This window comes from Salmo trutta, chromosome 39 (genome assembly GCF_901001165.1).
Source record: "Salmo trutta chromosome 39, fSalTru1.1, whole genome shotgun sequence".
Taxonomy (NCBI): domain Eukaryota; kingdom Metazoa; phylum Chordata; class Actinopteri; order Salmoniformes; family Salmonidae; genus Salmo; species Salmo trutta.
In genome coordinates, this window is record NC_042995.1 from 6,623,370 (window position 1) to 6,745,250 (window position 121,881).

Consider the following 121,881-nt stretch of genomic DNA (forward strand, 5'->3'; position numbering starts at 1 on the left):
CAATAATTGAGAATTTCAATAAGCATTTCTCTATGGCTGGCCATGCTTTCCATGTGGCTAACCCTACCCCGGTCAACTGCCCGGTACCCTCCACATCAACCCGCCCAAGCCCCCACCATTTCTCCTTCACCCAAATCAAGATAGCTGATGTTCTGAAAGAGCTGCAAAATATGTACCCCTACAAATCAGCCGGGCTAGACAATCTGGACCCTCTCTTTCTAAAATGATCTGCCGAAATTGTTGCAACCCCCTACTACTAGCCTGTTCAACCTCTCTTTCGCATCGTCTGAGATTCCCAAAGATTGGAAAGCTGCCGCGGTCATCCCCCTCTTCAAAGGGGTTGACACTCTATACCCAAACTGCTATAGACCTATATCTATCCTACCCTGTCTTTCTAAGGTCTTCGAAAGCCATGTTAACAAACAGATTACCGACCATTTCGAATCCCACCGTACCTTCTCCGCTATGCAATCTGGTTACAGAGCTGGCCATGGGTGCACCTCAGCCACGCTCAAGGTCCTAAACGATATCATAACCGCCATCGATAAGAGACATTACTGTGCAGCCGTATTCATCGACCTGGCCAAGGCTTTCGACTCTGTCAATCACCACATTCTTATTGGCAAACTCGACAGCCTTGGTTTCTCAAATGATTGCCTCGCCTGGTTTACCAACTACTTCTCTGATAGAGTTCAGTGTGTCAAATCAGAGGGCCTGTTGTCCGGACCTCTGGCAGTCTCTATGGGGGTTCCACAGGGTTCAATTCTCGGGCCGACTCTCTTCTCTGTATACATCAATGATGTCGCTCTTGCTGCTGGTGATTCTCTGATCCACCTCTACGCAGACGACACCATTCTGTATACTTCAGGCCCCTCTTTGGACACAGTGTTAATTAACCTCCAGACGAGTTTCAATGCCATACAACTCTCCTTCCGTGGCCTCCAACTGCTCTTAAATACAAGTAAAACTAAATGCATGCTCTTCAATCGATCAATGCCCGCCCGTCCAGCATCACTACACAATGCCATACAACTCTCCCTCCGTGGCCTCCAACTGCTCTTAAATGCAAGTAAAACTAAATGCATGCTATTCAATCGATCACCTGCCCGCCCGTCCAGCATCACTACTCTGGACGGCTCTGACTTAGAATACGTGGATAACTACAAATATCTAGGTGTCTGGTTAGACTGTAAACTCTCCTTCCAGACTCACTTTAAGCATCTCCAATCCAAAATTAAATCTAGAATCGGCTTCCTATATCGCAACAAAGCATCCTTCACTCATGCTGCCAAACATACCCTTGTAAAACCGACCCTCCTACCGATCCTCAACTTCGGCGATGTCATCTATGTTATGTTTGTTCCTTATATAATGACAAACCGGGGCGTAGGTTTAACTACTTTTAATGAACATATACTTCAGCTAGAAAACTCCATGTTTAGCCATGCAAGGCATTCTTCAACCACCCCCTTCCCGCATAGCCTGCTGGGTCACGTAGTCTAAATGTTATTAACACATAACAACACAATCTATAAAATAGCCCCCAACACTCTACTCAACAAATTGGATGCAGTCTATCACAGTGCCATCCGTTTTGTCACCAAAGCCCCATACACTACCCACCACTGCGACCTGTAAGCTCTCGTTGGTTGGCCCTCGCTTCATACTCAGGTTATCTACAAGTCCCTGCTAGGTAAAGCCCCGCCTTATCTCAGCTCACTGGTCACCATAGCAGCACCCACTCATAGCACGTGCTCCAGCAGGTATATCTCACTGGTCATCCCCAAAGCCAATTCCTCCTTTGGTCGCCTTTCCTTCCAGTTCTCTGCTGCCAATGACTGGAACAAACTGCAAAAATCACTGAGGCTGGAGACTCATATCTCCCTCACTAGCTTTAAGGACCAGCAGTCAGAGCAGCTCACAGATCACTGCACCTGTACATAGCCCATCTGTAAACAGCCCATCTATCTACCTCATCCCCATATTGTATTTAATTATTTATCTTGCTCTTTGGCACCCCAGTATCTCTACTTGCACATTCATCTTCTGCACATCTACCATTCCAGTGTTTAATTGCTATATTGCAATTACATTGCCACCATGGCCTATTTATTGCCTTAACTCCCTTATCTTACCTCATTTGCACTCACTGTATATAGACTTTTTGTTTTCTTTTGTTCTACTGTATTATTGACTGTATGTTTTGTTTATTCCATGTGTAACTCTGTGTTGTTGTGTGTCGAATTGCTATATTTATCTTGGCCAGGTCGCAGTTGCAAATGAGAACTTGTTCTCAACTAGCCTACCTGGATAAATAAAGGTGAAAAAAACAACAACAAAAAAAACCTCTCCTACGGCATAAAATGCTAATTAAGAAGTTACTTTAGAATGCATCCCCCCTCCTCCCTTATACTTGATTGATGAATTAAGGTCACTAATTAGTAAAAAAATAAAAAAAAGTCCCCTCACCTGGTTGTCTAGGTCTTCATTGAAAGGAAAAAACAAAAACCCGCAGATACTAAATGGTAAAAAAATTATAAGATTATGTTTTAATACGGTTTATGCATCGAATAGCTTTGATTAGTACTCTCTCGTCTGTGTGACTGAGTTGGGCCTCTAGGACTTAACACTGGCAATTGATTTATGATGGCTTGGTGATAAAACCTTACATTGAAATGAAAAATGACATTGAATGATTAGTGTCTATGAAATGCTGGCCTGTCTGCCAGGGCCAGGTGAACCCTCCCTCCAGTTTCTCTCCCACATGCAGATGAACACTGGACTTCAGAAATGTTGATAAAGACCCAGTGTCCCATGTTGCATTAGAATCTGTGTGTTAAGTAGTGTCAAACTGAGAAGACAACCCTGTATAAACAAGAAGTAAATGAGCTAGAGACAGAAACCTGGCGCAATGTAAATCTTGCTGTCTGTTGCTTGATAGTGTAACCGATGTGAAATGGCTAGTTAGTTAGCGGTGGTGCGCGCTAATAGCGTTTCAATCAGTGACGTCACTCGCTCTGAGACTTGAAGTAGGGTTTCCCCTTGCGTTGCAAGGGCCACGGCTTTTGTGGCACGATGGGTAACGATGCTTCGTGGGGTGTCAGTTGTTGATGTGTGGAAGGGTCCCTGGTTCGAGCCCAGGTTGGGGCGAAGAGAGGGACGGAACCTACACTGTTACAATAGCATAATGTACCTTTGTATCTGTTGTTTGTCATGAACATTCAGGAGGATGTACTTTGCTATAAAGAGCTGAAAACTAAATCTGCTCGTGGGTTCTCATATGATCACCTCTAGGGGATTGTTGACCAGCTCCTTTATTGCAATAATTAATAATAAAGTGTGATTGTTTTGAAGAAATCTAAAAGTCTCTCCTTTGGTTAGAAATATTCCACGACAATTTAGCGACGATGATGGGATGATAATCTTCATTTTGCTGATTGTTCCGGGGAAATCCAGGTTAACCGTACACGGGAGTTACATTAGATGCAGCTGGGGAAGCCATACTCCACTCGACAGAGCAGATCTGATTCTCGCCTGGCTGGGAGCATCAGCGGAATGGATACATCATTTTGAACAGATAGAATTTAGGTTTAGACTGATTTCTTTCAACAGTTAAAACTTGAAAGTGTACAGAATTAATACTTGGATAGTACAAATTGAACATTGTTAATGTTGAGGGGCAGTTTAGGCGAAAATGTTGACGGGGTAAGTAAAAAAATGTCACGCAGATAGTTCTATACTTTTTCTTGAAAGAAATGTTACCCTTAAAAAAATCCTAGGTTGTGGGGTAGGGTGAGAAGAGAATTGTCTCTTATTTTACATAGGAAGGAAGTGGGCAGTTAGGTGAAAAGGGTGTTCATTGTCTTAAAATCAAAATTTGTGAAGGACGTGGAGTAGGTTGGGAAAAGAGAAAAAGGTCTCTTATGAACCCTAGGGATATGGAGAATAGGTGTTATATGCAGTGACATGGTATAACCTAGTGAGAAGTAGATGCGCGTGTAATAAAATATATATATTTTTCCTTTCTTATTGAAAGAAGAAAATATTCCTGCAGGTTATAAAAATATTGATTAAGTGTGTTTGGGGATAGTACTGTGTAAATGTGATATCAGAGCTGTGTGAGTGTGGACATAAGTGTTAATCTGAAATGTGCATAATAAACTGATTGAAATTTGGATAATAACTTTCGATATATAACTTTATCTTGGGGTTCTGTCCACCACGGCCCATCATAGTCTGGGACTACTAGTAATATCACACAATGTTATTTTATATGTATGGGAAGTGTTGGTTCCACTTTTCTGGGCTCCGGTATATTCTTAACAAATAAGGAATACTCAAAATGTACACTTATAAATCATAACAATTTATCAAACTACAGCTGTAGACAGAAGTCAAAGATCAAAGATCAAACATACAACTGATGTCTCTCCTGAGTTCTGCCCCGAACAAAACATAGGAGATCACACCTTATGGTGTGATCTGCTATGTCAAAACCTGCATGTGCAACTAAAAGAACAAGTTATTCTTAACACAAGGTTTCTGAGAACCTGTCTCAGCGGTTTGCAAATCTGCCCTTGTTTCAGAGAAAAACAGACGCCGTCTCTGTGTGTCTCGCTATCACCCACAGTCCCTTTTCTCACCTTTTCACACAGACGCGGGGCTGCTGCAGGTTTTGGCAGAGAGCTAGACACAGACAGAGGCCTCAATATTCAGCTGTACAGTGAGCATAAGTACAACGGCACGTAAGCAAATGAATAACATAATCAGTGGATAACAAAATCAACTTTAACCCTTCAAAAGTAGCGGCAAGTCTATCGTTTCTAGACTGTGCCATGATTTCTGGGAGGCCAGAGAGCCGTTGAGAGCCGTTGAGGATTCGTGTGGCGCAGTATTTCCATGACCCACCGGACAGCGTCCGGGAAACCAAAAGTCTTTGGGTTCTTGGGAAGTATGGTTGCAATGCTGAAACTTTGTAGCAGCTAAGAGTCGTGCATAATGCACATGGATTGGTTGATGTGAGTAACTAAGATTTATAACGTTATATATGGATTGTGTGAAGATAAGGAAATACGAGAAATTGTATGTGTGTACAGTGGGGGAAAAAAGTATTTGATCCCCTGCTGATTTTGTACGTTTGCCCACTTACAAAGAAATGATCAGTCTATAATTTTAATGGTAGGTTTATTTGAACAGTGAGAGACATAATAACAACAAAAAAATCCAGAAAAACACATGTCAAAAATGTTATAAAAGGATTTGCATATTAATGAGGGAAATAAGTATTTGACCCCTCTGCAAAACATGACTTAGTACTTGGTGGCAAAACCCTTGTTGGCAATCACAGTGGTCAGATGTTTCTTGTAGTTGGCCACCAGGTTTGCACACATCTCAGGAGGGATTTTGTCCCACTCCTCTTGCAGATCTTCTCCAAGTCATTAAGGTTTCGAGGCTGACGTTTGGCAACTCGAACCTTCAACTCCCTCCACAGATTTTCTATGGGATTAAGGTCTGGAGACTGGCTAGGCCACTCCAGGACCTTAATGTGCTTCTTCTTGAGCCACTCCTTTGTTGCCTTGGCCGTGTGTTTTGGGTCATTGTCATGCTGGAATACCCATCCACGACCCATTTTCAATGCCCTGGCTGAGGGAAGGATGTTCTCACCCAGGATTTGACGGTACATGGCCCCGTCCATCATCCCTTTTATGCGGTGAAGTTGTCCTGTCCCCTTAGCAGAAAAACACCCCCAAAGCATAATGTTTCCACCTCCATGTTTGACGGTGGAGATGGTGTTCTTGGGGTCATAGGCAGCATTCCTCCTCCTCCAAACACGACGAGTTGAGTTGATGCCAAAGAGCTCCATTTTGGTCTCATCTGACCACAACACTTTCACCAGTTGTCCTCTGAATCATTCATATGTTCATTGGCAATCTTCAGACGGGCATGTATATGTATTCTTGAGCAGGGGGACCTTGCGGGCGCTGCAGGATTTCAGTCCTTCACGGCGTAGTGTGTTACCAATTGTTTTCTTGGTGACTATGGTCCCAGCTGCCTTGAGATCATTGACAAGATCCTCCCGTGTAGTTCTGGGCTGATTCCTCACCGTTCTCATGATCATTGTAACCCCACGAGGTATCAATGCATCCAGGGTAACACATTATGGTTAGGGTATAAATATGTAGTCCTAACCCTATTGGCATTGAAAGAGACATTATTATCTACCTTTACTTTTTATGTCTAGAATTCTGCTTGCTGGGTGTATCTGGTCTATGTAGTCTGACCACTTTGACTAGTATTTTCCCTTCACCACCACCGGAGCGTAAATTGATCTAGACTACACCACAGATTAAAATGTTTGGGTACACCCTGCCTCTGAGGCTGTCCACTATTATATCACCAGCTAGGTTTTCATCCAATTTGCCACAGATCTTCATGCAAATATTCAAAAATCTGCATAAAACAACATGCACATTTTCCTCCCAGAGATATGTTTCCATAAAACTGACATTTTTGCGGATAAAAGGCTGTGCGTGATGAAGCAGTGCACATAAAAATAACTTTTGCCGTTAAATTCCCATGTACCGAATGAAAAATACAAGTTTAAATGGGTTTCCATTGCATTTTCAAAATCATAACCTATTTCATCTGTAGCCTAATAAACTGCATGCTTTCCCGAGTCGTAGTGGGAGGAGCACACAACATGTCATCGCGTGATCAAGTTTACTTCGATATGATGGTTATTATATCTGTCACGCCCTGACCATAGAGAGCCCTCGGGGTTCTCTATGGTGTTTTAGGTCAGGTCGTGACTAGGGGGTTTCAAGGGATTATATTTCTATGTTGGTGTATGTGTATGGTTCTCAATTAGAGGCAGCTGAATATCGTTACCTCTAATTGGGGATCATACTTAGTGTGTCCTTTTTCCCACCTGCGATGTGGGATATTGTTTTTGGATTAGTGCATATGTGCGCTACGTACTTCATGATCGTTTTACCTTTGTTGTTGGTTTTTTGAAGTTTCACTATCATAAAAATGTGGAACTCTACTCATGCTGCGCCTTGCTCCAATTATTTATACAACGGTTGTGACAATATCAATACTTGCGCATAAAAGCAATCCAACAGCATTTGACGTATAATACATTTTACTGACACAAAAAGATCCAACCTTGTCTAGCATATTTTATTTAGTTAACATTTGGAAACTTTACAGAAAAATGTTCTGTTTCACACACACACGTACACACACACAGAAACACTTAGTGATAACATAATGTATATGTCCTCTAAAACAGTTTGCTGTTGAACTCCACATAACAAACTCCACTGTCTGTTTTCAAGATAGTGCAGCATTCAAAATGTCCTATAACATTTAGCAGTGTTACTGACATATCAATACATAAGACTGTAGCACACTTATGAGTGACCAAACACCTCTCCAACTGGCTCACTGACTTCCCCACTAACAGCGTTCTTCAGCTTGCAGATGTACTTGTAACCGCTGTTTGATTTGCCAGTGTTGCTCTTAGAGACAATCAGCTGTTTGTCTACAACCTCCCATGCTCTCTCTCCCACTTTCCAACTGTAGGTGACAGGTCCAGCATCAGTGGTGTCCCCCTCACAGGTCAGAGTGCAGATGGTTTTGTCTGGGTTACAGGAAGAAGTGATTGTGGGTTTACGGACTGCGTCTGTAAATAGAGGAAAGAAGCAGGAATAATTAGGGAAAATGCTTGCGAGGCAATTCATAACCTGCTGTTTCTACATTACCAAGCATACACACACACACACACACACACACACACACACACACACACACACACACACACACACACAAAAACACAAAAACACTTACTGATAACAGACAGTGTATATGTCTTGTCAAACAGTTTGCTGTTGAACTCCACAGAATAAACTCCACTGTCTGTTTTCTTCAATCCACTGATTCTCAGCTCTCCAGTAGTCTGGTCCAGGGTTGTGCGATCTTTGAAGGCAGCATAGATGTCCAGACCACCAAAATCCTTGTCCCACTCTGCCACCTTGTACTTCCCATGCTTCCATAGGATGCTTGTGATGGAGTCAGGCACTGTGGACTTTTCCGGCGTCAACACGAGCTCACCTCCCACTTTATGATAAAGATCCTCTGGAAAAGCAGACATTTCATACATGTATCAGAGTGTCAATGTATCCAGGGTAACACATTATGGTTAGGGTATAAATATGTAGTCCTAACCCTATTGGCATTGAAAGAGACATTATTATAAACCCTTACTTTTTATGTCTAGAATTCTGCTTGCTGGGTGTATCTGGTCTATGTAGTCTGACCACTTTGACTAATATTTTCCCTTCACCACCACCGGAGCGTAAATTGATCTAGACTACACCACAGATTAAAATGTTGGGTACACCCTGCCTCTGAGGCTGTCCACTATTATATCACTAGCTAGATTTCCATCCAATTTGCCACAGATCTTTATGCAAATATTCACAAATCTACATAAAACAACATGCACATTTTCCTCCCAGAGATATGTTTCCATAAAACTGACCTTTTGCGGATAAAAGGCTGTGCGTGATGAAGCAGTGCACATAAAAATAACTTTTGCCGTTAAATTCCCATGTACCGAATGAAAAATACAAGTTTAAATGGGTTTCCATTGCATTTTCAAAATCATAACCTATTTCATCTGTAGCCTAATAAACTGCATGCTTTCCCAAGTCGTAGTGGGAGGAGCACACAACATGTCATCGCGTGATCAAGTTTACTTCGATATGATGGTTATTATGTCTGTCACGCCCTGACCATAGAGAGCCCTCGGGGTTCTCTATGGTGTTTTAGGTCAGGTCGTGACTAGGGGGTTTCAAGGGATTATATTTCTATGTTGGTGTATGTGTATGGTTCTCAATTAGAGGCAGCTGAATATCGTTACCTCTAATTGGGGATCATACTTAGTGTGTCCTTTTTCCCACCTGCGATGTGGGATATTGTTTTTGGATTAGTGCATATGTGCGCTACGTACTTCATGATCGTTTTACCTTTGTTGTTGGTTTTTTGAAGTTTCACTATCATAAAAATGTGGAACTCTACTCACGCTGCGCCTTGGTCCAATTATTTATACGACGGTTGTGACAATATCAATACTTGCGCATAAAAGCGATCCAACAGCATTTGACGTATAATACATTTTACTGACACAAAAAGATCCAACCTTGTCTAGCATATTTTGTTTTGTTAACATTTGGAAACTTTACAGAAAAATGTTCTGTTTCACACACACACGTACACACACACAGAAACACTTAGTGATAACATAATGTATATGTCCTCTAAAACAGTTTGCTGTTGAACTCCACATAACAAACTACACTGTCTGTTTTCAACATAGTGCAGCATTCAAAATGTCCTACAACATTAGCAGTGTTACTGACATATCAATACATAAGACTGTAGCACACTTATGAGTGTCCACTCACCTGGACCAAACACCTCTCCAACTGGCTCACTGACTTCCCCACTAACTGCGTTCTTCAGCCTGCAGATGTACTTGTAACCGCTGTGTGATTTGCCAGTGTTGCTCTTAGAGACAATCAGCTGTTTGTCTAAGACCTCCCACGCCCCTTCTCCCACTTTCCAGCTGTAGGTGACAGGTTCAGCATCAGTGGTGTCCCCCTCACAGGTCAGAGTGCAGATGGTTTTGTCTGGGTTACAGGAAGAAGTGATTGTGGGTTTACGGACTGCGTCTGTAAATAGAGGAAAGAAACAGGAATAATTAGGGAAAATGCTTGCGAGGCAATTCATAACCTGCTGTTTCTACATTACCAAGCATACACACACACACACACACACACACACACACACACACACACACACACACACACACACACACACACACACACACACACACACACACACACACACATACAGAAAGAAACACTTACTGATAACAGACAGTGTATATGTCTTGTCAAGCAGTTTGCTGTTGAACTCCACAGAATAAACTCCACTGTCTGTTTTCATCAATCCACTGATTCTCAGCTCTCCAGTAGTCTGGTCCAGGGTTGTGCGATCTTTGAAGGCAGCATAGATGTCCAGACCACCAAAATCCTTGTCCCACTCTGCCACCTTGTACTTCCCATGCTTCCATAGGATGCTTGTGATGGGGTCAGGCACTGTGGACTTGTCTGGTTTCAACACGAGCTCACCACCCACTTTATGGTAAAGATCACCTGGAAAAGCAGACATTTCATACATGTATCAGAGTGTCAATGTATCCAGGGTAACACATTATGGTTAGGGTATAAATATGTAGTCCTAACCCTATTGGCATTGAAAGAGACATTATTATCTACCTTTACTTTTTATGTCTAGAATTCTGCTTGCTGGGTGTATCTGGTCTATGTAGTCTGACCACTTTGACTAGTATTTTCCCTTCACCACCACCGGAGCGTAAATTGATCTAGACTACACCACAGATTAAAATGTTTGGGTACACCCTGCCTCTGAGGCTGTCCACTATTATATCACTAGCTAGATTTCCATCCAATTTGCCACAGATCTTTATGCCAATATTCAAAAATCTGCATAAAACAACATGCACATTTTCCTCCCAGAGATATGTTTCCATAAAACTGACATTTTTGCGGATAAAAGGCTGTGCGTGATGAAGCAGTGCACATAAAAATAACTTTTGCCGTTAAATTCCCATGTACCGAATGAAAAATACAAGTTTAAATGGGTTTCCATTGCATTTTCAAAATCATAACCTATTTCATCTGTAGCCTAATAAACTGCATGTTTTCCCAAGTCGTAGTGGGAGGAGCACACAACATGTCATCGCGTGATCAAGTTTACTTCGATATGATGGTTATTATATCTGTCACGCCCTGACCATAGAGAGCCCTCGGGGTTCTCTATGGTGTTTTAGGTCAGGTCGTGACTAGGGGGTTTCAAGGGATTATATTTCTATGTTGGTGTATGTGTATGGTTCTCAATTAGAGGCAGCTGAATATCGTTACCTCTAATTGGGGATCATACTTAGTGTGTCCTTTTTCCCACCTGCGATGTGGGATATTGTTTTTGGATTAGTGCATATGTGCGCTACGTACTTCATGATCGTTTTACCTTTGTTGTTGGTTTTTTGAAGTTTCACTATCATAAAAATGTGGAACTCTACTCACGCTGCGCCTTGGTCCAATTATTTATACGACGGTTGTGACAATATCAATACTTGCGCATAAAAGGGATCCAACAGCATTTGACGTATAATACATTTTACTGACACAAAAAGATCCAACCTTGTCTAGCATATTTTGTTTTGTTAACATTTGGAAACTTTACAGAAAAATGTTCTGTTTCACACACACACGTACACACACACAGAAACACTTAGTGATAACATAATGTATATGTCCTCTAAAACAGTTTGCTATTGAACTCCACATAACAAACTACACTGTCTGTTTTCAACATAGTGCAGCATTCAAAATGTCCTACAACATTAGCAGTGTTACTGACATATCAATACATAAGACTGTAGCACACTTATGAGTGTCCACTCACCTGGACCAAACACCTCTCCAACTGGCTCACTGACTTCCCCACTAACAGCGTTCTTCAGCTTGCAGATGTACTTGTAACCGCTGTTTGATTTGCCAGTGTTGCTCTTAGAGACAATCAGCTGTTTGTCTACAACCTCCCATGCTCTCTCTCCCACTTTCCAACTGTAGGTGACAGGTCCAGCATCAGTGGTGTCCCCCTCACAGGTCAGAGTGCAGATGGTTTTGTCTGGGTTACAGGAAGAAGTGATTGTGGGTTTACGGACTGCGTCTGTAAATAGAGGAAAGAAACAGGAATAATTAGGGTAAATGCTTGCGAGGCAATTCATAACCTGCTGTTTCTACATTACCAAGCATACATACACACACACACACACACACACACACACACACACACACACACACACACACACACACACACACACACACACACACACACACTTACTGATAACAGACAGTGTATATGTCTTGTCAAGCTGTTTGCTGTTGAACTCCACAGAATAAACTCCACTGTCTGTTTTCATCAATCCACTGATTCTCAGCTCTCCAGTAGTCTGGTCCAGGGTTGTGCGATCTTTGAAGGCAGCATAGATGTCCAGATCAAATTCCTTGTACCACTCTGCCACCTTGTTCTTCCCATGCTTCCATAGGATGCTTGTGATGGCGTCAGGCATTGTGGACTTGTCTGGTTTCAACACCAGCTCACCACCCACTTTATAATAAAGATCATCTGGAAAAGCAGACATTTCATACATGTATCAGAGTGTCAATGTATCCAGGGTAACACATTATGGTTAGGGTATAAATATCTAGTCCTAACCCTATTGGCATTGAAAGAGACATTATTATTCACCTTTACTTTTTACGTCTAGAATTCTGCTTGCTGGGTGTATCTGGTCTATGTAGTCTGACCACACACACACACACACACACACAAACACAGACAGACAGACAGACAGACAGACAGACAGACAGACAGACAGACAGACAGACAGACAGACAGATACAGAAAGAAACACTTACTGATAACAGACAGTGTATATGTCTTGTCAAGCTGTTTGCTGTTGAACTCCACAGAATAAACTCCACTGTCTGTTTTCATCAATCCACTGATTCTCAGCTCTCCAGTAGTCTGGTCCAGGGTTGTACGCTGTTGGAAGGCAGCATAGATGTCCAGACCAAATTCCTTGTACCACTCTGCCACCTTGTTCTTCCCATGCTTCCATAGGATGCTTGTGATGGCGTCAGGCACTGTGGACTTGTCTGGTTTCAACACCAGCTCACCACCCACTTTATAATAAAGATCATCTGGAAAAGCAGACATTTCATACATGTATCAGAGTGTCAATGTATCCAGGGTAACACATTATGGTTAGGGTATAAATATGTAGTCCTAACCCTGTTGGCATTGAAAGTGACATATATAGACTGTTGTGTTATATAGACTGCTGTGTTATATAAACTGCTGTGTTATATCGACTGCTGTGTTATATCGACTGCTGTGTAATATAGCAAATGTGCCCAATCTGGTCTTGGCACATGCGCTCTAGCCAACAGCTCGCAGCTACAGTGGCGGTAAACTATCTACATTATGAAATTATCATGGATAAGTGCAATGATTATTTTTATTTGTCAAACGGCCTCAAAGCATCGATCATCATGTCACAAGAATAAGACCGTCAATTTTTATTGGAAAGAAGCATCAAACTCATCACCTTGCACTTTCACCACCCTATGAAGTTCATCATCATTTATTTCATCTGTAGCCTAATAAACTGCATGTTTTCCCGAGTCATAGTGGGAGGACCACACAACATGTCATCACATGACTCCAAGTTTACTTTGATATGATGGTTATTATATCAATATTTGTGCATAAAGCAGGGCAGGCATTATGGGCGGGACCTAGGGGGCCTGGCCCGCAATATTGTACCTCCTTGCCCATCTAAATAAAATATTGATCATTTATTTGACCGAGACATGCGCCGACAGAAAGACGCATCAATCTCAGATAAAGCATAAGAGCGAGTGAAAGAGTGCCCCTGTCACGTCCTGGCCAGTATAAGGGTTAATTGTTATTGTAGTTTGGTCAGGACGTGGCAGTGGGTATTTGTTTTATGTGGTTCGGGGTGGTGTTTTGGTAGAAGGGCGTTTGATTTAGTATTACCGGGTTTTTGGTTTATGGTCTATGTTTATGTATTTCTATGTGTAGTCTAGTGAGTGTGTTTCTATGGTTTGTTAATTGGGGTTGGGACTCTCAATTGAAGGCAGGTGTTTTCTCTTTGCCTTTGATTGAGAGTCCTATATATTAGGGTGTGTTTGTCATTTGTGGGAGATTGTTCTGTGTATAGCGTCAAGCCTTACAGGACTGTTTATTGTCGGTGTGTTTCTTTTTGTATACGTGTTTATTTTGGGTTTGCCTTCTTTCCTTATAATAAAGAAGATGAGTATACATTTCCCTGCTGCGTTTTGGTCTCATCACTACGACAACTGTGACAGCCCCTCTGTCTCCGTATGTGTAGACCATGTATCTGATGCTGTCTGGACAAAAGGAGTATGGCATGTCATACTTTGTCTGGCCAGACACTATCAGATACATGGGCTACATTTAGTAGGACAAAGGGGCGCTGTTTCGCTGCTAGGTTCAGCAGAGAGGAAGAAGCTAAGCGAGATGGCTCACTCTCGCCAAAATTGGTCCTGAATAAGCCCGCAGTCACTGAACAATTCTTGCACGTTCATTGTTACATTGTGTGAATTCTTTGCCCCTTTGGTTGTTTATTCTGATCAATAACCCATGCAAATAAGGTATTTCTGTTTTTATTTGTAATAAATTTGCAAAGATTTCGAAAAACCTGTTTTCGCTTTGTCATTATGGGATATTGTATGTAGATTGATGAGGGGAAATAAAAAAATAAAAAACAATTTTAGAATAAGGCTGTATCAAATCATATCAAAGTTTATTTGTCACGTGCGCCGAATACAACAGGTGTAGACCTTACAGTGAAATGCTTCCTTACAGGCTCTAACCGAATAGTGCAAAAAAAGGTATTAGGTGAACAATAGGTAGGTAAAGAAATAAAACAACAGTAAAAAGACAGTTGAAAATAACAGTAGCGAGGCTACATACAGACACCGGTTAGTCAGGCTGATTGAGGTAGTATGTACATGTAGATATGGTTAAAGTGACTATGCATATATGATGAACAGAGAGTTGCAGTAGCGTAAAAGAGGGGCTGGCGGGACACAATGCAGATAGCCCGGTTAGCCAATGTGCGGGAGCACTGGTTGGTCGGGCCAATTGAGGTAGTATGTACATGAATGTATAGTTAAAGTGACTATGCATATATGATAACGTAACAAAATGTGTAAAAAGTCAAGAGGTCTGAATACCTTCTGAGTAAACTGTATGTAACCAGTAGGCCTAAATGTACAGTTAAACGCTGTCATTTGGTTACATGAATTACTGTTAAGGCAAGCATTCCAGTCATTTACCGTTCTCATTCTCGGAGTGGAAACGTTGTTTGCAGAGTTCTAAACCTGCTACACTTGTGAGAAACAACTGTTGGTTCATTTCGTAACCATCATTTAGGAGTTGTACATTTTTTCCATTGTCTTTGTTTGAAGTGCTCCATGTGAGCAATGAGCACGTGTGTGGTTTCTCTCTCCTGATAACGTTGAGGGAGCGTGCGTGCAGATCTAATCAGTTGAATGGGCCTTTGATATCCATAGCTTGACACGGCTTGCTCGTTCACACATTTTCTTTATGGGTGTTATAGTAAAGACCATAGGCAGCTCGTGAGATTGAAGTTTGGGGAAGCTTACAATTTATATTACCATTTCTAACCGATCTGCATGAAGGCTCTGATACTTTTTATATGCGCATTTTCGTGGAACAGTTTTATATCAATAATAATGTTTTCGTTTCTCAAAATCATTGGCAAATGGTTAATTATAAAAATCTCAAAGTTAAAATTCAACTAAAGCTGGGTGGACACTACACGACTTTCAAAATCCTAACAACGCTGAGCCTCTCACATCAAATGACTGTTTCCATTCATTATTTGGTGTAGCCAACGTAGTGGTGCTCACACTAAACGATGACGGAGGTCACACTACAAGATTCTTCACTTGGTCGTGAGGATTCTCGATACCACGCTGTCTCGTGAAAACAATGATGTGATTAGATTTACTTAGCTACGAGCTGTGGCTCAAAGCAGCTTCATAAACGCTTGCCATACCGAGTTCAAATATCTAGCCAACATTTTGAATTGAACAACATTGCTTGTGAACTTCAGAGCTGTAACGATCTACACATTTTGGGTGACGCGAAACAACGTCATCATCTCACTGACTTCTCTGCCGAGCTCTTATTGGCTATTCCTGATCATCGTTCTCCGAAACTTGTTGTTGCACATCTCACACTACAAGAGCACTGTAGATTTTGTGCCGATAAAATCAAACATGTTTGATTATATTGGGATGTCTGGTACTGCTCAAAGATGAGATCGGTAGCCTTCAGATTGCGTCTTTGACCTACTCACATTAAAGAGCGTCGGTGATGGCTGCGCACCCGGAGTAGGCAACGACATGGGGATTTTGTCTCCAATCTCAAAAACTGGGTCTGGGACAGCTAAATCATGGCCAAAATCGTGTAGTGTACACCTGGCTTAAGGCGAGAGCACAAGCCTCTGCCATATGGACACATTTATACACTGTGGTCCATCGGAACTCAGAGATAGTCTATAGGCCAATGCAGTAGTAGGCCTATAACTTCCATCATCAACTAAGATAGATAGGCCTAAACAGACAATTACAGTAGGAAATATCCTGATGAAAATGCTGATTCTTTCAATCACATTCATCTCTCTACTCCGCCAGTCTGCCTCCCTTTCTATCTGTCTTGACTTGAGCTATTGCTTGTGAAGCGAAACATTGTATCAAATCATCAACTGGCTGTCCCTAGCGAACTTGCAACATTGTATCAAATCATCAACTGGCTGTCCCTAGCAAACTTGCAACATTGTATCAAATCATCAACTGGCTGTCCCTAGCAAACTTGCAACATTGTATCAAATCATCAACTGGCTGTCCCTAGCGAACTTGCAACATTGTATCAAATCATCAACTGGCTGTCCCTAGCGAACTTGCAACATTGTATCAAATCATCAACTGGCTGTCCCTAGCGAACTTGCAACATTGTATCAAATCATCAACTGGCTGTCCCTAGCGAACTTGCAACATTGTATCAAATCATCAACTGGCTGTCCCTAGCGAACTTGCAACATTGTATCAATGTATCAACTAGCCTATTCCAGGCCCTTGCACCAGTAAGCTCAGAACAAACGTTTATGCTGGATATATGGGATCATCAGATCATGATGATATTTGGATTATAGAGTGTTGGAAAGATTTTTCAAATACTGAGGAACTATCATTTGCAATGGATGTAAAAACACTTTGTTTACACTGTGTGAGGTGAAGAAAAAATGACTGAGAAGTTCAGCATTTTAGTGGTGGATGTGGTGAGTTAAGACAGAGTTAAGTCAGAAATCAGACATTGCCAAATGGGCACTTTCCTACAGTTGCATGCAGCAGGCCAGGTAGGCCTACTTCTATGTGAGCACAGGCACTCACGTGCTCCCTCAACTTGATCAAGACAGAAGGAAAAGTTTGACAAAACTCATAATGGTTATGAAATAAACCAAAACTTGTTTCTCACAAGTGTAGCAGGTTGTACATTCTGCAAACAATGTTTCCACTCAGAGAATGATAATGGTAAATGACTGTAATTAATACATGCATTAACAGAAATGTATGTAACCAAATGAAGAGGGATTAATACATTTACTAGGCCTACTGGTGACATATCTCAAGTGTTATTACATACAGCCGGGAAGAACTATTGGATATGTCAACTTACCAACATTACGACCAGGAATACGTCTTTCCCGAAGCAGATACTTCATTCGGACCTCCACCCTGGACATGGGATCTTATCCCAGAGGGCGACCCAAAACAACGCGGTCGCCGCAGGAGAGGCAGACAGAGCGGCCTACTGGTCAGACTCAAAAGGCAAGCACACCATCCACCGCTTCCGAGCATATTACACCAATGTCCAGAGACATGTTTCACAGAAGCATGGCTCACTCAGGATATGTTGTCAGAGTCGTTACAGCCACCCGGTTTCTTCACGCATCGCGCCGACAGAAAGAAAACATCTCTCTGGTAAGAGGAAGGGCGGGGGTGTATGCCTTATGATTAACAACTCATGGTGTAATCACAACAACATACAGGAAGTCCTTTCGTTCACCTGACCTAGAAATCCTTACAAATGCCGACCGCATTATCTTCCAAGAGAATTCTCTTCAATTATAGTCACAGCAGTGTATATCCCCCCCAAGCAGACACCTCATTGGCCCTGAAAGAACTTCACTGGACTCTATGTAAACTGGAAACCATACATCCTGAGGCTGCATTTATTCTGGCTTGGGATTTTAACAAAGCTAACCTGAGAACAAGACTTTCTAAATTCTATTAGCATATTGAATGCGCGACACGAGCCGGTAGCATTCTGGATCATTGCTACTCTAATTTCCGCGATGCATACAAAGCCCTCCCCCGCCCTGCCTTCGGCAAATCTGACCATGACTACATTTTGTTGCTCCCAGCCTATAGGCAGAAACTAAAACAGGAAACGCCCGTGCTCAGGTATATACAATGCTGGTCTGACCAACCGGATTACACGCTTCAAGATTGATCACGTGGACTGGGATATGTTCCAGATATCCTCAGACAATAACATTGATGTATACGCTGACTCAGTGAGCGAGATTATTAGCAAGTGCATCGGAGATATCGTACCCACTGTGACTATTAAAACCTTTCCTAACCAGAAACCATGGATTGATGGCAGCATTTATGCAAAACTGAAAGCGTGAACCACCGCTTTTAATCATGGCAAGGCGACTGGAAACATGACCGAATACAAAAAGTGCAGCTATTCCCTCCGCAAGGCAATCAAACAAGCAAAGCGTCAGTATAGAGACAAGGTAGAGTCGCAATTCAATGGCTCAAACACGAGACGTATGTAGCAGGGTCTACAGTCAATCACAGATTACAAAAAGAAAACCAGCCCCGTTGCTCCCAGACAAATTAAACAACTTCTTTGCTCACTTTGGGGACAATACAGTGCCACTGACACGGCCTGCTACCAAAGCCTGCGAGCTCTCCTCCGTAGCCAATGTAAGAAACATTTAAACATGGTAACCCTCACAAGGCTGCCGGCCCAGACGGCATCCCTAGCCGCGTCCTCAGAGCATGCACAGACCAGCTGCCTGGTGTGTTTACGGACATATTTAATCAATCTCTATCCCAGTCTGTTGTCCCCACATTCCTCAAGATGGCCACCATTGTTCCTGTTCCCAAGAAAGCTAAGGTAAGCTAAGAAAGCTCAGCACATAACACCATAGTACCCTCCAAACTCATCATTAAGCTCGAGACCCTGGGTCTCGACCCCGCCTTGTGCAACTGGGTCCTGGACTTTCTGACGGGCTGCCCCCAGGTGGTGAAGGTAGGAAACAACATCTCCACCCCGCTGATCCTCAACACTGGGGCCCCACAAGGGTGCGTTCTCAGCCCTCTCCTGTACTCCCTGTTCACCCATGACTGCATGGCCATGCACGCTTCCAACTCAATCATCAAGTTTGCAGACGACTGTCACGTCCTGACCAGTAAAAGGGGTTATTTGTCATTGTATTTTGGTCAGGGAGTGGCAGGGGGTGTTTGTTTTGTGTGTTTCGGTGTTTTTGGTTTAGGTTCTATGTTTTCTATTTCTATGTTTATATCTCGTTTTCTATTTCTATGTTGGGTTTTTGGCAATGACCTCCAATTAGAGGCAGCTGGTTGTTGTTGTCTCTAATTGGAGGCCATATTTAGTTGTGTTTGTTTTCCTGTATAGCCTGTGTTGCCTTACGGAACTGTTTCGTCGTTTTGTTTATTTTGTTTAAGTGTTCACGTTACTTCAAATAAAGAAGATGAGCACTTTACCCGCTGTGCCTTGGTCCTATCCTTACGACGCCTATGACAGAACCACCCACCAAACAAGGACCAAGCAGCGGGGATTGGAGCACCAAACAAGGACCAAGCAGCGGGGATTGGAGCACCGAAGAGAAGGATGCACGTGGGAGGCAGAACGACATTTCAGGGAGAGGAAACTAAGGGAGCTAGATGAGGCCGAGAGGCATCCCGGCACACGGGGAGTTGGGCAGAGTCAGGATGGAGACCTGAGCCAACTCCCCGTGCTTATTATGGGGAGCGACGGATCAAGCAAGCAGCTTGTTATGCGGAGATACACACTGTGTCGCCCATACGCATGCACAGTCCGGTGCGGTCAATAAGGGCTCCGCAGCGTTGCCGGGCGAGAGTTGGCCGGCAGCCAGGGAGAAGTGCGCCGGCGCAGCGCATCTGGCCACCAGTGCATCTCCTCGGTCCAGTTTACCCTGTTCCTGCTCCTCGCACTAGCCCTGAGGTGCGTGTCACTAGTCTGGCGCCTCCAAAGCCAGCCCCACGCATCAGGCCTCTAGTGCGCCTGCCCAGTCCAGCAGCTAAGACATATTGCCACGCCCGCTGCCCAAATTTTCAGATTCCAAAATAGGCATAGGCCTATGCAGTTCTGATTTGAAACAATTCACAGCTATTTTTTTTAAAGAAGCTAATGATCTTCTGTGGCTAAGTCATGCTCTCTGGTGAAGTATTTTGAAAGTTTTTATTAAGGATGGAGTAATTATATAGGAGTAATTATATAATTTTGGCAAAACAATCATCAATTTACTTTAGGGGAAGCCAGCATCCTAACAGTGCACCGTGCACCCGCCAACTTTCCTTTCGAATTCGCAAGAGGCTGGAATCAGAGATCTGTATATAATGATGAGATACTCATGTCTCCGCCCTAACAATGGGAGTCATTGTCCTTAAGGCGGGAAGGCAGGCCACAAGCTTATGTCTGCATATTATACCCATAGGGCTTAGTCTGGACTGATTTTGGCGAGAGTGAGCCCTCTTGCTTCACCTCTTCTTCTCTGCTGAAAATGAAGCATCCAAGTGAGCAAAACAGCGCCCCTCTCTCTCTTACAATATGTAGCCCATGTATCTGATGCTGTCTGGCCAGAAATAGTATGACATGCCATACTATTTTGGTCCAGACAGCATCAGATACATTGTCTACACATACTGAGACAGGGGCACTGTTTCGCTCACTCGGATGCTTCATCTGAGATTGATGGCTCTTTCTGTCGGTGCACATCTCGGTCAAATCACGCAGACCCTTCTGTAGGTTTATGCCTTGGTAGGCCAGGACTTAATATTCGATCACTTCCTGAAGTAGGCTCTGTGTGTGTAGCTACAAATAATAAGAAGGGTGCGGTCCTTATTTCTCATCGAAACCCACATAGACTTCGTTTAAAACGATTCTGACTTTCCATGTTGAAAATCACTATGAAGAGCGTGTTTAGGCTATTGTCCATAATGTCGCTATAAAAGCTTTTTGTTTCAGATTGCCATGTTTTTTCATTGATGTGAATAACACTTGGGCGGCTGCGCATGTTCTTGAAGTTGCAACGCACATTGTGTTTATAAGGCACATTGTTACATATCCTACCTACTGTTCATCATAATCAAACATTATGATGTGATAATGTTGTAGGCTACACAGTAAGCACACAAGTAGCCTTACAAATATTAGGTAGACCGAAAGCTACGTTCGACCCTGTGGGTCGGTTCAACTTACCTCCGGAAACCACATTTTGCGCCACATAAATCCAGAAGCACAATTCGATGAGCGTTAGTTTGGGCATATTTGCTAATAAGTTTGTTTGTTTAGATAATAACATGAGATATGCTAAAACATGGTGTGGTTCATAGTCTAGCCTACGTATGATATTGTATTTTCTGTGAAAGTGAAAGTAAACTGTGGTTTAGTTCCTCCCTATTCATGACCTCTTGGTGGAAAATAAAATTGTTTAATTTGACTTGTAAATTATGATTAATAGCTGCAATTAGATCATATGGTATACAAACACATTGCATTATGTTTATATGTTATAATAACTTTAATAAGCATTTTTTCTAACCACTTCTGGAATATTCATTCCTGTAGTTGTACTCATACCTGGTCTTTGGCGCCTCCTGTGTGTATAACTGGCTACAACGCACAGAATTAAATATGTAGAATTTAGAATTGATAGAATCTCTGCTATAATGTAACAACACTTGGCAATACTGAAATATTCAAAGGTAAATGAATAACTATAGTTCATTTAATTTTCCTCCTGTCCACTGAGTGTAAGAGAGATTTTAATTCAACAGCCTATAGCCATTCGTCCATAGGCCTATATGGCATGCACACTAAAACATTCACAAGATTCAATATTTTCCTCAAAACATATAAAGCATGTTTGCCATCTTACTGTATGGATCAATATTTCATTAAAATTCACAATATATATTGAACCAAAATATAAACGCAACATGCAACGATTTTACAGAGTTACAGTTCATATAAGGAAATCAGTAAATTTAAATAAATAAATTAAGCCCTAATCTAATGATTTCACATGACTGGGCAGGGGCGCAGGTAGTCTGCTCTAAAATGACGTTGGAGGTGGCTTATGGTAGAGAAATTAACACTCAATTATCTGGCAACAGGTCTGATAGACCTTCCTGCAGTCGGCATGCCAATTGCATGCTCCCTCAAAACTTGAGACATCTGTGGTATTGTGTTGTGTGACATATCTGCACGTTTATTGTCCCCAACACAAGGTGCACCTGTGTAATGATCATGCTGTTTAATCAGCTTCTTGATATGCCACACCTGTCAAGTGGATGGATTATCTTGGCAAAGGAGAAATGCTCACTAACAGGGATGTAAACTAATTGGTGCACAGCATTTGAGAGAAATCATTTCTGATTTTTTTATTTCAGCTCATGAAACATGGGAACAACATTTTACATGTTGCGTTTATACACTGCACAAAAAATAAAGGGAACACTAAAATAACACATCCTAGATCTGAATGAATGAAATAATCTTATTAAATACTTTTTTCTTTACATAGTTGAATGTGCTGACAACAAAATCACACAAAAATAATCAATGGAAATCCTATTTATCAACCCATGGAGGTCTGGATTTGGAGTCACACTCAAAATTAAAGTGGAAAACCACACTACAGGCTGATCCAACTTTGATATAATGTCCTTAAAACAAGTCAAAATGAGGCTCAGTAGTGTGTGTGGCCTCCACGTGCCTGTATGACCTCCCTACAATGCCTGGGCATGCTCCAGTGGCGAATTTGCCAATCTTGGTGTTCTCTGGCAAATGCCAAACGTCCTGCACGGTGTTGGGCTGTAAGCACAACCCCCACCTGTGGACGTCGGGCCCTCATACCACCCTCATGGAGTCTGTTTCTGACCGTTTGAGCAGACACATGCACATTTGTGGCCTGCTGGAGGTCATTTTGCAGGGCTCTGGCAGTGCTCCTCCTGCTCCTCCTTGCACAAAGGCGGAGTAAGCGGTCCTGCTGCTGGGTTGTTGCCCTCCTACGGCCTCCTCCACGTCTCCTGATGTACTGGCCTGTCTCCTGGTAGCGCCTCCATGCTCTGGACACTACGCTGACAGACACAGCAAACCTTCTTGCCACAGCTCGCATTGATGTGCCATCCTGGATGAGCTGCACTACCTGAGCCACTTGTGTGGGTTGTAGACTCCGTCTTACGCTACCACTAGAGTGAAAGCACTGCCAGCATTCAAAAGTGCCCAAAACATCAGCCAGGAAGCATAGGAACTGAGAAGTTATCTGTGGTCCCCACCTGCAGAACCACTCCTTTATTGGGGGTGTCTTGCTAATTGCCTATAATTTGACCTGTTGTCTATTCCATTTGCACAACAGCATGTGAAATGTATTGTCAATCGGTGTTGCTTCCTAAGTGGACAGTTTGATTTCACAGAAGTGTGATTGACTTGGAGTTACATTGTGTTGTTTAAGTGTTCCCTTTATTTTTTTGAGCAGTGTATTTTGGTTCAGTATACATAGTTGAGCATCATAGTAGCCTAGGCTAAACATGACAGCCCATACAGGATAACAATATGATACTTAATAACCCATAAGCGATAGAAAAAGAGAGAAACAAACCTTCCCTGTACACAATCCAAATAGTTATCAAACAAACTATATATTCAACAAGTGCTTTTCAACTGGTTTCTTCTGGTCCAGACTCTGTAGCTGTACTGGTCTCTGTTGGTACAGAGGATTTACCTATACTTCGCTATGAAGTAGACAGAGTATCTGAGCTACTCTCTATTGCTGTACATGCTGTATCTGAGCTGGTGTCTACTGGTTCAGAGGGTGCACCTGAACTGTATTTTACTGGAGTAGATAGTGTACCTACATGCTGTGGCTCTGAGACCAGCTGACAATCCTGGACTGCTTCTATCAGGAGTGTCTGTACTGTCTGACACTGAGCTAGTTAGTGGGTCTACTCAGACCTGATAGGCCAGATGTTCCTCTCTCTCTGTCTACCTGACCACTGCTCCTCTGGGTTTCCATTGTTTTCAACACACTTCCTTGTTCTACACCCATCTGATAGCAATGAGTGTCTTATAGTTAATGGTTTCGGGGGTGAGAAGTGGTGGGGGGGGCATTGCGGGGGAGTGTTTGTTTGGGAGAAGTTGGGCTCTTTCCTTCCTCTCCCTTCTGTGTCACTTCTCCTTTCTTCCCTATTTCTTCTCCCTCTCCTTTCACCTGCTCTTCTTCATTGTTTTCAGTCTCTCTCTCCTGTCCATTTCTTTATCCTCCATCAGCATCACCTCTCTTACCTGTCTCTTCATGTCCCTCTCCCTCCTCTGTCACTAAATCATCTTCTACTACCTTCTCTTTTTCAACGTGTTCTCCCTCCTCTCTTGTCCCTGCCTCCTTTCCTCTGCTCTCCTCCCCTGTGTCTAAGATGAGGACTTTCTGGGGCATAAGCTGTCCATCTCCCTCTCCATCTCCCGCTCCCTCTGTGCCATAACCACACATGCTTTGAACAGGTCCTCTCCCATGATGCTCTCTGCTGTGTCTCCAGAATCTGTGGGTACGGTTAATTATAGTTAAGGCTGCTCCGAGGTGGCTTCGAAGGAGCAATTTGGCCGGAATCTATGGTAACATTCATGTTCTGTTTGGATTCTGCACTTTTTCTTCACTCTGTCTCTTTCCGGACTCCCAACCGCAAACCTGATTCTGGTTGTTCAGTTTGAACGGGATATTACTCACAATAACATCTGAATCAGTGGATCCTGCCTTGTCCAGTAATGACTTCTTCTCTCCCGCACCCTCTCCAGTTTCACAGCCTCGCTGTTCTGGTTGATTCGATTGACCCTGTCCTTTACACTTGTGTTCCAACTAAGTTCTTCATCTAGTAATACCCTTTTCTCCTCTTCCCCAATCTCTGCCTGGCTGATTGCCACCGCCTTCTCTCGATACTCTTCAAGATGGCTGGCATTCCCTGTGCTCCGCAAATCTAGAGGAACGGAGATGTCATGGCCGAATTGGAAAGTATCAGCTTGTCACGGTTGTCGTAGAGAGGAGCGGACCAAAGTGCAGCGTGTGTGTCGTTCCACATTTTTATTTATACTGTGAAACTATGCAATATATAAATACACTGAAAGGAAAAAAAACAACAAACCGTGACGCAGAGATGAACACATACACAACTCAAAATTAACCTCCCACAAACCCAGGTGGAAAAAACCCCTACTTAAGTATGATCTCCAATTAGAGACAACGAGGACCAGCTGTCTCTAATTGGAGATCATCCCAAACAAAACCAACATAGAAATACAAAACTAGAACATAGACATACAAAACATAGAATAACACCCCCTGTCACGCCCTGACCTACTCTACCATAGAAAATAACATCTTACTATGGTCAGGATGTGACACAGCTGTGGTGTCACCAAGGGAGCTGACAGATCTTGATTGATCCACAGAATTAGCTTGGCCTTAGTTACAAAAACAAGGGAGAGGAAAGAAGGGAAGTCAATGGGTATGCAGGTATGGAGCGACTAGAGGGCTTAGAAAGACAGGGAAATGCAACTTGTGACAGATTTTCTTCAGTTGATTATGAGTCTAAACTGAACACAATGAATCAACACCATGTCAATACAACTTTAATGAGACTCATAATAAAGAACCCTGTTACAAGGTATTACTGTACTTATTTTACTGGCCCTCCAACACCACTTCCAGCAGCATCTGGTCTCCCATCCAGGGACTGACCATGACCAATCCTGCTTAGCTTCAGAAGCAAGCCAGCAGTGGGATGCAGGGTGGTATGCTGCTGGCAAACTCTCAATTGTGCATCTGTAAAAGTTTTGTGGCATCGGATGCTGTTGGTGTCCTGGAGGGCAGGTAGTTTGCCCCGGGTGATACGTTGGGCAGACTGCACCTCCCTCTGGAGAGCCCTGCGGTGGCGGGTGGTGCAGTTGCCGTACCGAGTGGTGATAAGCCTGACAGGATACTCTCAATTGTGCATCTGTAAAAGTTTGTGAGGGTTTTAGGTGCCAAGCCAAATTTATTCAACCTCCTGAGGCGCTGTTGCACCTTCTTCACCACACTGTCTGTGTGGGTTGGCCATTTCAGTTTGTCAGTGATGTGTACGCTGAGGAACTTGAAGCTTTCCACCTTCTCCACTGCGGTCCCGTCGATGTGGATAGGGGGGTGCTCCCTCTGCTGTTTCCTGAAGTCCACGATCATCTCCTTTATTTTGTTGATGCTGAGTGAGATGTTATTTTCCTGGCACCACACTCCCAGAGCCCTCACCTACCAGTCTCGTCATTGTTGGTAATCAAGAAAACTACTGTTGTGTCATCTGCAAACTTGATGATTAAGTTGGAGGCGTGCTTGGCCACGCAGTCATGGGTGAACAGGGAATACAGAGGGGCTGAGCACGCACCCTTGTGGGGCCCCATGTTGAGGATCAGCCAAGTGGAGGGGTTGTTTCCTACCTTCACCACCTGGGGGCAGCCTGTCAGGAAGTCCAGGACCCAGTTGCACAGGGCCTCAAGCTTAATGATGAGCTTGGAGGGTATTATGGTGTTTAATGCTGAGCTATAGTCAAGGAACAGCATTCTTACATAGTTATTCCTTTTGTCCAGATGGGATAGGGCAGTGTGCAGTGTGATGGCGATTGCATCGTCTGTGGATCTATTGGGGCGGTAAGCAAATTGAAGTGGGTCTAGGGTGACAGGTAAAGTGGAGGTGATATGATCCTTGACTAGTCTCTCAAAGCACTTCATGATGACAGAAGTGCTACGGGGCGATAGTCATTTAGTTCAGTTAGCTTCGCTTTCTTGGGTACAGAAACAATGGTGGCCATCCTGAAGCATGTAGGGACAGCACACTGCGGTAGGGAGAGATTGAATATGTCCGTAAACACACCAGCCAGCTGGTCTGCGCATGCTCTGAGAATGCGGCTAGGGATGCCGTCTGGGCCGGCAGCCTTGCGAGGGTTAACACATAAATGTCTTACTCACGTCGGCCACGGAGAAGGAGAGCCCTCAGTCCTTGGTAGCGGGCTGCGTCGGTGGCACTGTGTTACCTTCAAAGTGGGAGAGGAAGGTGTTTAGCTTATCTGGTAGCAAGACGTTGGTGTCCACGACGTGGCTGGTTTTCTTTTTGTAGTCCACGATTGTCTGTAGACCCTGCCACATACATCTCGTGTCTGAGCCATTGAATTGCTACTCCACTTTGCCTCTATACTGATGTTTTTCCTGTTTGATTGCCTTTCCAGAGGGAATATTTACATTGTTTGTATTCTGTCATATTCCCAGTCACCTTGCCATGGTTAAATGTGGTGGTTCGCGCTTTCAGGTTTGTGTGAATGCTGCCATCTATCCACGTTTTCTGGTTTGGGTATTGTCACAGTGGGTACAACATCTCCTATACACTTCCTGATAAACTCAGTCACTGTATCAGTGTATAGGTCTATCTTATTCTCTGAAGCTACCCGGAGTATATCCTAGTCCGCGTGATCAGAACAATCTTGAAGTGAGGATTCCGATTGGTCAGACCAGTGTTGAATAGTCCTTAGCATGGGTACTTCCTGTTTGAGATCTGCCTATAGGAAGGGAGGAGCAAAATAGAGTCGTGGTCAGATTTGCCGAAAGGAGGGAGGGGGAGGGTCTTGAAGGCCTCCCGGAAGTTGGAGTAACAGTGGTTGAGTGTCTTAGCAGTGCGAGTACTACAGTCAATGTGTTGGTAGAATTTCAGCATCCTTTTCCTCAAATTTGCTTTGTTAAAATCCCCAGCTATAATAAATGCAGCCTCAGGATATGTGGTTTCCAGTTTGCATAAAGTCCAGTGAAGTTCTTTGAGGGCCGTCGTGGTATTGGCTTGAGGGGGAATATACACAGCCATGACCACAACCGAAGGAAATTATCTTGGGAGAGAATATGGTCGGCATTTGATGGTGAGGTATTGTAGGTCGGGTGAACAAAAGGTCTTGAGTTTCTGTGTGTTATCATAATTATACCATGAGTCGTTGATCATGAAACATACACCCCTTCCCTTCTTCTTCCCGGAGAGATATTTATTCCTGTCTGCGTGATGTACTGAGAACCCGTCTGGCTGGACCGACTTAGAGTATGCTACAATCCTTGATGTCTCTCTGGAAAGATACTCTCGCTCTGAGTTCGTCAACTTTATTATCCAAAGACTGAACATTAGCGAGTAATATACTTGGAAGCGGTGGGTGGTGTGCGCGCCTCCTAAGTCGGACTTGAAGACCACTCCGAGTACCTCTCCTTCGCTGGCGTTGTTTTGGGTCAGCTTCTGGAATCAGTTCAATTGCCCTGGGGGGTGCGAACAAAGGATCCGCTTCGGGAAAGTCATTTTCCTGGTTGTGATGCTGGTAGTGCTGGTGAGTTACCGCCACTCTGATACCCAGTAGTTCTCCCCGACTGTATGTAATAACACAAAAATAATTCTGCACTAGCAATGTAAGAAATAATACATAAAAAAAATGAAATACTGCAAAGTTTCCTAAGAGCTGGAAGCGAAGCAGCCCTCTTTGTCGACGCCATCTTTAGCTTATGACAAAGGCAAAATAACCTAGCTAGCGACTTCAAATCAATAAAATATCTATCAAAGGCTAAACATATGTTTGACACAAAGTAATTACGAATAATTTTACCCATCAATTCTTGTTTCATCTTGTTCTTCATACCATGTCTTGTTTTAGAGGTGTTTTGACTCATGTCATGTCTACGCTAATATGGCTAAAATTCGCTAGCTAGCTAACCAACAACTGTAAAGATGTATTTGAGAGAAAACAAGTGCTCATTGTGAAAATGTATTTATGTTTTCTATAATCATTGGAGACTAAATAAAGCTTACATGTTATCAGCAATCTAAGCCAATCCAATCTGTTTGCCTCATACTTGCGGACGTGTCGATTTGTTGCTAAACAACCAAACCTGCTATAGTGCCAAAACACTATCATATTGGCTCTGCTTGAACTCCCCTGCCAATGCATTGTTGTTCTTCTCAGACAGTTTTTTACAATTATATTTCAACATTTGAGGTAGGCTACATGATCACACTGGTAATAGATCAGTTGTTGTATTACTTGAGGCACAGCTGAGTGAGCATACATTTAAATAGTGAGCATACATTTAAATAATTCGCTTTTTTTATTTTACTGGGCTGATTTCACTGGTCATCCCCAAAGCCAACACCTCCTTTGTGTAAAGCCCTGGCCATAGAGAGGGGTTTTTGTTCTTTATTTTGGTTAGGCCAGGGTGTTACATTGGGTGGGCGTTCTATGTTCCTTTTTCTATGTTTTTGTATTTCTTTGTTTTGGGCCATGTGTGGCTCCCAATCAGGCACAGCTGAAGCTCGTTGTTGCTGACTGGGAGTCACACATAAGGAGCATGTTTTTCCTTTGGGTTTTGTGGGTAATTGTTTCTGTTCAGTGTGTTTCCTGTCAGTACTGTTTGGCTGTCGGTTTTCCTGTTTTTTTGTATAGTGTTCTCTTTGTTTGAATTAAATGTCAAGATGAACACTAACTCCGCTGCACCTTGGTCTACTCTCTCTCACGACAGCCGTTACACTTTGGCCTTCTTTCCTTCCAGTTCTCTGCTGCCATTGACTGGAACGAATTGCAAAAATCACTGAAGCTGGAGACTTATATCTCCCTCTCTAACTTTAAGCATAAAAAAACACTGATGTTGCAGTAATTAACATTTACCAACAGACGGCATCAACGTGCCATTTTACACCCATAACATCAGTTGACACTGACCAAAATGGACACCATCTTCCAGTTGATGTCAAAACTCGAGTCACACCATATTATTTCTGCACAAATTCATGTTGTTACTTCTATATGACCAGAGAAAGTGAAATATTTGTTGATATTAAAATGACCCATTTCATGCCTTATAACTGTTGAATAGAAAGTGTTGACAGTGCTGAGTAACCCCCCCCCCCCCCCCCCAGGAAGACAGAGTTTTCGTACATATGAAATGGTTCAAAATGGGAACACGTCGCCTACCAAGCACGAAGGGCAGCTGAATTGGGTGCACATTTGTCACGGTTTTCAAAAGGAGAGGACCAAGGTGCAGCGTGTGTGTAGTTCCACATTTTATTTAATCTGTGAAACTTTGCAATACATAAATTAACTGAATTGACAAAACAACAAACCGTGACGCAGAGGAGAAACAAACACTACTCAAAAATAATCATCCACAAAACCCAGGAAGAAAAACCCCTACTTAAGTATGATCTCCAATTAGATACAACGAGGACCTCCAATTGGAGATCGTCCCAAACAAACCAACATAGAAATACAAAAACTAGAACCCAAGAACATAGAAATAGAAAACATAGAAAAACACAAAACACCCCGTCACGCCCTGACCTACTCTACCATAGAAAATAACATCTTACTATGGTCAGGATGTGACAACATTTCACCTACAACACCATAGGAATAAAAAAAGGATATAGGATATTGAATTTGAATGTAATATTTTTATTTGTAATGCGCCAATTGACTAATCATAGATTTCATAATTTGAACTTGTATTTCATGATTTGAAACTGAATTGAATGAATATTAATTTAGTTTTAATTATATTTCAATTTAATTTAATATTTATATATTCAGTTTCAGTATGGTAGATATTGCATTTATTGTTTCTGCATCAAGTTTACAGACTATTATTTCAAGTTGATCAAAGTTTCATATATTAAACTTCTCGGATGCATTCAAATTCAGTTCTCTAAATTCAGATTTAAAAACCAGACACAACATCCTGGTACTTTGCCAGCCAGGAAAGGTAGAGGAGAACAGATAGAATAAAACGCTCTCTGTTGGTTTATGATGGTTTATGAAGCCAATGTGGAATGTTGAAGGTCCATGTTCCAGAGAGTCTAAGCTTTCAGGTATGGGGTCATAATAGTTTATAGCCAAAGCCATTCAAACGTTAGAGACAAATTGATAGGAAGAAAATTAATTCAACATTCCACATTGGCTTCAGAAACTGCCAGAAGCTTCTGTTTAAAACGGAGTGTTTGACTCTCTGTGCTCCTCTACCTTTCCTGGCTGGAAAAATACCACCACAGACCAAGGGGTAATCCAGACACGTCACAGGGGCTACTGAAATCCTTCTATATGAATTTTGCATTCCGTTTTCAAATAATATTAAAATGGTGCAGGCAGGCAGTCAATGGCCCAGTGTTCCAAAACTGTTCACCTGTTTCTATGTCAAGCAAGGACAATGTTCCATTTGTTCTTTTTGTGTAATTTTATGGTGCACGTGTGGCAAAGTAGCATATTAAATATTTTATCTCCAATTTCCCCCCAAAAAGTGACATATCATATTGATAGATTGCTATATGTGCTGCAAATTGTTTGGGGGTGCTAATGTTAAACATGGCCTTTAAACACTGTTCTGTCATACTGAACGCAGGCAAATGCAATCCAGGCAAATGTAATCAAGCAACGTGCCGTGGCATTGACCAACCAATGGTGTGTTAGATAATACCCACATATGTTTGCTTGACACCCCTAGTTATCAAATTGGAGGAGTAAATACAGAAACATATAAAAAGATCAATGAGTGGGATTAATTATTTAAATAATTAGCTATTTATGTGTGCATAAATTCACCCATTTATACGTGCATTTATTCATGGTTGATCTATTTGTGTGCATTTATATATTTTATTTCATTCTAATTACGGCAGGTTTGGTCCTCCATATGGATAATCCATGAGAAACAACATGTACCTTTTAATGGCGCAGAGTATTGCTTCCACCAGAAAGACAGAAGTGTGATCGACATATTCTTTGAAGTCACATTGATCATTTGTTAAAATCTGCTTAGCGCTGCTATTGCAGTAGCCTAGGCTATATTACGTGGTTAAAACCTGTTTGGGGTAGGGGGCAGTATTGAGAATTTTGGAAAAAATATGTTCCCATTTTTAACTGCCTCCTACACCAACTCAGAAGCTAGAATATGCATATTATTGTTCAGGTTTGGATAGAAAACACTCTGAATTTTCTAAAACTGTTTGAATGGTGTCTGTGAGTATAACAGAACTCCTATGGCAGGCAAAAACCTGACAAGGTTTCAAGCAGGAAGTACCCTGTCTGACAAGGAGTCGTGCGTCTTGCATCTTTTTATTGAAAAGTAAGGATCTTAGCTGTAACGTGACAATTCCCAGGGCTCCAATAGGCTCTCAGAGCCCGCGAAAAACCTGAAGGTTTACGAGGGAGCCTCAGGTTGAAACAGATTATCGCCTTTTGTAAGTGGATGCTCAGAGGACCTTTGAATGATGCGCGTGCATGAGTCGCTCCCGAGGAGAAATTTTATTCGGCTGTTTAGGCTCAATGCATACTCCCGGTCGGAATATTATCACTTCTCTACGACATAAATGGCATAAAAATTGGTTTTAAACAGCGGTTGACATGCTTCGAAGTACGGTAATGGAATATTTAGACATTTTTGACACGCCAATGCGCCATGCGCGAGACCGTGAAGAAGCATTCTAGAACTCACGAACAAAACGTCGCTGTTTGGATATAACGATGGATTATTTGGGACCAAACCAACATTTGTTATTGAAGTAGAAGTCCTGGCAGTGTATTCTGATGAAGAACAAGCAAGGTAAGAACATTTTTCTTATAGGAAATGTGATTTTGGTGGATGCTGACCTGGGTGGGTATCTAAATAGCTAGCCCTGTAATGCCGGGCTATGTACTTAGATTATTGCAAAATGTGCTTCATCCGAAAAGCTATTTTAAAATCGGACATATCGAGTGCATAGAGGAGTAATGTATCTATAATTCTTAAAATAATTGTTATACTTTTTGTGAACGTTTATCGTGAGTAATTTAGCAAACTGTTAGTAAATTCAACGGAAGTTTGCCGGGGGTTATGTGTTTTCTGAACGTCACATGCAAATGCAAAAAGCTGTTTTTTGATATAAATATGAACTTGATTGAACAGACATGCATGTATTGTATAACACAATGTCCTAGGTGTGTCATCTGATGAAGATCATCAAAGGTTAGTGCTGCATTTAGCTATGGTTTGGGTTTATGTGACATGATATGCTAGCTTGAAAAATGGCTGTCTGATTATTTCTGGTTGGGCACTCTGCTGACATAATCTAATGTTTTGCTTTCGTTGTAAAGCCTTTTTGAAATCGGACAGTGGGGTTAGATTAACGAGATTCTTGTCTTTAAATAGCTGTAAAATAGTCATATGTTTGAGAAATTGAAGTAATAGTATTTCTAACGATTCAAAAATCGCGCCACTGGAATTTCAGTAGCTGTTACGTAGGTGGGACGAAATCGTCCCACATACCCCAGAGAGGTTTTAACTTTCTGCGGAAGCTCCCTTTTCGTAGCCTATGAGGTGGAATTCAGCTTGCAACTAGATAACGTCTTGATAATGAAACTGGACTGTCGTGTGCATTTGTTTTCACAGCAGCACGTCTCAGAAGGAAGGAGTTGACACTTGATTTAGGAATCGTCAGTCCTGTGGTGTGATCTGTTAAGGGAACCTGGCTGAGAAGTAGCCTAGTGGTTAGAGCGTTGGGCCAGTAACTGAAAGGTTGCTATATTGAATCCCCGAACTTACAAGGGAAAAATCTGTTGTTCTGCACCTGAACAAGGCAGTTAGCCCACTGTTCCTAGGCCATCATTGTAAATAAGAATTTGTTCTTAACTGACTTGCCTAGTTAAACAAAGGTTTAATAAATAAAAAAAATAATAATACAAAGTCATTCAGTACATGCAACGAGACTGATCTAAGTCTAGTTTTAACTAATCTCTTTCTCCAGCTCAGTATTCACAGATCTGAAGGGTTCAGATAGGGATATGCATGTTGGTGATGTCTGAACCCAGCCCTATATGGACCTTCCTCTGTATTGCTTTCACCAATCAAGTTTGGAAAAACATACATTCTTAAGACAAAGTGCTGAAACAGAATTGGTGTTCAGATGTGTACATGGATAACACAAGCCTTCAGTCATCAACACATCATTTCAAGTACAGGTTTTTGCATGTGCCAGGACTCCATTTTAGAACAGTATTGGTCCAGTCCCAAAATAAATTAGTGTGAGCTGGTCTTAATTCAAAACATCTTCTGTAACAGAATTACATGAGACATACCAGTAACATAACTAAAACCTGGGATATAGCAGGTTAGTGGTCTTGCCCAACAAATGTTCTGACCAATCTGGTGGTAACTAGTGTTACCCCTTTACTATGGTCCATAATTGGTCCATCACAAATTGATATAGATATATTCTCAAAAAAAGTTCCAAAATTCAGGTGACAAAATTCTATTATGAAAACAGATATATACGAGAGGGTAATTTGATGAAGACAAACACTGTGTCAAAATAACATTTTAATGCATAAAATAAAAAATACACATGCACCATTGTTGTTAGTAATTAAACATAGTACTGCAGAGCTCTCTCTTAGTAATACAACATCTCAGTACTGCAGAGCTCTCTCTTAGTAATAAAACATCTCAGTACTGCAGAGCTCTCTCTTAGTAATACAACATCTCATTACTGCAGAGCTCTCTCTTAGTAATACAACATCTCAGTACTGCAGAGCTGTCTCTTAGTAATAAAACATCTCAGTACTGCAGAGCTCTCTCTTAGTAATACAACATCTCAGTACTGCAGAGCTCTCTCTTAGTAATAAAACATCTCAGTGCTGCAGAGCTCTCTCTTAGTAATACAACACAGCTCTCTCTGTCACGCTCTGACCTAGGAGAGCTGTGTTTTCTCTGTTTAGTTAGGTCAGGGTGTGATAGGTGGGTGGGCATTCTATGTTTTTGTTTTCTATGTGTTGGTCGTGTATGGTTTCCAATCAGAGGCAGCTGTCTATCGTTGTCTCTGATTGGAAGCCATCCTTAGGCAGCCTGTTTTTCCTGTGTTGGTGTGGGTAGTTGTTTTCCGTTTTGTAAGTAGTACCTGACAGAACTGTTGGCTGTCGTTTTGTTGGTTTCTGTTTAAGTGTCATCATTAAAGTAATTATGAGCACTCTACACGCTGCGCCTTGGTCCCCTTTAGACGACCCGCGTTACAGAACTACCCACCATGATTGGATCAAGCGGCGTGCCCAGGCAGAAATGGACACCCGGTCACATAGTGAGTGGACGGAAAGGAGAGACTGGACTTGGGGCCAGGTAATAGAGAGATATCGGAGCCTACCGGGGAAGAACGAGAGGCATTTTTGGGGGGCACACGGGTAGTTTGGCTGGGCCAGGGGTGAGACCTGAGCCAACTCCCTGTGCTTATTGTGGTGAGCATGTGCCTGCCTCTCGCACTCTCTCTCCAGTGCGCCTTCTCGGGCAGACTCTTTTCTCTGTATATCAACGATGTCGCTCTTGCTCCACCTCTACGCAGACGATGCAGACGACACCATGCTGTATACATCTGGCCCTTCTTTGGACACTGTGTTAACAACCTCCAAATGAGCTTCAATGCCATACAACACTCCTTCCCTGGTCTCCAACTGCTCTTACACGCTAGTAAAACTAAATGCACGTTCGCTGCCCGCACCCGCCTGCCCGACTAGCATCACAACTCTGGACGGTTCTGACGGAGAATATGTGGACAACTACAAATACCTAGGTGTCTGGCTAGACTGTAAATTCTCCTTCCAGACTCATATTAAACATCTCCAATCCAAAATTAAATCTAGAATCAGCTTCCTATTTCGCAACAAAGCCTCCTTCACTCATGCCGCCAAACATACCCTCGTAAAGCTGACTATCCTACCAATCCTCGACTTCGGCGATGTCATTTACAAAATAGCCTCCAACACTCTACTCAGCAAACTGGATGCAGTGCCATCCGTTTTGTCACCAAAGCCCCATATACCACTCACCACTGCGACCTGCATGCTCTAGTCGGCTGGCCTTCGCTACATATTCGTCGCCAGACCCACTGGCTCCAGGTCATCTATAAGTCTATGCTAGGTAAAGACCCACCTTATCTCAGCTCACTGGTCAAGATAACAATACCCACCCTTAGCACGAGCTCCAGCAGGTATATCTCACTGTTCATCCCCAAAGCCAACACCCCCATTGGCCGCCTTTCCTTCCAGTTCTCTGCTGCCAATGACTGGAACGAATTGCAAAAATCGCTGAAGCTGGAGACTTATATTTCCCTCACTAACTTTAAACATCAGCTATCTGAGCAGCTAACAGATTGCTGCAGCTGTACATAGCCCATCTGTAAATAGCCCATCCAATCTACCTACCTCATCCCCATATTGTTCTTATTTACTTTTCTGCTCTTTAGCACACCAGTATTTCTACTTGCACATCATCATCTGCACATCTATCACTCCAGTGTTAATTTAATAAATTGTAATGACTTCGCGACTATGGCTTATTTATTGCCTTACCTCCTCAAGCCATTTGCACACACTGTATATAGACTTAATTTTTTTCCTATTGTGTTATTGACTGTACGCTTGTTTACTCCATGTGTTACTCTGTGTTGTTGTTTGTGTCACACTGCTTTGCTTTATCTTGGCCAAGTCGCAGTTGTAAATGAGAACTTGCTCTCAACTAGCCTACCTGGTTAAATAAAGGTGAAATAACAAATAAAAAAGACCTGTGGATGTATTTCAAGGCCTACCTTCAAACTCAGTGCCTCTTTGCTTGGCATCATGGGAAAATCAAAAGAAATCAGCCAAGACCTCAGAAAAAAATTGTAGACCTCCCCAAGTCTGGTTCATCCATGGGAGCAATTTCCAAACACCTGAAGGTACCACGTTCATCTGTACAAACAATAGTAAGCAAGTATAAACACCATGGGACCACGCAGCTGTAATACCGCTCAGGAAGGAGACGCGTTCTGTCTCCTAGAGATGAACGTACCTTGGTGCGAAAAGTGCAAATCAATCCCAGAACAACAGCAAAGGACCTTGTGAAGATGCTGGAGGAAACAGGTACAAAGTATCTATATCCACAGTGAAACGAGTCCTATATCGACATAACCTGAAAAGCCGCTCAGCAAGGAAGAAGCCACTGCTCCAAAACCGCCATAAAAAAGCCAGACTACGGTTTGCAACTGCACATGGGGACAAAGATCGTACTTTTTGGAGAAATGTCCTCTGGTCTGATGAAACAAAATAAAACTGTTTGGCCATAATGACCATTGTTATGTTTGTAGGAAAAAGGGGGAGGCTTGCAAGCCCGAAGAACACCCCATGAAGCACGGGGGTGGCAGCATCATGTTGTGGGGGTGCTTTACTGCAGGAGGGACTGGTGCACTTCACAAAATAGATGGCATCATGAGGCAGGAAAATTATGTGGATATATTGAAGCAACATCTCAAGGCATCAGTCAGGAAGTTAAAGCTTGGTCGCAAATGGGTCTTCCAAATGGACAATGAACCCAAGCATATTTCCAAAGTTGTGGCAAAATGGCTTAAGGACAACAAAGTCAAGGTATTGGAGTGGCCATCACAAAGCCCTCACCCCAATCCTATAGAAAATTTGTGTGCAGAACTGAAAAAGCGTGTGCGAGCAAGGAGGCCTACAAACCTGACTCAATTACACCAGCTCTGTCAAGAGGAATGGGCCAACATTCACCCAACTTATTGTGGGAAGCTTGTGGAAGACTACCCGAAATGTTTGACCCAAGTTAAACAATTTAAAGGCAATGCTACCAAATACTAATTGAGTGTATGTAAACTTCTGACCCACTGGGAATGTGATGAAAGAAATAAAAGCTGAAAGAAATAATTCTCTCTACTATTATTCTGACATTTCACATTCTTAATATAAAGTGACGATCCTAACTGACCTAAAACAGGGAATTTTTACTAGGATTAAATGTCAGGAATTGTGAAACACTGAGTTTAAATGTATTTGGCTAAGGTGTATGTAACCTTCCGACTTCAACTGTATTTTCCCCTTTAAGTTTGCATAAGGTTATGATGAGATTGCTACTGTGCACTCGCACACTCTCACACACACATCCCTTTTTCTATTTCTTTTCTTCATTCTTCTCTTAATTTGGGGGGGGTATCTGTACTTTACTATTTATATATTTTACACTTTTTACTTTTACTTCACTACATTCCTAAAGAAAATGATGTACTTTTTACTCCATACATTTTCCATGACACCTAAAAGTACTTGTTACATTTAGAATGCTCAGGCATGACATCAATATGGTCCAATGCACACATCAATCAATATAATGCATTGTCATCCCTACTGCCTCTCATCTGGCGGATTCACTAAACACAAATACTGCATTTGTAAATTATGCCTGAGTGTTGGAGTGTGCATACATTAATACATTATTAAGACCCTTCCAATGAAATTAAATGCACATTGTGTAACATTTTGGTGAAGCATTGAGTATGAAGAGTTGAACCAGGAGGAGCCAGAGAATCATCCTACCTTTAATTTTCTTCCACACCAACCAAACTGGGGAGTAAAAATATAAATATTTGACAACTTCTTAAAGTACAAGTCTGCATTAACCATTCTATCAGCTATTGAGTAGGACTTCACCGACAATTACATGCTTAAGCTGCAATAAGAACAGATATTTTCTGAGAGCACCAATTAACAACCTGCATACAGTGGCTGCACATCTGCACAGTACTGTAAATACAGGTAGAACAGGTATCCCCTTCAGGGGGTATAGCTCACTGTTGTTGCTGCTGTTATGTCAATCTGTGCTTCAGAACTATGTACATGTGCAGTGCTCTGTTACTATAGATGTGCTGTTCTTACCTGTTATGACGGCAACAAGCGCTACAATGATAAAGACAACAACAACACCAACAACACCAACAACAATTTCAGAAGGCTCTGAAATGAAAACACATTTTGTATTGCTCCTTTGACAGGAGTTTCAGGTATTAAACATAGGACATTTTGAATGCTGCACTACAACACTAGCAGTGTTACTGACATATCAATACATAAGACTGTAACACACTTATGAGTGTCCACTCACCTGGACCAAACACCTCTCCAACTGGCTCACTGACTTAACAGCGCTCTTCAGCTTGCAGATGTACTTGTAACTGTTGGTTGATTTGCCAGTGTCGTTCTTGGAGACAATCAGCTATTTTCCTATGACCTCCCACGCCTGTTTTTCCACCTGTCTTTTGTGGGAAGTTGTTTTTGCATTGCTGCGTGTAGCCTGCAAAACTGTCTAGCTGTCGTTCGGTTTCTTGTTTTTGTTTAAGTGTTAAATAAAAGTTAAAGATGAGCACTCAACCCGCTGCGCCTTGGTCGGTCAGGACGTGACAGAACCCTAGAAATATGGAGAATAGGTGTTATATGCAGTGACATGGTATAACCTAGTGAGAAGTAGATGCACGTGTAATAAAAAATATATATATGTATTATTTTTTCCCCCTTTCTCTCTTATTGAAAGAAGAAAATATTCCTGCAGGTTATAAAAATATTGATTAAGTGTGTTTGGGGATAGTACTGTGTAAATGTGATATCAGAGCTGTGTGAGTGTGGACATAAGTGTTAATCTGAAATGTGCATAATAAACTGATTGAAATTTGGATAATAATTTTCAATATATAACATTATCTTGGGGTTCTGTCCTCCACGGCCCATCATAGTCTGGGACTACTAGTAATATCACAGGATGTTATTTTACGTGTATGGGAATTAGCGGCAAGTCTATCGTTTCTGGGAGGCTAAATAGGGTGTTGAGGATTCGTGTGGCACAGTATTTCCATGACCCGCCGGGCAGCGTCCGGCAAACCAAAAGTCTTTGGGTTCTGGGGAAGTATGGTTGCAAAGCTGAAACTTTGTAGCAGCTGAGAGTCATTGAAAACGCACATGGATTGGTTGATGTGAGTAGCTAAGATTTATAACGTTATATATGGATTCTGTGAAGATAACGTTTTGCATTGTATGACTGTCTAAAAAGGTCTGGGAAATATTCTCAGAAAAGATTGGCATATATCCACTTTTGGTAAAGGTATCGGACTTGACTTACCTCTAACCAATAAAACTATAAACGCTTATGGGATTTTCTCCATCCTGGTAATACATTAAAAAAACTGCTCATAATCAATTAAATCACATTTTATTAGTCACATGCGCCAAATACAACAGGTAGCTACAGTGAAATGCTTACTTACGAGCCCCTAACCAACAGTTGAGTTTCAAAAAAATACGAATAAGAGATTAAAGAGCAGCAGTAAAATAACAATAGCGAGACTATATACAGGGGGGTACCAATACAGAGTCAATGTGCAGGGTCACCGGTTAGTTGAGGTAGTATATACATGTAGGTAGAGTCATTAAAGTGACTATGCATAGATGACAACAGAGAGTAGCAGTGTTGTAAAGAGGGGGTGAGAGGGGGTGTGGGGCACTGGAAATAGTCTGGGTAGCCATTTGACTAGGTGTTCAGGAGTCTTATGGCTTGGGGGTAGGTACCGCTTGCTGTGCAGTAGCAGAGAGAACAGTCAATGACTAGGGTGGCTGGAGTCTTTGACAATTTGTAGGGCCTTCCTCTGACACCGCCTGGTATAGAGGTCCTGGATGGCAGGAAACTTGGCCCCAGTGATGTACTGGGCCGTACGCACTACCCTATGTAGTGCCTTGCGGTCGGAGGCCGAGCAGTTGCCATGCCAAGCAGTGAAGCAACCAGTCAGGATGCTCTCGATGGTGCAGCTGAAAAACCTTTTGAGGATCTGAGGACCAATGCCAAATATTTTCAGTCTCCTGAGTGGGAATAGGTTTTGTCGTGCCCTCTTCACGACTGTCCTGGTGTGCTGGGACCATAAGGCCTGAAAATTCCTATTATTATTATTTTTCACTCTCTTTTTCGCAGCAAGAGGGGAGTTTCCATATTTATCGAATAAACCCTTTTTCTATAAAGTTAGAGCGAATTAAACTGGAATATCGACGTAACTTGGAATGACGTAAAAAGCCAAATTAGTTTATTTGTGGGATTTACTCGTCATTTCAATAGCATTGGGTCTATGTTATTGACTCAAATCTGTGTTTCAGATTGTAATTCAAATATTGACATGGTTTTCTTAGCTAGATACTGCAGCTAGTGTTTGATATAAGATGTAAACTGAACGATTTAGCGCCTTGCTCAGTTCAAATTGAAATACTTCAACATGAATAGCAAGGCGATTGAGAGGAATACATTTTTGTGTTGCCTAATAGCCTGCTAGAATAGGCTACTGAGAACGGTGTCGTAATTTCAATCACTGAATCAAATATTAATAATATGGATATGAACTGAATATATGCTTGTCAACAACAGACATTGTTTGTTTTGTTACATGTAGCCTAATCTGACGGATTGGTACCTAAATCTAATGCATTCTAAAAACAGCTGATCGGCAATTGCGATAGAACTGTGAACATGATCACAATTGATAACTTCCAATTTCATGATTGTTTTCAGTATGTGGATGGTAATATGTTAGTGGTATTTGAATAGACTAATAATTCAATGTTTTAGTTGACGGGTGAAAGAGAGTAGTGCCGCTGGGCTCGAGAGGGCTGTAAGGGATGCATGTGGGATATTTGGAGCAGAGGTATGAATAGTTGAATGGGAAATGTTTTTGACAATTTCTAATTATTATTACTCAATTTTATAGTTTGGGTAACACCAGTGATTTAAGCAAGAAGGTAAAACGACAATTGGTTTCCATTACGTGGAACAGTGTCTGAGATTGAAGTAAACGTTTTAGTATTGAATATTAAGCTGATAAAACGGCACCAACTTTTGAAGGTCCTAGATTTGTTAAACAGCAGGTTTTATATTGTCACTAAATCAATGCAACAGGTCAAAATGATAAGATTACTGGAAAGTGGCTCCGGAATTGTTTACTTCAGAAGGTGTCTATTCCACTTACTGGGAAACTGTATCATCTGATGTGTCTGAAGTATAATTCTGGATACGTATGGTTTTATCAAGGCTTCCTACCCAAAATGCTGTAAACTCGACTAAGATAAACTATTTTTTGGATATAACATAGTGAAAACAAAGTACATGTTTATTTTTTTCAGGACTGATGGAATGTCCACCATCCAGTTGTCTGATGAGTTTACCAAGGATTCTGTATCTCTCCCTTTGAAATGTTTCTTGAGGCAGGTGCCTTGAGAGGGAGTTAGTGAAATTCCCGCACCTCCATTTCCCTCTCCTTTTTCAGCTGTGTTCAGGTCGGCCCCCGGGCCTCCGCCGCCGCCCCTTTCAGAATCGCCGCCGGCTCCCAGTCCGCCGCCGCTTTCACAAATGCCGCCTCCGCCGCCTTTGCAATCGCCGCCTCCGCTGCAATCGCCACCTCCTCAATCGCTGCCTCCGCAATCGTCGCCTCCGCATTCGCCGCCTCCTCATTCGCCGCCTCAGCAATCACCGCCTTCGCAATTGCCGCCATCGCCGCCGCCATCGCCACCATCGCCGCCTCCGCAATCGCCACCATCGCCGCCTCCGCCGCAATTGCTGCCTCCGCCTCCGCCGCCTCCGCAATCGCCACCATCTTCGCCTCCGCCGCAATTGCTGCCGCCGCCTCCGCTGCATCCGCAATCGCCACCATCGCCGCCTCCGCCGCAATTGCTGCCTCCGCCTCCGCTGCATCCGCAATCGCCGCCGCCGCCGGTCCGCCGCCGGCCCCTGTCCCGCCACCGTCGTCCCTTTTAGGCTCACCGTCGCGCCCTGAGGAAACACACAGAGAGGGTAAATAATATACTACAGCCTCTGCTGAACCACCAGTGTTTCTCAGACATCAACATTTGTTCGCAGCAAAAAGAGTAGAGAAGGTTCCTTGAAGTTAATTTATGTATATGCCCTTTAATTTTGAGTAAGGATATGACAAATTGGAAATGTTCTGGGTGGTGGGATTTACTGCTCTGTGAGTAAAGGTCTCTAGTTCAATTAAAACTAATTTCTGGTGATGCCATTAGGGGAACAGTAACCTCTGCAGAAACACACACAGAAGGACAACATCAATTACAGCCTCTCTCCCACTGCATCAAAAACACACTGCTTAAATCTGCAATATGTAACTTTTTGGGCAACCCAAACAAATTCACATAGAAACATGAGTTATAGATCTGTCATTCCCATTGAAAGCAAGTTCAAGAAGCGGTAGATTTGTTCTATGTGTGCTATTTATATGCTTCCCATTTCAGTTTTGTACACCAGCTGAAAATACTATATTTTTGGTTATGGAAAATATAGTTCACAGCGGTTTAGATGGTACAATGATCCTCTACATCAGGTATTCCCAAAGCCCCAGGGGTACGCGCAATGCCGTCGGGGGTACGCCAAATAAAAATGTGATTCACAGTCCATTTATATTTTCCAACGGGGCTATACATTTGGGTGAGGTTTTTCTCTCGTGGGAAATCCACTAACGGTCCGCATGTAGCCAAACGTAGCTGCTGCTCATTCCGTTTACTCAAAAATGTGTAAATGGTTTTTAAAAAAAAGGCCAGCGTCAATTGATACACATACCAGCTCTACTGGTAGTACTGCTACTACCAGCAGTAATACACCTGCTTCTGTCGATGACAAGTTGTTCTGCTTCCATGAGCACATCCAATGCTTGCATCAGTAATTCTACATTTGTTGTTAGCCCAGCTAGCATGGACACTGACAATTGTGAATCTGATGCAGCCAAAGAGCTACTGCCCCCTTACCCGGGAAAGCACCGAACAACAGACAGGGATGTTGGACCATCGAAGAGGCTCAAATATGATGAGAACTACATTGACTTGGGGTTCACTTATTTTGGGAGTAGTGCCTTTCCTCATTCACAGTGTGTTATATGTGCAAAAGTACTATCTCACAACTGGATGAAACCTTCACTCTTGCGCAGACATTTAGAAACAAAACGTGGCCATTAGAAAAATAAGCCACAGGAGTTTTGAGTGACAATAAAGGCAATTTTCAAGTAGTAAGACATATATAAAAGCAACAGATACCATTAATAAGAAGGGGCTAGAAGCATTTTATATGGTGAGCTACCGAGTGGCTAGGACGGGCAAGCCCCATACTATTGTGGAGGCCTTAATTCTTCCTGCTGCCACAGATATGGGGCGGCAGGGTAGCCTAGTGGTTTGAGTGTTGGGCTAGTAACTGAAAGGTTGCAAGTTCAAATCCCTGAGCTGACAAGGTACAAACCTGTCGTTCTGCCCCTGAACAAGGCAGTTAACCCACTGTTGGCTGTCATTGAAAATAAGAATTTGTTCTTAACTGACTTTCCTAGTTAAATAAAGGTCAAATAAATAAAAGTGTAAATATGGCTGGGACAATGCTGGGGGAAAAGGACAAAAAAAACAATACAGACAATGCCTTCATCAAACAACACTGTTTAATGACATATCAGTGACATGCAGGAGATGTTTTGAAACAATTACTGCTTTGTTAATTATATGCGTTACAGCTGATTCCAAGATGGCGTAGCAGTCAGACGTGTGTTTTGTCTTGCCCCGTCCTGTCCCGTGTAAATATTGTTTTTTGCTTGTTTTTCCCCCTTCGTATACATCTTAATCTCACTTACCATCTACGGACTGAATATACTCTCCTGCAATCCGCCTCACCCAATGTGGTACGGATCTGCTATTTTTATACTTTAGAACCGGAACCCCCTTCAGCAGCTAGCCAGCTTACTAGCTAGTAGTCAGTTAGCCACTGCTAGCAGTCTTCAGCCTTAACTCGGACACCAGCCAGCCTCAGCTCAGTCAAAACCTGCCAGTCTACACAGCGCGATATCAATCCAGAGCATATCGGACTGCTTTTTCTCTACCACATCTCCGGATTCCTACCGCAAACTCTGAACCTTTACCCCGGATCATCGCAGCTAGCTAGCTGCAATCAGAGTGGCTACTCCTGGCTAACGTCTCTGTCCCGAAGCAAGCACCAGTTAGCCTTGAGCTAACCTCGAGCAAGGCCCATCTCCCGGCTAGCCGAAGAGGTCCACCAGCCAATTCTTGGGCTACAATACCCCTCCTGCCAATTGGCCTGGACCCTTTACTGCCGACACGGAGCCCCGCCAATCCATCACGACTGGTCTGCCGACGTAATCTTCCGAGGTGGTTTCAACAGGCTCTTCCGTTGCGACTTCGCCGGAGGACCATCTGCTAGCCCCGGCCCGCTAGCTATCTGAATCGCCGTGTCTCCAGCTCGCCTAGCGTGGTAGCGACTACTGAATCGGCTCCCTGACTCATCTATTGCTACTCATTGGACCCTAAGATCACTCGGCTACACATGCCTCTCCCTAATGTCAATATGCCTTGTCTATTGCTGTTTTGGTTAGTTATTGTGTTATCAAATTGTTTAATTTGGGTCAAACGTTTCGGGTAGCCTTCCACTGGCTTCCCACAATAAGTTGGGTAAATTTTGGCCCGTTCCTCCTGACAGAGCTGGTGTAATGGAGTCAGGTTTTTTCCTCCAAACATAACGATGTACATTATGGCCAAACAGTTACATTTTTGTTTCATCAGACCAGAGGACACATCTCCAAAAAGCATGATCTTTGTCCCCACGTGCAGTTGCAAACCGTAGTCTGGCTTTTTTATGGCGGTTTTGAAGCAGTGGCTTCTTCCTTGCTGAGTGGCCTTTCAGGTTATGTCGATATAGGACTCGTTTTACTGTGGAAATAGATACTTTCGAACCTGTTTCCTCCAGCATCTTCACAAGGTCCTTTGCTGTTGTTCTGGGATTGATTTGTCTCCTTCCTGAGCGGTATGATGGCTGCGTGGTCCCATGGTGTTTATACTTGCATACTATTGTTTTTACAGATGGACGTGGTACCTTCAGTCATTTGGAAATTGCTCCCAAGGATGAAGCAGACTTGTCGAGGTCTACAATTCTTTTTCTGAGGTCTTGGCTGATTTCTTTTGATTTTTCCATGATGTCATGCAAAGAGGCACTGAGTTTGAAGGTAGGCCTTGAAATTCATCCACAGGTACACCTCCAATTGACTCAAATGATGTCAATTAGCCAATCACAAGCTTCTAAAGCCATGACATACTTTTCTGGAATTTTCAAGCTGTTTAAAGGCACAGTCAACAGTTAAACTTCTGACCCACTGGAATTGTGATTAAGTTAAATAATCTGTCTGTTAACTTCTCAGGGCTACGTGGGATGCTAGCGTCCAACCTGCGGGTCACAGCCAGTGAAATATCCGGGTGGCAAATTCAAAAACAACAAAATGTCATAATTCAACTTTCTCAAACATACAACTATTTTACACCATTTTAAAGATACACTTCTCCTTGATGTAACCGCATTGTCCGATTTCAAAAAGGCTTTACAGCGAAAGGAAAACATTAGATTATGTTAGGAGAGTACATAGACAAAAATAATCACACAGCCATTTTCCAAGCAAGGACATGTGTCAATAAAACCCAAAACACAGCTAAATGAAGCACTAACCTTTGACGATCTTCATCAGATGACACTCCTAGGACATTATGTTACACAATACATGTATGTTTTGTTCAATAAAGTTCATATTTATATCCAAAAACAGCATTTTACATTGGCGCGTGATGTTCAGAAAATGTATTCCCACCAAAACTTCCGGTGAAAGTGCACATCAATTTACAAAAATACTCATCATAAACGTTGACAAAATATATAACAATTATTTAAAGAATTATAGATAGACTACTCCTGGATGCAACCGCTGTGTCAGATTTTAAAATAGCTTTACGGAGAAAGCACATTTTTCAATATTCTGAGTACATAGCTCGCCATCACAGCAAGCTATACAGACACCCGCCAAGTTCGGGGCAACCTAGACTCAGAATTAGTATTAGAAATATTCTCTTACCTTTGCTGATTTTCATCAGAATGCGCTCCCAGGACTGCTACTTCCACAAGAAATGTTGTTTTTGTTCGAAATAATCCATATTTGTCTCCAAATACCTCCGTTTTGTTCGTGCGTTCAGGTCACTATCCAAAAGCATGATGCGCGAGCGTAATTCGAGACACAAAAAGTCAAAATGTTCCATTACCGTTCTTAGAAGCATGTCAAACGCTGTTTAAAATCAATCTTTATGGTATTTTTTACGTAAAATTGCGATAATATTCCAACCGGACAATAGCATATACATTCAAGGAGAAAAAGAAGGAACAGCATGCTCGCGTGACTGCGCATATCCAATCCCTTTGTTGCCAGGCAGGCCACTCAATAACTGAGCTCCTATTATCTGCCCAGTGACAGGAGAATGCTGAAACAACTTTCTGAAGGCTGCTGACAGCCAATGGAAGCCTTAGAAAGTGCAACGTAACAGCACAGATACTGTAGTTTCGAAAGGGACTAGAAAGAAGAACTACATTTGTCAGATCCTACACTTCCTGGTTGACTTTTTCTCAGGTTTTTGCCTGCCATATGAGTTCTGTTATACTCACAGACACCATTCAAACAGTTTTACAAACTTCAGAGTGTTTTCTATCCAAATCCACTAATAATATGCATATTCTCATTTCTGGGCAAGAGTAGTAACCAGTTATAAATTGGGTACGTTTTTTCATCCGGCCGTGAAAATACTGCCCCCTATCCATATCAGGTTAATATTTTATCATTTCTGCCCTTCGAATTCCCATTCATTATATAAATAGGCCCTTTTAATTTGGTCTGGCTTGCCATTCCAAATAAAATGTAATATTTTTTGCTCATATAATTTAAAAACAAGTTGCTAGGTGTAGACAAGACCATAAGCAAATAGGTCAACTGGAATATGTTTAAAGAGTTAATCAGGGTGATTTTTCCACAAATAGACAGGTATTTTCCTTTCCATGGTCGCAAGATCTTATCTATTGTTGATATCTTTCTATTAAAATGTTTTGGAGTGAGAATTTCTTTCTTTCGGGATATGTATACTGAGTATGTCCACATCCCAGTCAGACCATTTTATTGGTAAACTACACAGTAATGCTAAAGTTGTATTTTTTAAGGATCCAAAACGTAATATAGTACATTTATCATAATTTGGTTTTAATCCGACCAATGGTTTTTGTAGAAAGTGGGAAGAGCACGAGACAATGTTGGTGGGAAGTCATTATAGTGTCTTCAACGACACAGGAGAGCACACAAACACATTTTTTTAAAGGAGGGCTCGCCCACCTCCCAGTTCCCTGGCTATCAGATTACAACAAGGCTTACAAGGCCGAGTTCAAATCCTGACATCAGATTCAAAGCAATCGGCAAACAGCCTAAACTTCTGACCGGCAAAACAAACTGGCACTCTCTGTTCTCTGCATTCTAAAAGTGAAAGAAAAGGCACCATGCTGGCAGCTGCTTTCCGAGCCATGCCATCCAATACTCTAAAATACGGTTGCATTTTAATTGGGATTGGAATCATTTTTGCCTACTTTAAATGTTTGTTCTTGAGCTACTCTGCTATTCCCAATGGAAGCACCTGGTGGTGCTTAGAGTTAGGGAGTAACTGATTACATGTAACATACCCAACGCTGGAAACACCTGGTGGAAACCCCCAGAGTTAGGGAGTAACTGATTACATGTAACATACCCAACGCTGGAAACACCTGGTGGAAACCCCCAGAGTTAGGGAGTAACTGATTACATGTAACATACCCAATGCTGGAAACACCTGGTGGAAACCCCCAGAGTTAGGGAGTAACTGATTACATGTAACATACCCAACGCTGGAAACACCTGGTGGAAACCGCCAGAGTTGGCGACTAACTGATTTTATTGACTTGTGTTGTGATGGTGGGAAGTATTTGCATAAAGTTCAGCTTTTGATGACTGGCAGCGCCCTGTACACGACTGTCGTCCATACTACCAACTGTCCCCTGCACACTTCTATTTAATTGGAAATGAATGGCTTTCCGTGGTTTCATGGCCCACATCATCTTCAGAGAGGCACTGTGAGCCTTTTCTTTTAAATAATTTTTCTAGTTTGTTTGAGTAATCTCTAGAAGACCTTTCCCCTACAGTGCTGTTAACTGTATCCATAGCAACCCCAGAGAGATCCCCTGAAGCTCCACGGTTGGCGACCTGAATATCCCGTACACTGTGATATACAGTCCACAGACAGAATTCTGTTTCCCCGGATACTGTTTATCACATTGTAGGGGATGTTCAGCTCGCCAACTGTGGGGCTTCAGGGGTTCTCTCTGGGGTTGCCATGGATACAGTTAACAGCACTGTTAATTTGATTAAAACAGGTTTTCTGTCCTGTGCTGTCAGGACGCATGTGTGCAGTGCATTCGGAAAGTATTCAGACCCCTTGACTTTTTCCACATTTTGTAGCGTTACAATCTTATTCTAAAATGTATTAAATAGCTTTTTTTCCTCATCAATCTACACACAATACCCCATAATGACAAAGCAAAAAACAGGTTTATAGAATTTTTGCAAATGTATTAAAAATAAAAGTAAGCACCTATATTAGGTCTCACATGCAACTGTGAGACCTTGTATAGACACGTGTTTGCCTTTCCAAATCATGTCCAATCAATTGAATTTATCACAGGTGGACTCCAATCAAGTTGTTGAAACATCTCAAGGATGATCAATGGAAACAGGATGCATCTGAGCTCAATTTCGAGTCGAATAGCAAAGGGTCTGTATACTTATGTAAATAAGGTATTTCTGTTTTTTTATTTTGAATACATTTGCAAATAAATCTAAAAGCCTGTTTTTGCTTTGTCATTATGGGCTATTGTGTGTGTGTAGATACATATTTTTTCATTTAATCCATTTTAGAATAAGACTAAACTTAACAAAATGTAAAAAAGTAAAGGGGTCTGAATACTTTACGAAGGCAGTGTATGTGTATATAGTGCAGTACATTAATAATGTTGTTTGTATTACTTTGGGGACCCTGTTAGCAGGTTAAATATGGACCAGAGTCAAGTTAAGGTAACACTTACCACTAATTCCACCACAAAACTTCCTCCAAAAGTCAATCCAGGTGTCTAGGGGATATCCTGAGACGAAAAATAAACACAAGAATGTAAGACCTTATTAACAGTTTCATTCAAATGGTTCTTTGTTAGTACTGGAATCCAAATGTAAATGATTTTATTGTAAAGCAGTGAGTATGAAGAATTGAGACAGGAAGAGACAGATAATCATCCTACCTTTCTTTTTCTTCCACAGCAACATTCCTGAGGAGTAACAAAATAAATATTTTATTTTCCAAGTTGATCCATGGTTGTGTATCTTATGTGTTGGTTTAACAGAGTGAGAAATAACCCCTCTTAAAGTACAAGTCTGTGTAGTAACCATTCTGTCAGCTATTGAGTATGACTTCACCCACATTTACATGTTTAAGCTGCAATAAGGAGACATCATTTCTGAGAGCATGCATACAGTACCAACAAAAGGCCGACTTAAAATGCCAACATCAATGTGAAAGTAACCGGCGCATTAAACAGCTGACGACGAATGCAAACTATGCTAGATAAATCCTACACATCAAATCAAATCAAATGTTATTGGTCGCATACACTTGGATAGCAGATATTAATGTGAGTGTAGCGAAATGCTTTCACAAAAAAACAATTCTCCTGGGGTAACAATGTAAGGAATAATATATAAACATGCATTAACACATGCATTGAAATAAAAGGCATACATCAAAAGACTTACTTAGGCCTACAATCGAGAAGGACACATGAAGACAAAAGCTCAAAGGATGACGAAAATCACAAAATATACACATGCCTTTTTAAAGGGAGCTAAGGCTGCGTCCGTGATTTCAGCACCGCTGAATGGACAGCTCCTCGGTACAGGTGGGCATTGTGGAGCTCAGTGGTGTGGTGCTGAATGGACAGCGCCTCTGTCTAGTAGACAGCTACATAATTCTTCAGTTGTTGGGCAGATTTTAGGGCATGGTTAGCCTACAATGCGTATATGAAAATCATAACTGGCATGCAGAACTTTATAAATGGTAGGATCAATTGTAAATTGGCACACAAGATGAAAAAGGTTGCCGACCCCCTAGGCCATAGCCACCCTTGTGGAACGGCGCATACAGTGTAGGCCTGTAATGACTTCCCACCAACGGCCTTTTTTATTTTTTAGGGGGTAGATCAGCTTTAATATTGCAGATAGATTGTAGCTTCCATCAATGTAATTGTCTGCATCATTTCCATCTTTTTTTATAAATATACACCACCGGTCAAAAGTTTTAGAACACCTACTCATTCAAGGGTTTTTCTTTATTTTCAGTATTTTCTACATTGTAGAATAATATTGAAGATATCAAAACTATGAAATAACACATATATTTAAGATTCTTCAAAGTAGACACCTTTTGCGTCTAGGGTCTAGGGTCTACACCAGAAGTTAATGGTTATCTGTAGGAGGAATGTATATGGTGGAGGCAATTAAGCTTGGAATGTACTGAGTGCAGGGAAGGGCAATCACATGTGGCAGGCACTAATAAGGATGGAGAGATGTGGTTTAGCGAGGAAGGGGGCCGAGGTTATGTCAGGTCACATTAAGGGAGAAGGAACAGTTTATGGCCACATCACTTAATTTCCTGCCTAGCAATAAAGATGTAATGTTTAGAGAGAAGGAGGACGTCACCCAAATTGGGGTATATATATACTACCACTGGTGGAACCATGTCTTTGTCTTACACAGCTGTAAGACCCAGTGGGTGAATAAGCTTGGTTTGAGCTTTATTTAGCGTCCGTGAGTTTATTACTCTGTTTATTTAGAACCTAACAGTTGGCGCTGCGAGCAGGATTCACCACGATTTACAGTCGAACTAGAGATTCTGAATCAGTGAAACAGGAGCCGGCACCAAAAACAAGGTAGGCACAGTTCCTACACCTGTTACCACTCATTCTGACATGTTGGGGAGATGACATGGTAAGTTGGTGGTTGGAGACATCCCTCTAGTGGTGTGGGGGCTGTGCTTTGGCAAAGTGGGTGGGGTTTTATCCTGCCTGTTTGGCCCTGTCCGGGGGTATCATCGGATGGGGCCACAGTGTCTTCTGATCCGTCCTGTCTCAGCCTCCAGTATTTATGCTGCAGTAGTTTATGTGTCGGGAGGCTAGGGTCAGTCTGTTACATCTGGAGTATTTCTCTTGTCTTATCCGGTGTCCTGTGTGAATTTAAATATGCTCTCTCTAATTCTCTCTTTCTCTCTTTCTTTCTCTCGGAGGACCTGAGCCCTAGGACCATGCCTCAGGACTACCTGGCATGATGACTCCTTGCTGTCCCCAGTCCACCTGGCCATGCTGCTGCTCCAGTTGAAACTGTTCTGCCTGCGGCTATGGAACCCCGACCTGTTCACCGGACGTGCTTGCTGCACCCTCGACAACTACTATGATTATTATTATTTGACCATGCTGGTCATTTATGAACATTTTAACATCTTGACCATGTTCTGTTATAATATCCACCCGGCACAGCCAGAAGAGGACTGTCCACCCCTCATAGCCTGGTTCCTCCCTAGGTTTCTTCCTAGGTTTTTGGCCTTCTAGGGAGTTTTTCCTAGGGAGTTTTTCCCAGCCACCGTGCTTCTTTCACATGCATTGCTTGCTGTTTGGGGTTTAAGGCTGGGTTTCTGTACAGCACTTTGAGATATCAGCTGATTTACGAAGGGCTTATTAAATAAATTTGATTTGATTTGATTTGAGATGAGAGTCGTAGGCTCTCATCTCAAAGTAAAGGATAATTAAAGTAAAGGATAATTCTCGGAAGGTAAGCTGGAGCATGTTGGTACCTGTAGAGGGTAAGTCCCGAGTGGGGTTGGTTCCCTACTAGACCCGTAAAGGTAGGGTGAAAGCCCAGCCGCGGTGGCCGTAGTGTGTGTGTGTATGGATAAATTGTAATGCTTGTGTACTAGTACGGCAGTTTGTAGAGAAGTAGTCCATGGAGAAGGACAACAGGAGGGAATGTGGATGGTGATAAGAAGGTTGCCTATAATTTCTGAAAGAAAGCCACATTCATGGTTAAAAGAAAAGCAAGAAGATATTTGAATACTGTTTGATTTGTGTGTATTAGCAGTAGCAATAAGGAGAGAGGTTGGTTTATGCCCTATTGGGAGGGGGAACCATGACAGAGTATGTGGAAATAGGAAGACAACTGTGAATATTTTTGGTAATGTGTTTTATCAACAACAGTGATATTTGAGGCGTAACACTGGAATAAGACATAAGGTCACCCGTATTCTTCAGTAATACATTTGCAGACGCTATAGGATTGGTTCAAATACAAGGTATTAAGTGCCATGACCAATTAATAGGCACAAATACCATAACTATTCTCAGAGGAAGTGGGTAGACCTACCTTGGAAAATAGTTAATAAAAGCCGTGTATTAGTGCCGGGAGTGAAGAAGATCTAAACACCCTGGACACCGTGGGGAGAGGTTGAAATGGCGACAGACGGCCCCGATTCTCCCTGTAAAGTGGGGCTAGAGGAAGAGAAGTTTAATAAAGCCATAGAGGTGTTGAAAGAGGAGCACGAGCATTTGACCAATTCTCGAATGTCGGAAAAATTGTGCAAAATTGTTAAACTTGGTCAGTATTTCCCTGCTAACGGAAAATTCCAATCAAATAAAGAGGGGGTAGTGGACCATTATTCTGACTGGGATTTAATAGTACAAGCAGCATTGAGAGTGGAAGCTAATTTAGTTTACACCGCAGATGTACAAGTGGTTAATGCTGCCACAGTGGAAGTCACTAACAGTGGTCTCAATTCCCAAGGTAGGACAAAGAAACAGAGAGGAAAGGGTAACGAACCTGTGCTAAGGCACCCAGGAATAGCTCCCTGTTTTAGATGTGTGGCTATCGGTCATTGGAAGAACGAGTGTAAGGAATCCGATTAGGTTATTCCATACTGGGCACGGTCCAAATTGATGCCTCCTTGTGACACATTATGAAGACAGTGCCCTACAGCAAGTGGTGCATCTAACCCCCTGTCTTGTCTGTAGCAGTAGCCTGAACACTACTGTAGATACAGGTAGAACAGGTATCCCCTTCAGGAGGTATAGCTCACTGTTGTTGCTGCTGTTATGTCAATCTGTGCTTCACAACTATGTACATGTGCAGTGATCTGTTTCTATAGATGTGATCTTCTTACCTGTTATGACAATGAAAACAAATGCTACAATGGCAGTGACAACAACACCAACAAAATCTCTGATGGAAGGCTCTGAAATGAAAACACATTTTGTATTGATACTTTGACAGGAGTTGATCAGGTATTCAACATAGTGCAACATTCAAAATGTCTTACAAAACTAGCAGTGTTACTAACATATCAATACATAAGTATGTAACACGCTTATGAGTGTCCACTCACCTGAGACAAACACCTCTCCAACTGGCTCGCTGACTTCCCCTTCCCCACTTACAGAGTTATTCAGCTTGCAGATGTACTTGTAACTGTTGGTTGAATTGCCAGTGTCGCTCTTAAAGACAATCAGCTGTTTTCCTCCAACCTCCCATGCCCCGTCTCCCACTTTCCAGCTGTAGGTGACTGGTTCAGCATCAGTGGTGTCACTCTCACAGGTCAGAGTGCAGGAGGTTTGGTTGGCGTTACAGGAAGAAGTGATTGTGGGTTTGGGGGCTGCCTCTGTAAATAGAAAGACACAGGAATAATTTGGGAAAATGCTTGTGAGGCACTACAATACATAACCTGCTGTTTCTACACAACCACGCACACACATACACAGGTACATCAGTGGCGATCCGTATTCAGGGCAGGTGGGGCAGAGACCCACATGTTTTGAGCCCCACATTTTAAGCAAAAAATACATCTATATATATATATATTGGGGGGGCTTTCCTGTTTTGCATGTTATTTGGGCATTAATACGTGTCACATATAAGTTTGCAAACAATGTAAAAAATATATATAGAATTGAGTTAATAAAGCCGCATACAAACATGGTCTTTTTTTTGTTATCTTGAGTAAGGCAGCTCCAAAATACAGATGTTTCAGCTTAGCTCAGTGGTGGTCGAGCCAGCAGAAAATAGGAGCATTGCGCCGTGAGTGGCTCAGTGTTTTGTCGCTCATGGGGACACCATGTCATTGCCAAGTTTATGTCCTTAGTAAGGGTAGACATCCGAAATTTCATCCCTTTGGGTCCTGCCATAGAGTTATATTACAAGTGCCCTTCCAAGAAGGCTCAAGGTCATTGGCCACAGACAAAATTACATCAAATCGCATTATATGTATCGTACCTTTGATTGGACTGATTATGTCAACATCTTATTTTTAAAGTGTTACCTAGCAGTCATCATCATGAATAAAGTCGACAATCTACTGGCAAATCCTTTGAAATCCTTGTCATATGAAGATAAATAATGAAGAGAAATTATAGATAAAACGTATGGGTGCTCATCGGCCATTGAACATAAAGATTACACAACAAGTTGGAAATCGCAAATTAAACAAGTAGTGGTATGGAAGGAATCAGTGGCTAACTGCAAGCATTGCAAAGCAATCACTAGCCTGCTATTCAGTGGAGTGGCTGTGTGTTCCCACCATAAATCCAGAGAATGCCAGACTTTGATGACAAAGTTTGATGACAAAATATGCCCACAAAGGACCACCTTCCTGTTTAAGTGAGCACATCACAAGGTGAGTCCAAAAATGTCTTGTATGCTGCTGCATAAATGATGTAATATGCAAGGGAGATATGTATACTGTAGATAAGAATGTAATACTAAGTGTATGTTGTGTAGTAAGCTGTTAGCAGCCCATGTGCCTCACCCTAATAATTTGGTCTATTTTCACCAACGTGGTATTGTAAACACATAATTCGTTCCCCGGTGTGTGCTTGTTCGGCTACTGTTTGGTACAGATTTGACAGTGCTACTGATAGTAGTTGTGTCACATGCATATTCAACACACCAACATTCTATAATAGAATTGTGTTATTTGACGTGTCAAATTAAAAGCTTATTTAACACGTCAAATAGTGTTGTATGAAGTTTATCTTTTTTGACACGCAAACAGCGTTCAATGTGCCCCACCCTAATAATTTGGTCTATTTTCACCTCTTAATTCAGCCTACTGTTCTAACTTGGTGTTGCACATGTAGCCTATAACCTGTTTTAGAGAAATGTAATCATTGAATATTGTAAGAGCTTTCACTGTCTGTTTATATGCCCCCTTTATTTATCCTATGATTCTGACTTGGTGTAAAGGGAAAACACTGTAAGAATGGCCCATGTTTTGAATTCTGTCGTTGTACATTTCAAAAGTGCTGAACAAATAGTTATATTGACTACGTCCGTCGTCGCTCGCTCATTAATGTCTTAATCGAAATTACGGATTGCCTCTTATCCGCTTGTCGTCCCCTTATGCCATAGTATGTACATCTCAATTGTCAGTAGAAACCACATTTGTTTAAGCAAGTCAGCCATATCAGCTATGTTTTTTTAAAGGCAGTAAATGAGGCTGAATGAACTGTTTTGCTGCCAGACAAGGCTCTGCTGATATCCAGGTGTAGCAGTGGTAAGGTGTTGGGACTCTGCTGTTGGGACAGCTTTATGTAGGCCCTAACAGTTTGTGGGCACCGTTTGTCAGCGTTATAGTGCAATGAATGTATTGTTTAGCGTTGTGTTGTGTAGTGCTTTGTGCTTTGCTGGCATGCATCCTACATATTTTTTTCCCCCCACCACGATCTACATGCTAAACACACACACACACACACATAAAACACTTACTGATAACAGATAGTGTATATGTCTTGTCAAGCAGTTTGCTGTTGAACTCCACAGAATAAACTCCACTGTCTGTTTTCTTCAATCCACTGATTCTCAGCTCTCCAGTAGTCTGGTCCAGGGTTGTGCGGTTTATGAAGGCAGCATAGATGTCCAGATCAAAGTCCTTGTACCACTCTGCCACCTTGTTCTTCCCATGCTTCCATAGGATGCTTGTGATGGAGTCAGGCACTGTGGACTTGTCCGGCGTCAACAGGAGCTCATCTCCCACTTTAAGGTTAAGGTCTTCTGGAAAAGCAGACATTTCATACATGTATCAGAGTATCAATGTATCTAGGGTGACACATTATGGTTAGGGTATAAATATGTAGTCCTAACCCTATTGGCATTGAAAGAGACATTATTATCTACCTTCACTGTTTATATCAAGAATTCTGATCGCTGGGCATATCTGGCCTATGTAGTCTGACCACTTTGACTAGAATTTTCCCCCTCACTGGAGCAGAAATGTATCATGACTACACGACAGATTAAAGTATTTTTCTTTACCCTGCCCACTATTATATCACTAGCTAGGTTTCTTTCCAATTTGTGACAGATTTTCATGCGAATATTCTAAAATCTGCATGAAACAATATGCACATTTTCGCACAGGAGATATGTTTCCAATAAACGGACATTTTGCATATAAAAGGTTGTGTGATGATGTAGTGTAGATAAAAGTAAATTTGTCCATTAAATTCCCATGTACCAAATTAAAAATACAAGTTTCAATGGGTTTCCATCGCATTTTCAACTCCACTGATGGTTCGTCACACAAACTGTTGCGTTATATAGACTGTTGTGTTATATAGACTGTTGTGTTATATAGACTGTTGTGTTATATAGACTGCTGTATTATATAGACTGCTGTGTTATATAGACTGTTGTGTTATATAGACTGTTGCGTTATATAGACTGTTGTGTTATATAGACTGTTGCGTTATATAGACTGTTGTGTTATATAGACTGTTGTGTTATATAGACTGTTGTGTTATATAGACTGCTGTATTATATAGACTGCTATGTTATATAGACTGTTGTGTTATATAGACTGCTGTATTATATAGACTGCTGTGTTATATAGACTGCTGTGTTATATAGACTGTTGTGTTATATAGACTGTTGCGTTATATAGACTGTTGTGTTATATAGACTGTTGTGTTATATAGACTGTTGTGTAATATAGACTGTTGTGTTATATAGACTGCTGTGTTATATAGACTGCTGTATTATATAGACTGCTATGTTATATAGACTGCTGTGTTATATAGACTGCTGTGTAATATAGACTGCTGTATTATATAGACTGCTGTGTTATATAGACTGCTGTGTTATAAAGACTGCTGTGTAATATAGCAAATGTGCCGACTCTGGTCTTGACACATGCGCTCTAGCCAACAGCTACAGTGGGGTTAGGCTATCTACATTATGAGATTATCATGGATAATAGTGATTATTATTTGTATTTGTCAAAGGGCAGCAAAGCATTGATGATCATGTCACCAGAATAACACCCTCAATATTTATTGGAAAGGAGCATCAAGATCACCGTGAACTTTCACCACCATGTGAAGTTCATCATAATGTATTTCATTTGTACTGTAATAAACTGCATGGTTTCCCGTGTCATAGTGGGAGGCCCACACACCATATAATCTGGTGACTCCAGGTTTACTTCGATATGATGGTCGTCATATGATTTTTGTGCATTAAACTGGGCAGGTGCGTGCTGACAGATACACGCATCAATCTCAGTTAAAGCATCCGAACGAGCGAAACAGCGTCCCTCTGTCTCCCTAAGTGTAGACCATGTATCTGATGCTGTAAGTGTAGACCATGTATCTGATGATGTAAGTGTAGACCATGTATCTGATGCTGTAAGTGTAGACCATGTATCTAATGATGTAAGTGTAGAGCATGTATCTGATGATGTAAGTGTAGACCATGTATCTGATGATGTAAGTGTAGACCATGTATCTGATGCTGTAAGTGTAGACCATGTATCTGATGATGTAAGTGTAGACCATGTATCTGATGCTGTAAATGTAGACCATGTATCTGATGATGTAAGTGTAGACCATGTATCTGATGATGTAAGTGTAGACCATGTATCTGATGATGTAAGTGTAGACCATGTATCTAATGATGTAAGTGCAGACCATGTATCTGATGATGTAAGTGCAGACCATGTATCTGATGATGTAATTGTAGACCATGTATTTGATGATGTAAGTGTAGACCATGTATCTGATGATGTAAGTGTAGACCATGTATCTGATGATGTAAGTGTAGACCATGTATCTGATGATGTAAGTGTAGACCATGTATCTGATGATGTAAGTGCAGACCATGTATCTGATGATGTAAGTGTAGACCATGTATCTGATGCTGTAAGTGTAGACCATGTATCTGATGATGTAAGTGTAGACCATGTATCTAATGATGTCTGGGCAAAAGGAGTGTGGCATGTCATACTTTTTCTGTCCAGACAGAATCAGATACATGGGCTTCATACAGCTGTTTCGCTGGCTAGTTTCAGCAGAGAGGAAGAGGCTAAGCGAGAGGGCTCAGTCCCGCCACAATCTGTCCTGGATAAACCCAGTGCGTTACCTTTAGCATAATATGCAGACCTAAACTAGTCGCCTGCATTCCCGCCTTTGGGACAACAACTCTCATTGTTAGGGTGGAGACATGAGGATCTCGTCAGATTATAGAGATTTCTGGTTTCAGCCACTTAGTTGGCGGGTGCACAGTGCACTTTTCGGATGCTGGCTTCCCCTAAAGTAAATTGATATTTACTCCTGTCTAAATAAAATAATTCAAAATACTTTACCGGAGAGCTTGACTTAGCCACAGAGGATCATTAGTTTCTTTTAAAAAATAGCAGTGCATAGGCATATGCCTATTTGGGAAGTCAGAAATGTGGGCCGCGTGCGTGGCAATAGGCCTAGCTGATTATTGAGTTGTGGATGTCAGTGAAAAGCATCTAAAATATGTGAAGATAATGTGTCTTGGGTATAATTTACTCTGAAACAAAATATAAAATGTTGAGAAAAGAAGGGGGGGGTGTGAGGTGAATATACGGACATTTTTCTCCAGAACGCACGCACTCAGCTCTCCAGAATGTGCTCCGCAGTCTCCCGCCAATTACTGCCCATTCATTCATTCATTCATTGTTTCTTTGTGTGAACTGTTTGCCCTTTGATTGTTTATTTCTATCAATACCCCATTACACATGTAACCAGTAGGCCTAGAAAATGTACCGCTAATCCCCGTAATTTGTTTACATTAATTACTGGTAATGCATACATTACAGTCATTTACCGTTCTCATTCTCGGAGTGGAAACGTTGTTTGCAGAGTTCTAAACCTGCTACACTTGCGAGAAACACGTTTTGGTTAATTTCATAACCATAATTTAGGAGTTTTGTCAATTTATTCATTGTCTTTTGTTTTGAGTGCTCCATGTGAGCAATACGCATGTGTGGGGTTTCTCTGTCCTCATAACGTTGAGGGAGAGAGCGAGCATGCGCACACCAACCTCCTGACATTATACAATGTTACACTTCACAAGTCATGACCGATAGAAAGGGAGGAAGATAGGCGGTGTAGAGAGATGAATGCAATCTAAAGAACCTGAATTTTGATCAGGATATTTTCTACTGTTTATATTTGTCGGCTTTAGGCCTATGTATTTCACTTAGTTGATGATGGAAGTTATAGACCTACTACTGCATTGGTCTATAGACTATCTCTGAGTTCCATGCGCTAATTTCTTTAGCTGCTAGTGGATCAATGAATCAATGTGTCCATATGGCAAAGGCTGGTGCTCTTGCATTTAGTTGAATTTTAACTTGTATAGTTGTATAATTTTAATTCAGATGTGTATGATTAACCACGTAACTATAATTTAGCGAAACGAAAATATTATTATTGAAATTAAACTGTTACATGAAAATGTGCACATAAAATAATCACAACCGGCACGTAGATACGTAGAAATTGTAGTATAAATTGTAAGCTTCTCCAAACTTTAAACTCTCGAGCTGATTAAGGTCTTGATTATAACACCCATTAACGAAATTCGTGCATGCGCGAGGGCGTGCACAAAAGTCCCATGGAAAAAACGGTCCGCCTATAGAAATCAAATGCCCATCCAACTGATTCGTTCTGGTGCCATACTCTTTTTGTCCAGACAGCATCAGATACATGGCCTATACAAGCTGAGACAGAGAGGCGATGTTTCCCTCGCTCTGATGCTTTAGCTGAGATTGATGGGTCTTTCTGTCTCCGTGAGTTTAGGTCAAATAAATGATCAATATTTCAATATTTTATTTCGATGGGTAAGTAGGTACGGTAGGGCGGTCCAGTCCCTCTAAGGCCCATAACGCCGGCGCTGCCATGAACAGGTGAATGCACCAATTTGTAAGTCGCTCTGGATAAGAGCGTCTGCTAAATGACGTAAATGTAAATGTAAACATGCAGACCCTTCTGTAGGCTTGCGCCTTGGTTTGGCGAGGACTCAAAATTCGCTAACTTCCTGAAGTAGGCTCTGTGTAGCTAAACGGAATAAGAACAGTTGTGACCCGTCATTCAGGGTAGGTGGGGGTTTTGAGCCCACCTTTTTAGCAAAATTAAAATGTTATTTTGGCATTAATACGTGTCACATATCAGTTTGCAAACAATGTAAAAACAAATAATAAAATATATATATATAATTGATTTAATAAAGCCGCATACAAATATGGTCTCTTTTTTTGTTTTCTTGAGTAAGGTAGCTCCAAAATGCAGGTGTTTCAGCCTAGCTCAGTGCTTTCTGTGGTGGTGGGGAAAGCCAGTAGAAAATATGGAGAGTTGCACCGTGATTGGCTCAGTGTTCTGTCACTCATGGGGACACTACATCACCGCCAAGTCTAAGGGTAGAGCTAGAAAATGCATGCCCCTTGGGTGCTGCCATAAAGTTACATTAGAAGTGCCCATCAAAGAAGACTCAAGGTCATTGACCACAGATAAAATGACATAAAATATCATTATATGTGCAGTAGTTTTGATTGGACTGATCATGTCAACATCATACTTTCAAAATCTTAGCTATGAGTCATCATTATGAATCAAGTCGACAATCTACTGGCAAATCCTTTTTAATCCTTGTCATATGAAGATAAATAATGAAGAGAAATTATAGATAAAATGTATCGGTGCTCATCGGCCATTGGACATAAACATTACACAACAAGTTGTAAATCACAAATTCAACAATGGGTGGTTTGGAAGGAATCAGTGACAGTGGCTAACTGCAAGCATTGCAAATCAATCACTAGCCTGCTCTTCAGTGGAGTGGATGTGTGGTCCCAAATCTGGGATTAAGGGGCTCTTTTCCAAATTTCAAATGAAAAACATTCAACATTGGCCATGATATCAATGAAGCATGATTTTTGCCAAGCTCAAGCTCGGGATGCTCGGGATGCTGGCCTTCAAGGCAGAGTTGCAAAATAAAAGCCATATCTCAGACTGGCCAATAAAAATAAGAGATTAAGATGGGCAAAAGAACAGAGACACTGGACAGAGGAAGATTGGGAAAAATTGTATTATGGACAGACAAATCTAAGTTTGAGGTGTTCAGATCTTTGATGGTGGTAAATTGGGAGGTTTGTACAAGGTAAAAGGGGTCTTGAAGAAGGAAGGCTATCACTGCATTTTGCAACGCCATGCCATACCCTGTTGACTGCGCTTAACTGGAGCCAATTTCCTCCTACAACAGAACAATGATCCCAAAGCACAGCTCCAAACTATGCAATAACTATTTAGGGAAGAAGCAGTCAGCTGGTATTCTGTCTATATTGGAGTGGCCAGCACAGTCACCGGATCTCAACCCTATTGAGCTGTTGTGGGAGCAGCTTGACTGTATGGTACGTAAGAAGTGCCCATCAAGCCAATCTAACTTGTGGGAGGTGCTTCAGGAAGCATGGGGTGAAATCTCTTCAGATTACCTCAGCAAATTCACAACTAGAATGCCAAAGGTCTGCAAGGCTGTAATTGCTGCAAATGGAGGATTCTTTGACAAAAGCAAAGTCTGAAGGACACAATTATTATTTCAATTAAAAATCATTATTTATAACCTTGTCAACGTCTTGTCTATATTTCCTATTTATTTTGCAACTCATTTCATGTATGTTTTCATGGAAAACAAGGACATTTCTAAGTGACCCCAAACTATTGAATGGTGGTGTATGTATACCGTAGCTAAGAAAGTAATACTAAGTGTATGTTGTGTAGTAAGATGTTAGTAGCCCATGTGCCTCACCCTAATAATTTGGTCTATTTACCCCTCTTAATTTCACCTACTGTTCTGACTTGGTGGTGCACGTGTAGCCTATAACCTGTCTTAGAGAAATGTAATCATCGAATATTGTAAGAGCTTTCATTGTCTTTTTATATGCCCCCTTTATTTATCCTACGGTTCTGACTTGGTGTACAGGGAGAACACTGTAAGAACGGTTTATGTTCTGAATTCTGTCTGCTGTACATTTCAAAAGTGCTAAACAAATAGTTATATTGACTACTCCATCCTAGCTTGCTCATTAAAGTCTTATTCAAATTACGGATTGCCTTTTATCCGCTTGTTGTCGCCTTATGCCATAGTTTATACATCTCAATTGTCATTAGAAACCACATTTTTTTAAACAAGTCAGCCATATCAGCGATGTTTTTTTAAAGGCTGTAAATGAGGCTGAATGAACTGTTTCACTGCCAGACAAGGCTCTGCTGATAGCCAGGTGTAGTAGTGGTAAGATTTTGGGACTGCTGTTGGGACAGCTTTATGTAGGCCGTTTAGTGTTGTGTTGTGTAGTGGCTTTGCTGTCATGCACCCCCCCCCCCCCCCCCCCCCCCCCCCCCCAAATTTACAAAATCGTCACTGAACAAGAAGGTTGTGGTCCTTATTTCTAATCGAAACCCATATAGACGTTGTTTAAAACCATTCTGACTTTCCATGTTGAAAATCTATATCAAGACCGTGTTTAGACTATTGTCCATCCATAATGTCGTTACAAGTTATTTTTTCAGTGATATGAATCCCTCTCGGCGGCTGCGCTTCTAACTTGAAGTTGCAGCGCACATAGTGTTCATAAAGGACATTATCTCGCTTTACCTATTGTTCATGATAATCAAAGATTAGGATGTGATGTTGTAGGCTAGGCTATACAATTAGCACACAATAGCAAACAAGTAGCCTAAAAATTAGTAGGTAGGCCAAAACGCTACGTTCGTCCCTGCCAGTCGGTTCAACTTACCTCCGGAGACTACCATCCACGCCAGACAAAGCCAGAAACACAATCTGATGAGCTTTAGTTTGGACATATCTGCTAGACTGTTTGTTTGTAAAGATAATAAATAACAGTACATTCAAATTAGATGGGCTAAAACACTGTGTGGTTCATCTAACCTACTTCTGATCTTCATTTCCCGAGACTGTGAAAGTGAAAGTAAAATGTGGTTTAGTTCCTCCCTCTTCATGACCTCTTCGTGGAAAATAAATCAACGTTCCATTTGACTTGTAAATAATGTTTAATAGCTGCAATACAACCACACTGTATACCAACACATTGCATTATGTTTATATGCTATTTAAGCAATAATACACGAGAAGCTTCGCCTCTTGGCTATGACCACACCACAGCCATGATAACAATTTCATAACACATGGCCTCGAATGTATTATTGCTTTTATACAACGGGTTACCAGCATTAAAAATCAAGATTATTTACCAAACTATCAATTTTCTGACAAAACACGATGCTACTTTCCTAACACTGGTTGTCAAGTGACATTTCAGGCGTTCTCTGGTCGTTAGTTGTTGTCGTATTGACTGCCATGTAAAGAAAAACTACCCAAGTGCTGGTTGATAGTTCCAGAACCTTGGTTTCTAGGGGCGCTGTCCATGGTACTGAAAACAGTGCTGAAACATTGTAGAAAAGACATTGATACAGCAGATCAGAATAGAAACCATACTGACATTTTGGGGGGGATGGTCACAGCATCGACAGCTATTTATTTGTGATACACATTAAATGTCCATTCATTGTGAAATTAGTGAAGTAGGTGTCTAACGCCGGGGTCTCAAGCGCAGCCGGGCGCCATTTCTCAGGAACAACTGCCTTGTCGTCGCACGCAGCTATTAGGATGTTACTCCATTTCCTCCTATTTTCCGTGGACGGCTTCCAATATCTCCTAAGAGAGCTTTCAGCTCTGTGCCCACTCACACTCATTATCCCTCTGGCCTCCAGACATGCATAGGAGAGCTGCTGGATGGTAGTCGTCCTGGCTACCGGTTCTGTCCCAGACAGTGCACAAAGGCCCCAAAAGCAACACCTGGCACAAAATGCAGTAACTGAAACCCAAAATATTTTAGGGCGGGGAAACAGAAGGTGTGGGGAATAGATGGTGGGTAAACTCTAGCTAGGCTAGTAATTAGTCTAAATTCAGTTGTAGTATTTTCCAGTGGTATAAAGTACTTAAGTAAAACTACTTTAATGTACTACTTAAGTCATTTTGGGGGGTATCTGTACTTTACTATTAATATTTTGACAACTTTTACTTTTACTCCACTACATTCCTAAAGAAAATAAAGTAAAAATTACACCATACATTTTCCCTGACACCCAAAAGTACTTGTTACATTTTGAATGCTTAGCAGACAGGAAAATGGTCCAATTCAAACACATCAAGAGAACATCCCTGGTCATCCCTACTACCTCTGATCTGGCTCAATAAACACACATGCTTCCTTTGTAAATGATGTCTGAGTGTTGAAGTGTGCCCCTGGCCAAACACAAATGCTTCCTTAATATAAGGAATGTGAAATGAAATACTTTTACTTTTGATACTTAAGTATATTTAAAACCAAATACTTTTAGACTTTTACTTAAGTAGTATTTTACTGGGTGACTTTCACTTTTACTTGTGCAATTTTCTACTAATGTATCTTTATTTTTACTCAAGTATGACAATGATGTACTTTTTCCACCACTGGTATTCTGAATAACTTTTTATGTCAACAAAAGAAAATACATTCGTGAGCAAAAGTAATAGAAAAGGGCTAACAATACCAAATGTATTCCTAGGACAATCCATCAAGGGATTTTTCTAGGACAGGACAGCAGTGAAGGAGCGTCGATCATGGATCAGTGCGTCCAAACACTTGGTCTCACTAGACTGAAATCCGGTATACCTACCGGATGTGCCAGCCTCCGAGAGAGAGAGAGAGAGAGAGAGAGAGAGAGAGAGAGAGAGAGAGAGAGAGAGAGAGAGAGAGAGAGAGAGAGAGAGAGAGAGAGAGAGAGAGAGAGAGAGAGAGAGATGAATAATGACATTTATTATATTCATATACTGTATAGCAGCCTAGCTATTTGAACAAAATGTTTTCCTTGCACAGACGAGGCAGCATTGATGAAAGTGTGGTGAGTCCCATTGGGTCCATGGTATACCAGACGTTGTCATCATTGGAGAGCTTTTGTCTGGGGTGTAGATAAAAGGCTGGGGCATGTTCTGGTAATTTAAAGAGGTCTTTTTCTAGCGATGTCACCGGGCAGAGCTCGTTCCCTAGGTTTTCATAAACAGCCGCGACGAGTATCTCCGTCTCTTTCCATTGGATTTTTTGATCCATTTTTGTCCTCATTTATTACGAATGAGTCTGCCTTCAGTTTGCGATTTCCTTCGTTGCCTCTTTGGCCAAAGTGCAAATGCAAATCAAACGACACCTTATTCAGTAATCCTCTAGGGTGGCGGGGCTCAAGGCTTCGGACTCGCAGAGGATTTTTAGGTCCTCCTGTGAGTCTGTTATAGCTGGGTGGTGGTTGGTTCTGTCCCTGACCTCCCTTCTCAGCTGTTTTATGATACCAGCAAAGACATTGTTTGCATTTAGGAACTCAGTATCTCTCATCAGGTACCAAGACCGGCTCAGTGGAGGCTAATTTAAGTGGTGATGTAGGCCTGCTCAAAGTCCAGCAAAGCAGTTGATTCCATATCGGTCTCCTTTAGCAGTCCTTGCGGTGGCGTAGAAACACAGGAGAATATTACCCATCTCCTGTTTTGAAACACTTGCCAGATCGATGTTTATCCACTTTTCTGACAGACATTCCAGAAAGCACTTCACTGCCCAATTGGTTTGTCTTGATGTAGCTTTTTAATTTCTCTCTTTTTCTTTGTCGTCTATAGCAGCGCTACTGATTTCTGCATGTCTAACGTTAACGCCAGGCTCAGGTTGCTGGTCCACTTGCTCTTCTTCTTGTTTCATTTCTTTCATATCCTCCTCCTCTTCTTGCTGACATCATTCTTCAAACGTTAGTGGATAAAACAAATCAAAAGTAACATTAAAATAAATCATCCATGATGACTTACAGGTGCTAAGACTTGTAGTTTTAAAAGTAGTAGTGGTAGTGTGTTGCTAGGTAACGACGTAAACGATGCCACTTTATATGAACGTGGCCATGTGCATGTTGTCTCATATATCATGGGCAGGAGAGGCTCTAACAACCACCCGTTGTTTTAAATAACTTTAATAACATGTTTTTCTATATTCCTTGCTGTAGTCGTGCCAATAGCTGGTCTTTGGCACCTCCCTGTGTGTATAATTGGCTACAATGCACAGGATTACATGTACAATTTAGAATTGATAGGATCACTGTACTATAATGCAACAAAGGTTGGCAATACTGTAATATTCTAAGGTAACTTAATAACTATAGTTCATTTAATGTTCCTCCTGTCCACTGAGTCTGAGGGCTTTTGATTCACCAGCTTATAGCCATTGACCTATAGTTCTACTGTATGAGACACGCACACAAAAACATTCACACAATGAAATATTGTCCTCAAAATATCATACATTTTTGTTGCATGGATCAACATTTCATTATAATTCACATTATTCAAAGTTTATAACAATTATAGTCTCTTCCTCACTCTCTCTGGTTATCACAGCCTTGCTGGTGTGGGTAATCTGGTTAAACTTAACAATAATGCCCGAGGGGGTGTCATATATGGCCAATATACACTACCGTTCAAAAGTTTGGGGTCACTTAGAAATGTCCTTGTTTTTGAAAGAAAAGCTATTTTTTTGTCCATTAAAATAACATCAAATTTATCAGAAATATGTGTTCCAATGGCACGTTGTGTTAGCTAATCCAAGTTTATCATTTTAAAAGGCTAATTGATCATTAGAAAACCCTTTTGCCATTATGTTAGCACAGCTGAAAACTGTTGTTCTGATTAAATTAGCAATAAAACTGGCCTTCTTTAGACAAGTTGAGTATCAGCATTTGTGGGTTCGATAACAGGCTCAAATGGCCAGAAACAAAGAACTTTCTTCTGAAACTCATCAGTCTATTCTTGTTCTGAGAAATGAAGGCTATTCCATGCGAGAAATTGCCAACAAACTGAAGATCTCGTACAACGCTATGTACTACTCCCTTCACAGAACAGCGCAAACTGGCTCTAACCAGAATAGAAAGAGGAGTGGGAGGCCCCGGTGCACAACTGAGCAAGGGGACAAGTACATTAGAGTGTCTAGTTTGAGAAACAGACACCTCACAAGTCCTCAACTGGCAGCTTCATTAAATCGTACCAGCAAAACACCAGTCTCAATGTCAACAGTGAAGCGGCGACTGGCCAACAGTGAAGGGGATGCTGGCCTTCTAGGCAGAGTTCCTCTGTTCAGTGTCTGTGTTCTTTTTCCCATCTTAATCGTTTCTTTTTCTTGGCCAGTCTGAGATATGGCTTTTCTTTGCAACTCTGCCTTGAAGGCCAGCATCCGAGTGACCCCAAACTTTTGAATGTTGGTGTGCCTTGACTAAGGGCTGTTCTTTGCACAACACAACACAAAGTGCCTGGATACAGTCCTTAGCCGTGGTATATTGACAATATACCAAAAACCCCAGAGGTGACTTATTGCTATTATAAACTGGTTACCAACATAATTAGAGCAGTAAAAATACAAGTTTTGTCTTACCCGTGGTCTATGATCTGATATACCACAGCTTTCAGCCAATCAGCATGCAGTTCTTTGTCCTGCTCTGGATATCATTCAACATATCATACCTAGAGAACCAGGGATGTTGGAGCATATGGAGCACACTTTCCCTTTCTTACTTTCAAAATCTGAATATGTTGTTGACCTGGAATAATTATTTGATCCTGAGATAGCTAGAGATACAATTGTTGATATGTAAAATATATTTCCATCAAACTTCAAGGAGGAGACTCAAATAATGAAAAATGTATGGTAATATTCACAGTAAAGATATTGGCTTACGTTTGGAACACTTCCAGCAGATGGGACAGGCCACTACACATGGAAGAATAAACAATAGAACAGAAGTCAAGACACCAATCACAACACCAGCTATTAGGGGGACAATGGAAACATGCAAATACAGAAACAGTTTTTACGTTTCAAGGTAAAATATTTCTTACATACATAAATACAGTCATGACGTCCCCATATGGAATTTGTGCAAACAGTTCAATGTCCGCATCGGGTCAGCAAAACAAGAACAATACAGTATACAAAGCACATACATATGACGATTAATATAAAACAGAGGGATGTACAATTGCACAAAATGATATTTGCATGCAGATTAAAATCACTGTGTTGTAGTACAAAATAATTATGTCAATATAATACTACAAAAGATTTAGTGATACAAATTGTAATGGAAAAATAATATTTTACATGTTGATTGCCATAGTTGGATGTTGACTATGTGGAAGTATGAAAGGCACTCAGAGCAAATAAAAATAACTAAAACCTTCATTTCCCCTCTACTGTCTGATTAGCCTAGGCATCCGATTGTGCATGGGTGCTAGATCTTCACTATCTTGTCCCGTATACTGGCTCGTTGTAACGCCCTGGCCAGAGAGAGGGGTTTTTGTTCTTTATTTTGGTTAGGCCAGGGTGTTACATTGGGTGGGCGTTCTATGTTCCTTTTTCTATGTTTTTGTATTTCTTTGTTTTGGGCCGTGTGTGTGGCTCCCAATCAGGCACAGCTGAAGCTCGTTGTTGCTGATTGGGAGTCACACATAAGGAGCATGTTTTTCCTTCGGGTTTTGTGGGTAATTGTTTCTGTTTAGTGTTTGCACCTGACAGGACAGTTTGGCTGTCGGTTTCTTGTTTTTGTCTAACGTGTTCTTTCTTTAATAAATTCCTGAAGATGAACACATCCTCCGCGACAGCCCTTACACTCGTACATAAAGCATCCTTCATTCAGGCTGCTAAGGCATAATTTTCCTCCTTAACTAGATTCAATGAAAAAACTGGGAAAATGTGAACTTGCTTTATTTTATTTTGCATTGTATTTTTTTATTAAACTTTTATTGAGATTCTGGATGGCCAGATTGCTAGGAAGAATGACAAGAAACTGCCATGTGGGGAATCATAAGTGGCTCGTTTCGCTCGTTCTTGATACCATGTCTTGTTTTTGAGGTGTTCTGAGTCAGGTTATGTCTATGCTAATATTACTAAAATTTGCTAGATAGCTAACCAACAACTATAAAGATGTGTTGGAGAGACAAGTATTCATTGTGAAAATATATGTATGTTTATAGCTTACATGTATGGAGACAGATATCTGCCAAAAGGCTGAACTTATAAATCGTTAGGATCGTAAGAAAATCAATTTGTAAATTGTTAGGATCATAAACTTGAAAAATAATCGTTAAACTCTGTAAACATACAAACCCTGTTACGACTATGAATGAATTGTTACTTTACTTCTCCCTTTACTCGGTTACAGATCTTTTTCATATTTACAAACTTTTAAAAGGAATGTGGCATCTGCAAAGGACATGAACCGAAAGTAGCTAGCTGAAGTTAGCTAGTCAATCAAGCACCTCTAGCCCAGACGTTAGAGTTGCTTTGTGGCTTCCGGTTTCATTTCTGGCATTCGATAAGACGTTATACCAGTAGATGGCATAGTATAAGCTTGGGCCTTCAGCAAATGACTTGTGTGAGAATGATACTAATAAGACACAGAAGTGCCTTGTCTAGAATAAACGCCCGAGCTGCAAAATAGAAACTAAATATGATTTAGGCTATTTCCACTATCTAAATATGCCATGCAGTTGTGTGTTATTTAATGACCATATCATTTAATAATTTATTGATATATCTGCGTGGGGCTACTGTGGTGATCATGTACCCAAATGAATCACCGTTTTTCAAGTATTTGGGAGCACAGACTGTAGGCCTACAATTAGGCATTTGACTGTTTTAATAGCAAAATTTAGCATTGCGCAACCCCTTCACGCAGAGGCTATCTCCATATCAGTAAATGATACAAACCAAAATATTGATTAAGTCTTTGTTATAATCTGTCCTGAGCGAAATAGCCAAGGTTTCCCAAATGGTCAAGACTATCTGAAGCTTATAGTTTTTTTAAATATATTTTTTAAATTGAATATCCAAAACATACAATATACTTGCAGTGAAGACGCTCAACAACTGCACCACACCAGTCAACCAACAGACTCCCATTCAAAGCGACACACAGAAGCATCCAGGATCAACGCCCTGCTCAAGGGCACAGCGACAGACCTCTACTTCACGGGTAAGTAAATCGTCCGTGTCTGTAGATTAATCTGTTTTTCTTTTTTTGTCGGGTTAGAGTTCTTTTGTGAGGTAGTCGGATCTTTCCATGATGGACTATGTTGTTCCTCCATAGCGTAAAGCTGTTGGTACTCATCGATTTCCCTCAGGATCTCCTTAGTATCCAAGTTGGCTATTTACTGCAACCAGTTGTTTTTCAAAAGTTTTTAACAGTGCGTCTTTCCCAAGACAATGACCGGTGTCTGTAGTACAGCCACCTAGCACTGTTGTTTGGTTAGCGGTGTTTTCTAGCTGTTAAAAGCTAACCGTGTCACGGAATCCACGCAAAAACAAGTTTGGTATTCGTATTTAATTAATCGCGGTTTTGTTTTTATCAAAAATAACAAACCTGGTGTTTTTCCAGCATAGTGTTCAGCTGCGCACTCTAACCTATTATTTTTGCTAGATATGTTTTCCCTATTAGCCACTGCATGTGCTTCTTCAACTATTTTGATTAAAATGTATTTATAGGCCTGTGAGCTAGGGTCTCTTTTTAAGGGGAGGACTATAATAAAAACAGTTGTAAAACACAAAGTGTTCTAAGACCAGTAGCCAAATTGTGTACCAGTACCCAAAATGATAGCCTAAATTGCAATGTCTAGAAGTTGAAGGCCTATTTATTTTATTAAACCTTGAATTATTGAAGTGACAGGCTAAAGAACTTTGGAGAATTTAGATCTTTTTGAATGCACACATGGATTTCAATAAGCAAATGAATAAGACTGTTCTATTCTCTTTGATTTAGTTCCTATTGCAGCTATTCAAATATTGGAATGATGAGTTGCATGCATCATGCATGCTCTGCACTTTATTTGGCTAGTAGGCAAATAGGCCTACATTAGGGTATAATGACTCTATGGCTGCATGCCTCCAGAAGGGCATCTTCTGAGGCTGAGAGGTGCTTTTCCGAAGGCGAGTGGTGCTGCATGGAGATCACAAGCTCTTCAACTGGGCAGCAGTGTCACGATGGAGGGAATAGCCTACCTAAGACCACTGCAATATAGTTATTGTAAAGTGTGGTAATAAGCTTAGCCTACATGTAACCTCTGTCAAAATATTATTTAAAAATATATTTTGAGTGGCAAACACTCCAGAGGTCATACATAATTAATAGATTCACCAAACATCTATTATTATTCTGTTTCATTATTCCTGGTATACACTACTGGTTATGATTGCAGACAGAGCCCAGAGAATGGGATGGTGCAAATCGTCGCCCACATTCCCAATCTTTTCTTCCGGATTTTTGTCCATTTTACGAATCTCCTTTAGAACTGGGTCATCAGACTGTTCCTCTCCACCATTTTCCTTGCTAGCAGCTGCAGGTCAAACGTGTCTGCTTTTCATGTAACCATGTAACCGATATCTTGGACAATTAGTTAACGAAATGTGTAACTAGGTGTTGAATAATTAGTTAAACTATAGTTGGAGCTATACAGCCTCTTTAGTTAGCTGCTGCTCCTCGCCACATCGTCGCCGGAAATCCACAGGCCAAATGCTTTGTTAATAAATGTGGTTGGTGTCTTCCTCAGACTTACCATCCTGAAAACACTGGATTCTTTACTGGTGGTCCTTCTACTTCATCAACGGGGTGGCTTCTGGCAAGAAAACACAACAGCCCTGATAAGCTACAACAATCAAACAGCCGAGGGATTTCCTAGTTTTTCCTATTCTGGCTACAAACTAGTTCTAAATTATATAATTTCTAGTAATGTCATAGGCGTCGTAAGGATTGGACCAAAACGCAGCAGGTAAAGTGCTCATCTTCTTTCTTTATTAAAGAAAACACTTAAACAAAATAAACTGACGACGAAAACAGTCCAGTAAGGTGCATAGACTATACTGGAAACCACCACCCACAAATCACAAGTGAAAACAAACCCCACTAAATATGGCCTCCAATTAGAGACAACGACAACCAGCTGTCTCTAATTGGAGGCCATTGCCAAAAACCCAACATAGAAATAGAAAACTAGATAAACACATAGAAATAGATAACAGAACATAAACCAAAAACACCGAAACACACAAAACAAACACCCCCTGCCATGCCTTGACCAAACTACAATAACAAATAACCCCTTTTACTGGTCAGGACGTGACAAGTAACCCTCTAGATCACGTGACAAACTCATTCCACAGAGTGACGAGTGTCTGTAGGTTCTCACTCCTCCCTTGTACATGATTGATGAATTAAGGTCACTAATTAGTAAAGAACTCCCCTCACTTGGTTGTCTATGTCTTCATTGAAAGGAAAAAACAAGAACCTGCAGACACTAAGCCCTCAATGGAATGAGTTTGACACCCCTGTTCTACAGATGATCCCTCTATACTTGTAATACAACACAGCATAATGCATTTAGCATTTATATGAATCATCTGGGACAAATATGGTTTGAGTGTACTGTATCTGCCAGAGCACTCTAAGTGGGTAAACTATCCGCTTAAGTTTCAAACACACCTCCATTCAAATAACTTTATAGATCTTCATTGTAAAGGGTTTAAACACTGTTTCCCATGCTTGTTCAATGAACCATAAACAATTAAGGAACATGCACCTGTGGAACGGTCGTTAAGACGCTAACAGCTTACAGACAGTAGGCAATTAAGGTCACAATTATGAAAACTTAGGACACTAAAGAGGCCTTTCTGCTGACTCTGAAAAACACCAAAAGAAAGATGCCCAGGGTCCCCTGCTCATCTGCGTGAACGTGCCTTAGGCATGCTGCAAGGAGGCATGAGGACTACAGATGTGGCCAGGGCAATAAATTGCAATGTTCGTAATGTGAGAAGCCTAAGACGGCGCTACAGGGAGACAGGATTCCCCAGGCGTCATAGTTTCTGTTTCAGTTGCCTGTATGTGCGGGGTTCGTGTTTTTTGTTTTGTTCATTTGTTAGTTAAATTATGCACTGATTGTCCTCGCAGTGGCAGACCACGTGTAACAACACCTGCACAGGATCGGTACATCCAAACATCACACCTGCGGGACAGGTACAGGATGGCAACAACAACTGCCCAAGTTACACCAGGAACGCACAATCCCTCCATCAGTGCTCAGACTGTCCGTAATAGGCTGAGAGAGGTTGGACTGAGGGCTTGTAGGCCTGTTGTAAGGCAGGTCCTCACCAGACATCACCGGCAACAACGTTGCCTATGGGCACAAACCCACCGTCGCTGGACCAGACAGGACTGGCAAAAAGTGCTCTTCACTGACGAGTCACCGTTTGTCTCACCAGGGGTGATGGTTGGATTCGCGTTTAGTGTCGAAGGAATGAGCATTACACTGAGGCCTGTACTCTGGAGCAGGATCGATTTGGAGGTGGAGGGTCCGTCATGGTCTGGGGCTGTGTGTCACACCATCATCGAACTGCGGTTGTTGTCATTGCAGACAATCTCAACACTGTGTGTTACAGGGAAGACATCCTCCTCCCTCATGTGGTACCCTTCCTGCAGGCTCATTCTTACATGACCCTCCAGCATGACACTGCCACCAGCCATACTGCTCGTTCTGTGCGTGATTTCCTGCATGACTGGAATGTCAGTGTTCTGCCATGGCCAGCGAAGAGCCCGAATCTCAATCCTGTTGAGCACGGCTGGGATCTGTTGGATCGGAGGGTGAGGGCTAGGCCCATTCCTCACAGGAATGTCCGGGAACTTGCAGGTGCCTTGGTGGAAGAGTGGGGTAACATCTTACAGCAAGAACTGGAAATATGGTGCAGTCCATGAGGAGGAGATGCACTGCAGTACTTAATGCAGCTGGTAGCCACACCAAATACTACTGTTACTTTTAACCCCTCCCCCCCCTTTGTTCAGGGACACATTATTCCATCTCTGTTAGTCACATGTCTTGTTCAGTTTATGTCTCAGTTGATGAATCTTGTTATGGTCATACAAATATTTACACATGTTAAGTTTGCTGAAAATAAACGCAGTTGACAGTGAGAGGACATTTTTTTTTTCTGAGTTTATATATATATATAAAAATACCGTTTTTGCTGTGGTGGCAAAAATTCAGCAGCGGTGAGTCAAGGAATCAAATCATCAAGACAAATATGGTTGGAGTTCACTAAACAGCCAGAGCACTCGGTTACCGGGTAAACTATCTGCTTAAGTCTCATACACACTGTCACGTCCTGACCAGTAAAGGGGGTTATTTGTTATTGTAGTTTGGTCAGGGCGTGGCAGGGGGGTGTTTGTTTTATGTGTTTCGGGGTTTTTGGTTAATGTTCTATGTTAGAAATATACTATGTTCTTTCTAGGTCTTCTATTTCTATGTTTAGTTTATTGGTTGACCTTCAATTGGAGGCAGCTGTTCCTCGTTGCCTCTAATTGAAGGTGCTATTTAGTAGGGGTGTTTTTTCCATGGGTTTTGTGGGTAGTTGTTCCATGTATAGTCAGAGCACCTTACAGAACTGTTTTTCGTCATTCTTTTGTTCAGTGTTCATTTCTTTAATAAATTCAACAAGATGTTTCACGTTCCCGCTGCAGTTTGGTCCCATCATTACGACGAATATGACAGAACGGATCCCCGCCTGGCTGGGAGCGTCAGCGGAATGGATACATCATTTTGAACAGATAGAATTAAGGGTGATGCTGATTTCTTTCAACAAATAAACTTGAAAGTGCACAGAATTAATACTTGGATAGTACAAATTGAACATTGATAATGTTGAGGGGCAGTTTAGGCAAAAATGTTGAGGGGGTAAGTAAAAAATGTCAGGCAGATAGTTCAATACTTTTTCTTGAAAGAAATGTTACCCTTAAAAAAATCCTAGGTTGTGGGGTAGGGTGAGAAGAGAATTGTCTCTTATTTTACATAGGAAGGAAGTGGGCAGTTAGGTGAAAAGGGTGTTCAATGTCTTAAAAAAAATCTGTGAGGGATGTGGAGTAGGTTTGGAAAAGAGAAAAAGGTCTCTTATGAACCCTAGGGATATGGAGAATAGGTGTTATATGCAGTGACATGGTATAACCTAGTGAGAAGTAGATGAACGTGTAATAAAAATTAAAAATAACAACAAAAATATATATATATATGTATAGGTATTATTTTTTTCCCCTTTCTCTTATTGAAAGAAGAAAATATTCCTACAGGTTAAAAAAATATTGATTAAGTGTGTTTGGGGATAGTACTGTGTAAATGTGATATCAGAGCTGTGTGAGTGTGGACATAAGTGTTAATCTGAAATGTGCATAATAAACTGATTGAAATTTGGATAATAAGTTTCAATATATAACATTATCTTGGGGTTCTGTCCTCCGCGGCCCATCATAGTCTGGGACTACTAGTAATATCACAGGATGTTATTTTACATGTATGGGAATTAGCGGCAAGTCTATCGTTTCTGAGAGGCTAAATAGGGTGTTGAGGACTCGTGTGGCGCTGTATTTCCATGACCCGCCGGGCAGCGTCCGGCAAACCAAAAGTATTTGGGTTCTGGGGAAGTATGGTTGCAAAGCTGAAACTTTGTAGCAGCTGAGAGTCGTTGAAAACACACATGGATTGGTTGATGTGAGTAGCTAAGATTTATAACGTTATATATGGATTCTGTGAAGATAACGTTTTGCATTGTATGACTGTCTAAAAAGGTCTGGGAAATATTCTCAGAAAAAGATTGGCATATATCCACTTTTGTTAAAGGTATCGGACTTGACTTACCTCTAAACAATAAAACTATAAACGCTTATGGGATTTTCTCCATCCTGGTAACACATTAAAAAAACTGCTCATAATCAATTAAATCACATTTTATTTGTCACATGGGCCAAATACAACAGGTAGCTACAGTGAAATGCTTACTTACGAGCCCCTAACTAACAGTGCAGTTTCAAAAAAATATGAATATGAGATTAAAGAGCAGCAGTAAAATAACAATAGCGAGACTATATACAGGGGGGTACCAATACAGAGTCAATGTGCAGGGTCACCGGTTAGTTGAGGTAATATGTACATGTAGGTCTGAGTTATTAAAGTGACTATGCATAGATGACAACTGAGAGTAGCAGTGTTGTAAAGAGGGGGTGGGGGGCACTGGAAATAGTCTGGGTGTGCCATTTGACTAGGTGTTCAGGAGTCTTATGGCTTGGGGGTAGAAGCTGTTTAGAAGCCTCTTGGACCCAGGTCCTGTGTGGCTCAGTTGGTAGAGCATGGTGTTTTCAACGCCAGGGTTGTGGGTTTGATTCCCACGGGGGACCAGTACGGGAAAAAAATATATATATATGACATGTATTCACTACTGTAAGTTGCTCTGGATAAGAGCGTCTACTAAAATGTAAGATGTAAATGTAGACTTGGCTCTCTGGTAATGCTTGCTGTGCAGTAGCAGAGAGAACAGTCAATGACTAGGGTGGCTGGAGTCTCTGACCATTTTTATGGCCTTCCTCTGACACCGCCTGGTATAGAGATCCTGGATGGCAGGAAGCTTTGCCCCAGTGATGTACTGGGCCGTTCGCACTACCCTCTGTAGTGCCTTGCGGTCGGAGGCCGAGCAGTTGCCATGCCAAGCAGTGAAGCAACCAGTCAGGATGCTCTCGATGGTGCAGCTGAAAAACCTTTTGAGGACCTGGGGACCCATGCCAAATATTTTCAGTCTCCTGAGGGGGAATAGGTTTTGTCTGCCCTCTTCACGACTGTCTTGGTGTGCTGGGACCATAAGGCCTGAAAATTTGTATTTTTATTTTTCACTCTCTTTTTCGCAGCAAGAGAGGAGTTGCCATATTTATCGAATAAACCCTTTTTCTATAAAGTTAGAGCGAATTAAGCTGGAATATCGACGAGACTTGGAACGACGTAAAAAGCCAAATTAGGTTATCCATCTAAATAATAATCATTGCAGAGCAAATGTGATGTAATAAAGGAATTACAATAAATCGCAAGAGAAAAGATAATCCGCTTTTATTAAACTCGCCAGATCTATTTCCAAATCAATGGATGTCGATTTACTCGTTTGACTGCTATGGAATTTATTGCTTCCTTCACACGGTAATTTTGGGGAAAAGGGGCTGAACGGAACCAAAGCAAAGAAAGTAAAAGTCAAAGCCCCCTCTCCTACCTTACCTGCCTACCCACTACTTACCTAACTTAGCACCACCTGGTGCGCTAACCAAAATACAGGGGGTGGTCCGTCCAGGTCTTACCTAGCGTAGACAGTAAATACTACAGGTTGTGTATGCCCGCAGGCATATATGAATATATGCTTGTCAACAAAAGCCAGTGTTTGTTTTGTTTTTGTAGCCTAATCTGACGGATTGGTACCTACATCTAATGCATTCTAAAAACAGCTGATCGGCAATTGCGATAGAACTGTGAACATGCTCACAATTGATAACTTCCAATTTCATGATTGTTTTCAGTATGTGAATGGTAATGTTATTAGTGGTTTGAATACACTAATAATTCAATGTTTTACTCTCCCTTTGAAATGTTTCCTGAGGTCAGGTGCCTTGGGAGAAGAGTTAGTGAAATTCCTGCACCTCCATTTCCTTCTCCTTTATCAGCTGTGTTCAAGTCGGCCCCTGGTCGATCGCTGCCATCCGCCGGAATCGTCGCCGCCTCCGGAATCGTCGCCGCCGCCGCTGTCTTGTCTGCTGCCATCGGCGTCGTTGTCGTCTTGTCCGCCGCCGTCTTGGCCGCCGCCCCAAGCATCGCCTTGTCTGCCCGCAGCGTTGTCTTGTCCGCCCCCGTCGTCGCCGTCTTGTCCGCCGTCTTCTTCTTGTCCGCCGTCTTCTTCTTCTTGTCCGCCGTCTTCTTCTTCTTGTCCGCCGCCCTGTCCGCCCCCGGCGTCGCCCTGTCCGCCCCCGCCCTGTCCGCCCCCGGCGTCGCCCTGTCCGCCCCCGGCGTCGCCCTGTCCGCCCCCGGCGTCATCTTGTCCGCCGCTGACTTGTCCGCCTTGTCCGCCTTGTCCACCGGCATCGTCTTGTCCGCGGTCGGCGCCGCCATTGCCATCCTGTCTGCCCCCGTAGTCTTGTCCGTCCCCGTCGTCTTGTCCGCCCCCGGCGTAGTCTTGTCCGCCGTCTTGTCCTCCGCCTTCTTGTCCGCCGCCTTCTTGTCCGCCGTCATGTCCACCACCTTGTCCACCCCCAGCGTCGCCCTGTCTGCCCCGGGCATTGCCTTGTCCACCCCCGGCGTCGTCTTGTCCGCCCCCGGCGTTGCCGGCGTCATCTTGTCCGCCACTGTCTTGACCGCCGGCATCGTCTTGTCCGGCGGCGGCGTCGTATTGTCCACCCCCGGCGTCGTCGTATTGACCGCCGCGGTCGGCGTAGTCATCTTGTCCGCCGCCTTCTTGTCCGCCGTCTTGTCCACCACCTTGTCCACCCCCAGCATCGCCCTGTCCGCCCCGGGCATTGCCTTGTCCACCCCCGGCGTCGTCTTGTCGGCCCCCGGCGTCGCTGGCGTCATCTTGTTCGCCACTGTCTTGTCCGCCTTGTCCGCCGGCATCGTCTTGTCTGGCGGCGGCGTCGTATTGTCCACCCCCGGCGTCGTCGTCGTATTGACCGCCGTGGTCGGCGTAGTCGTCTTGTCCGCCATCTTGTCCGCCGCCTTCTCCACCCCCAGCGTCGCCGCGTCCGCCCCAAGCGTCGTCTTGTCCGCCTCCGTCTTGTCCGCAGCCGCAGTCATTCCCGCCGGAATTCCTGGTGATGCCATTAGGGGAACAGTAACCTCTGCAGAAACACACACAGAAGGACAACATCAATTACAGCCTCTCTCCTACTACATCAAAAACACACTGCTTAAATCTACAATATGTAACTTTTTGGGCACCTCAAACAAATTCACATAGAAACGTGAGTTATAGATCTTTCATTCCCAAGTCTAAGATCCATCACTACTGGTCTGCCGACATAATCGTCCGAGGTGGTTTCAACAGGCTCTTCCGTTGCGACGTCGCCGGAGGCCCATCTGCTAGCCCCGTGCCACTAGCTGTCTGAATCACCGTGTCTCCAGCTCGCCTAGCGTAGTTGCGACTACTGAATTGGCTCCCTGACTCATCTATTGCTACTCATTGGACCCTATGATCACTCGGCTACACATGCCTCTCCCTAATGTCAATATGCCTCGTCTATTGCTGTTTTGGTTCATTATTGTCTTATTTCACTGTAGAGCCCCCAGCCCTACCCATTATGCCTTAGCTAGCCCTTTTGTTCCACCCCACACACATGCGGTGACCTCACCTGGCTTAACTGGTGCCCCTAGAGACAAAACCTCTCATCGTCACTCAATGCCTAGGTTTACCTCCACTGTACTCACACCCTACCATACTCTTCTCTGTACATTATGCCTTGAATCTATTCTTCCACACCCAGAAATCTGTTCCTTTTACTCTCTGTTCCGAATGCACTAGACGACCAGTTCTTATAGCCTTTAGCTGTACCCTTATCCTACTCCTCCTGTGATGTAGAGGTTAATCCAGGCCCTGCAGCCCCCAGCATCACTCCCATTCCCCAGGCCTCCACTGTACTCACGTCCTACCATCCTACGGTTGACTTCTGTAACCGTAAAAGCCTGGGTCTCATGCATGTTAACATTAGAAGCCTCCTCCCTAAGTTTGTTTTATTCACTGCTTTAGCACACTCCGCCAACCCTGATGTCCTAGCCGTCTATGAATCCTGGCTTAGGAAGGCCACCAAAAATTTCTATGCCCAACTATAACATTTTCTGACAAGATAGAACTGCCAAAGGGGGCGGAGTTGCAATCTACTGCAGAGAGAGCCTGCAGAGTTCTGTCATATTATCCAGGTCTGTGCTCAAATAATTTGAGCTTCTACTTTTAAAGAAACAAGTCTACTTTCCAGAAACAAGTCTCTCACCGTTGTCGCTGGTTATAGACCCCCCTCAGCCCCCAGCTGTGCCCTTGACACCATATGTGAATTGATTGACCCCCATCTATCTTCAGAGTTCGTACTGTTTGGTGACCTAAACTGGGATATGCTTAACACCCCGGCCATCCTACAATCTAAACTAGATGCCCTCAATCTCACACAAATTATCAAGGAACCTACCAGGTACAACCCTAAATCCATAACCATGGACACCCTCTTAGATATTCCTGACCAACTTGCCCTCTATGGATAATGGCAAGTTTGTGGGTGTACTATTTTTAAATTTCAGTGCAGCATTTGATTTAGTGGATCATGAAATAATTGACAAAATTAATGCATTATGGTTTTAAGGAGGTAGCATTGAATTGGGTACAGTCATATCTAACTGACAGGAAACAGTCCACCTATACCAACGGTTCATTTTCTTCCCCTCATGTTTTAAAAACTGTGGAATACCGCAGGGCAGCTGCCTTGGGCCACTTCTTTATTTAATATATACCAACGACCTTCCTTACTCCTTAGCTGAAATTCAAGCTACTATATTTGCAGATGATACTACAATTTATGCAGCAAGACAATCGGTTCAACAGGCACAGCAAGCTTTACAAAGAGATTTGGAGAATATCTGGGAGTGGGGTTGCCGGAACAAACTTGTTTTAAACACCAAGAAAAACAAAGTTATGTTGGTGAGTCCCACTAGGAAAAGGCCAAAACAACATGGGATACAATTAAGTATGGGAGGAGTACAAATTGAAGAAGTGGCAGAAACCAAACTATTGGGAGTGCAGCTAGACAACTGTTTATCATGGTCGTCTCAAATAGCTAATCTATGTAAAAAAAAATATTAGAACAGCATGCATAATCAGAAGGATAGCTAAATATTTACCAGGAAAGCAAATAACACAAGCATTAATTGAGAGTCAGGTGAACTACTGTTCTGTGGTCTGGGGAAATGCATCATCAAGTGAAGTTAGGAGGCTGCAGATTGCACAGAACAAAGGAGCAAGGATTGTTTTAAGGTGGAGATATGGTTCTTCTGTTGCAGTCATGCACAATGTTCTTGGTTGGTCATCAATCGACAAAATAATTGAAAAAAAACATGCTTATTTTATTTCATAATATACATCATTTAAAAAACGGCCAAATTCTCTTCACAACGGTATTCAGTTGGTAAGAGATAGACATCCCGTAAATACTAGGAATAGATTGTCCATCTATGCGTTATCCAGACAAAAAAGAGAAATAGGTCAAATAACATTTCGATTTAGAGCAATAAAGAAATTGAATAAATTAACTGAGCAAACCAGAAACCTTTCAATATATACATTTAAACATGATTTTAAAACCATTTAAATATAATACATAGAAATGTTGTGGGACTATAGTAGATGAAGAATCAATCTTTTTTTGATTGAGTATTTATTGGGTCATTATGTTAGTATATTATGTATGTTTGTAATAGTGTGTTATAGTATGTGAAAATGTGTTCGTATTATATATAGTATTTTAATGTTTACGGACTCTTGGAAGATTGTCCAAATGGGGACTAAAAGAGATCCAAATAAAATAAAATCTAAATACATCTCTGATGTCTTCAACCAGGATCTCAGCGATCACTGCCTCGTTGCCTGCTCCCGTAATGGGTCTGCGGTCAAACGACCACCCCTCATCACTGTCAAATGCTCCCTAAAACACTTCAGCGAGCAGGGCTTTCAAATCGACCTGGGCCGAGTATCCTGGAAGGATATTGACCTCATCCCGTCAGTAGAGGATGCCTGGTTGCTCTTTAAAAGCGCTTTCCTCACCATCTTAAATAAGCATGCCCCATTCCAAAAAAATGTAGAACTAAGAACAGATAGCCCTTGGTTCACCCCAGACTTGACTGCCCTTCACCAGCACAAAAACATCCTGTGGCGTTCTGCATTAGCATCGAATAGCCCCCGTGATATGTACATTTTCCGGGAAATCAGGAACCAACATACACAGTCAGTTAGGAAAGTTAAGGCTAGCTTTTTCAAACATAAATTTGCATCCTGTAGCACTAATTCCAAACAGTTTTGGGACACTAAAGTCTATGTAGAATAAGAGCGCCTCCTCCCAGCTACCAACTGCACTGAGGCTAAGAAACACTGTTACCACCGATAAATCTAGGATTATCGATAATTTTAATAAGCATTTTTCTACGGCTGGCCATGCTTTCCACCTGGCTACCCCTACCCCGGCCAACAGCTCTGCACCCCCTGCAGCAACTTGCCCAAGCCCCCCGCCCCTTCTCCTTCACCCAAATCCAGACAGCTGATGTTCTGAAAGAGCTGCAAAATCTGGATCCCTACAAATCAGCTGGGCTAGACAATCTGGACCCTCTTTCTAAAATGATCCGCCAAAATTGTTGCAACCCCTATTACTAGCCTGTTCAACCTCTTTCGTATCGTCTGAGATCCCTAAAAATTGGAAAGCTTCTTCAAAGGGGGAGACACTCTAGACCCAAACTGTTATAGACCTATATTCATCCTGCCCTGCCTTTCTATAATCTTCGAAAGCCAAGTTAACAAAGAAATCACTGACCATTTCGAATCCCACTGTACCTTCTCCACTATGCAATCTGGTTTCATAGCTGGTCTGGGTGCACCTCAGCCACGCTCAAGGTCCTAAACGATATCATAACCGCCATTGATAAAAGACAGTACTGTGCAGCCGTATTCATCGACCTGGCCAAGGCTTTAGACTCTGTCAATCACCCCAGCAGACTCAATAGCCTTGGTTTCTCAAATGACTGCCTCGCCTGGTTCACCAACAATTTCTCAGATAGAGTTCAGTGTGTCAAATCGGAGGGCCTGTTTTCCGGACCTCTGGCAGTCTCTATGGGGGTGCCACAGGGTTATATTCTCGTACTGACTCTTTTCTCTGTATATATCAATGATGTCGCTCTTGCTGCTGGTGACTCTCTGATCCACCTCTACGCAGACAACACCATTCTGTATACATCTGGCCCTTCTTTGGACACTTAACAAACCTCCAAACGAGCTTCAATGCCATACAACACTCCTTCCGTGGCCTCCAACTCCTTTTAAATGCTAGTAAAACTAAATGCATGCTCTTCAACCGATCGCTGCCCGCACCTGCCCGACTAGCATCACTACTCTGGACGGTTCTGACTTAGAATATGTGGACAACTACAAATACCTATGTGTCTGGTTAGACTGTAAACTCTCCTTCCAGACTCACATCAAGCATCTCCAATCCAATCCAAAATTAAATCTAGAATTGGCTATTACAGTGCCATCCATTTTGTCACCAAAGCCCCATATACTACCCACCACAGCGACCTGTATGCTCTCGTTGACTGGCCCTCGTTACATATTCGTCGCCAAACCCACTGGTTCCAGGTCATCTATAAGTCTCTGCTAGGTAAAGCCCCGCCTTATCTCAGATCACTGGTCAGCATAGCAACACCCACCCGTAGCACACGCTCCAGCAGGTATATTTCCCTGGTCATCCCCAAAGTCAACACTTACTTTGGCAGCCTTTCCTTCCAGCAGCTTACCGCTCACTGTACTTGTACACAGCCAATCTGTAAATAGCACACCCAACTACCTCATCCCCATATTGTTATTTATCTTGCTCTTTTGCACCCCAGTATCTCCACTTGCACATCTATCACTCCAGTGTTAATGCTAAATTGTAATAATTTTGCCTCTATGGCCTATTTATTGCCTTACCTCCCTACTCTTCTACATTTGCACACACTGTACATAGATTTTTCTATTGTGTTATTGACTGTACATTTGTTTATGTGCAACTCCGTGTTGTTTTTATTGCACTGCTTTGCTTTATCTTGGCCAGGTCACAGTTGTAGGCCAGTTGAGAAAAAGTTCTCATTTACTTGGATAAATAAAGGTGAATTTATTTTATGTTTATAAATGAGTCAGACGTGGCGGGCCTGGCACAGTTCCTGGTATATGTCTGACGTTTATGGGAGGGGTCATTTAAGGAAGACATCCTCTTCTGCAAACCAGGACAACAGAAGAAGATATTTTTAAAGTACTGGACAGCTTTGTGACATCAAATGGACTTTGGTGGTCAAGATGTGTTGGTATCTGTACTGATGGCACAAAAGCCTCACAGCCTCACAGGCACAAAAGCCTCACAGGAAAAAAAAAAAAAATGTATGAAATTGTATGAAATGTATGCATTCACTACTGTAAGTCGCTCTGGATAAGAGCGTCTGCTAAATGACTAAAATGTAAATGTAAATGTAAAAGCCATCAGGGAGAAATAGTGGAGTGGTAACGCGCATGCAAGCAGTTGCTCCCGAAGCCACTTGGGTACACTGCAGCATCCACGAGAGGCTCTTGCTGCCAAGGGAATGTCTGACAGCTTGAAAGACGTTTTGGACACTACAGTGAAAATGGTTAACTTTGTTAAAGCAAGGCCCCTGAACTCTTGTGTTTTTTCTGCACTAAGCAATGATATGGGCAGCGACCAAAAAACGCTTTTACAACATACAGAAGTGCGCTGGTTATCAAGGGGCAAAGTATTGACACGTTTTTTTACATTTGAGAGACGAGCTTAAAGTTCTTTACTGACCATAATTTTCACTTGTCTCACCGATTGCATGATGACGAGTTTCTCACATGACTGACCTACCTGGGTGATGTTTTTTCCTCGCCTGAATGATCTGAATCTAGGATTACAGGGACTCTCTGCAACTATATGCAATGTGCGGGACAAAATTGAGGCTATGATTAAGAAGTTGGAGCAAGATCTTCTGTGTCTGCATTAACAAGGACAACACCCAGGTCTTTCCATCATTGTATGATTTTTTTGTGTGCAAATGAACTCAAGCTTAACCGAAACAGATGACAAACAACTGGGTTCGTTATCCCTTTAATGCCCTGCCTCCAGTCCACTTACCGATATCGGAACAAGAGAGCCTCATCGAATTTGCAACAAGCGGTTCTGTGAAAATTTAATTTAATCAGAAACCACTGACAGATTTATTGGATTGGGCTGCGCTCAGAGTATCCTGCCATTGCAAATTGCGTTGTTAAGACACCGATGCCCTTTGCAACCACGTACCTATGTGAGAGTGGATTCTCGTCCCTCACAAGCATGAAAACTAAATACTGGCACAGACTGTGTGTGGAAAAGGATTTAAGACTGAGACTCTCTCCAATACAACCCAACATTGCAGAATTATGTGCATCCTTTCAAGAAGACCCTTCTCTAACCTGTGGGGAGTTATTCACCATTTGTGATTAACAAATAAGGTTTCATATGTAACACTTAAATAAAGAGCAAAATTATTGATTATTATATTATTATTTGTACCCGGTAAGAGCTCTGTCACTTCCAACGAGCCGGGTTGTGACAAACTCACACTCATTATTGTGTTTTAATAAATGTATCATATAGTGTGTGTGTGTGTGTGTGTGTGTGTGTGTGGCAGGCTTACAATGATGACAAAAAACAACATTTGAGAGTGCGCTGAGCCTGGTGCTAGAGGGGGTACTCAGCTGGAGATTGAATGTTTGAAGGGGTAAGGGACTTTAAAAGGTTTGGGAACCACTGCTCTACACAATGACCGCTTGTTTTTTCACATAAACTGAAATTCAACTATTAGAATTGTATCAACCAGGAAATGGAGGAGTGATTTCTGTATAGTGCATCTTTAAAGAAATTACTTCTGTTTATAGGGTGTTAAATGAACTGGATGACTTGCCTTGTTCTGGCTGGACTCCATCACTGCCTTTAGTTGAGGTGGAGAGAAGAGAGAAAAGTTGAGCTTAGTATTCTCATACACAGACCATATTAGTATTTGTTCACTTCTGGATGACAATGAAAAGGATGCTAAGTGACATAATTCAGGGGTTGTCATTGTTTCTTACCCGCAGGCTTTGACTCATCTTTAGGACTGATGGATCTGCTGGCTTTATCTACCAATGAGGACAACTCTTTTTCTTTTTCTTCGTTGATTAACAGAATACACTCATATTGTGTGTTGCCGCCACCTACTGTACAGGGTAGTAAAAAATACCCCCAAAAACAAAATATGTTTTACATTTACAAATTCATACTTATTACCAAAAACCAAAAACACTAACCAAACACGAAAACAACATCATACCGCTCCTGGTCACTGACCGATTGCACTTAACCCAATTCGATCTTCACCATCGGGTCACCCCCAAAAAACATCCCTGCTTGTGAATCACACTCCAACCATCAACTGCTGTTCATTTCCAACTTTAGCCCTTTCTACTTCACCATCGTCCACTCATTCTCCCCAACTGTAGTCGAGCCAAGAGAATGACACAATACTTCCACTTCATGTGTCTAACTCATTCCACATAGGGCCGAGTGCCTGCAGATTTTCACTCCTCCCTTGTTGTTGATTACAAGGGAGTACTAATTATTTAAAAAAAACTTCATTGAAAGGAAAAACTAAAACCTGCAAACACTAAGCCCTTCATGGAATGAGTTTGGCACCCCTGTTCTAGATGAACCCTCTATACTTTTAACACAGTATTATGTATTTAGCATACAAGAATCAGTCAGTTACAGGAATCATCCGGGACAAATACAATTTGGGTGTACTGTAACTGCCAGAGCACTGATTCCAGATCTGTTACGGGGTAAACTATGCGCTTAAGTCTCATACAACCCTCCATTCCCCTGTACCGTCATCCCGTTTTGATGGACACTAGCATAACCCCCTCTGCAGAATCACACAGAAGGAAAAACTCAACTACAGCATCAAATGGAACTTTAAGAAGTTACTTCTGCTTTATACAGTCTTAAATGAACTGGATGACTTGCCTTGTTTTGGCTGGGCTCCATCACTGACTTTAGCTGAGAAGAAGAGAAGAGAGAGAACTTGAGCTTAGCATTCTCATACACAAACAATTTTAGTATTTGTTGTGTTCACTTCTGGATGACAATGAAAAGGATGCTAAGTGGCAGAATTCCAGTCGAATGCCACTGTGCCTTACCATCAAGTTTTATTGACTTACGCAGCAACTTTCTAGGGAGGAAAAACTCCCTAGAAAGGCCAGAACCTACTGCAGGATTTTGTTCCAACTATGCACCACAACTGAGCTAATTTAACTAGGTAAGCCAGTTAAGAACAAATTCTTATTTTCAATAACAGCCTAGGAACAGTGGGTTAACTGCCTTGTTCAGGGGCAGAATAACAGATTTTTACCTTGTCAGCTCAGGGATTCAACCTTGCAACCTTCCGATTACTAGTCCAATGCTCTAACCACTAGGCTACCTGTCACTAATTGATCAGCTCAGTGATTGCCTAAATTCAACACACTTGGTCTTCCAGGTCGGTTAAATCAAAAACATGGCCCTCCAGGACCAGGGTTGTCCACCCCTGCAGTAGATGAATGGTTTAACCATGAGCTCTTAAAGACACAAAACCTGCAAAAGTCTTGAGACGTTCTGAAACAAGCCACATGTCTAAACCAGCAACAGTCATATTAAACAAAACAACATGAAAACAGTTCTCAGAACTCAAAATGTTCTGATTGACAACCATGGAGCAGAGCAAATAAAGCATTGGACTAACACTGAAGAATGTGAAATAATTGGCTTTTGGAACAAACTAGCAAAGGGTGACGGGGACAGAATCTTTATTCACATTGTTACCTCTATGGGTGGCATTTTGACAGCGCACAAATGCATAGATGTGAAGAGAAACCAAAACCAAGCAGGTTATTTAAAGCACATTTTCCTTGCAGAGTCCAACTGCATCATATACATTTTATATAGGTTAGCCCACACACTGCTAACTTTAAACTCACATTAGTAATCACCTTCTCATACTGTATGTAGATGTCACTAAAACATGTTCTTCAAATAAATATCACCACAAATAATATGAGAAACACATTTCTGACAACATCTCCACATATCTGCATTGCCAAAATGGCCCCATAGAAGTACCATGTAAAAGGTGTGTTAGTGTTACTACCTGTGCTAGTGGGCTGATTCATGGAGTAATCTCTAGAAGACTTCTCTCCTACAGTGCTATAAACTGTGTCCGTGACAACCCAAGAGAACCCCTGAAGCTCAAAGGTTGGTGACCTGATCATCCCCTATAGTGTGATAAACAGTATCCGGGGCAACATAATTCTGATTGTTGCATGCGTACCGTGTACAGTTACACCTTCCATCAACACTGTTTACAGCAAACAGAGTAGAAGAGGTTCCTTGAATTTAGGAGGTATTTGCCCTTAAAAGTTTGCATAAGGTTAAGATGACAAAACATGGGTTGAGCGATTACTGATGTGAACAAACTCTCTCTCTCACACACACAATAGGAGATACAGTTGAAGTCGGAAGTTTACATACACCTTAACCAAATACATTTAAACTCAGTTTTTCACAATTCCTGACATTTTAATCCTAGTAAAATTTCCCTGTCTTAAGTCAGTTAGGATCACCACTTTATTTTACGAATGTGAAATGTCAGAATAATAGTAGAAAGAATGATTTATATCAGCTTTTATTTCTTTCATCACATTCCCAGTGGGCCAGAAGTTTACATACCAAATACTAATTGAGTGTAGCAAATTGTTTAATTTGGGTCAAAGGTTTCGGGTAGCCTTCCACAAGCTCCCACAATAAGTTGGGTGAAATTTGGCCCATTCCTCCTGACAGAGCTGGTGTAACGGAGTCAGGTTTGTAGGCCTCCTTGCTCGCACACGCTTTTTCAGTTCTGCCCACAAATTTTCTATTGGATTTGTGATGGCGAATCCAATACCTTGACTTTGTTGTCCTTAAGCCATTTTGCCACAACTTTGGAAGTATGCTTGGGGTCATTGTCCATTTGGAAGACCTATTTGCGACCAAGCTTTAACTTTCTGACTGATGTCTTGAGATTTTGCTTCAATTTATCCACATAATTTTCCTTCCTCATGATGCCAGCAATTTTGTGAAGTGCACAGTCCCTCCTGCAGCAAAGCACCACCAGAACATGATAACGATGGTCATTATGGCCAAACAGTTCAGACCAGAGGACAAATCTCCAAAAAAGCATGATCTTTGTCCCCATGTGCAGTTGCAAACCATAGTCTGGCTTTTTTTATGGCGGATTTGAAGCAGTGGGTTCTTCCTTGCTGAGCGGCCTTTCAGGTTATGTCGATATAGGACTCGTTTTACTGTGGATATAGATACTTTGTACCTGTTTCCTCCAGCATCTTCACAAGGTCCTTTGCTGTTGTTCTGGGATTGATTTTCACTTTTCGCACCAAAGTACGTTCATCTCTAGGAGACAGAACGCGTCTCCTTCCTGAGTGGTATGATGGCTGCGTGGTCCCATGGTGTTTATACTTGCGTACTATTGTTTTTACAGATGGACGTGGTCCCTTCAGGAATTTGGAAATTGCTCCCAAGGATGAACCAGACTTGTCGAGGTCTACAATTTTTTTTCTGAGGTCTTGGCTGATTTCTTTTGATTTTCCCATGATGTCAAGCAAAGAGGCACTGAGTTTGAAGATAGGCCTTGAAATACATCCACAGGTACACCTCCAATTGACTCAAATTATGTCAATTAGCCTATCAGAAGCGTCTAAAGCCAAGACATCATTTTCTGGAATTTTCGAGCTGTTTATAAGAACAGTCAATTTAGGGTATGTAAACTTCTCACCCACTGGAATTGTGATACAGTGAATTATAATTGAAATAATCTGTCTGTTAACAATGTTTTGAAAAATTACTTGTGTCATGCACAAAGTAGATGTCCTAATCGACTTGCCAAAACTATAGTTTGTTGACAAGAAATTTGTGGAGTGTTTGAAAAACGAGTTTTAATGACTCCAACCTAAGTGTATGTAAACTTCCAACTTCAACTGTACCTATTAGTGAGTAAAGTTCCTTCATTCGATTAAAACAGGTTTCTGGATTTCTGGGATGGAACAAAAACAACACTACTGTCCTGTGCTGTGAGGAAGCATGTGTGCAGTGCATGGAAGTATAGTGCATTTGGATGGTATTCAGACCCCTTGACTTTTCCACATTTTGTAATGTTAGAGCCTTATTGTAACATTTATTAAATAGCTTTTTTTCCCCATTAATCTACACACAGGCTTTTTGAAATTTTTGCAAATGTATTAATAATAAAAAACTTACATCACATTTACATAAGTATTCAGACCATTTACTCAGTACTTTGTTGAAGCACCTTTGTCAGCGATTACAGCCTCGAGTATTCTAGGATATGATGCTACAAGCTTGGCACACCTGTATTTGGGGAGTTTCTCCCATTCTTCTCTGCAGATCCTCTCAAGCTCTATCAGGTTGGATAGGGAGTGTTGCTGCACAGCTATTTTCAGGTCTCTCCAGAGATGTTCGATCGGGTTCAAGTCCGGGCTCTGGATGGGCCACTCAAGGGCATTCAAAGACTTGTCCCGAAGCTACTCCTGCATTGTCTTGGCTGTGTGCTTAGGTCGTTGTCCTGTTGGAAGGTGAACTTTCGCCACAGTCTGAGGTCCTGAGCACTCTGGAGCACGTTTCATCAAGGATCTCTATGTACTTTGCTCCATTCATCTTTCCCTCGATCCTGACTAGTTTCCCAGTCCCTGCCTCTGGAAAACATCCCCACAGCATGATGCTGCCACCACCATGCTTCACCGTAGGGATGGTGACAGGTTTCCTCCAGACGTGACGCTTGGCATTCAGGCCAAAGAGTTCAATCTTGGTTTCATCAGACCTGAGAACCTTGTTTCTTATGGTCTGAGAGTCTATAGGTGCCTTTCGTCAAACTCCAAGCGGGCTGTCATGTGCCTTTTACTGAGGAGTGGCTTCCGTCTGGCCACTCTGCCATAAAGGCCTGATTGGTGAAGTGCTTCAGAGAGGGTTGTCCTTCTGGAAGTTTTTCCCATCTCCACAGAGGAAATCTGGAGCTCTATCAGTGACTATCAGGTTCTTGGTCACCTTCCTGACCTTTCTCCCCCATTGCTCAGTTTGGCCGGGCAGACAGTTTTGGTGGTTCCAAACTTCTTCCATTTAAGAATAATGGAGGCCACTGTGTTCTTGGCAACCTTCAATGCTGCAGAAATGTTTTTGTACTCCTGCCCAGATCTGTACCTCGACACAATCCTGTCTCGAAACTCTACGGACAATTCCTTTGACCTCATGGCTTGGTTTTTGCTCTGACATGCACTGTCAACTGTGAGACCTTATATAGACAGGTGTGTGCCTTTCCAAATCATGTCCAATCAATTGAATTCATCACAGGTGGACTCCAATCAAGTTGTAGAAACATCTCAAGGATGAGCAATGGAAACAGGATGCACCTGAGCTCAATTTTGATTCTCATAGTAAAGGGTGTGAATACTTATGTAAATAATGTATTTCTGTTTTTTATTTGAATACATTTGCAAAAAAATCATGTTTTCGCTTTGTCATTATGGGCTATTGTGTGTAGATTGCCAAGTATTTTTTTAAATCCATTTTAGAATGAGACTGTAACGTAACAAAATGTAGAAAAAGTAAAGGGGTCTGAATACTGTATGTGTATATACTGTAGTACAATGTTGTGTTTGTATTAATTTGGGGACCCTGTTAGCAGGTTAAATATGGACCAGAGTCAAGTTAGGGTAAAACTTACCACAATTTCCACCACAAAACTTTCTCAAAAAGTCAATCCTGGTGTCTTGGGGATATCCTGGGAGGAAAAAGAAACACAAGAATGTAAAACATTATTAACATTTTCATTCAAATGGTTCTTTGTTTCCACAGGAATCCAAATGTAAATGATTTTATTGTGAAGCAGTGAGTATGAAGAATTGAGACAGGAAGAGACAGGTAATTGTCCTACCTTTCTTTTTCTTCCACACCAACATTCCTGAGGAGTAACAAAATAAATATTTTATTTTCCAAGTTGATCAATGGTTCTGTAGCTTGTGTTAGCTATATCAGAGTGAGAAATAACCCCTCTTAAAGTACAAGTCTGTGTAGTAACCATTCTATCAGCTATTGAGTATGACTTCACCCACATTTACATGTTTAAGCTGCAATAAGGAGACATCATTTCTGAGAGCATGCATACAGTACCTGCACAAGGCTAACTTCAAATCAATGTGAAGGTAACCGGCGCATTAAACAGCTGACGACGAATGCAAACTATGCTAGATAAATCCTACACATCAAATCAAATGTTATTGGTCGCATACACTTGGATAGCAGATGTTAATGTGAGTGTAGCGAAATGCTTGTAAAAAAAGATATATTCCTGGTGTAACAATGTAATAAATAATATATAAACATGCATTAACACATGCATTGAAATAAAAGGCATACATCAAAAGACTTACTTAGGCCTACAATCGAGAAGGACACATGAAGACAAAAGCTCAAAGAATGACGAAAATCACAAAATATACACATGCCTTTTTAAAGGGAGCTAAGGCTGCGTCTGTGATTCAGCACAGCTGAATGGACAGCTCCTCAGTACAGGTAGGCATAGTGGAGCTCAGTGGCTTGGTGCTGAATGGACAGCGCCTCTGTCTAGTAGACAGCTACATAATTCTTCAGTTGTTGGGCAGATTTTAGGGCATGGTTAGCCTACAATGCGTATTCTTCAGTTGTTGGGCACATTTTAGGGCGTGGTTAGCCTACAATGCGTATTCTTCAGTTGTTGGGCAGATTTTAGGGCGTGGTTAGCCTACAATGCGTATTCTTCAGTTGTTGGGCAGATTTTAGGGCGTGGTTAGCCTACAATGCGTATTCTTCAGTTGTTGGGCAGATTTAAGGGCGTGGTTAGCCTACAATGCGTATTCTTCAGTTGTTGGGCAGATTTTAGGGCGTGGTTAGGTAGCCTACAATGCGTTTATGAAAATCATACGTGGCATGCAGAACTTTATAAATGGTAGGATCAATTGTAAATTGGCACGCCAGATGAAAAAGGTTGCCGACCCCCTAGGCTATAGCCACCCTTGTGGAACGGCGCATACAGTGTAGGCCTGTAATGACTTCCCACCAACGGTCGTTTTTATTTTTTAGGGGGTAGATCAGCTTTAATAGTGCAGATAAATTGTAGCTTCCATCAATGTAATTGTCTGCATCATTTCCATATCCCCTATATATTTTTTTGTAAATATACACTGCCGTTCAAAAGTCTTAGAACACCTACTCTTTCAAGGGTTTTTATTAATTGTTACTATTTTCTACATTGTAGAATAATAGTGAAGACATCAAAACTATGAAATAACACAATAACACACATTTTATATTTGAGATTCTTCAAGTAGACACCCTTTGCCTTGATGACAGCTTTGCACAATCTTGGCATTCTCTCAACCAGCTTCACCTGGATTTCTTTTCCAACAGTCTTGAAGGAGTTCCCACATATGCTGAGCACTTGTTGGCTGCTTTTCCTTCACTCTGCAGTCCAACTCATCCCAAACCATCTAAATTGGGTTGAGGTCGGGTGGTTGCGGAGGCCAGGTCATGTGATGCAGCAGTACATCACTCTCCTTCTTGGAAAATAGCCCTTACACAGCCTGGAGGTGTGTTGGGTTATTGTCCTGTTGAATTACAAAATGATAGTACCACTAAGAGCAAACCAGATGTGTTGGCGTATCGCTGCAGAATGTTGTGGTAGCCATGCTGGTTAAGTGTGCCTTGAATTCTGATGAGTTCTAAACTTGAGATATTGTTAATTATCAGGTATCCTATTGGAATATTGACTGCCATAGACTAGAGTCTACAAAGGAAGTTAATGGTTACAGTATCTGTAGGAGGAATGTATATGGTGGAGGCAATTAAGCTTGGAATGTATTGAGTAAAGGAAGGGCAATCACATGTGGCAGGCACTAATAAGGATGGAGAGATGTGGTTTAGCGAGGAAGAGGGCCGAGGTTATGTCAGGTCACATTAAGGGAGAAGGAACAGTTTATGGCCGCATCACTTAATTTCCTGCCTAGCAATAAAGATGTAATGTTTAGAGAGAAGGAGGACGTCACCCAAATTGGGGTATATATACTACCACTGGTGGAACCATGTCTTTGTCTTACGCAGCTGTAAGACCCAGTGGATGAATAAACTTGGTTTGAGCTTTATTTAGCGTCCGTGAGTTTATTACTCTGTTTATTTAGACAGTTGGCGCTGCGAGCAGGATTCACCACGATTTACAGTCGAACTAGAGATTCTGAATCAGTGAAACAGGAGCCGGCACCAAAAACAAGGTAGGCACAGTTCCTACACCTGTTACCACTCATTCTGACATGTTGGGGAGATGAGAGTCGTAGGCTGAACCAATTATAGGATACGGACCTAGAAAGCCTGAGCTTATTCAGTAGTCCCATTGTATTACCACCGGTCGTAGATTCATGGTATATGGTAAGTCCCGGAAGGTAAGCCCGAGCACGCTGGTACCTGCAGAGGGTAAGTCCTAGAGGGTAAATCCCAAGTGGGTTGGTTCCTGCGAGGACCATAAAGTAATGGATAATTCTCGGAAGGTAAGCTGGAGCAGGTTGGTACCTGTAGAGGGTAAGTCCCAAGTGGGGTTGGTTCCCTACTAGACCCATAAAGGGAGGGTGAAAGCCCAGCCGCAGTGGCCGTAGTGTGTGTGTATGGATAAATTGTAATGCTTGTGTACTACTACGGCAGTTTGTAGAGAAGTAGTCCATGGAGAAGGACAACAGGAGGGAATGTGGATGGTGATAAGAAGGTTGCCTATAATTTCTGAAAGAAAGCCACATCCATTGTTAAAAGAAAAGCAATAAGATATTCGAATACTGTTTGATTTGTGTGTATTAGCAGTAGCAATAAGGAGAGAGGTTGGTTTATGCCATATTGGGAGGGGGAACCATGACAGAGTATGTGGAAATAGGAAGACAACTGTGAATAATTTTGGTAATGTGTTTTATCAACAACAGTGATATTTGAGGCGTAACACTGGAATAAGACATAAGGTCATCCGTATTCTCCAGTAATACATTTGCAGACGCTATAGGATTGGTTCAAATACAAGGTATTAAGTGCCATGACCAATTAATAGGCACAAATACCATAACTATTCTCAGAGGAAGTGGGTAGAGCTACCTTGGAAAATAGTTCATAAAAGCCGTGTATTAGTGCCGGGAGTGAAGAAGATCTAAACACCCTGGACACCGTGGGGAGAGGTTTCAGAATAACAACTATTGAAATGGTGACAGACATTCAGGGATTCTCCCTGTAAAGCGGGGCTAGAGGAAGAGAAGTTTAGAGGTGTTGAAAGAGGCGCACAAGCATTCTACCAATTCTCGAATATCGGGAAAAATTGCGCAAAATTGATCAAATTGGTCAGCATTTCCCTGCCAATGGAAATTCCAATCAAATAAAGAGGGGGTAGTGGACCATCATTCTGACTAGGATTTAATAGGACAAGCAGCGTTGAGAGTGGAAGCTAATTTAGTTTACACCGCAGATGTACAAGTGGTTAATGCTGCCACAGTGGAAGTCACTAACAGTGGTCTCAATTCCCAAGGTAGCACAAAGAAACAGAGAGGAAAGGGTAACGAACCTGTGCTAAGGCACCCAGGAATAGCTCCCTGTTTTAGATGTGTGACTATCGGTCATTGGAAGAACGAGTGTAAGGAATCCGATTAGGTTATTCCATACTGGCCACGGTCCAAATTGATGCCTCCTTGTGACACATTATGAAGACAGTGCCCTACAGCAGGTGGTGCATCTAACCCCCTGTCTTGTCTGTAGCAGTAGCCTGAACAGTACTGTAAATACAGGTAGAACAGGTATCCCCTTCAGGGGGTATAGCTCACTGTTGTTGCTGCTGTTATGTCAATCTGTGATTCAGAACTATGTACATGTGCAGTGATCTGTTTCTATAGATGTACTGTTCTTACCTGTTATGACAACGAAAACAAATGCTACAATGGCAGTGACAACAACACCAACAAAATCTCTGATGGAAGGCTCTGAAATGAAAACACATTTTGTATTGATACTTTGACAGGAGTTGATCAGGTATTCAACATAGTGCAACATTCAAAATGTCTTACAAAACTAGCAGTGTTACTAACATATCAATACATAAGTATGTAACACGCTTATGAGTGTCCACTCACCTGAGACAAACACCTCTCCAACTGGCTCGCTGACTTCCCCTTCCCCACTTACAGAGTTATTCAGCTTGCAGACGTACTTGTAACTGTTGGTTGATTTGCCAGTGTTGCTCTTAAAGACAATCAGCTGTTTTCCTCCAACCTCCCACACTCCCTCCCCCACTTTCCAGCTGTAAGTGACTGGTTCAGCATCAGTGGTGTCCCCCTCACAGGTCAGAGTGCAGGAGGTTTTGTCTGGGTTACAGGAAGAAGTGATTGTGGGATTGGGGGCTGCCTCTGTAAATAGAGGAAAGAAACAGGAATAATTTGGGAAAATGCTTGTGAGACACTGCACAACCTGCTGTTTCTACACGACCACGCACATACATACACACATGTACATACACACACACACACACACACACACACTGTCACGCCCGGGCCATAGAGAGGGTTTTGTTTTCTATTTTGGTTAGGCCAGGGTGTGACTAGGGTGGGCATTCTATGTCCTTTTTTCTATGTTTTGTATTTCTTTGTTTTGGCCTGGTATGGCTCTCAATCAGGGATAGCTGTACATCGTTGTCGCTGATTGGGAGCCATACGTAGGTAGCCTGTTTTCCTTTGGGTTTTGTGGGTGGTTTATTTCTGTTTAGTATATCTTACCTGACAGAACTGTTTGGCTGTCGTCTTTTGTTTCTCTGTTTATTGTGTTCTCAGTATAATAAATTCATGATGAGCACTAACCATGCTGCGCCTTGGTCTACTCCATTTGACAGCCGTTACACACACACACACACACAGAAACACTTACTGATAACAGACAGTGTATATGTCTTGTCAAGCAGTTTGCTGTTGAACTCCACAGAATAAACTCCACTGTCTGTTTTCATCAATCCACTGATTTTCAGCTCTCCAGTAGTCTGGTCCAGGGTTGTACGCTCTTTGAAGGCAGCATAGATGTCCAGACCACCAAAATCCTTGTCCCACTCTGCCACCTTGTTCTTCCCATGCTTCCATAGGATGCTTGTGATGGGGTCAGGCACTGTGGACTTGTCTGGTTTCAACAAGAGCTCACCTCCCACTTTAAGGTTAAGGTCTTCTGGAAAAGCAGACATTTCATACATGTATCAGAGTATCAATGTATCCAGGGTAACACATTATGGTTAGGGTATAAATATGTAGTCCTAACCCTATTGGCATTGAAAGAGACATTATTATTCACCTTTACTTTTTACGTCTAGAATTCTGCTTGCTGGGTGTATCTGGTCTATGTAGTCTGACCACTTTGACTAGTATTTTCCCCCTCACCACCACCACTGGAGCAGAAATGTATCTAGACTACACCACATATTAAGGTCTTTGTCTACACCCTGTCCCCATTATATCACTAGCTAGGTTTCCATCCAACCTGCAACAGATTTTCATGTGAATATTCAAAAATCTGCATAAAAACAATATGCACATTTTCCCACCAGAGAGATGTTTCCATCAAACTAAGTGGGGTTAGGCTATCTACATTATGAGATTATTATGGATAATAGTGATTATTATTTGTATTTGTCAAAGGGCAGCAAAGCATTGATGATCATGTCACCAGAATAACACCCTCGATATTTATTGGAAAGGAGCATCAAGATCACCGTGAACTTTCACCACCATGTGAAGTTCATCATAATGTATTTCATTTGTACTGTAATAAACTGCAGGGTTTCCAGTGTCATAGTGGGAGGCCCACACACCATATATTTTTTTATTTTTTATTTTATTTCACCTTTATTTAACCAGGTAGGCTAGTTGAGAACAAAGATCTCATTTACAACTGCAACCTGGCCAAGATAAAGCAAAGCAGTGCGACACAAACAACAACACAGAGTTACACATGGAATAAACAAGCGTACAGTCAATAACACAATAGGAAAAAGAAAGTCTAAATACAGTGTGTGCAAATGGTGTGAGGAGGTAAGGCAATAAATAGGCCAATAGTAGCAAAGTAATTACAATTTATCAAATTAACACTGGAGTGATAGATGAGCAGATGGTGATGTGCAAGTAGAAATACTGGTGTGCAAAAGAGCAGAAAAGTCAATCAAAACAATATGGGGATGAGGTAGGTAGATTGGGTGGGCTATTTACAGATGGCTATGTACAGCTGCAGCAATCTGTTAGCTGCTCAGATAGCTGATGTTTAAAGTTAGTGAGGGAAATATAAGTCTCCAGCTTCAGCAATTTTTGCAATTCGTTCCTGTCATTGGCAGCAGAGAACTGGAAGGAAAGGTGGCCAAAGGGGGTGTTGGCTTTGGGGATGAACAGTGAGATATACCTGCTGGAGCTCGTGCCAAGGGTGGGTATTGTTATCTTGACCAGTGAGCTGAGATAAGGTGGGTCTTTACCTAGCATAGACTTATAGATGACCTGGAGCCAGTGGGTCTGGCGACGAATATGTAGCGAGGGCCAGCCGACTAGAGCATACAGATCGCATTGGTGGGTGGTATATGGGGCTTTGGTGACAAAACGGATGGCACTGTGATAGACTGCATCCAGTTTGCTGAGTAGAGTATTGGAAGCTATTTTGTAAATGACATCGCGGAAGTAGAGGATCGGTAGGATAGTCAGTTTTACGAGGGTATGTTTGGAGGCATGAGTGAAGGAGGCTTTGTTGCAAAATAGGAAGCTGATTCTAGATGTAATTTTTGATTGGAGATGTTTAATATGAGTCTGGAAGGAGAGTTTACAGCCTAGCCAGACACCTAGGTATTTGTAGTTGTAGATTTCATCTGGTGACACCAGGTTTACTTCGATATGATGGTCATCATATGATTTTGGCGCAGTAAACTGGGCCGGCGCGTGCTGACAGAAACACCCATCAATCTCAGATAAAGCATCCAAGCGAGCGAAACAGCGTCCTTCTGTGTCCGTAAGTGCAGACCATGTATCTGATGCTGTCTGGACAAAAGGAGTATGGCATGTCATACTTTTTCTGGCCAGACAGCATCAGATACATGGTCTACATATAGCAAGACAGAGGCGCGCTGTTTCGCTAGCTAATTTCAGCAGAGAGGAAGAGGCAAAGCGAGAGGGCTCATTCTCGCCAAAATCTGTCCTGGATAAGCCCCATGCGTTACCTTTAGCATAATATGCGGACCTAAACTTGTCGCCTGCATTCCCGCCTTTGGGACAACAACTCTCATTGTTAGGGTGGAGACATGAGCATCTCGTCAGATTATAGAGATGTCTGGTTTCAGCCACTTGCGAATGAGAAAGAAAAGTTGGCGGATGCACAGTGCACTTTTCGGATGCTGGCTTCCCCTAAAATAAATGTATATTTTGCCAAAATTATACAATTACTCCTGTCTAAATAAAATCATTCAAAATACTTTACCAGAGAGCTTGACTTAGCCACAGAGGATCATTAGCTTCTTTAAAAAAAATAGCTGTGGATTGTTTCAAATCACAAGTGAATAGGCCTATGCCATTTGGGCAGCGCGAGTGGCAATATGTCTAGCTGATTATTAAGTTGTGGCTGTCAGTGAAAAGCATCTAAAATGTGTGACGATAATGTGTCTTGAGTATCATTTAAAACGTTGAGAAGGGAAGAAGGGGAGGGGTGTGAGGTGAAGATACGGACATCTTTCTCCAGAACACACGCACTCAGCTCTCCAGAATGTGCTCCGCAGTCTCCCGCTAATAGTTGCCCATTCATTGTATCAACGTGTGAATTGTTTGCCCTTTGATTGTTTATTTGTATCAATACCCCATTACACATGTAACCAGTAGCCCTAGCAAATAGTTATATTGACAACCTCCACCCTAGCTCGCTCATTAATGTCTTAATCGAAATGACGGATTGCCTCTTATCCGCTCGTTGTCCCCTTATGCCATAGTTTGTACATCTCAATTGTCAGTATAAACCACATTTGTTTAAGCAAGTCAGCCATATCAGCTATGTTATTTTTAAAGTCAGTAAATGAGGCTGAATGAACTGTTTTGCTGCGAGACAAGGCTCCGCTGATAGCCAGGTGTAGTGGTGATAAAAATGTTAGGACTGCCTTTGCGACAGCTTTATGTAGGCCGTTTAGTGTTGTGTTGTGTAGCGGCTTTGCTGTCATGCATCCCCCCCCCCCCCCCCCCAATTTACAAAATCGTCACTGAACAAGAAGGGTGTGGTCCTTATTTCTAATCGAAACCCATATAGACGTTGTTTAAAACCATTCTGACTTTCCATGTTGAAAATCAATATGAAGACCGTGTTTAGACTATTGTCCATCCATAATGTCGTTACAAGTTATTTTTTCAGTGATATGAATCCCTCTCGGCGGCTGCGCTTCTAACTTGAAGTTGCAGCGCACATAGTGTTCATAAAGGACATTATCTCGCTTTACCTATTGTTCATGATAATCAAAGATTAGGATGTGATGTTGTAGGCTAGGCTATACAATTAGCACACAATAGCAAACAAGTAGCCTAAAAATTAGTAGGTAGGCCAAAACGCTACGTTCGTCCCTGCCAGTCGGTTCAACTTACCTCCGGAGACTACCATCCACGCCAGACAAAGCCAGAAACACAATCTGATGAGCTTTAGTTTGGACATATCTGCTAGACTGTTTGTTTGTAAAGATAATAAATAACAGTACATTCAAATGAGATATGCTAAAACACTGTGTGGTTCATCTAACCTACTTCTGATCTTCATTTCCCGAGACTGTGAAAGTGAAAGTAAAATGTGGTTTAGTTCCTCACTATTCATGACCTCTTCGTGGAAAATAAATCAACGTTCCATTTGACTTGTAAATAATGTTTAATAGCTGCAATACAACCACACTGTATACCAACACATTGCATTATGTTTATATGCTATTTAAGCAATAATACACGAGAAGCTTCGCCTCTTGGCTATGACCACACCACAGCCATGATAACAATTTCATAACACATGGCCTCGAGTGTATTCTTACTTTTATACAACGGGTTACCAGCATTAAAAATCAAGATTATTTCCGAAACGATCAATTTTCTGACAAAACATGATGCTACATTCCTAACACTGGTTGTCAAGTGACATTTCAGGCGTTCTCTGGTCGGTAGTTGTTGTCGTATTGACTGCCATGTAAAGAAAAACTACCCAAGTGCTGGTTGATAGTTCCAGAACCTTGGTTTCTAGGGGCGCTGTCCATGGTACTGAAAACAGTGCTGAAACATTGTAGAAAAGACATTGATACAGCAGATCAGCATAGAAACCACAATTACATTTTTTTCCGGATGGTCACAGCATCGACAGCCATTTATTTGTGACACACATTGAATTTCACATTTCCATTCATTGTGCAATTAGTGAATTAGATGTCTAACGCCGGGCTCTCAAGCGCAGCCGGGCGCCATTTCTCAGGAACAACTGCCTTGTTGTCGCACACAGCTACCGTTGAAGTCGGAAGTTTACATACACTTAGGTTGGAGTCATTAAAACTCGTTTTTCAACCACTCCACAAATTTCTTGTTAACAAACTATAGTTTTGGCTAGTCGGTGAGGACATGTACTTTTGTGCATGACACAAGTAATTTTTCCAACAATTGTTTACAGACAGATTATTTTACTGTATCACAATTCCAGTGGGTAAAATGAGTCCTATTTCGACATAACCTGAAAGGCAGATCAGCAAGGAAGATGCCACTGCTCCAAAACCGCCACAAAAAAAGCCAGACTACGGTTTGCAACTGCACATGGGGACACAGATTGTACTTTTTGGAGAAATGTCCTCTGGTCTGATGAAACAAAAAGAGAACTGTTTGGCCATAATGACCATCGTTATGTTTGGGGGAAAAAGGGGGATGCTTGCAAGCTGATGAACACCATCCCAACCGTGTAGCACGGGGGTGGCAGCATCATGTTGTGGGGGTGCTTTGCTGCAAGAGGGACTGGTGCACTTCACAAAATAGATGGCATCATGAGGAGGGAAAATTATGTGGATATATTGAAGCGACATCTCAAGACATCAGTCAGGAAGTTAAAGCTTGGTCACAAATGAGTCTTCCAAATGGACAATGACCCCAAGCATACTTCCAAAGTTGTGGCAAAATGGCATGTTTCCCTATACCCCAGCTGATTGCCGTCGCACGAGGTGGGAGGGATGGTCTCGGGCTCCAGGGTGGTAACCGTGGGGCTATAGCGGCAAGCTAGGGCATCCGGCTTGACATTTTTGGACCCCAGCCGGTAAGAGAGGGAAAAGTTGAACCGGGTATACAGCAGGGCCCATCTCGCTTGCCTGGAGTTGAGGCACTTGGCGGTGCAGAGATACTCCACGTTTTTTGTGGTCAGTCCACAGAATGAACGGATGTTCCGCCCCTTCCAGCCAGTGCCTCCATCCTCCAATACATCTTCACTGCGAGAAGCTCCCGATTCCCCACATCGCAGTTCATCTCCGTGCGTTGAGGCAGTGGGAGAAGAAGGCGCAGGGATGCAGCTTAAGGTCCATGGCAGAACGTTGGGACAGGACAGCCCCCACTCCGACATCCAAAGCATCGGCCTCCACCACTAACTGACGATAAGGGTCAGGATAAACCAAGATAGGGGCTGTGGTGAAGCGGTGTTTGAGGTCCCGGAACGCCCAGTCAGCGGCAGAGGACCATGTGAACGGAACCTTGGTAGAGGTGAGTGCAGACAGGGGGGAAGCCAGGGTGCTGTAACCCTGGATAATGCGGCGATAAAAGTTGGTAAACCCCACTCTCACCTTCCCGGGATACATTTGGACACCCCCAGCAGAGATGATGTAACCCAGAAAGGGGATGCTGGAGCGATGGAACTCGCACTTCTTCGTCTTCACAAACAGTTGATTCTCCAGAAGGCGTTGAAGAACCTGCCGGACGTGGAGCGCGTGTTCTTGGGGGGGGAGCGAGAGAATACGAGGATGTCATCAATATAGGTGAAGATGAACCGGTTCAACATGTCGTGAAGAACGTCATTTACCAGAGCCGAGAACACAGAAGGGGCATTGGTGAAGCCAAAAGACATGAGCAGATATTCGTAGTGGCCGCTGGCCGTGTTGAAGGCAGTCTTCCACTCGTCCCCCTATAGTATCCGCACCAAGTGGTTGGTGTTCCGTAGATCCAACTTGGAAAACATAGTGGCCCCCTGGAGCGGATCGAAGCTTGAGGAAATTAGTGGTAGCGGGTAATGGTTCTTATCAGTAATGTCATTGAGTTCCCGGTAGTCAATGCACAGGAGCAGGGTCTTGTCCTTTTTCTCTCCCGCGCTGGCGAAGGTCAATCCCACTGTCCTTTTTCTCTCCCGCGCTGGAGAAGGTCAATCCCACTGTCCTTTTTCTCTCCCGCGCTGGAGAAGGTCAATCCCACAGTCACAGGGTCGGTGAGGCAGAAGCAAAGTGGCCCGGGCCTTGCTGAACACCTCCCAGAGGTCCTGGTACTCCATGGGGATGGCAGAGGGGTCCGGGGAACCTTCCAAGCCCCCAGGATGATGTCCCAGGGCAGGTTGCACTGACTTCAGACAATGGGCGTGGCAGAACAGACTCAAGCCCATGATTAGATTTTAGTCATTTAGCAGACACTCTTATCCAGAGTGACTTACAGTAGTGAATGCATACATTTCCATACATTTTTTTTTCTTTTTTCCCTGTGTTGGCCCCCCGTGGGAATCGAACCCACAACCCTGGCGTCGCAAACACCATGCTCTACCAACTGAGCTACAGGGAAGCCACAATGATGGCACCAGTAGACTAGTTGATGAGGGCATTGTATCGCTGGAGCCAGGAGAATCCAAAAACTACGGGAATCTGAGGAGACTTGATGAGCAGAAATTGAATAGGCTCTCTTTGATTCGCTGACACCAGTAGGGTGATGGGAGTGGTATTATGAGTGACCCGGCCTATAGAGCGCCCGTCCAGCGCTCTAACATCCATGGGAATGGAGAGGGGCTGAGTGGGGATGTTCAGCTCGTAAGCCAGGGTAGCATCCAAAAAGCTCTCATCAGCCCCAGAGTCAATGAGGACCCAGAGAGATTAGACTGGTTTCTCCACAGCAGAATGGCATGAAAAGGGGTGCGAGCAAAGGAGGCAGAAAAGTTCTCCATATGGCCCACCAGAGTACTCGCTCCTACCGGTGAGCCTGGTCTTTTAAAGGACAAGAGGACACAAAATGACCAAGAGTCCCACAATACAGACAACCCTTCATGTTGATCCTGTATTGCCGTTCCGCTGGCGACAGCCCAGCTCTGCCTAGTTGCATAGGCTCAGGAAGCGGTGACTCTACCGTCTTCGGCGACTCTCGGTGGAGGTCGGGAAGCCTTGGGTTCTCTCAGTAACGGGACCATCGGGGACTTCCAGGATGACTCGGAGGCAAGGTGGAATCCCTGGACCTGCGAGCAAAATCAAATTCTCTCTCCCTCCGTCGTTCCCGTAATCGCCCATCGAAACGGATGGTCAACGCGATGAGGGAATCAAGATCCGTAGGTAACTCCTGAGCAGCAAGCTCATCTTTAACCTCCTCTGAGATGTGGTGCAGGAACATATCGAACAGTGCTTCCTGGTTCCAAGCACTCTCCGCTGCCAACGTGTGGAAATCCATTGCGTAGTCTGCCACAATGCGGAGTCCTGCCGAAGCTGGATTAGCTTCTGGGCCACTTCTCTCCTGGAGAACAGGGCATCAAAAACCTTCTTCGCCTCTCCCACGAACCCCTCCAGACTAACGCATATGGCCGGCTGTTGTTCCCATACAGCAGTAGCCCAGGTGAGAGCCTGGTATACCACACGTTGTCATTGTCGGAGAGCTTTCGTTTGGGGTGTAGATAAAATGCTGGATTATGTTGTGGTCATTTAGAGAGATATTTTTCTAGCAATGCTACTGGGCAGAGCACATTCCCTAGGTTTTTATACGTGCAGCCGCGACGATTGCCTCCGTCTCCTTCCATTGGATTTTTGTGGTTCTTGGTTTCATCAGTGAAACTCAGTGTTGCGTATCTCAATCCTATTTTATTATGAATGAGTCTGGCTTCGGTTTGCGATTTCCTTTGTTGCCTCTTCGGCCAAAGTGCAAATGCAAATCAAACAACACCTTATTCAGTAGTCATCTAGGGTGGCGGGGCTCAAGGCTTCAGACTCGCAGAGGCTAATTTAAGTGGTGATGTAAGACAGTCCAGTGAAGCTGCTGATTCCATATCGGTCTCCTTTAGCAGTCCTTGCGGTGGCATAGAAACTCTGAAGAATATTACGCATCTCCTGTTTTGAAACACTTGCCAGATCGATGTTTATCCACTTTTCTGACAGACATTCCAGAAAGCACTTCACTGCCCAATTGGTTTGTCTTCATGTAGCTTTTTAATTTCTCTCATTTTCTTTGTCGTCTATAGCAGCGCTACTGATTTCTGCATGTCTAACGTTAACGCCAGGCTCAGGTTGCTGGTCCACTTGCTCTTCTTCTTGTTTCATTTCTTTCATATCCTCCTCCTCTTCTTGCTGACATCATTCTTCAAACATTAGTGGATAAAACAAATCAAAAGTAACATTAAAATAAATCATCCATGATGACTTACAGGTGCTAAGACTTGTAGTTTTAAAAGTAGTAGTGGTAGTGTGTTGCTAGGTAACGACGTAAACGATGCCACTTTATATGAACGTGGCCATGTGCATGTTGTCTCATATATCATGGGCAGGAGAGGCTCTAACAACCACCCGTTGTTTTAAATAACTTTAATAACATGTTTTTCTATATTCCTTGCTGTAGTCGTGCCAATAGCTGGTCTTTGGCACCTCCCTGTGTGTATGATTGGCTACAATGCACAGGATTACATGTACAGTTTAGAATTGATAGGATCACTGTACTATAATGCAACAAAGGTTGGCAATACTGTAATATTCTAAGGTAACTTAATAACTATAGTTCATTTAATGTTCCTCCTGTCCACTGAGTCTGAGGGCTTTTGATTCACCAGCTTATAGCCATTGACCTATAGGCTTACTGTATGAGACAAGCACCACAAAAACATTCACACAATGACATATTTTCCTCAAAATATCATACATTTTTGTTGCATGGATTAACATTTCATTTTAATTCACATTATTCAAAGTTTATAACAATTATAGTAGCCTGGGTTAAACATGACAGCACATTGCATACAGGATAACAATATGATGCATAATAACCCAAAAGAGAGATGAGTTTACTGAAGAGAAACAAATCTTCCCTGTACAGAATCTAAATATTTGTCAAACAAACTATAAATTCAACAAGTGCTTTTCAAGTGGTTTCTTCTGGTACAGAGGCTGAAGCTGTATAGGTCTCTGTTGGTACAGAGGATTTACCTATACTTCCCTATGAAGTAGACAGAGTATCTGAGCTACTCTCTATTGCTGTACATGGGGTATCTGAGCTGGTGTCTACTGGTCCAGAGGGTGCACCTGAACTGTATTTTACTGGAGTAGGTAGTGTACCTACATGCTGTGGCTCTGAGACCAGCTGACAATCCTGGACTGCTTCTATCAGGAGTGTTTGTACTGTCTGACACTGATCTAGTGGGTCTATTCAGACCTTATAGGTTAAGTGTTCCTCTCTCTCTGTCTACCTGCCCACTGCTCCTCTGGGTTTCCATTGTTTTCACTATGCTTTTTCTCGTTCTTCACCCATCTGATAGCAATTAGAGTGTCTTATAGATGGTGGTCTTGGTGCAACAGGTGGTGGGGGATTGTGGGAGCATGTTGTTCTAGGAGAAGTTGGATCTTGATGTGTGGGATTTTGGGATGGAGGTGTTTGTTTGTGAGAAGTTAGGTTCTTTCACCTACTTTCTCTCTGACGCTCCATCTTCATCCCTTCTCTGAGGGGTTGGTGGAGACCTCTGTCCGTCAGTCTGGCTGTCGTGTGTGGCTCTCTTGGTCCTCTGACCCTGGCTCCACCTCAGAGTGGATGTCCTCCTGTTGTTGGGAATCACTTTCTTCTTTTCTATATGCCTCTTCTTTGTTCCCTTCTTCCTGTGTTTTCTATTCTTCATCCTCTCCCTCTGCTTTCCCTCTTCCTCCCACTCGCCATTTCATCTTCCCTCATTCTCTCCCTCTGCTTTCCCTCTTCCTCTCCATCTCTTCTACCTTCTTCCTCACCCTCGCCATCTCATCTTCCCTTGTTCTCTCACGCTGTCTCTCCATCTACCCCTGTCTCTGCATCATAACCTCTGACCCTTGCCTCATGTGACTCCTGGTCAGATCCATTCCCCAAATCCTCTGTCCCCCACAGTGTATCCTGATTGTGGTTCAGGCTGTATCCATCTCTGGGCTTTGGAGGGGGTGAGATGAGTCTGTGACATGTCCTTCTCCTGTCTCTTGCTGTCTTCCTTCACTTCCTTTTCTCTTTCTCCCTCTCTTTTTACAGATACCTTAGTCAGTGTCCTCACCTGAGATCTAGGCTGGAAGGCATTGGGATTCCGACCCTGATTCTGGTCATTTCATTTGAGCGGGCTATTACTAACAACATCACCTGTGTTATCAGTAGATCCTGCCTCATCTAGTAACGGCTGCTTTTCTTCCTCACTCTCTCTGGTTATCACAGCCTTGCTGGTGTGGGTAATCTGGTTATACTTAACAATAAGACCTGAGGGGGTGTGGTATATTCACAATATACCACAAACCCCCGAGGTGACTTATTTCTGATATAAACTGGTCACCAATGTAATTACAGCAGTAAAAATACAAGTTTTGTCATACCTGTGGTATACAGTCTGATATAGCACGGGTTTCAGCCAATCAGCATGCAGTTCTTTGTCCTGCTCTGGATATCATTCAACATATCATACCTAGAGAACCAGGGATGTTGGAGGATATGGAGCACACTTTCCCTTTCTTACTTTCAAAATCTGAATATTTTGTTGACCTGGAATCATTCTTTGATCCTGAGATAGCTAAAGATACAATTGTTGATATGAAAAATACATTTCCATCAAACTTCAAGGAGGAGACTCAAATAATGAAACCTTTATGGTAATATTTACAGTAAAGACATGGACTTACCTTTTGGAACACTTCCAGCAGGTGGGACAGGCCACTACAGATGGAAGAATAGCCAATAGAACACAAGCCAAGACACCAATCACAACAGCAGCTATTAGGGGGACAACAGAAACATGCAAATACAGTAACAGTTTTTATTTTTTAAGGTCAAATATTTCTTACATACATCACACACGCACACACACAATACAGTATACACAACACATACACTACCGTTCAAAAGTTTGTGGTCACTTAAGATTGTCCTTGTTTTCCACAAAAACATACATGAGTTGTAAAATGAATAGGAAATATAGTCAAGATGTTGACAAGGTTATAAATAATGATTTTTAAATGAAATAATAATTGTCCTTCAAACTTTGCTTTCGTCAAAGAATCCTCCATTTGCAGCAATTACAGCCTTGCAGATCTTAGACATTCTCGTTGTCAATTTGTTGAGGTAATCTGAAGAGATTTCACCCCATGCTTCCTGAAGCACCTCCCACAAGTTGGATTGGCTTGATGGGCACTTCTTACGTACCATACGGTCAAGCTGCTCCCACAACAGCTCAATAGGGTTGAGATCCGGTGACTGTGCTGGCCACTCCATTATAGACAGAATACCAGCTGACTGCTTCTTCCTTAAATAGTTCTTGCATAGTTTGGAGCTGTGCTTTGGGTCATTGTTCTGTTGTAGGAGGAAATTGGCTCCAATTAAGCGCAGTCCACAGGGTATGGCATGGCGTTGCAAAATTGAGTGATAGCCTTCCTTTTTCAAGATCCATTTTACCCTGTACAAATCTCCCACTTTACCACCACCAAAGCACCCCCAGACCATCACATTGACTCCACCATGCTTGACAGATGGCGTCAAGCCCTCCTCCAGCATCTTTTCATTTTTTTCTGCGTCTCACGAATGTTCTTCTTTGTCATCCGAACACCTCAAACGTAGATTTGTCAGTCCATAACACTTTTTTACAATCTTCCTCTGTCCAGTGTCTGTGTTCTTTAGCCCATCTTGTTTCTGGCCATTTTGAGCCTGTAATTGAACCCACAAATGCTGATGCTCCAGATACTCAACTAGTCTAAAGAAGGCCAGTTTTATTGCTTCTTAAATCAGAACAACAGTTTGAAGTTGTGCTAACATAATTGCAAAAGGGTTTTCTAATGATCAATTAGACTTTTAAAATGATAAACTTGGATTAGCTAACACAACATGCCATTGGAACACAGGAGTGATGGTTGCTGATAATGGGCCTCTGTACGCCTACGTAGATATTCCATTAACAATCAGCTGTTTCCAGCTACAATAGTCATTTACAACATTAACAATGTCTACACTGTATTTCTGATCAATTTGGTGCAGCAGCGTAGCCTAGTGGTTAGAGCATTGGACTAGTAACCAAAAGGTTGCAAGGTCAAATCAACAAGGTACATTTTTACATTTTTTACATTTTAGTCATTTAGCAGACGCTCTTATCCAGAGCGACTTACAGTAGTGAATACATACATTTCATTTCTAAACATCTTTTTTTTTTTTTTTCTGTGCTGGCCCCCCGTGGGAATCGAACCCACAACCCTGGCGTTACAAACACCATGCTCTACCAACTGAGCTACAGGGAGGGCCAAATCTGTCATTCTGCCCCTAAACAAGGAAGTTAGCCCACTGTTCCTAGGCTGTCATTGAAAATAAGAATTTGTTCTTAACTGACTTGCCGAGTTAAATAAAGGTTAAAAAAAATGATGTTATTTTAATGGACAAAAATGGTGCTTTTCTTTCAAAAACAATAACATTTCTAAGTGACCCCAAACTTTTGAACGGTAGTGTACATAATACGATTAATATCAAACAGGGGAATGTACAATTGCACAAAATTGAATGTTTGTTGTTTTTTATTAATCAATGAATCCATATATTCTTTGGTTGTTCATACAATGCATTTAGCTAGTGTTTTAGTTTGACTATATAATATAGATAGAATTTGATTGGTCAGCATATTTTTTATAGAGAACACTTCTGGTCAGGTATAATTTATATTTTATAAATGTACTTTTATGGTTAACTGACATGCATTAAAAAAATGAACACTAAAAAAAGAAAGTGAAAATGTTGAGTGAGGGTGAGAAAGGTCCTCCTTGAATCCCCTTCCTCAAGTCCCCCAAATACGCAAATCTTATGCAAATGAAGGCGGAGCCTCACTAAATATTCACACTGCCGTACCAAAACACAGGCACAGGGGCGCTCTCCAGATACACACTTACACACACCGTAACCGGAAAAAAACACAGTCTGGGGACTAAACTCAAATAATGAGATATTCACATTAGCGTGCCATTTTCTATCAGTTCCAATGGTCTGCCTTGTGGGGACCATGATTTTGTCCCCAGTTAGTCATGACGTCCCCATACGGAAGTTATGCAAACAGTTCAATGTCCGCATAGGGTCAGCAAAACAAGAACAATACAGTATACACAGCACATACATATGACGATTAATATAAAACAGGGGGATGTACAATTGCACAAAATTACATTTGCATGCAGATTAAAAGCACTGTGTTGTGGTACAAAATTGTTATGTCAATATAATCCTACAAAAGATTGAGTTATACAAATTGTCATGGAAAAATAATATTTTACATGTTGATTGCCATAGTTGGATGCTGACTATGTCAAATCAAAATCAAAAATCAAATCAAACTTTATTTGTCACATGCGCCAAATACAACAAGTGTAGACTTTACCGTGAAATGTTTACTTACAAGCCCTTAATCAACAGTGCAGTTCAAGAAGAAGAAAATATTTACCAAGTAGAGTAAAATAAAAAGTAATAATAAAAGTAACACAATAAGAATTACAATAACGAGGCTATATACAGGTGGCACCGGTACCGAGTCAGTGTGTGGGGGTACAGGCTAGTTGAGGTAACATGTACATGTAGGTTGGGGCGAAGTGACTATGCATAGGTGACAAACAAACAGCAAGTAGCAGCAGTGTACAAAAGGGAGGGGTTGGGGTGGTCAATGTAAATTGTCCGGTGGCGATTTTATGAATTATTCAGCAGTCTTATGGCTTGGGGGAAGAAGCTGTTGAGGAGCCTTTTGGTCCTAGACTTGGCACTCCAGTACCGCTTGCCGTGCGGTAGCAGAGAAAACAGTCTATAACTTGGGTGACTGGAGTCTCTGACAATTTTTATGGCCTTTCCTCTGACACCGACTAGTATATAGGTCCTGGATGGCTGGAAGCTTGGCCCCAGTGATGTACTGGGCCGTTCGCACTACCCTCTGTAGCGCCTTACGGTCAGATGCTGAGCAGTTGCCATACCAGGTGGTGATACAACTGGTCAGGATGCTATCGATGGTGCAGCTGTAGAACCTTTTGAGGATCTGGGGACCCATGCCAAATCTTTTCAGTCTCCTGAGGGGGAAAAGTTTTTGTCGTGCGCTCTTCACGACTGTCTTGGTATGTTTGGACCATGATAGTTCGTTGGTGATGTGAACACCAAGGAAGTTGAAACTCTCGACCCACTCCACTACAGCCCCGTTGATGTTAATGGGGGCCTGTTCAGCCTGCCTTTTCCTGTAGTCCCCGATAAGCTCCTTTGTCTTGCTCACATTGAGGGAGAGGTTGTTGTCCTGGCACCACACTGCCAGTTCTCTGACCTCCTCCCTATAGGCCGTCTCATCGTTGTTGATGATCAGGCCTACCACTGTTGTGTCGTCAGCAAACTTAATGATGGTGTTGGAGTCGTGTTTGGCCACGCAGTCGTGGGGGAACAGGGAATGCAGGAGGGGCCTGAGTACACACCCTTGAGGGGCCCCAGTGTTAAGGATCAGCGTGGCAGACATGTTGCTGCCTACTCTTACCACCTAGGGGCGGCCCGTCAGGAAGTTCAGGATCCAGTTGCAGAGGGAGGTGTTTATTCCCAGAGTCCTTAGCTTAGTGATGAGCTTTGTGGGCACTATGGTGTTGAACGCTGAGGTGTAGTCAATGAACAGCATTCTCACATAGGTGTTCCATTTGTCCAGGTGAGAAAGGGCAGTGTGGAGTGCGATTGAGATTGCGTCATCTGTGGATCTGTTGGGGCGGTATGCGAATTGGAGTGGTCTAGGGTGTCTGGGAGGATACTGTTGATGTGAGCCATGACCAGACTTTCAAAGCACTTCATGGCTACCGACGTGAGTGCCACGGGGCTGTAATCATTTAGGCAGGTTACCTTCGCTTCCTTGGGCACAGGGACTATGGTGGTCTGCTTGAAACATGTGGGTAATACACACTTGGTCAGGGAGAGGTTGAAAATGTCAGTGAAGACACTTGACAGTTGGTCCGTGCATGCTTTGAGTACATGTCCTGGTAATCCGTCTGGCCCAGCGGCTTTGTGAATGTTGACCTGTTTAAAGGTTTTGTTCACATCGGCTACAGAGAGCTTTATCACACAGTCATCCAGAACAGCTTGTGCTCTCGTGTTGCTTGCTTTCGAAGCGAGCATAAAAGGCATTTAGCTCGTCTGGTAGGTTCGCATCACTGGGCAGCTTGCGTCTGGGTTTCCCGTTGTAGTCCATAATAGTTTTCAAGCCCTGCCACATCCGACGAGCGTCAGAGGCGGTGTAGTAGGATTCAATCTTAATCTTGTATTGACGCTTTGCTTGTTTGATGCTTCATCTGAGGGCATAGCGGGATTTCTTATAAGCATCCGGATTAGTCTCCATGCTCCTTGAAAGTAGCAGCTCTAGCCTTTAGCTTGATGCGGATGTTGCCTGTAATCAATGGCTTCTGGTTGGGATATGTACGTACAGTCACTGTGGGGATGACGTCATCAATGCACTTATTGATGAAGCCAATGACTGAAGTGATGTATTCCTCAATGCCACTGGATGAATCCCGGAACATATTCCAGTCTGTGCTAGCAAAACAGTCCTGTAGTGTAGCATCCATGTCATCTGACCACTTCCGTATTGAGTGAATCACTGGTACTTCCTGCTTTAGTTTTTGCTTGTCAGCAGGAATCAGGAGGATAGAATTATGGTCAGACTTGCCAAATGGAGGGCGGGGTAGAGCTTTGTATGCATCTCTGTGTGTGGAGTAAAGGTGGTCTAGGATTTTTTTTCTCCCTGGTTGCACATGTGACATGCTGGTAAAAATTTGGTAAAACTGATTTAAGTTTGCCTGCATTAAAGTCCCTGGCCACTAGGAGCACCGCTTCTGAGTGAGAATGTTCTTCTTCGCTTATGGCCTTATAGAGTTGGTTGAGTGCGGTGTTAGTGCCAGCTTTGTTTTATGGTGGTAAACAGATGGCTACGAATAATACAGATGAGAACTCTCTTAGTAGATAGTGTGGTCTACAGCTTACTAAGGTACCTCAGATGAGCAATACCTCGAGACTTCTTTAATATTAGACATCGCGCACCAGCTGTTATTGACAAAAAGACACACACCCCCACCCCTCGTCTTACCAGAGGTAGCGTCTCTGTTCTACCGGTGCATGGGAAATCCCGCTAGCTCTATATTGTCCGTATCATCATTCAGCCACATCTCGGTGAAACATAAGATGTTACAGTTTTTAATGTCCCGTTGGTAGGATAATCTTAGTCATAGATCATCAATTTTATTTTACAATGATTTCACGTTAGCAAGAAGAATGGAAGGCAGTGGGAGTTTACTCGCTCGAGAATTCTCATGAGCGCGCATCTCCAGTGTCACTGTTTCCAGGCTGACCACTAACAAGTACTCCTGCTGTTCTTCGCCCAGAGACAGCAGACACCTCATTCCACTTTCAGGCGCCTTCTGGGAGCCAATGGAAGCCTTAGAAAATGTCACATTACAGCACAGATGCTGTATTTTCGATAGAGATGCAACAGAAGGAAAACAAATTGTCAGACAGGGCACTTCCTGTATGGAATCTTCTCAGATTTTGGCCTGCCATATGATTTCTGTTATACTCACAGACACCATTCAAACAGTTTTAGAAACTTTAGAGTGTTTTCTATCCATATCTACTAATTATATGCGTATTCTAGTTTCTGGGCAGGAGTAGTAACCAGATTAAATCGGGTACGTGTTTTATCCGGCCGTGAAAATACTGCCCCCTATACCATAACAGGTTAAAGACATGAAAAAAGAGGATAGAGCCGAGATCCCTATGGATTTGTAATCTGAGCCAAAGTTCAGGCCTTTCAAACAAGTGTTGGGGGCATTGAAGAATTGCGTGTTATGCCTTGAGAGTCAAAACTATGAGATAGATGAAACCATCTGGACAGGAGTTGTACCAGATGAGCTCGTACATGAGATACTTCCCTTTATCCACAATGATAGAACTGGAGGCCATTTAGGAGTTGAAAAACTCACCCGTAAAATCAGAGCAAGATTTTATTGGCCAGGCTGGCAGAGAGCCATAAAGCAGTGGTGTAAGGGCTGTGTGGCATGCGCTGCATACAAGTTACAGGATCCAGGCCCCAGAGCGCCCATGACAAGTTCAGTCACAGGCCGCCCTTTTGAGAGGATAGCTGTAGACTTAATGGGTCTGTTTACAGAGACAGGACAGGGTAACAGACAAATGATGGTAGTGTCAGATTACTTTACTAGGTGGTCAGAGGCATATGCCATACCCAATCAGGACGCAGTAACAGTGGCCAAGAAACTGGTAGAGGAATTTGTGTTGAAGCTAGGCGTTCCTCTCTATTCGTAGCAACCAGGGGCGGAATTTTGTATCTGCTCTTTTTAGAGAGATGTGCAATCTTTTACAAATGAACAAAACACGAACCACTCCGTACAACCCACAATCAGATGGTTTAGTGGAAAGAATGAACAGAACTCTGATCAATATGCTGTCCCTTTTTGTTGATGACAATCAAAGAAATTGGGATGAGATACTCCCATATGTGATGATGTCATACAGGAGTAGTGTTCAATCTTCCACAGGGTTCACGCCATACAGGGTGCTGTTCGGTGCTGAAATGACTTTACCGGTTGATGTGGTTATGGGAGCACAACAAAATGAAGGGAAACAGTATGTTTATCAGTATGTTGAAAAGGTCCAAAGGTCTTTAAGCACTGTAAGGGAAGCTGTAAAGAGAAATCACCTAAAAGCCACGGGTAAACAAAATAAATACTTTGATCCAAAGGTGACACCCCAGAGGTATGAGGAAAATGAATATGTGTGCCTTAGAAACTACCAGAGGAAAAAGGGGTTGTCACCCAAACTGAGTAAGAAATTCAACAGTCCTTTCAAAATGACAAAGAAACTGTTGGAGGTGCTGTATGAAGTAGTACAGTGTAATGGACCTTATCATGCCGTGGTACACTACAACAGGCTCAAACCTTACTTTGGGGTTGTTTCAGAGCATGAGGTCACTGGCACGGGACAAGAGACTGAGTTGAGCACCGACTCATTTGAGCCTAGTCAGACATACTACCCCTCAAGGAAACAGGGTGCTCCGAGGAAAAAGCAACCAATGTTGCCTAGGTTACCCTTCAGGATAAGGGTGGGGGACGTTGTGAGACTGTGGGCTCCAAGGAATGTTAATGTCTCAGTAGAACGGGAACTGGACACTGTCAGAACTGAAAGCTCAGTCGAAGACACAGAGACTCATGCCACACAAACGGACGTGAACACGGAGTTGCCCTGTGCACCTACAAGAGAAAGTGACTCCTTTGAGACGGGTCAAGCACCTGAGTCAATTGCAGCAGAAGATCACATGGGTCAGGGGGGTAGAACCCAAAGAACAATTAGGAGGCCTGTTTGGTCAATGCATTCTGAATGTGTTTGGTTACTGTACACTTCTCAGAGGTTATTTTGTTGTGTGTGTTTATCCATGTTATTAAACACAGGATGTGTTCAGTTTAAGAAGGGGGCAATGTTTACACATTCAAAAGTCTCTCAGCCTATCACACACTGTTATGCAAATTAGTTGCTGTATGTGAGGAGATGGGAGGCATGCTGAGAGTTTTTGGGAAGGCGTTTTGTGTGGCGGGTCATTGCTGGGATGCACTGTCTGTTCATCCAAATAAAATACAACTTGATTATTTCATGGGAAATCAGTGTCCTAGACTGTTTACGCTAGTCAACAAACAACGTGCGAGTTTCGGTGGCCTGACAGGTTCGTTACACTATGAAGGGAAAGTCAGCTTGCTACTAGAACTTCTTGATAATGAAACTGGACTGTTGTGTGGCTAAGAATTTGTTGGCTAATGGCTCAAATTTACATTGTTACAATGTAGCTTAGATTAGACTACACACATTTCTTAATTGTTACAATGTAGCCCCTAGATTCTCCACCCTTCTCCCAGTCTCTGCCTAGTCGTGTTAACTCTTTGGCGCCTCCTTGTGACGGGGTGGCAATAGCATGGCATATTGCTTTCACCAATCAGGTTTGAAAAGAAAATCGACCTTATTACTTTGAGGTCATAAAAATAAAATACAATATAGAACTCAAGTCCTTTATTGAAAAAATAGAAATATCAAACTCAAAGGATTGGCAGTATATACAGGCTGGGATTCAGGTCGTTGCAGATAGATGATGTCACACTGCGCTTTGAAGTGCATTTGTTTTGCACAGCAGCATGTCTCAGAAGGAAGGAGTTGACACTTGATTTAGGAATCGTTAAGCGAACCTGGCTGAGAAGTCATCCAGTACATGCAACGAGAATGATCTAAGTCTAGTTTTAACTTGTCTCTTTCCCCAGCTCAGTATTCACAGATCTGAAGGGTTCAGATAGGGATATGCATGTTGGTGATGTCTGAACCCAGCCCTATTTGGACCTTCCTCTGTATTGCTTTAACCAATCAAGTTTGGGGAAAAAATACATTCTTAAGACAAAGTTCTGAAACAGAATTGGTGTTCAGATGTGTATACATGGACAACACAAGCATTCTGTGATCAACACATCTCTAGTGTGAGGTCTGGAGTTTAAACAGTGATATATACAATGATTGTACATTTTTGCATGCGCCAGGACTCCATTTTAGAACATTCTAGTCCGTTCCCAAAAGAAAGCAATACCAGTAACAGAACTAAAACCTGAGATATCCCAGGTTAGTGGTTTTGCCCAACAAATGTTCTCACCAATCTGGTGGTAACTAGTGTACACTGCTGTTACCCCTTACTATGGTCCATCACAGATTGATGGACAGATTTATTTGAGACAAAAATGTAAATCTGGCTAACAAAATTATATTGGGAAACACACATATATATATATATATATATATATATATAGTAACGGCTGTCTTCGTAAAGAGAGGACCAAGGTGAACACCAAAAACAATAAACAATGAAACGACGACAGGAAACAGTTTAGCAGGCTATACACATAACAGCAGTGCTAAAACAACTACCCACAAAATACCAAACCAAACACACACCTATATATAAGACAGCCAATCCTAAACATAGAAAAACTAAACTAGACAGAACGTAGAAATGCATACAACACACAAACCCTCTGCCACATCCTGACCAAAACTAATACAATTACTCCCTCTGCTGGTCAGGACATGACAGTACCCCCCCTAAAGGTGCAGACCCCGAATGCACCTCAAAAGAAAACACAAAAACCCCCAAACAACAAAAATATCCCCCTAAACTAAAGGGAGGGAAGGGAGGGTGTCTGCCGTCAACGACGTCACCTGTGCAACACCCCCCCTCCCCAACCCACCTATACTGGAGGTGGCTTTGGCTCCGGCCTACTGTCCTCCAGGCTGTAGACAGAGTCTCTTGGTTCTGGACCGTAGGCAAACTCACTCAGTTCCCGGGTCGTAGGTAGACTCATTCGGTTTCGAGCTGTAAGCAGACTCACATAGTTCAGTTATTTTGATTCGCTCGGTTCCGGATCACATGCAGACTCACCCGGTTCCGGGTCGCCGGCAGACTCACCTGGTTCCGGACAGTGGGCCGTCTCCCCAGACTCACCCGGTTCCAGACTCACCCGGTTCCGGACAGTGGGCCGTCTCACCCGGTGCCGGACACTCTGGACGAGGCATTGTTGCCGGACACTCTGGACGAGGCACTGTTGCCGGACACTCTGGACGAGGCACTGTTGCCGGACACTCTGGACGAGGCACTGTTGCCGGACACTCTGGACGAGGCACTGTTGCCGGACACTCTGGACGAGGCACTGTTGCCGGACACTCTGGACGAGGCACTGTTGCCGGACACTCTGGCCTGGTCTGACGCACTGGAAGCCTGATGCGTGGGGCTGGTAGTGGAGGTACCAGCCTGGGGACATGCACCTCAGGGCTAGTGCGAGGAGCGGGAACAGGCTGAGTAGGACTAGGCTGACTTATTGGAAGCTTGATGCGTGGTGCTGGTACTGGTCGTGTCAGACTGGAGGTACGCACTTCCGGGTCAGCACGAGAGGTGGGAACTGGACAGACTGGGCCATGGAGGCGTATAGGTGGTCTTGCTCGCACCTCCTGCACAACCCGTCCTGGCTGGGTGGAACTAGCAGCCCTGTACAAGCGGGATGCTGGTACAGGGCGAACTGGGCTGTGCAGGGGCTTGATGGTTACCGTGCGTAGAGCGGGCGTAGGGTAGCCTGGTTCTAGGAGGCGTACCGGCGACCAGACGCGCTGCGCAGGCATCCTCCTACCAGGCTGGATGCCCACTCTAGCACGGCATCTGCGAGGGGCTGGAAAAACTCGCACTGGACTGTGCGTACGTATGGGCGAGATCGTGCGCACTTCTTCATAACTCGGCGCCCTCCACTCCATACGTTCCTCCCTGTAAGCACGGGTAGCTGGCTTATGGCTCTTCCTTGGCCTAGCCAAACTACCCGTGTGCCCCCCCCAAAAAGAAATCTTGGGGGTGCCTCTCGTGCTTCTCCCTCAGCGTGTACATGGCCTCATATCGACGCCTCTCTGCCTTGGCCTCCTCTATCTCTTCCCTTGGGCGACGGTATTCCCCAGCCTGATGCCAAGGTCCTGCCCCATCCAGAATCTCCTCCCAGGTCCATTTCTCCCGCCAGTCCATATCGAATTCCCATTGCTCCTTACTCCGCTGCTTGGTCCTTTTGTGGTGGGTAGTTCTGTAACGGCTGTCTTCGTAAAGAGAGGACCAAGGCGTAGCGGGTTACGTGCTCAACATTATAATTTATTAAATGTGAACACCAAAAACAATACACAATGAACCAGGAAACAGTTTAGCAGGCTATACACATAACAGCAGGGCTAAAACAACTACCCACAAAATACCAAACCAAACACACACCTATATATAGGACTCTCAATCAGAGGCAACTAGAAACACCTGCCTCCAATTGAGAGTCCAACACCCAATCCTAAACATAGAAAAACTAAACTAGACAGAACGTAGAAATGCATACAAAACACAAACCCTCTGCCACGTCCTGACCAAAACTAATACAATTACTCCCTCTGCTGGTCAGGACGTGACATATATAAGTAAATAAGAGGGTATTTTGAATGAATTTGATGAAGACAAACACTGTTTGTCAAATTAAAATATTAAGGTATTAAAAAAAATAAAGATTCTGCATTTGCACCGTTGTTGTTAGTAATACATCTCAGTACTGCAGAGCTCTCTCTTAGCAATAAAACATCTCAGTACTGCAGAGCTCTCTCTCAGTAATAAAACATCTCAGTACTGCAGAGCTCTCTCTCAGTAATACAACATCTCAGTACTGCAGAGCTCTCTCTTAGTAATACAACATCTCAGTACTGCAGAGCTCTCTCTTAGTAATAAAATATATCTTAATATCGCAGAGCTCTCTCTTAGTAATACAACATCTCAGTTACTGCAGAGCTCTCTCTCAGTAATAAAACATCTCACTACTGCAGAGCTCTCTCTTAGTAATACAACATCTCAGTACTGCAGAGCTCTCTCTTAGTAATAAAACATTTCAGTGCTGCAGAGCTCTCTCTCAGTAATAAAACATCTCAGTACTGCAGAACTCTCTCTTAGTAATACAACATCTCAGTACTGCAGAGCTCTCTCTCTTTACAAGGCAGATGAGGATGAGCTCTACCTCTCAGGCCTGGATCCTCTCAACCAACAATTTCTCCCTACACCATACTTTGCCTAGTAGGGGTGGGGGGGTTGGCATAATTTACTCAGAGAAAAATAACAAACAATAATAACCTGTAAACATTCCTTGACATAAGTCAAGTCTTGAAGAATTTGTAAATTATAAAATGATTTAAGACATTCATTCAGTTGCAATTTAAAACAGAAAGTGGAGTGGGTTGGCATAAAGCGGTCTGGAGAAAATAATTAAAAAGGAATTATTCAACCACAAAGTGATTGACACTATCAGGCCTCAGGACAAGACCCAGATGCAGAAAGTTCAAAGTAACAAAGGTTTTTTACAAATACAGGGAGCAGGCAAAACAACAGGTCAAGGGCAGGCAGAGGTCAGTAATCCAGAGCAGAGTCCGAAAAGTACAGGACGGCAGGCAGGCTCAGGGTCAGGGCAGGCAGAGGTTAGTAATCCAGGGCAGTGTCACAAGGTACAGAACGGCAGGCAGGCTCAGGGCAGGCAGAATGGTAAAAAGTGGGAAAGCTAGAAAACAGGGACTAGAGAGGAAAAACAGGAGTATGGGGAAAAACGCTGGTAGGCTTGACGAGACA

At 42.5% G+C, this 121,881-nt stretch overlaps 1 protein-coding gene and 1 non-coding gene across 7 annotated transcripts; both read right to left on the minus strand.

Moving 5' to 3' along the window:
• Positions 1–7,164: 7,164 nt before the first annotated feature.
• On the minus strand, positions 7,165–101,871 carry LOC115179321 (uncharacterized). Of its 6 annotated transcripts, none has more exons than XM_029740728.1 (9): positions 101,841–101,871; positions 98,131–98,415; positions 12,576–12,860; positions 11,998–12,282; positions 11,557–11,823; positions 9,936–10,223; positions 9,471–9,737; positions 7,852–8,139; positions 7,165–7,687 (listed from the first exon to the last, which is right to left on the minus strand). In XM_029740728.1, exons 1-9 carry the CDS (start codon positions 101,854–101,856, stop codon positions 7,416–7,418), a joined length of 2,253 nt encoding a protein of 750 aa, XP_029596588.1. In that variant the 5' UTR covers positions 101,857–101,871; the 3' UTR covers positions 7,165–7,415. The 6 variants fall into 6 exon arrangements, with proteins under 6 accessions (XP_029596588.1, XP_029596587.1, XP_029596590.1 ...); XM_029740727.1 differs by having other exon boundaries at positions 98,131–98,418; XM_029740730.1 differs by lacking the exon at positions 11,998–12,282 and having other exon boundaries at positions 98,131–98,418.
• Positions 101,872–110,847: 8,976 nt separating this feature from the next.
• trnat-ugu (transfer RNA threonine (anticodon UGU)) lies at positions 110,848–110,922 on the minus strand. Its single transcript has one exon. It is a non-coding gene; the product is annotated as a tRNA-Thr (tRNA).
• Between the last annotated feature and the right edge of the window lie 10,959 nt (positions 110,923–121,881).

Excerpts from the sequence above, each read along its gene's own strand:
- LOC115179321 (XM_029740729.1), bottom strand. The coding sequence starts at position 98,443 with ATGTATGAAATGTCTGCTTTTCCAGAAGACCTTAACCTTAAAGTGGGA. Across the intron at positions 12,861-98,130 it reads ATATACACTGTCTGTTATCA|ATGATCTTTATTATAAAGTG; the intron begins GTAAGTGTTTCT and ends CTGCTTTTCCAG. Across the intron at positions 7,688-7,851 it reads ATATACACTGTCTGTTATCA|ACGCAGTCCGTAAACCCACA; the intron begins GTAAGTGTTTTT and ends CTCTATTTACAG.